General features: G+C 43.8%; 1 protein-coding gene across 5 annotated transcripts; it reads right to left on the bottom strand.

The window, feature by feature from the left end:
• Positions 1-89,649: 89,649 nt before the first annotated feature.
• LOC144683831 (putative G-protein coupled receptor 174) lies at positions 89,650-122,031 on the bottom strand. 5 transcript variants are annotated; one of them, XM_078547309.1, is made up of 4 exons: positions 106,198-107,207; positions 105,609-106,030; positions 92,210-92,296; positions 89,650-91,842 (listed from the first exon to the last, which is right to left on the bottom strand). In XM_078547309.1, exon 4 carries the CDS (start codon positions 91,199-91,201, stop codon positions 90,242-90,244), a length of 960 nt encoding a protein of 319 aa, XP_078403435.1. In that variant the 5' UTR covers positions 91,202-91,842; positions 92,210-92,296; positions 105,609-106,030; positions 106,198-107,207; the 3' UTR covers positions 89,650-90,241. The 5 variants fall into 5 exon arrangements, with proteins under 5 accessions (XP_078403435.1, XP_078403434.1, XP_078403436.1 ...); XM_078547308.1 differs by lacking the exon at positions 92,210-92,296; XM_078547310.1 differs by lacking the exon at positions 92,210-92,296 and having other exon boundaries at positions 105,838-106,030.
• Positions 122,032-144,179: the final 22,148 nt, after the last annotated feature.

The following is a 144,179-nucleotide window of genomic DNA, read 5'->3' as shown; positions in this document are numbered from 1 at the left end:
AGGAAGAAAGATGATAAGAGGGGGAAAAAGCATCCATGGCTAAGCAAGGAAGTTAAAGATAACTTAAAGGCAAAAACTAAGGCATCCCAAATTGCAAAGGTCAGTGGCAGGCTGGAAGATTGGGAAACTTTTAAAGATCAGCAAAGGGTTACTAAAAAAATAATAAAAATAGCAAAGGTAAATTATGAAAGAAAACTAGCGCAAAATGTAAAAATTATACCAAAAGTTTCTACAAGTATATAAAAGGAAAGAGAGGAGCTAAAGTGAATGTTGGTCCCTTGGAGGATGAGACTGGGGAGTTAATAGTGGGGAACACAGAAATGACAGTGACGTTTAATCAATATTTTGCTTCAGTTTTCACAGTGGAGGACACTAGTACCACCCCAATAGTAACAGGTAGTGCAGAGGATATAGAGAAGGAGGAACTTAGAACAATCACCATCACTTGAGAAAAAGTACTGAGCAAACTATAGGGATTAAAGGGTGACAAGTCCCCTGGACCTGATGACCTACATCCCAGAGGCTTAAAGGAAGTGGCAACAGAGATAGTGGATGCATTGGCTATAATATTCCAAAATTCCCTGGATTCTGGAAAGGTTCCAGTGGATTGGAAAAATGCTAATATAACGCCCTTATTCAAAAAGTGGGGGAAGCAGAAAGTAGGAAACTATAGACCAGTTAGTTTAACGTCTGTCGTTGGGAAATTGTTGGAATCCATTATTAAGGAAGTAGTGATGGGGCATTTGGAAAGTCAAAATGCAATCTATCAGAGGCAGCATGGTTTTATGAAGAGTAAATCGTGTTTGACTAATTTGCTAGAGTTCTTTGAAGATGTGACAAGCAAAATGGATAATGGGGATTCTGTAGATGTAGTATATCTGGACTTCCAGAAGGCCTTTGATAAGGTGCCGCACAAAAGATTAATACACAAGATAAGATCACATGGAGTTAGGGGTAATATATTAGCTTGGATAGAGGATTGGCTAACCAACAGAAAGCAGAGAATCGGGGTAAATGGGTCTTTTTCTGGATGGCAAGCTGTAACTAGTGGGGTGCCACAGGGTTTGGTCCTTAGGCCCCAACTATTTACAATCTATATTAATGACTTGGATTCAGGGATAGAAGGTACTATAGCTAAATTTGCAGATGACACCAAAATAGGTGGGAAGGTAAGTTGCAATGAAGAAATAAGAAATTTACAAATGGATATGGACAGGTTAGGTGAATGGGCCAAAATTAGGCAGATGGAGTTTAACGTGGATAAGTGTGAGGTTATCCATTTTGGTCTGAAGTATAAAAGGGCGACTTATTATTTAAATGGAGAGAAACTTCAGAATGCTTCAGTGCAGAGGGATCTGGGTGTCCTCGTGCATGAATCGCTGAAAACTAGTATGCAAGTACAGCAGGTAGTAAGGAAGGCAAATGGAATTTTGGCATTTATTGCTAAAGGAATAGAGTATAAAAATAGGGAAGTGTTGCAACTGTACAAGGCATTGGTGAAACTGCACCTGGAGTACTGTGCACAGTTTTGGTCACCTTACTTGAGGAAGGATGTCGTTGCACTGGAGGCGGTTCAGAGGAGGTTCACTAGATTGATTCCAGAGATGCGGGGCTTGTCTTATGAGGAGAGATTGAACAGTTTAGGCCTATACTCGCTAGAGTTTAGAAGGATGAGAGGAGATCTAATTGAGGCATATAAGATGCTAAAGGGGATAGACAAAGTAGACGTGGAGTGGATGTTTCCCCTTGTGGGGCATTCTAGAATAAGAGGCCATAGTTTTAGGCTAAGGGATGGTAGATTTAAATCAGAGATGAGGAGAAATTACTTTTCACAAAGGGTCGTGAATCTGTGGAATTCACTACCTCAGAGTGCAGAGAATGCCGGGACGCTGAATAAATTTAAGGAGGAGACAGACAGATTTTTAATTAGTAATGGGTTGAAAGGTTATGGGGAGAGGACGGGAAATTGGAGTTGAGGCCGAAATGAGATCAGCCATGATCTAATGAATGGTGGGGCAGGCTCGAGGGGCTGAATTGCCTACTCCTGCTCCTAGTTCATATGTTCTTATGTTGATTGGCACCGGTTCAGATTTTGAAGGCATCTGTTTCAGACCTCCCACTCAAGATAGTTGCAGTCATATCAGCATGAAGCAATTGCAAGATTATGTTGAAGTTCCTTGGACATCCAAATCTTTGGAACAAAATCCAAGGGGCCTCACAAATTACTGAGTCAAATGTTTTTGTCAGGTTGATGAATGCAGTGACGAGTCCCTGGTGTTGTTCTTGACATTTTCCTTGGATTTGTCTGGCAACAAAGACCACTAGAAGGCCTAAAGGTATACTGTGTCTCTCGGAGGATTTCCTCAACCACAGGAAGTAGGCAATTCAGGAGAATGCATGCCAAGTTTTTCCCTGTGATAGACAAGAGGGAAATGCGTCAATAGTTTCCACAGCACAATTTATCTCCCTACTTGTAGATAGTTACAATTGTCACATTTCTGAAGTCAGTGAGTTTTTTATCCTCCCAAATCCCTAGGATGAGCGCACGGATTCTTGATGTGAGCAAAAGGCCACCAGCTTTGAAGACTTCAGCTGTAATGCCATTGGGCACACAGGCTTTTTTGTTTTTCATCCATTTGATTGCTTTTTGCAGCTCTCCCATTGGTGGTAGTTCACCCTTGCATTCTACCATTGGGTAGAATGCAGGAGGACCTGGTCAACATTTGGGCTTGGGCTGATAAAGCAAGCTACATTTGCACCTCGCAAGTGTCAGACAATGACCACCTCTAACAAGAGAGAATTTAACCATCTCCCCTTAATGATCCACAGCATTACCATGGCTGAATCCTTCAACATCAATATCCTGATTGACTCCCCACCCACCATCTTCAACATTCACTCTCTCCACCTCCGGCACACAGTGGCAGCAGAATGTCCCATATACAAAACGCACTGCAGCAACTCACCGAGGCTCCTTCAACAGCACCTTCCAAACCTGTGACTTCTGCCACCTAGAAGGACAAGGGCAGCTTATGCATGGGAACACCACCACCTACAAGATCTCTTCCAAGCCACTCACCATCCTGACTTGGAAATATATCGCCGTTCCTTCACTGTTGCTGGGTCAAAATCCTGGAACTCCCTTCCTAACGGCACTGTGGGTGTACCTACGCCACATGGACTGCAGCAGTTCAAGATGGCAGCTCACGACCACCTTTTCACAGGCAATTGGGAATGGCCAATAAATGCTGGCATAGCCAGTGATTCTCACATCACATGAATGAATTAAAAAAGCATTCTTATCAGTACATCAGTAGTGCCTCTGTTGAACAGTGTAATGCCATACTAATGATTTTAGTGTTATTTTGATAATGTCAACAACAGTAATCTCAAAACTAGACTGCTTCTAGTGGTCAAAGAAAAGACTGGTGTCAGTTACATAAAGGGTAAAACTACAAACAACTAGATAGTTAAGCACACAGGAGAATGAGAAGGAAACTATGAGAAAGCACAAAGAATTTGCAATGAGGCAACCCTTGTCTTTCAATGTTTATGTTGCAGTAATCCTTGTAGTGTACAGCAAAGAGCCATCAAATTTGTCATGAGATTATCCAACAAACATCCTGCAGATCCAACTAATTAACATTGATGCTAATGATATGACTGTACTATGATGCAATATAAAACTACTATTCATATTACACTATAAATACCTTAATTCAAGTTAATTTTACAACACATTTTGTTTCTTGCTATCTTTATATCTTTTGTTTTTGATGTTCTGCCCTTACATTCTGTATCTTTATGTCTGCATCAGTGAGTACTATTTCATGTTTTGCCTTCTTATTTTATTATGTACAGTCGGAATATTTAGGCACATGATATTCACCTAAATTACAAACTGCTTACAAGTGTTCAGCTTTCACTGTGAATTGTAAAAAATTCACTCTCACGTGACACCTGTCAGTTCATCTGCAATGTTTCGGTACTTTGCTGCCCATGTTTCAGATCAGGCACATGTTTGCATTACAACTTCCCTTGATCTGTAATAATGACAGGGCACCAATGCCTTCACTGTTTCAATTAGTGCAGTGTGAGGGAGATGGTGGTGTAGTGGTAATGTCACTGAGCTGGTAATCCAGGGGTTAAGGCTTGGGAGATATGGGCTCCAATCCTACCATGGCAGCTGGTGGAATTTAAATTCAATTAATAAGTCTGAAATATAAAGCTAGTCTCAGCAATGGTGACTGTGAAACTATCATTGATTGCTGTAACAACCCATCATAAAAAAAAATCATTATCAGTGTGCCTGTAATTGGGTTACCTGAGGCCCCTAAGCAAGATGCTGGTCATTCAGACCTGATCCAGCATTCAATTTGATTATACAGGGGAGGTGTATTGTCACTGGACTGGTAACCCAGAGACCCAGGGTAATGCTCTGGGGGCCCAGGTTTGAATCCCACCATGGCAGAAGGTGGAATTTGAATTCAATAAATATCTGGAGTTGAGCTGATTGCAGTAAAAACCCATCTGGTTCACTAATGTACATTAGGGAAGCAAATCTGCTGTCCTTACCTGGTCTGGCCTACATGTGATTCCAGACCAATATTCCCTCTGAACAAGGGCAATTAGGGATGGGCAATAAATGCTGGCCCTAGCCAGTGGCTCCCACATCCTGCAAATAAAAAAACATGTCCTTTAGGGAAGGAAATCTGCTGTCCTTATGTATTCTGGCCTACATGTGACTCTAGACCCAAATAATATGGTTGGCTCTGAAATGGCCTGGCAATCCACTCATTTCAAGGGCAATTAGGGATGGGCAACAAATGCTCGCCTTGTCAGTGGCGCCCACATCCCATGAAAGAATAAAGAAAGTTCACGTTTAAATCTTAGGACCTATATTCAACCCGGGTAGACATTTCATACCGTCTTACAATCCTGGCTCTCTCCGCACTCATTTAACTTGTGATCACTGCAGTAAGGCAGTTTTCACAAGCAGACCATTGACTTTTTTAAAAATCCTTTCATGGGATGTGGGCATCTCTGGCAAGGCCAGCATTTGTTGTTCCTCCCTGATTGCCCTTGAGAGGGGCGTGGTGAGCCACCTTCTAAACTTGTTCCCTTTGAAATGCTATAAGCAGAATCATGCAGAATGCCTCTCAGTCCTCTAATCTATCTGGAGGGCTATCAGTTTGAGACTATCACACTGTCAGACCAATATGCTCTGTAAAACTAATGGCCTGATTTTACAATTAGAATAATAAATATAGTAAGGCAAGTGAGATAACCAAAAAGATAATGCTAGACTTAGACAATATATAAACCGATAGTTCATATCTGACTGATGATGGGGTAGAGCTTCTGTTAGCAACTTCATGCGGTTAAGGGTTGCCAAGTGAGACACTAGGAACCACAAAGCATTTCTCATTTATATGCTGTTTGGTTCTGATATTAAAGCAAAACCATTTGTTGAGCAGGCAGGGCTACTGGTCAAGCAACTATTTTTACCATTTTGGGCTGAAAAGGTCTGCTTGCTACACATGCCAGCAACTGAAACAATCGTTGACTGATTGAAGTGAACTGAATTTAAAATGGATAAAAAAGCTAATGAATTATTTTTTAAAAGACCGATAATCAGTTGTATCTGGGTTTAATATAAAGATCCTGGCTCTCTGGCTTTGCAATCATTTTCTTCACAAATAACTTTACAATTGAGTTATGTTACAGGGCTATGTTTCAAAACAAAGTGAATTCACAGGTTTAAAGTGGCCGTAGGCAATGAAGAATGTAAGCTAAATCAACATGAGCCAGTCAAACTGATAGTGTCCGTTAGCTCTCCCCATGTCCATTGGCCAGAATGACCAAGAATATTAAGTGATTTATCATCTAATCATATGTTCTCAATGCATTCGTTGGGCAGAGTTTTAGGCAGGCGCGCACCCGACCCAATTGGGTGTAAAATAGCACGCGATGATGTTGGGTGAGCATCCCAACATCATTGCGCATTCGCTTGATATTTTGCTTGGCAGGCACATGAGGGTGCGGGTGTGGGAGCCATGCCCGCCATTAATTAACAGGCCAGTTAAGGCCATTTTTCGTTGCCCATGCGATTTCCCGCTCGTCGCACGGGCAAAACGGGCAGGCAGCCAGCCAACATTTTCAAAAACCTCATCCAACAGTTGGATAAAAATTGTCAGCAGCATTGTCAATATGAGTAGTGAGGAGTTTGGTAGAGAGTTTGCTGCTGGTTGCCTATTGGTACTTGGCAGCTTCATCTCTGTTCAGGGTTTCATTGTTAGCATTTCCAGGCTTCAGGTCTCCTTGGTATCTGAAAGGCCCCCAGAGGATTGAGACTGTGTGGACCATTCCAGGTATCAGTTAGCCTTCCGTTACCCTGGTAATGTGCACATTTTGGTCACCTTACTTGAGGAAGGATGTCGTTGCACTGGAGGCGGTTCAGAGGAGGTTCACTAGATTGATTCCAGAGATGCGGGGCTTGTCTTATGAGGAGAGATTGAGCAGTTTAGGCCTATACTCGCTAGAGTTTAGAAGGATGAGAGGAGATCTAATTGAAGTATATATGATGCTAAAGGGGATAGACAAAGTAGACGTGGAGCAGATGTTTCCCCTTGTGAGGCATTCTAGAATGAGAGGCCATAGTTTTAGGCTAAGGGGTGGTAGATTTAAATCAGAGATGAGGAGGAATTACTTTTCTCAAAGGGTCGTGAATCTGTGGAATTCACTACCTCAGAGTGCAGTGGATGCCAGGACGCTGAATAAATTTAAGGAGGAGACAGACAGATTTTTAATTAGTAATGGGTTGAAAGGTTATGGGGAGAGGACGGGAAATTGGAGTTGAGGCCGAAATGAGATCAGCCATGATCATAATGAATGGCGGAGCAGGCTCGAGGGGCTGAATTGCCTACTCCTGCTCCAAGTTCTTATGTTCTTATGTAATGGGGGTTGTTGTCTCTGCTGGAGGCACCACCTCTGAGGAGGGAGAGAGGGGCAGAAGGGAGAAGAGGCCAGTTGTCCCAATGCAACTTCCAGGGGAGGGACCTGTGGGAGGAGAGGCGCAGGCACAAGGCACGCAGGGCCAGCAGGAAGCCCAAGGCCGAAGACGCTGCTATCCTGCTGCCAGGGTTTACAGGCAGCAATGCAGCTACCTCAATATGTCTGAGGCGCAATGGTGAAGGTGGCTCCGCATCTCAAAGGAGACCGTGACCAATTTGTCAGATGATCGGGCCTGAGATCAGCTCTGACTGTGTGGGTGGATACCCCGTGCCAGTGGCTCTGAAAGTCACAGTGGCCCTCAACTTCTATGCCTCCAGCTCTTTCCAGGGGTCAGTGGGGGATCTGTGTGGAGTCTCCCAGTCAGCTGTCCACAATTGCGTGAAGCTGGTGACGGAAGCTCTGTTCAGGCAGGTACTGACATTTAGTAATTTCCATACGGACGAGGCCAGCCAGGCTGAGCGAGCCAGAGGGTTTTCAGTGATGGCTGGGTTCCCCCATGTTTAGGGTGCCATCGCCTGCACAGATGTGGCCATCAAGGTGCCAGTGGGTCAACCGGGTGCCTTCATCAACAGGAAGAGATTCCACTCCATGAATGTGCAGATAATGTCTTCATTGGAATCAGATTCTACAAGCCTGTGCACGGTATCCTGGCAGCTTCCATAACACTTACATTCTCAGACACTCCCAAGTGCTGAAGCTCTTCAGTGCTCCAGTCCAGCTGGGTGGATGGCTGCTGGGTGACAAGGTCTATCCGTTGAAGAGATGGCTCATGACGCCTCTCCACCATCCAAGAACAGAGGCAGAGAAACTTTACAATATGAGCCATGCCTCCACAAGGGCAGTGGCAGAGAGGACCACAGGTCTTCTCAAGATGCGCTTTCCAATGCCTGGACCATTCAGGGTAAGCACTACAATACCCCCCAGAGTGGGTGTCACTGATAGTGGTCGCATGCTGCACTCTCCACAATCTGGTACTGACAAGGAGGGACCCACTGGAGGAAGAGGATCTTGACCCAGCTCCACAGGCCACAGATGATGAGTCCAGTAGTGAGTCAGAAAAGGAGCATGGTGAGGAGAATGCTGAGGGCATGGAGGCAGACATCTGTAACCTCCAGGGAGGCAGGGACACCAGGGATGCCTTGATCCAACTCTTCTTCTGCTAGGCTACCAAAGATCAGCTTCAAGCACGTGCCAGGGCTGCCCCCTCCATCCCTGAAGTCTGAAAGGACCCTTTCATTTGGACACAAAGAACATAGAGAACCTGTGCAATAAAGTTCAGAGCCACTCATGTCCAGCATTACATACTGGCTTACCCTGCATCAATAAAATAAAAAGGTGAAGCATATTCAGGCCATGACAACAAAAACAAAATTGATCTCATTTTGACAATTCCAAACTATTTACATAAACTTCTCTGGTCTCATTCTCACAGCAGTAAAGATAAAGTAAACATAAATGAACATAAAATCACCCGTGAGCTGGCCCTCTTGTGCTCATGGTGCCTTTAACTTATGCTTGTGAGTGCTACGTCCTGGTGCTCCCCACCCTGTACCACTTGCTGGCACTGGCATTGGGGACAGCCTGCTGACTCTGCTGTCTTGTTGGCCTTGATGACCTTGGCGGTCATCCTCTGGCCAGTGGAGCCTGTGCTGGCCCTGCCTGGGAGCGAGTGGCCAGTGCCACGGCTGGCATCTCCCCGGTCATCACAGCCTCATCAGATGCCACAGTCACTGGCAGAGGGGTGGGGAAGCTGTTGCCATCATCAGAGCACCCTGAGGAGCCCACAGAGATGACAAGCAGCTCATGCGCCAACGTGAGGTTGCTCTGGACCTCCCTGCTCACCATTGATGGCCGGGCACCTAGTTGGGATACTGGGTGCCTCATCCATCTCCCACACTGGCACTGACCACCAGGGCGCAGTGCCTGTGTGAGGGCTTGCAGGTCCGAATGCAACCCCAGGAACCTCTGATTCAGGAACCTCACGAATGTATACGGAGATACTAGCTGCCGAACTAATGCCCACCGAAGTGCTGGTATCTGCGCTGCTGCTTGCTTCAGAGACCTGCCTCTCCATGAGAGTCGCCACTCTCAGTGGAGGAGGCAGTGTGCTCAGCCATGAGGGTCAACATGCTGATGCTCCATATGGACTCCTCCATAACGGAGACAATGGCACACATACCCTCATGGATTTCCGCCAGATCCTCCCACACATCTCACTTGACATCCAGCATCTGCCACCTAATGGACAACTCCAGAAGCTCATCATCTGCCTCCGACTGAGCATTGTCCTGGTTCCCAGCAGTCTTCCTAATTCTGGCGCCCTGGGCACTCTCTGCCTCCGCCTGCACCTCAAGTGAGTGCGAAGTGCCCTCACGAATGTGTACAGAGATACTAGTTGCCAAACTAGTGCCCCCCAAAGTGCTGGTATCTGCGCTGGTGCTTGCTCCAGAGAGCGGGTGTGACGCAGCTGCAACAAAAGCTCGATGGTCCTCCGGCATCAAGGGTGGCCCTTCGGGGCCCGAAGTGCGAGTGCCTGCTGGCGAAGCTAAAAGGGAGGACAAGGACATGTCATTAGTTAAAGTCATCACGCTGTCATTGTGCCTGCCAGGCACCCTGGTGAGACAATGGAGATCTGCATCATGGTGCCACTGTCTTTCAATGATCAGTGGGGACTCCAGGTTTGAGGCCCCCATCAATGAAGGGACTACACTAGAATGGTTGCATAATCTGAAACTCTCACCTCTATGCACTGCACTCGTGCCTTCGTCTGGCACCCCTGCCTCTCCACGCCCAGTTGCACAGAGACCGTGTCGGCTCTCGAGCTCCAGGGCGTCTTGCTCGAACCTGCTGAGCAGCAGGAGGCAGTCCAAGCAGCTAGGGCCCATCACCTTGGCCAGCTCCGGCGTGAATGACAGTTGGCACTCAGACTTTAGCATCCCTGAGGTCGAAGGGCTGACGGCCACACCTTAACGCTTCTGCACACTGAGCCATGCCAACACGACACTCACCCTTCCTGAGCGCAGCAGGTCATTCAAGTGCTTCCAGCACTGCACCCATGTTGGCCGCACCACGTCGTGGCTGCTCACCATTGCTGCCACATCCTCCCATGCCCTCTTGGTGAGGTGCGGTGGCCTCATCCTCCCATCCTTGAGGACAAGGTTGCCCCTCTTGGCAGCCACGTCCTCCAGGAGGGCGTCAAGGCACTTGCCCATCCTACTTGCCCTCCCGCCTGCCATGGCCAGCTGCACTCATCTTCATAAGTTTGGTTTGGGAATGTGGAGGGAGACGTCCTTCCATGGCAGCCTTCCAGGGGCTTCCTGGGCCGCTCTTAAACCGGCCACCAGTTGCCATTGGACCCAGCGGCCGACAGGCCCTTCCCAACCAGTGTGGAGCTGCTTTTCACATTGGATGGGCCTTAATTGACCCACCAGCGTGAAATCGCGTTTGGGAGCTGATTGCAGACAGCAGTCCATTTCCCAGTCGCTCTTGGGCCTGCCTACCGTGCCCACCTGATGACCTCAAAATCCTGGCCATTGTGGTGAGGATTATCCTATGCATATGAGCATGGCATGAGGTATCTGTGAAGGACCTGCTCCTGGGAGGGCAGGAAATGGTAGGTTTGGTTGGGAGGTCTGCTGGCAATCCCATGAAGGGAAATTTCTCAGAGCCAGAAACCAGAATTAAGAGAAAAAGGGACAGTATGGCAAACAAGCTTTGTGTTATTATGTTTTGGGGATATATGCTATCCTATAGTTATTATGTAGATAAATATTGGATGGTGCAGTTACACCCCTTAAACAAATGATGCTTAGACCACTTATAACAGGGACCAGCACCCCTTTACTTCTGAGATTGTCTAAGGCAGATCTAAATTTGTTTACACCGGCATTTATCAGACAGCTCTTCTCCAGCCTTTGTACAGCTATGAGCTTCCTTTAGAGGTACTGCTGGCTGAAGTATATTTTTGTAACTTATTGTTGAATCCTCTTCGTACGCTTGATGTCAGTGGTGGTCAAGTTAGTACTATAGATAGAGTTAATCAGCAGACACTTCTTCAGTGGAAACTCTTAGTTTATTTAAAAAGACACTGAGCAGTAACGAAACATAATGCTTTCACTTCAAACTCTATCTCTACACTACTAACTACTAACTACTGAGGTAGCCCACGCTACTCTACTACTGGAAACATCAGACAAAACCATAATTACGACATCCCTCCCCTTTACTCAGCAATACATTTTATATTTACAATTACAATTTTCTCAAAGTAGCAAAATATTTGCACTGATAAATAATTTACAAATTCAGACTTTTTGGAGGTTTCTTATGCGTGTAAAGCGTTTCAGCTCTACAACTTCAGATGCCTTTTCAGGAAACTCTTTTTCTGAAGTTGTCTGAACATCAGGTGCTTTGGTGGGCTCCTGCAGATCTGCATCCTCCACTCTTGAAAGAACATCAGATGTGTCTGTACTGGGTTGAGTTCTTGCAACAGGAAATGTTGAGCCAGTCGTGAACACTGGGGGAATCATTTCTTGGTGATTTGTTTCTCTCTCCCTTAGATGATCCACATATCTCCATATGACTCGGCCTTCCACCTTCATGTGGTAAGATAGAGGTCCAGTCACTGCGCTTATTTCACCCGGTAACCACTTTGGTCCTTCTCCAAATTTCTTCACGTATACCGTTTCTCCCATGGTAAATTTCCTCTCACGACAATGCCAGTCATGTCTAGTTTTCTGGCTTTCCTGACTCCTTTCCACCTTCCCCCTAAATTCGGCATAATTAATCTCAATCTTGCCCTGAGATGGCGTTTCATCAATAATTCCGCAGGTGTGACACCTGTTGTGTATGAGGGGTGGTCCTATAATGGAATAGAAAGCATGCTAGCTTGGTTGCTAAGGCATCTCCAGTTAGCTTCTTCATGCCAGCCTTGAATGTTTGAACCACCCTTTTGACCAGTCCATTTGAGGAAGGGTGGTGCGGTGAAGTTTTTACATGAGTGATACCGTTGAGGCTGATAAACCGTTGAAATTCAGCACTCGTAAGTGCCATGCCATTGCCAAAAACGACCACTTCTGGTAGTCCGTTAATGACAAAACTTTAACGCAACTTCTCAATTGCAGCAGAAGACGTTGATGACTTCACCTCATATGTGTCCATCCATTTTGAGTGGGCATCAACAATGAGCAGAAACATTGTTCCCATAAAAGGCCCAACATAGTCAATGTGTAATCACATCCATGGCCTCCCTGGCCACTCCCAAGGGTGTAACGGAGCTGTTGAAGGTAACTTCTGCAGTTGCTGACATTACGCACAATTCTTCAAAAAACTCTCTATTTCAACATCCATCCTAGGCCACCATAGATAGCTGCGAGCTATGGCCTTCATTCAGGATATTCCTGGATGTGCACTGTGTAGTTTAATTAGCAATGGCTCTCTTCCCTTTGGTACTATCACTCACACTCCCCACAATAAGATACCATCTTGGCTAGTTATTTCATATCTTCTGTTGAACGGTTTCATTTTGTCAGATACAGGCTCTTGTGGCCAACCATAAAGCACTTGTTCTCTTACTTGACATAGGACTGGGTCCCAACTTGTCCAGCCTCTGATTTGTCGAGCACATACCAACAAGGAATCCAAGAAATTTAGCAATAAAACAAGTTCCTGTGGACTTGGGACTTCCTCATCATTTTCTTGTCAAGGCAAATGCCTAAGTGCATCAGCATTCACGATTTGACTGCCAGGCCTATGTACTAAACTGTGCTCATATGCTGCCAGGATTAAAGCCTTATTTGTGTCTTTGTGCCTTCTTTCTACGTGCCTTCTTCTTTCCAGCACTGACTTTAATCTTGCCCTTCTCTTCAGCTTTAATATTAGCCTGACTACTCTCAGATGCAAGTCTGACTTGAGTGACTCAGTGGTTGAATCTCCCAAAATTCCATCACCTGTCTACTTCTGAGAAAATTCTGCGACTTTTGCCTCCAAATCCTCGTTGGCTTCATGTAGCTGGTTCTTCAGCTCTTCCACCTCTTTTTTGTATTTGTTTGCTGCCTCCTGGAAAATTAAGCATTGTTGTGTCTTCTCTGCCAACTGTTCCTTCAGTTTGTTCAGAGAAGTCCTGAGGGAATCCTGTATTGTGTGAAAGTCTTTAAGCAGGTTTTCTTTTTCTTTTCAGAGGTTGCTCACCTTGTCTCAAACTTTGTCCATGGTTACATGGTTTCTTCGAGTTCCTTCTGTTGTTTTTCCATGTTTTGGCTTAAGGCGGCCTGCAATTTTTCAGGTTGTTGAGTCTTTACACACTTTTTCCAAAGCAGAAACGCTTCCTGCTTGCTTTTGGAATCTCAGTGGCCACTCAAAGTCGATTTCCTTTAGCCAGTTTTGCCCTAGGAGGCTTGGTTCTCTGCCTCTCAATACCAACACTGGTAGCCTTACCAATTGGCTTCCATAATGGACAGTTACTCTACTTATACCTTTGACTTGAATGTCTTCACCCATGTATGTTTTTAATTGGGCAATTGTTTCTTCTAAATTTAAATGATGTTCACCATTATTCTGATATCTGAAGGTATGCTCCCCAATTACTGTCGTGGAAGCTCCTGTGTCCACTTCCATTCTAACTGGTGTACCATTCACTTTCACTATTTACATATATTGGTTCTGCCTTTCCAACCTTCAAATTAAACAATGAGTAATTATCTGAATTTGTTGCTTCAGGCTCTTCTACATTGTAGATCTTGCTGGTTTTTCTCTTTTGTTTAAACGTCTGCTTGACTCTTTCCTTGCACTGTCTCATTGTGGGCAGAATTTTCTGCCTACCAGGCGGGCAGGCCCGACCCAATCTTCGGTGGGCGGTGAGCTGATCCCTGCTGGAGAAGCGGGCCCCCTTGCCATTTTAAGTGGGCAGGCCAATTAAGGCCCGCCCAGCGTGACATCTGGCGGGAAGCACTATGCGCTTCCTGTGCGGGCGGGGGGGTGGGATTCCCCAAATGCGAGAGTGCGCTCTTTCACACATGCGCACAAAAGAACAGACATCTCCCTGAGGCTAAGTGCTGCCTCAGGGAGATCGCTGACAGTTGTATAAACATGAAAAATAGGGGGAAACAAATCCTTAACATGTCCCCCTCACGTGACAATGTTAATAAATTTCATTAAAACTTTATTCAACTTTTTAAATCCCTACATGAAACCTCATCCCGCTGGTGGATGAGGTTTCATGTTTTTTCTATTCCCTGCCGGGGCTCCTGGCCTGCCCGCCAACCTTAAGGTTGGACGGGCAGGTCCTTTAATTGTTTTAATGATCCTGTCAATGGCCTCAATTGGCCATTGACAAGTCGGTGGGCCCGCAGCTGATTTTGTTGTGGGCCCGCCTTCCTGAAGATTTAAATGGGGCGGGATGACGTCAAGGGTTCCTCCCAACGTCATCCCGCGTCATTTTGTGTGTCGGCGAGCGGGCCCTGCCCCCTGCTCACCGACGGCAAAATTCAGCCCAATGTGTCCGTTTCTATGGCAATAAAAAAATTCTATTTTTTTAAACTGCCAATTGTTAAAAGACTGCTTGTTTTCACCTCTATTGAAATTATCCCTTCTGTTTTCACTGCTAAATCATTTTTCTCATTTTCCTGTGAGCAGGGGCTGTTTCCCAATTCTCGGCAGAGTCTTGCATTTTCGTGCCCTTTTTGGCAAGGGTTTCCTGCTCGATGTGGAAGGCAGCACCATTTTGCACACCCTGTATGGATTTTGAATCTCTTACTGCGCTTTCCGTTGCCAGTGCGATCTCTAGCACCTTCTCAAAATCCAAATTCGCTTTGGATAACAATCGCTTCTGAATCGTGTCCTCATCTACACTGCACACTAAATGATCTCTTAGCATGTCGTTTACGGATGTACAAAACTTACAATGTTCCATTAATTGCTTCAAACTTGCCACATAGCATGCAACTGTCTCCCTCAGGGCTTATTTCTTGAGTTAAATTTGAACCTTTGCCTCATTACTTGAGGGCTTTGGTTGATAATGGCCCTTCACAAGATCCACCAATTCATCAAAATTTTTGAATCTGGGGCACTGTGGCCATCAAACTTCAAATCAAGCCATAGGTTTTATTACTACATGTACTTAAGAGGATTGCTCAACTCTTCTCTTACCCGGTAATCCCATTCACTTGGAAAAAGAACATGAGACGTTCAAAATAGTGAGACCAATCGTCCATTGCTGGATCAAAAGGATCAATTCTTCTGAATTGCGGTATTCTGCGAGGGAATTACTCTGACACTTTGAACGGAACTTCTACTTACAATTACTGTGCGAGGTACAGTGATGATTTCATTTCTCTTGATTTCTTCTTTTAAACTTGTTTTATCCTCGTTGCCAGTTTGCTGAATCCTGTGGATCCCCTTCGCATGCTTGTTCACAGTGGCCGAGCTGGTACTATAGATAGAGTTGCTCAGCAGACACTTCTTAGGTGGAAACTCTTAGTTTATTTACAAAGGTGCGCAGCAGCAACTAAATATGTACTTTAACTTCAAACTCTATCTCTACACTACTAACTGCTGAGGTAGCCCACACCACTCTACTATTGGATAGTAAGGTCATATGATCTTCCTTAATAACATTGATCATTAAAGGTGTATTACACATCAGATAAAACCATAATTACCACACTTATTTACCTTTTTATCAAAAATAATGTAACAATATTGCATAAAGATCTCTTTACAACCTTGGTGTCCTATTTGACACTGAGCTGACCTTACGACCGCTTATCCGCACCATCAAGACCGTCTACTTCCACCCCCAGATCATTATCTGATTCCACCATTCCTTCAGCTTACTGAAACCCTCATCCAGTTCTTTGTTACCTCAAATTTGATTATTCCAAAGGCTGGCCTCAATCTTCCACCCTCCTTAACCTTGAGCTCATGTGAAATTCTGCTGCCCATATTTTAACTCACAACAATTCCTATTCATTTATAACATCTGCGGTCGTTGATCTACATTGGTTCCTGGTCCAGCAACACCTCAATTTAAAATTTTTCACCCTTGTTTTTAAATCCACCTATGGCCTGTCCTCTCCCTATCTCTGTCGATTCTCTAGACTTGCAACCCTCCCAAATATCTGCACTCCTTTTATTCTGGTTTCTTTGCACATCCTCAATTTTAATCACTCCACTATGGGCAGTCATGCCTTGAGCTGTCTGGGCCCTGGACTTTATTTTCTGTTCAAACCACTTCCCCTCCCTACACCTCTCTCCTTTGAGACGCATCTGCAAACTCACCTTTTTGCAATATCACATGTTCTAATATCTCCTTATGTCAAAATGTTGTTTGCTAATGCTACTGTGAAGCACCTTGGGATGTTTTACTTTGTTGAAACCACTGTGTAAATGTGTAATAAAAACAGAAAATTCTGGAAATATTCAACAGTTCAGGCAGCAAGGATGGAGAGAGAAACAGAGTTAACATTTAAGTTGTTGTTGACAAAAGTTTTGCATAAACACTTACTCCAGTCACCCCATTAAAGGGGGAAATTCTGCCCAGTGCTGGAGTAAATATCATGATATCGCTATGTGAAATTCTGAATAAAATCCCAGGCTGCTTTTGACCAAATTATGGAGAATGAGAGAGTATTAAGAGGTAATAAGTGTGTATGTAGCTATGTATATAGCCAAATATCACTTAGAACTACATTGCAATTCAGAGGAATGTGGTTTCCCTTTAGTAAGTGATAAGAGCAGATTATTGGGTGTAAATTTTGTCACCCAAGAATTATTCTTTATCTCATAATTTAAAGGAGGCTACTTTTTTCTGTGTCAGACATAAGCAATTGAATTTCCGAAGTGGTTTGTTGCAAAGATGGACTTTAATTCCCGAAAACCCAAGGCTTGAAGCCTCCAGAATCCCTTGAAATCGATATTTTATTTTTTGGAAAAGTCCCTAAAATTGCATTGATTCACCTCTCACTGTATGTTCCACGCATCAGGAACCAATGAGCTGGTATGTATTAACCCTTAACCACTAGAGATGCACTCTAATCATTTAATCTTTTTCAGATACCATCAGTATGGAAAGAAAGGCAAGTGGAATGAAATGTTCTGTAATTATTAAGGTAGGAGAGAGGATTTAGATGGCAATTTATAGAAAGAATAAATTAGATACTTCAGAAGATAAAGGAGGCAGAGACTGTGATAATGGGTTTGTGTAAAACACTTGTTTAACTCTAATGCTGTGAACACAGTACGGGAGTAACATAAGTAGTAACATGCAGCTGCATGCAAGAATTTCCTTACACATCTTAACGAACTCCATCCCACACTCAAATTCGAAATGGAGCAATCTAATGAGTTCCCTTTCCTCAATGTGCTAGTTGGGAAATCCGCTAATCAGTTCTCTACTACTGTCCACCACAAGACTACTTTCACTGGTCAATGTTTGCATTGGGATTCCTACAGTTCCAAGCGCTACAAGATTGTCCTGATCAGCAATCTTGTAAATGGGGCCTGGGTTATTTGGTCACCTTACAAGTTTGATGCTGAAATATGGCGCATTAAAGCTATCCTGTGGGATAATGGCTACTCTGATCAGATCATTGCTCATTGTATATCCCACATACTCATGAATGGGCTTAAGGCCACCACTTTCAGACCTGAAAATTACCCTGGGAGACTAAAGTATCTCAAAAATTTGAGCAACAGGTGAAGCTAGCTGTTTCACGCTGCTAATATGCAGCGACAACACGAGTGGTGTTTTCCTCTAACAGGATGTTGCCATCAAGCCAAAAAGATGTTCTGCCTACCACACAAATGAGTAATGTGGTAAATGAATTTCAGTGTTGGAATGATGCCAGGTATGTAGACCGTACGTCCCAGTGACTGGAGGATTGTATCAAGCAGCACACCCTTCAGCTGTTCATAATAGGCAGAGTACTGACTGTACTCAACCACCCTGTGCTTGCAAAACTTAGAACATAACGCCTAACGTTAGATATGATTCTGCAATTGGGCAGCATTTGCTGGACAATCCCGAATATGCTAAGAATTACACTAACAGCCAATTTAAAATGATCAGTCGGGCTCACACGTTAGCTCACATTTGCTAGAAGCTATATATATTCACATGCAGGGACCTATCCTCTGCAGGCAAGAAGAATATGTCGAGACATTGCACTTTTTAATAAACAAAAACATGGGAATAATACCTCCCTGGTGCAATCACATCTTGACCAACCAGAACTGACTTGCCAATCAGTCAGTACCCCTTCCTCATGTGGTATAAATTGTTGCTCCTTTTGAAATTTGGCATTCTTGCATCTGTCCTGATGAGTGCAATATAAAAAGCTTTGACAGCATGTCTCTTTTTTCAGCAATAATCATTTTCTGTACTACCAAAAGGCAAATAGAAAGTAATCAAAAGCAATTATATTATTTGGTAAATGGATTTAATATAAACTGTTTAAAACTTTTGCTTTTCTTTGTGTGTAACATTAAAGGATTATTTCACAAAACATACCTAATCATTGTTGAGGAACAGACTAAACCCTCTACCTCTCTTTCTGTTATTGTGCTTCAAGTTAGAAAAATCTTGACATGAGTTTAGGAAGTTTGGAGTCCGTACCAAATTCAGCAGTGTCTCACTTAGGTAACTGATTGTTGCATTTCCACCTGGATGCCACAGGACAGAGCATTGTACAAAATTATAAGATGAAAAAAACCTCCTCTTATGATCAAGAATGTACTTTCTCCAAGACTACCTAAAAACCAATAATCATTCAGCATATTCAAGCATTGGTCAATCAATTTTGTTTTCTAAGGAAATTAAGGGATAGGGGATAATATAGGAAGATGGGGTTGAGGTAGAAGATTGAAGGTCAGCCACGACCATATAGAATAGCAGGGCAGGCTCACAGGGCCCAATGGCCTACCCCTGCTTCTATTTCTTATGTTCTTCTTAGATAGTGTTATGCTCCTGTTAGGGATTGTTAATATTTGAAAAAGAAATCCAAACATCCAGAAATCATCTGACAGAACTATGCCACAAGATTTCACATTTTTAAACAAAAACAAACTTTATTGTATATCAAAAAGAATCCAACAAAGCAAGTACTATTAACTTAACACTATAGCTTATAAAGTCTTATACTATAAACTCAGTTCTACTCTTCCCCCAGGGGTTCCCTTATCTTATGAAGTTTTGAAAGTTCATTCATCTTTCTTGCGACCAACCAAAGGTATGCCACAGCCCTCCAGAATTCACTGTAATTATACTCAGTGTTCCAGCTATTCTTTGAGGTAAGATTCTATGATGGTCCTTCCTTTAGCTTTTTTGCTATGCAACCCTTCATTTTGTTCTTTACAGATCTCACAACTGTGGATGCCCCAGCTCCTTGTTTGTGTTACTGGCAGATACTCAACTGCCTTACCGCAGCTTTGCACCCAATTCTGTTTACTGCTGCTGGAATTACATCCATCTGAGGCCCAGGATCGCAGGAGATGTTTTGTGGGCTTGCAGAATAGGGGGCTGTAGGGGGGTCAGTAGCAAGAGCACGGGTGTGGCTCTCAAAGGATCCTGCTCTTCCCAATGATGAGTCCCTTGATCAAGCTTTGAGTACCTTTGAAGGTGGGATTCCCCTCCACCTGGAGATGACATATAGCCCATCGTTTACTTGTCATGTATGCCACATGGCGACAGGCCTGCCCTCAGCTGGGTACCAGTGTCAGTGGGATGAGGCCCTTAAGTGGTCACTAATAATTCTCTTAAGGTCCTCAATTGGCGATGGAGTGGGAAGGCCAACCACGAGCCTTCTCACCCGGGACTTAAATGGGTTGGAGGTGGGAAGGTGGCAGGTTGCTCACCCACCACCCTCCCACCCAATTATATGTCCTCCCTGCTTCCAAACATGCCACTAGAGAAGGCAGAAGATTCCAGCCATAGTGCCTACAGCATTGTGCACTAGACACTGATGTTTATTTACTCCTCAGTTTAAAAGCAGACCCTTTGTATTCTACCACCCAGTTTTCTTAGGTCCAAAGTCCAGCACTCCTGCAACTGAATCTCTACATCTCCCTCAGCTTGTGTAGTGCCTGTCAAATAGCATCCATTTTGAGTTCTGTTGGTCATTCCAAATTTTCCAAGATGAAAGATACCATAACAACTTTAGGTGGTATCAAAAGTCCTTCACCTCACCCCTTATAGCTTTGCTTAGGTTATTCTTGTTCTTCCTGACCTCTTTTCACTTTCTACAGATAATGAATATGATGTTAACCTAACTGAAGTCCTCCTCCCAGGCTTACTCAATTGGACATGGTATAACAAAGTGAAAAAAGGCATTAAATTGTACATTTATTTTTCAGAAATTGCTATCTTAATGCACCGGCTGAATTAGGAAACTATTCCTTAATTCCAGTAAAATGATGGAAGAGGTAATCAACAGTGCTAGCAAGCGGCACTTGCTTAGCAATAACTCGCTCAGTTTGGGTTCCACCAGGGCCACTCAGCTCCTGACCTCACCACTACTTGGTTTAAACATGGACAAAACAGCTGAACTCCAGAGGTGAGGTGAAAGTGACTGCCCTTGACATCAAGGCAGAATTTGACCGTGTATGGCATCAACGAGCTAGCAAAACTGGAGTCAATGGGAATCGGGGGAAAACACTCCGCTGATTGGAGTCATACCTAGCACAAAGGAAGATGGTTGTGGTTGTTGGAGGGCAGACGTCTTAACTCCAGGACATCACTACAGGACTTCCTCAGGGTGGTGTCCTTTGCCCAACCATCTTCAGCTGCTTCATCAATGGCCTTCCTTCCCTCATAAGGTCAGAATTGGGGATGTTCATTGATGATTGCACAATGTTCAGTACTATTCACGACTCCCCGGGTACTGAAGGGGTCCATGCCCAAATGCAGAGAGACTGGGACATTATCCAGGCTTGAGCTGACATGCGGCAAGTAACATTCGTGCAAATGCTAGGCAATGACCATCTTCAACAAGAGAAAATCTAACCATCACACCTTGACATTTAATGGCATTACCATTGCCGAATCCCCCCACTATCAACATCCTGGGGTTACCATTGACCAGAAACTGAACTGGACTAGCCATATAATTACTGTGGCTGCATGAGCAGGTCAGGGGCTAGGAATCCTGTGGCGAGTAACTCACCCCCTGACTCCCCAAAGCCTGTCCACCATCTACAAGGCACAAGTCAGGAGTGTGATGGAATACTTCCCACTTGCCTGGATGAGTGCAGCTCCAACAACACTCAAGAAGCTTGAGACCATCCAGGACAGAGCAGCCTGCGTGATCAGTACTCCATCCGCAAACATTCACTCCCTCCACCACCGACGCACAATGGCAACAGTGTGTACCGTCTACAAGATGCACTGCAGGACCTCACCAAGGCTCCTTCAACAGCGCCTTCCAAACCCACGATCTCTACCATCTAGAAGGACAACGCAGCAGACGCATGGGAACACCACCACCTGCAAGTTCCCTTCGAAGACACTCACCATCCTGACTTGGAAAAACATTGCCGTTCCTTCACTTTCACTGGGTCAAAATCCTGGAACTCCCTCTCTACAGCACTGAGTGTACCTACACTGCAGGGACAGCAGCGGTTCAAGAAAGCGGTTCACCACCACCTTCTCAAGGGCAATTAGGGATGGGCAATAAATGTTGGACTAGTCAGTGACACCCACATCCCATGAATGAATAAAAACTGGATTTAGGGATTAATTTTGGTGTCTGCTAGGCTCAACTGATACCTCCTTGAACTCCAAGTCAGAAAGTTGTGGAATGAAGCCTCACTACAGAGAATCACACAGTCTCGGTTGACCAGTGCAGTTCTGCATTTTTGGAAATTTCCCTATTTTGATTGAAGTGTTAAACTGGGGCCCTGTCTGCCTGTTTTAGAGGATTTAAAAAATCCTATTTAAAGTCAAAAAGAAAATCCTGCTGTTGTACTGGCCAACATTTTTCATGCAACCAACACTTTCCCTTCAAGCAGCATCACGAGAAACAGATGAATCGCTCTTTCATTGATTGGCACTCTAAGGTGCATTGCTATACAGAAATTAGTTGCTATGTTTACAATATGGCTGAGCTGTGCCTGCTTCGGAATATCTTCAGGACCTGATAAGGCACCATATAAATGTAGGTACTTTCAACTCTCTTCCTTTAGATTATTTGGCACTACTGACAACAATCAAGCTAATTCAAGCTCTAGCTAAAGAGAACTTTGAGTAAACAAACCTTCATTCCTCCCTTGCCAACATAGGCTGCCACTGTCCTTTCTAACTGCCCTGATATCTATTATCATTTCCAGGGAGCCACGGGTTATGGGCAGCAGACTGCAAAGTGGAGCTGAGACCACAACCAGATCAGCCATGATCTTATCGAATGGTAGGGCATGCTCAAAGAGCCAAATGGATTACTTCCTGTGTAATTCGCTGTTGAACAAAGATGTAGCTTAAAATTAATGATGTTATGTGTATGTATATGTGATATGAGTTGTGCATGATGCAATTTTGAGGAATCACATGCACAGGGAAATGAGAATCATGAACTAGAGTCATGGAATTGAAGAGTCAAAATGTGATGTCACCCCTAGAAACAAGTCCCACGCTGTGTACTGGTGCTTCTATAAACTTTAACAATGTCTAAAAAAAAAATCAAGGAAGTAGTAGTTTATTCCACTGGCCTGTGATACAGCAAAAAAACATTCTGCCATCTTATAATCTGTCTGTTCATATTCAGGATGTAAGCAAATTTTGCCAGTATCAGTTGTTGGCCCTGGACATACACTATGTACATTAATGGAGCAGCATGTTTTGCTTGCTTGGTGCAAATAGATACATGATACGTCCACCAGCACCTTTAACAGCCTGAAGCCTGTGACTTTAACACATGAAGATATGTGCTACTGGAGTTGTATTGATAGAGTTTTAGATTCTAAAATAAGACCTTTTCAATGATGCAAGAAAATATTTCTTCATGAAACTTCCGCAGTGACAAAAGTGCAAATTTGTGGTCATTTCATGCTTGCCTGGCTTATTCGCTGTGGTTTAAATGTGTATTATGTTCCATCACCCTACCTTCTAAATTCTTAACACTGGAAACTATTGACTGACCACTGCCCTCTGCAACCTAGAAAATCTAAAAATAAATACAAACAGGTTTTATAAACCTCATATAAATTAGGTACAACTAGAATAAATGGTCAAGAAAATATCAACACTTGTTTGTCACTTTACAATAACAATAGGGTAATTATATTAGGTGATTTCAGCTTTCCCAACATTAATTGGGATAGACATTGTGTTAAGGGCTTAGATGGAGTGGATTTCTTGAAATGTGTACAGGAGAACTTTTTAGGACAATATGTAGAGGGTCCAACAAGGGACGGCGCAGTGCTGGACCTAATTCTGGGGAATGAAGCCGCTCAGGTGGCTGAGGTGGTGGTGGGGGAGCATTTTAGTGATAGCGACCAAACATAGTACAGTTTAATTTTGTTATGGACAAAGGAATAGACAAGTTGCAAAAAGATGTTTTGGATTGGGGGAGAGCGGATTTTAGTAAAATAAGGCAGGATCTGGCCAAGGTAGACTGGGAACAGCTACTTGTGGGGAAATCTACAGATGAGCAGTGTGGGGGGGGTGTTCAAAAAGGAAATGAGGAGGGTACAGGCTCAACATGTTCCCTCTAGGGTGATAGGAAGGAGTAACAAGCCCAGAGAATCAGAGATATTCAGGTTGCGATGAGAAGGAAAAGAGAAGCATTTAACAGGTACAAGGGAAGCAAATCAGTGGAGGCATTAGTGGAGTACAGAAAGTGCAGGGTGGAGCTCAAGAAAGCAATTAGGAGAGCAAAGAGGGGATATGAGAAAGCTCTGGCTGGTAAAAGTAGGGAAAATCCCAAGATATTCTATATCAATGGGAAGAGGATAACCAGGGAAAGAGTAGGGCCCATAAGGGACCAAGGGGGCAATCTATGAGTGGAGCCAGAGAATATCGCTAGAGTGTTGAATGAATACTTCACATCCGTCTCCACCCAAGAGAATGAGGATGAAGGTATTGAATTCGGGGAGAGAGACTGTGAGGTTCTTAAGCAAATTGATATAGGGAGTGACAAGGTATTGGAGGTGTTGGCAGGCTTAAAAGTGGACAAATCTCCAGGTCCAGATGATTTGTGTCCCAGACAGCTAAGGGAGGCAAGGGAGGAAATCGCAGTGGCTCTGACCCAATTTTTAATTCCTCTTTGGACACGGGGGAGGTGCCAGAGGACTGGAGAACAGCTAATGTGGTTCCGTTATTTAAGAAGGGTTGTAGAGATAAGCCAGGGAACTACAGGCCAGTGAGGCTCACGTCAGTGGTAGGGAAACTATTGGAGAAAATTCTGAAGGAGAAAATCTATCTCCACTTGGAGAGGTAAGGTTTGATCAAGGATAGTCAGCATGGCTTTGTCAGAGGGAGGTCATGCCTAACAAATTTGATTGAATTTTTTGAGGAGGTGACCATGTGTGTAAATGAAGGTAGTGCAGTTCATGTAGTTTATATGCATTTCAGCAAAGCCTTTGACAAGGTCCCACATGGGAGACTTATAAAGAAGGCAAATGCACAGGGGATACAGGGTAATTTGATAAGGTGGATTCAAAATTGGTTTAGCTGTAGGAGACAGAGGGTGATGACAGAAGGATGCTTTAGTGACTGCAAGCCAGTGTCCAGTGGCGTACCTCAGGGAACTGTGCTTGGTCCTCTATTATTTGTCATTTATATAAATGACATAGATGCCTATGTGGGGGATAGGATTAGTAACTTTGCTGATGACACAAAGATTGTCTAGGTGGTTAATAGTGAGGTTGAGCATCTTGGGCTACAGGAAGATATAGACGGGATAGTCAAATGGGCAGATAAGTGGCAGATGGAATTTAACCCTGAAAAGTGTGAGGTGATACACTTTTGAAGGAGTAATTTGACAAGGAAGTATTCAATGAATGGCATGACACTAGGAAGTTCTGAGGAACAAAGGTACCTTGGCGTGTGTGCCCATAGATCCCTGAAGGCGGAGGGGCATGTTAGTGGGGTGGTGAAAAAGGCATATGGGACACTTGCTTTTATCAATCGAGGCATAGATTACAAAACTGGGAAGGTCATGTTGGAGTTGTATAGAACCTTGGTGAGGCCACAGCTGGAGCACTGTGTGCAGTTCTGGTTGCCACATTATAGGGAGGATGTGATTGCACTGGAGGGGGTGCAGAGGAGATTCACCAGGATGTTGCCTGGGATGAAACATTTAAGTTATGAAGAGAATTTGGATAGACTTGTGTTGTTTTCGTTGGAGCAGAGAAGACTGAGTGGTGACCTGATCGAGGCGTACAAGATTATGATGGGCATGGACAAGGCGGATAGGGAGCAACTGTTCCCCTTAGTTGAAGGGTCAGTCACGAGGGGGCATAAGTTCAAGGTGAGGGGCAGGAGGTTTAAGGGGGCTGTGAGGAAAAACATATTTACCCAGAGGGTGGTGACGGACTGGAATATGCTGCCTGGGAGGGTGGTGGAGGCGGGTTGCCTCACATCCTTTAAAAAGTACCTGGATGAGCACTTGGCACGTCATAACATTCAAGGCTATGGGCCAAGTGCTGGTAAATGGGATTAGGTCGGTAGGTCAGGTGTGTCTCACGTGTCGGTGCAGACTCGATGGGCTGAAGGGCCTCTTCTGCACTGTGTGATTCTGTGATTCTGTGACTTTGCAGAAGTACTTCCTACTCTATTATAATTGAGAAGCCATTTGTTTAGGTCCATTTCCCCTCTTCTGTCCTGAAGATACTGTGGTACATGGCAACAAGGGACCCTTGGCCACTCACAACACACAGTTCAGATAGCGAGGCCTGGATTTTCTACTCGAGATACACCAGCTCCCTGACATAATAACTCCAGTGGCCTCAAGTGAAAAATAATTTTAGGAGCCATTGCAACAGCTCCCCTCTCTTCCCCATTATATCTAGGATTTTCTATCGAAAGTAAAGGGGATATGAAAATTATTAAGGCATTTTGTAATTTGAGGCAAATTATATATTCCTGAGATTTTCCTTCATTTTGTGCCCCATCAATACTGATATTTAAGTCTTCTAGTTCACTGTCTAAGCTTCAGATTCAGCCATGACTCGGTGAGTAGCACTCTTGCTTCTAACTCAGAAGGTTGTATGTTGCTCACCCCAGAGACTTCAACACGAAATTTCGGCTTCTACCCCTGTGCAGTACTGAGAGAGTTCTGCACTGTCTAAGGCACTGCCTTTTGGTTGAAGTGTTAAACCGAGGCCCCTGTCTGCTCTCTCAGGTGGAAGTAAAACAAATTTTCATGGCACTATTTTGAAGGACTAGGAGAATTCTCCCTAGTGCCCTGTCCAATGTTTATCCCTCGAACAACATCATTGAAAAAAAAGATTATTCGGCAATTATTAAATTGCTGTTTGTGGGACCTTGCTCTGTGCAAATTGGCTACCAGGTTCCCTACATTATGAAAGTAACTACAGTTCAAAAAGTACTTCATTGGCTGTGAACTGTTGTGGGGTCATCCTGAGGACATGGAAGGTCCTATATGCATGGGAGTCTTTCTATCTTTCTGAGGCACAGTGGTAGCCACTTGTCCAAATGTCCCTGGAGCAAGGTGCCTAGATTCAGGATGTGGGGCACAGACAAGGTTTCGCTGTGATGGCCCTTAGACAAATGGCATTGTTCACACTCAGGATACAATTTTCCATGTCTGTAGAATCCTGGAATATCTTGATTGTGGCAGACATGCCGTCCTCTTCAGGTCCCAGCTATGACCCTGGCACAATCAGGACGCCTTTCATATTTGAGATTGAATTTTCCGGGCCCTTTGGAACAGAAGTCTGATGTTTCTATGTCAGATCTAGATTTTCCATGTGGCGGAGAGCATGGCAGGAAGACAGCGCACCTCGACAGCTAATTGAGGCAATTAATTTGCCAATTGAAAGTGATTTTATGGTTTCTTAATTTTCCTAAAAGTGCAAGAGATCCACAGGCCTTCAGAATCCTGGAAGGTATATGTGGAGGTGGCAAGCAAGTAGGATGTGAGTGCTGGCTTCACTCAGCACCCATTGAGTGTGCTAGTATGCCTTGGAAAGTAGGAGCAAGGCAGGCATTGGATATCACTGCCAGGAGTGGGGCCTAATGTGCCAGCACTGGAGGTGTAGGAAAAAGGCCAGAGTGCCATCTGGGAATTAGAACTTGTGTGAATCACATGGGGTGCCTGGGTAATGTGCCGTCTTAACTGGATGCCTATCTGCCATGGGCATTTTGCACATGGGAGGTTCCAGAACCTCTGGTGAGGAAGAGCAACAGAGAGGGAGAGAGCTGCAGCCCCAGGCAGTGGGACAACAGCAACTTCAGCCTGGGAAAGGAGAACGGCACAGGAGGCACTGCGAGCAGGTTCCTGCACAGAAGGTACCCTGTAGGGTGGGTCTGCCATCAGAGAATGAGCTACCTTCAAATGTCTGAGCAGCAGTGCCACTGAAGACTGTGCCTCTCCAGACAGGCCATTACGGCCTTGCCTGCTATGATGGTGGATTGGCTGAGCCCCAATGACACTGGTGGACACCATGGCGCTAAAGTTCTCCACCTCCAGGTCTTTCCAGGGGCCCACTGGAGACATGAGTGAGATCTCCAAGTCTGTGGCACATTATTGGATTAAGGTTGTGACTGATGCCCTCTTCGAGAGGAATAAGTAATTATTACCTCACTGATCCAACCAGTCAAGCTAAGAGAACCATTGGGTTCTAGGCCATCACTGGGCTCTCCCAGGTGCAGGGTGTGAATGACAGCACACATGTGACCATCAAGACTCCCACAGACCAGCCAGTGGCCTTCATCAACGTGCAACTGTCTGTGACCACTGCAAATGGATCCTGCAGCTCTGTGCATGGTTCCTGCGAAGCAACCATGATTATTAAGGCAATTTCAGGTGCCGGGCCTTTTCACAGCCCTGCACACTTTCAAGGATAGATTCTGGGAGACAAGATACGTCCACTAAAGAGATAGCTATTCACTCCTGCGAGGATCCCACACTCAGATGCAGAGAAGAAGTACAACAGCTGCCACGGGGCAACCCGAGTGACCATCAAACAGGCTATTGGTCTGCGATTCAGGCTCCTGGATAGGTCTGGTCGAGCTCTTCAGCACGCCCCAGTGAGCGCCTTGCATACTCTGGTCTGCTGTGCTATACACAACTTGGCCCTACAGAAGAGTGAGCATTGGAGTGTGATGCCTACTCAGATGAAGAGGATGTGGAGGAAGCTGCTGACCAGACAACACATCACAAAGGACCCCAGGGACCACAGGAAAAGACCAATGAGATAGGTGGAAGGGAGGCTCAGAACCCGCTAATACGGAGATGTTTCAGAAGAGTTTTGCTGCCTGGTCCTTCAATTCCAATGAAGTGTTGTTACCTGTCTGCTGAACTTTTGTAATCTCCTTCATTTAACATCCCAATCCCCTGCGCCCAGTAACAACCCAATCTCCAACATGGTGAAATCGAAGGTCACATGAAGTGTGGCCCCCTCCCAACCAACCCTTGGAGTGAGCCAGGTTACTCCTGAAGTCCCAGAAGTATTCAAGTAAGGAAAGAAGATTTTGGCAGGCACAGTATGCCTTTATTGCACATAAAAGAGACTGAAACAGTAAATCTTTAACAATTACACAAGTGTAATTAGTGGCTCTTCTTAATTTTCCTGCAAAAGCTCCAATGTTGTGTGGACCTTGCTGCCCCATGGCCTGGGATGACCTTGGCAGCCATTCTCTGGCTGCCTGAGGCTTTGATGACCTGGCATGCTGAGGGGCTCCAGTACAAGTACAGGATCCCGTTCTGTCGTCACAGCTACATGAGGTGCTGGTGTCACTGTCAGAGCAGCTGAGGAGCTGTTGTTCACACTCAGAATGCCCTGGGAGGAGCCCCTAGATGCGGATGGCAGTTGTTTCTTCTTCCTCACAAAGCACACTTGTAGCTCCCTTCTAACCTGAGTAGTCTGAGGAACTGGAGGCGAAGCCAGGCACCTCGTTTCTCTCTCGCCTAGCCATTACTACACATGGCTCATAAACTCAGAAATGGTATGTAAAGCCGCCTGCATCTCTGGAATTCACTGGTCAGCTGGATCTGGCTCTCTCTCTGCTATAAAGGTTGCAAATTTCTCAATGGAGGAAGCAAAGAACACCCTGATCAGAGACATGGCAGCATTCATGGCCTGGATGGACTCCTCCACTGTCCAAGCCAGGGTGCCCATACTTTCTGGAATCTGCACCAGATTTTCATGCACCTCATGCTAAACTTCCAACATCTGCTGTCTTACTGATGACTCCAGAGGCACATCATCAGCCTAGAGCTCAGCATGAGCCTGGCCTCTTACGCCCCTCTAACAGGCCTTTGACAGAATGTGCTGCTGCCTAACCTAATTTTCGCCAGCTGAGTGGGCATTTCCTCTCCACCAACCTCACTCTCACGCATTGTCATTTCCCTAAGGGAAGCAAGGTGTGGGGTACTCACTTGGTTGAATGAACAAGGCCATTCACCCACTTTGGGCACTGCAACCAGGTTCGATGGATCACTGCATGGCTGTTGACCTCCTCTGCAATCTCTGTCCAGGCTTGTTTGGTCAGGTAGGCTGATCTCCTCCTCCTGTCCATGGGGAAGGGGACCTTTCCCAAGCACCCTGGAGGAGAGTATGCAGAGAGACATCACTGAACCAGGATCTTCCTTCAGCTATGCCTTCGGGCGCCTTCCTTCCTCAGGCCTTCAGTGCGGTTGCTGTTGATGGGAGCAGGGCCATCCTGGGAAGCAGGCTCATTTTAAGTCAGCAGGCTTGCAGTGATTATGAGGTCAGCAGCCAGTTTAAAAGAATGCTGGCCACCCTTTAAATATGGCACCAGCACCTTGAGCGGTGTTACCTGGCACCACATCCACTGTATCAATTCCCGCCTCCATTCCCTGACAGCTTGCCTATCTGTCAGTAGTTAATTAACTGGCCAGATCAATATTTCTTCCTCCTGGCTGCTGACCTTGTAAGCGGCAGTGAGACCTCGAATCTACTCGGAAAATTGAGCCATCCCTGAAAATCCTCCTGGAGGCTTGCAGTGCCTCAAATGCCTGGCACAGCCTACAATTGTGAGCAGTCTCTAAGCTAATGGTAAAAATTGTGCAGGCTTTGGTGGCCCTTTAATTTTTAAAGCTCCATCTCTGTAGCCATACTGCACATCAGGAATGGGACAGGCAGCTCGCCATTGCAGGGGAGCTTATCTGATCATCAGGAGTAGATCCTGGGGAAAAACATCCCCGTAGCCTGGGGCACCAAAACTAATCGTAACTCCCTTATATTTGCCTGAGCTTGGATCAGACAACTCAGTGTGTAAGCCCACACGGTGCAGCTATCCACAGAGCTGTGTGCATCACTCTTTTTCTTTATTATTTTAAATTTGTTGGTGAATCTTTTATGTTCAGCATAGTGATGAGCATCAATGCTAGAGAATGGACCAGCACAATGTGGTTTTGGCCAGTCATTACCAGTGTTATGATCCCAGTTGATGTTAATACTGGACAAGTCAGATCCCGGAGTGAAACCTGACTTGATAGATCCTAACTTCTTTTAAAGAAACTGTGGAGGTAAGTCACTGAACAAATTCACAGAAGTCTGCTGGTGAACTTTTAATGCAAAGAATAAAATATTTATTAAAACAAGAAATGTGAACAATATTACATCAGATAAAAAGGTTAGAAAGGTCTCCATACAAACACAAGAAGACAATTCAATTCCCACTATTCCTTTTTCCCAACAATATCTTTACAGACACAAAGAGTTACCACTAGCTTGACACAAAGACTTGTCACTTTGTACTGGCACAGTTGCAAATGGTTTTCTTCTGGTCAATTCCTGAGCATTCACTTGAGGTTTCTCACCCAACTCGTATCTCTCCCCTAGGCACCCAAAAGCTGCATTCTAAACTCACTGTTTCTTCAACTGCGGAGCAAACAAATGAGGTCCCTAAACTCAGTCTTCCAGTAGCACCTCTGCTAAACTGATCAGTTTACTGAGTCCTATAATTGATTATTCAGTTAACTACTGTCCCAACAGCATTGTAGTTTTTCTTATCAGAGAGCTTGAAATCTCTCTCTTCTCTCTCTGATGCACACTGAACACTCCCTCTCAACTCCCGTCTTTTTTGTGTCTGTGTAATTGGATCACTGTTGCTAGGGAACGTTAAAGCTTTTCTACTTTGTGTTTTTTTTGTGGAATCACTGAATTTTCAACCCCTTTTACCCCATCTCCTTAATTTCAGGGGATGTAAAACCTCATTAAAAAAATACAAAGAAACCCAAAAGACCTTTTGGTCACAAGTCCAGCCAGCCTCCCAGGCACCAAGGTTCATAAACAAAACCTAAATGAAACTGAAACCATTTTTAACTTTCCCAACACACAATTATATGTAAATTCAACTTAAAATTATACATTGTTCATAGCACCAGCATGTGAATTTCCTTAAGTAGGCACAGCATTGTTTACTTTTCCCCAAGTGTTTCATAAGTGAGAATTTTTTCTTACTCCCTTTTTGAGTAAGCTTTGAATGGGATTGCCAAATTGTGTTGAATTAAAGGCTATATTATGCTTTAGCCTACACTTACAAAAAATGGATTGAGATTATCCAGTTTTTAAAAATGTATTCTTTCATGGAGTGTGGCCATCACTGGCCAGCATTTGTTGTCCATCCCTAATTGCCCTTGAACTTAGTGATTTGCAAGGCCATTTCAGAGAGCAATTAAGAGTCAACCACATTGGTGTAGGTCTGGAGTCACATGTAGGCCAGGTAAGGACAGCAAATTTACTTCCCTAATGGACATTCGTGAACCAAATTGGTTTTTATGACAATCAATGGGAGTTTCATGGTCACCATTACTGAGACTAGATTTTATTAATTGAATTTAAATCCCAGCTGCCATGGTGCAATTTGAACTCATGCCCTTAGAGCACTTGCTTGGGTCTCTATGCCACTGTCTGCCCCCATTTAAGCACCACACTTACATCAATCAAAGATAAAATAATTTTTAGCCCATCAAGCTACATTCAAGTCCAGTTCTTAAAGGTTAAAGCTCTGTATGCAAATCCATCATGTTACCCAATTCTCCTGTTCGTCCTTTGTTTATATTTCACCCTCAGCTGAAGGAAACTATATGTTACTATATTTGTACTCTGTGTCCTGAATAAATTTGTGCCTAATTGAGCATTTTATGAACAGGTTATTGATAGCTCAAAATGAAAGGTTGCCCTGTTCTGACCCCACAGCTTTATGGTAATGATAGTTTAACTGATATCGGTTGGAAGTGGTTTAAACTGGTTAAAAATAGGAAATGACAAGTCCCTGACTCATAGATGCCTTATCTAATAGTTTCTTAAAATGTGCAGCTGAGTGCCCACTGAGTATGAAGTGTTAGTAAAATTGTTTTCAGTTCTGCTGCACTATAAAAATTGACATGGTAAATCCTCTCTATTATTACCTCACACAACATGACCTTCATATTGGTTATGATTTCCCTTTCACAAAACCATGTTGACTCTGTTTGATTGCTTTAAGCTTTTCCAAATGTCCTACTATTTCTTCTTTAATAATGGACTCTAACATTTTCCCAATGAGAGATGTTAAGCTGACTGGCCTATAGTTTCCTGCTTTCTGTCTCCCTCCCTTCTTGAACAGGGTTGTCACATTAGTGGTTTTCCAATCTGCTGGGACCCTCCTGGATTCCAGTGAGCTCTGGAATATTTTGACTAATGCCTCCACTATCTCTGTAGCCACTTCCATTAAACCTCTTGAATGCAGGCCATCAGGTCCTGGCGATTTGTCTGCCTTTAGTCCCATTAGTTTGCCAAATACTTTGCCCCTCGTGAGATAGACTGTTACAAGATCTTTCCTCCCATTAGCTCCTTGCTTATCTGATATCTTTGGGATGCTTATAGTGTCCTCCACCGTGAAGATCGATGCAAAATATTGGTTTAAGTTATCTGCTATTTCCCTGTCCCCCGTTATCAATTCTCCAGTTTCATCCTCCAAGGGTTCCATGCTCACTTTAGCCACTCTCTCTCTTTTTATATACCCGTAGAATCTCTTGCTGTTTGTTTTTATATTTCTTGCCAATTCACTTTCATAACCAATTTTCTCCCTCTTTATTAGCTTTTTAGTCATCCACTGCTGGTTCCTAAAAATTCCCAATCCTCTGACGTGCCACTAGTTTTCGCTGCTTTGTATGCCTTAGTTTTTGATTGGATACTCTCCTTGACCACCTTTATTAACTGTGGGAGGTTCATCCTTCTCAATAAGTCCTACTTTTCGACTGGGACAAATTTTTGCTGAGTGTTATGAGATATCTGCTTAAATGTCTGTCACTGCTCATCCACTGACCTTCCCCTTCATCTATTTTCCCAGCCCACTTTAGACAACTCTTTTGTCATACCTCTGTAATTGTCCTTATTTACGTTGAGGACACTGGTTTGAGACCTGAGTTGTTCGCCCTTAAACTGAATCTGAAATTCTACCATGTTGTGATTGCTACCCCCAGAGGATCTCTTATTAATCTCACCCCATTACACATTACTAGATCTAAAATAGCCTGTTCCCCAGTAGGTTCTGCAACGTATTGCTTTAAGGAACTATCCCTGATGCAATCTACAAATTCGTCTTCCGTGTTACCTCTGCCAACCTGACTTGTCCAGTCAATATGCCGATTAAAATCACCCATGACAATTGTAGCACCCTTCTCACACGCCTCCATTATTTCTCGATTTATACTTTGCCCTACAGTGAGGCAACTCTTCAGGAGCCTATAAACCGACTCCCAACCATGACTTCTTCCCCTTGATATTATTTCCACGCAAACTGATTCCACATCACGATCTATTGTACCTATATCACTACTCACCACTGCACTGATACCTTCCTTTATTAACAAGGTTCCCCACCTCCTTTTTATTTTTGCATATTTTTCTGGAACATCGAATACCCTTGAATATTGAGTTCCCTGTCTTAGTCACCCTGCAACCACGTCCCTGTAATAGCTATCAAGTCATATTCATTTATTTTTATTTGTGCCATCAGCTCATCTGTCTTGTTACAAATGCTGCATGCATTCAGATAAAGAGCCTTAAGCTTTGACTTTTTAACCATTATTGCTCATTCTGGTTCTGATTTCTGCAGCACTCTTCTGCTTATATTTTCTGCCCCTTCCTGTCATACTTTGATTATCATTCACCACTTCACTACCCTGCACCTCTGCTCTCTCATTTCTTTTTGATTTCTGAAACATCCCTTCAATTATGAGGGGCATGGGCAGGGTGGATAGGGAGCAGCTGTTCCCCTTAGTTGAAGGGTCAGTCATGAGAGGACAGAAGTTCAAGGTGAGGGGCAGGAGGTTTAGGGGGGATGTGAGGAAAAACTTTTTTACCCAGAGGGTGGTGACGGTCTGGAATGCACTGCCTGGGAGGATGGTGGAGGCGGGTTGCCTCACATCCTTTAAAAAGTACCTGGATGAGCACTTGGCACATCATAACATTCAAGACTATGGGCCAAGTGCTGGTAAATGGGATTAGGTAGGTAGGTCAGGTGTTTCTCATGTGTCGGTGCAGACTCGATGGGCCGAAGGGCCTATTCTGCACTGTGTAATTCTTTGATTCTGTGAATTGAACCCTCCTTCCCACTAATTAGTTTAAATTCCTATCTATAACCCTAGTTATATGATTCACCAGGACACTGGCCCCAGCATGTTCAAATGAAGCCCGTCCCAACTGAACAGCTCTCTCCTTCCCCAATACCAATGCCAGTGCCCCATGAATCGGAACCCATTTCTCCCACAACAATCTTTGAGCCACACAATTACTTCTCTAACCCTACTTACCCTATGCCAATTTGCACGTGGCTCAGGTAGTAATCTGGAGATTATAACCTTTGTGGTTCTGCTTTTTAATTTAGCACTGAGCTGCTCGTAGTTCCTCAGCAGAACCTCTTTCCTAGTCCTACCTATATCGTTGGTACCTACGTGGACCACGACAGCTGGATCCTTCCTCCCCCCAAGTTCATTTCCAGCCCAGAAGAGATGTCCCTAACCTTGGCACCAGGTAGGCAACACAGCCTTCGGGACTCTGTGTCATTGCTGCAACGCTAACAACGCTATCCCCTATTACTGCTACATTTCTCTTTTCTCCCCCCACTTGAATGGCACTCTGTACCGTGGTGCTTTGGTCAGTTCGCTCATCCTCCCTACAGTCTGTGCCCTCGTCCACACCGGGAGCAAGAACCTCGTACCTACTAGATAAGGGCACTGGCTGAGGCTCCTCCAAAGCTAAATTCTGGACCCCCATACTTGCCTCATTCACAGTCACACCCTCCTGTCCCTGACCATGGTCCAAATTTGTACTCTTCAGCTGTAATAATGTCTCCTGAGTTAAACCAGTTGGCCAATCAAAAAAGACACGGAAGAGATACCCACCAATCATCTACCTGTTTTCCTTTGACATCACACTTTGGCTCTGACACGTAGAAACATGTTGAAGGGGCTCTCTGCTGCCGGTTTTTATCTCCCGCCCCCGCTGCCCTCCTCAACCAGGTCTGCTTTCTCGGTGCTGCTGACTGCCTGGCTCGGGGTCCTCCTCTTGTACTCTGCTCTAGGTGCTGCTGACTGCTTGTCCCGGGATCCTCCTCTCACACTCTCTACTGACTGCAGATATATCTGTTTTAAAGGAAAAGCGTTTTAACCCCTATAGTGTTGTAATTCTCAGGAATAGACAACCGACAGGCTTTCTCATTAAGTATTAAAAAAGGAGGATAAATGTTAATCCTCAACAACTAAATGCATTCACAACAGCACTCATTCACACACACACGCACACACGCACACGCACACACGCACACGCACATGTTATGATCGATGCAGTTGGTAAAGCGGAGTTATTTAAAATTTCCAGAGGGAAACTTCAAACAACTGTCATAACCTATAATTTTAAGTGTTATGTTTGAGATGCGACTCTAAATTCGGGAATCAGACTACCAGCTCTCGAGGCTTTATATTAAACTAATTGAAACATTTTATTAATTTACACAGGTTAAAATATATACACATGGCTACAAATTACTACTATCATAACTTTTAATAAATTCCCAAACTAATCCCCATTAAGGCAACAGCAACCCATAGACTTAATTAAACACCAGGCAAAGCATTTTCACCTTACAAATTCAAAATGAGGTTCTTTTCACTGTGGAGCCAGTTGGAGGCTTACAGCTGCGTTTTGATCTCACATTGCTTCTGCTCTGCACACCCAAAAACTGCTGAAGTTATACTTAACACCACTGATTGAATTCAAATTTTCATTGATCTCACCAGCCTCATTGAACTTCACCTTTTAACAGTGAAACCCCTTTCATTTTACCAATTTTATTAGTAATATAAATATATGACTTGGTATCTGCTAGAAAGACATCAAGTTTTCACCCCACTTCTTGACTGCTCTATTCAAAAAATGCATATCTCTTTTCCATATCAAAACTAGTGCCCATCAAAGCATTCAGACCAGCTGGCTTTAATCCAATTAAGACACACCCACAGACTAAACCTCTATTTTAAAAGAAAAATATTTTCCAAAGTATTATATACACTAATAGCTTCATGATGCTCACACATATAGAGATAAGAAAAGATGATTACAAAAGAGGTGGCATGCACTTAGCAAAAAATAAAAAAATGTCCTGCTATCCATTCTTAATTAGCACATTCTTTTAGATAATATCACCACCTTCAACACCTCTTTGTTCTTTTGTCTGTGACATCTTTTGGTTATCTCCTCCTATCACTGCTTGCTTGTCCCAACAACCACCGTACCCCCATCTCTCTCCCCCGACCCCTTAAACCAGCTTATATTTCACCCCTCTCCTATTTTTACTTAGTTCTGTTGAAGGGTCATGAGGACTCAAAACATCAACTGTACTCTTCTCCGCCGATGCTGCCAGACCTGCTGAGTTTTTCCAGGTATTTTTTATTTTTTGCGTGCACTTAGATCTTGAAAGGTCAAAAATACAATGTTATGCTCGACTCTTTTGAGATTAAAGCTTGAAACATTGCAAACCTGATGGTTCCCTTCTGGTTCACTGATAAAATGGGGGTTGGAAGTTTATGTTGGTGAATATCCAGTGGCTTACTGCTTGCAGCAGTAAGTTTTCAGCTTCACTTCAGTCAAGGTGCAGTCAAACTCCTATAGCAAAGATGTGGTTCGGTTCTTCAAATCAGTTGGTAAAGGTAGCCCCAATTCTTTGCCTGCTGGTGGATTTTAGGCATTGTCCTTCTATTGCTGGTCTCTCTTTGCCTGCCCAGAGTCACTGACTGAAGCTGCTCTCCAAACGTGTGTAAATAAATGTTCTTTAACATAACCTGGTTTCTGTCAGGTGACCATAGTATTTGTTTCCCATTGTCCACACAAATGGTCCCTGATGACTAGAGCATTGAAACACAATAGTGTTTGAGTTTCATCCATTTGCATCTCCTTGTGATAGAATGGGTTTATCCTCACACTCATTCTTTGGAATTCCATTCCACAACCAAGAAGTCTGTAAGGCCATTGCAGATATTTGGACAGGAGCAGCCATTCAATCTAGAGGAAATATCTGTTGCATTTTAATGTCTTCTCCATGCAATGTTCAGAAAGGTCATTTGCATTTTAATGTCCAGTTCAGACAAGCAGACTAGCTTCCAGCCTTGTGTAGTTCCATGTATATTAGCAGAAATGAAAAGAGATCACCTAGCCTCTCTACTCCACTTTGTTTCAAAGCAGGTTGTCAATTCTCCATTTTGTTTTAAAAAATAATTTGCAAATTTTCCATAAAGCCATGAATATAACTGTATGGCTGTGACATGTGCATGAGCTTTATTATATTGTTAGAATACTTTTTCATCTCTACATTGCTACTGAAGTCTGTTCATAGTAGATACTGAGTGAGCGACTATTAAGGTGGTATGGGGTCACAAGGTGGCATGGAGGCGGCATGGGTTATGAGGTGACATGGAGGTGGCATGAGGCTATGAGGTGGTATGAGGGTGGGTGGGGGCATGATCTGGTATGGTGGGGGCATGGAGGGCAGGGAGGGACATGGGCAATGGTGCGGGTGTGAGGGGTGAGGGGTGAGGGATAGAGGGCCTAATAGCTTTTAGAGCAACTGGGAAAAAGTCCTACAGAACCAAGGCAAGCCTTCTAAACAGCCCACTTTGGCACGCGCCCTCACCCATGACCTCCTACGATCTGCTTCCGGAGTCAGTTGGCCTGACTTGGTTCCACACCTGCCACCCTGAAGCAAAGATTTCATGTGACAGAGTCCTTTATATCAGGATGGGTCTGCAAAGCCAGGAAATTTCCCAACTTGAGATACCTGCCTTGGTAGCAAGAATCGAGCCCCTTGTATTCTGAAGTGCAGATCCACCATGAGTATATTTCTATAATTTTTAAAAGTTTGAGTTATTCATTCACAGGATGTAGGTGTCAATGGCAAGCCAGCATTTATTGCCCACCCCTAATTGTCCTCACGAAGGTGGTTGTGACAACTGAGTGGCTTGCTATGCCATTTCATTACGTTACTGTGGGCCTGGAGTCACATGTAGGTCAAATTGGGTAACGATGACAGGTTTCCTTCCCTAAAGGGCATTAGTGAACCAGATGGGTTTTTATGATAATCCGGTAGTTTCATGATCTTCATTGCTGTGGCTAGCTCTTTATTCCAGACTTATTCATTAATTGAATTTAAGTTCCCCCAGACGCTGTGGTGGGATTTGAACTCCTGTGTCCAGGACATTCATCCAGGCTTCTGGATTACTAGTCCAGTAACATTACTACTATTTACCATTTCTCTGGGATACTGGAGTTGACATTGCATCACACCCATTGACACTAATTGGATAGGAAACCAGGGATAAAATGATAATGAAGTGGCTACATTAAAATTGTTGTTTCTGCCGTTTCATTGCCGAAGTGTTAGTGGACTGCTAAAACACGGGTAAGTTCGAAACATCACATAGTTTGAGCATTAGCACCAAAGGTGCTTGTTACATTGATTCCCAGAAGTATTTGAACCTTAGCACCTGATGAAACATCATTGAATTGGTAGATGGACAAGTTTCATGCCTAGACAATAATCATTGGACAGAATTTAATCCGTGCAACCGGGCTTTTGCCTGCTGAGTGGAGATCCAGCAAGAGCCCCGTGTCACCTCCTTTGAGGAAGGCCTCATGGATTAGTTGCCAGTCAGCACTTAAGTGGCCTTCCCCAGGATTTAGGACCCAGGGGCAGAAATCCCACCACCACCTACCGGGCACCAGCCCCCACACCCATGGGGGCTTTCAAACATCATTGTGACTAGCGGATTAATGCTACTGGGGCAGCAGTAGCAACTGCCGGCACTGCACACACCAGAGGCCCAGAATCAGTGAGGGAGCCAGGCCACAGGTTAGTGAGGGCGGGATGGGGGCTATGGGCAAGGTGTTCGCAGGCTGGATGGGGGGGTACAGGGGAGCTGGGTGGCAGGAAGGTTGAAGGAAAGGGGGTAGGGGTGACTCACAGCAGGTACCCGCTCTTCCTGATGGCAAATCCCTTGATCAGCAACAATCAGAGCCACCAAATAGAAAGGCGAGAAAATTGACAAGAAAATGGTGCAATTATTGTCATAGGTCATGTAAAAACCATTTTATCATTGGACTTTATCCAATGATCAATACATCTTAGTCAATAATGTGTGTACACACACACAAACTGCACTTGCAAAACTGGCATGAATCAATGCTAAATTAAGCAGGTGTTGGTTCTATTGAGGAAAGATTCATTCTCCGGGCATGCACTATTTTCTGAGGCTCTCCCACATGCTGTAGATCTGCACAAAAATAAACTGTCATATGTGAATCAGCGACACTAAGAATTTAGTAATGAGGTCTGCACATTGGGGTGGAGGCAAAGTGAAGGAAGCATGTACATCTAAATAAAATGAGGCTCAAAAATAGTGCATTGAGGTAATATCTTTGCTCATTGTTGTTTTTAGGTTCTGGAACTACCTAGCCTCACTGAAGTTACACTTATGCCTTTAACCCTGTCCCTATCTCCTCAGATGCTGCCAGGCCTGTTGAGAATTTCCAGCATTTTCTGTTTTTATTTCAGATCTCCAGCACATGCAGTTTGCACACTGCCAATTTTGTCAGTTTTAATGCCCTTCCTCCACCTCCACCCCACAAACAGGTGCGCTTTTGCACATTAAAACCCAGCCTTCCAAAAGAACACCTCTGAGGAAGAAGCTTCTGTGCTTTCCTGATGAGGTAAAAGGAATTATTACACTTGTTACGACCAGGCGAGAAGGGGGTGAGTTGTTTCCCCTCTATTCAGCCTCCTCGGTTGGTGACAACAACGGTTTAAGTGTCTTTTTCATGATATATGCCTTTTCCGAATCAAAATGGGCCATAGCTTTGTTGGAGTGGCAATCAGCATTGGATTGCCACTCCGTGCCCAATTACTTACTGGAAATTTCTTCCATGCCTGTCTCGCCCGGCCTTCCACCTCGGGCCGGGTGAGATCCAGGCAGCACAGCTGTCTCCGTAGCCCAGCGTCAAAGTCCAGCACCATCGAATTGAAGGGGGACATGCCCCCTTTTTTACAGCACTAGCTGCCGTAAACCAGGTAAGTTTAAAGGACCCATTGAAATTGACAGGCCAGGGAGAAGGTAAGTCTCTAAGGTAAGTAGATAGGATTTGGGGGGTGTGGGGGGTCAGATACCGGGTGGGGTTGAGGGTGGGGTTTGGACATTGTGGGGTGGGGGAGACAGGCATAAGGGGGGATGGGGTGTTGGACATCGGGGTTGAGGGGGGTGGGAGACATCAGGGGGGTTGAGCATCGGGTGGGTTGGGTGGAGTCAGACATCGGGTTAGTGGGTGGGGTCACATATCGGGTGGGGGGGGTGGTTGGACATCAGGGGGTATGCCAGAGGTCGGGGATGTGAGGTCCGGTTGGGTTCAGAAGTGGGGGTATGGTCTGCGGGGGGGTGGGCTGGGAGAGGTGGGTGTCCGGCTGGGTGGGGTGGGTGGGTCAGGATGGCGGGAGGGGGGGTGTGGGCTGGCACTGCAGGGGTGGGGTTCATATTGGGGCAGGGGAGCCAATAGTTACCCAGAAGTTTTAATTCTTCTAACATTTTCTGAGTAACTACTTGTGTAACGCAGCCGGAACCATCTGAGGTTTGTGATTTAAATCGCATTTTCGGATGGTTCCCAGAGCAGGGCAATTGCCCGGAGGAAGTTTGCACTTCTGGGCAATTGCCTTGCAAACCCTTACCTTTGAAGATCCAAGAGGGGTTCCCTGGGGCATCTTTAGAGTACCCCCAAATCCGACACTGGGGAGCTCGGAAGTCACAGCCCAAAGTATTTAACTATTTAAGCTGTGAGCAATAAGGAGCCAATCAAAGAAGGGTTTCCAACCAAAGAAAGATCAAATTTACTAACTGCTAAACCCGAGGAAAATAATAAAAATGTGATGTCAAGCATTCGGCCCTCATGTAATCATTAGAACACACACACACAGACACATACACACAGACACACACACGCACACAGACACAGACACACGCACACAGACACACAGAAACAGGCACACACACACACACAGACACACACACAGACACACACACACACAGACACATACACACAGACACACACACACGCACACAGACACACACACACAGGCACACACCACACACACTCTCACACACACACAGGCACGCAAGTGCCAGAAATGAGAGTTACAGCCCAATAAAAAAAGGTAAAAGAATATACAGTTAAGTGTCCTTTAATTGTCCTTGAGATGAAGGTTTTAAAACTCTGTGGCCGATTTGGGTTAAGTGCTTGCTTGGATGCGTTCAGATATAGGGGATGTTGCCATTATTATGAGGTCTCAGTTCACTGGTAGGTTTCCGGAAGAGTTGGCTTCTCGAGCTAGGCAACACTTTTATTCTAAAAGAGAAAGAGGGAGAGAGAGCAGTCTTCAGTTTGTTTCCTCTGCTGAAGACTTTCTTGACACTACTTGTGTCACTTGCAATCTCTCTCTAGTGGTTAGGTTTTGGGTGTGTCTGTCTGTGGCAGCCATTGTTTCAATATCCAGTACTTTGCATTTTTAATGTCTTTTCCTTAGGCAGTTATGATTTTCAATGGGTGTCTGGATTATAGAAAATGTGCCTCTCTTCACAATCCCCTGAGGGTGATTTGTTTGTTTCTCACCTTCACCTTGGAATGTGGCTTTGCATTTTTAAGCAGTTTACTCTCTCTCAATTCAAATTGTAAACTGTCCAGTGAGTTGAAAGTTGAAAAATCATATTTTCAAAAATAAAGGGCATAGCCTCGTAACATACTGAATGGGATTGGGTTGAAATTTTTCCAGATTCCAAGGGTGAAATTGATAAACAATTTGGCAAAAGAACTTGTACTAAAGTTTGCTGCTCCACACTGTGATATGTAAATTCTAATGAAGCAAATGAACTAATTTCGCATTCAGTTATCCTTAAAAACAGTTTGACCTTTTTTACAGCTCTGGAATTGCAGTCCAACTTGCTTCTTGTCAAACTTAAAGCACAATTAAAATGGATGAAATAATAGAACAGCCAAATGACTTGGCAAATTCACTCTTCATTTAATAGTTCTCCTCATGTGAAATATTTAGAGAGGTCACGTTGAGACACCCAATGTAATTAATAAACACTGATCAGCTGTCAGTAGAGGGCTGCAGTTTACAAAATATCATGTTAACATTGCTCAATTAGTATTTTCTAGATGGAATACTCGCCACTTGCCTGGATGAGTGCAGCTTCAACAACACTCAAGAAGCTTGACACCATCCAGGACAAAGCAGCCTGCTTGATTGACACCCCATCCACCATCTTAAACATTCACTCCCTCCACCACTAACGTACAGTGGCAGCAGCGTGTACCATCCAAAAGATGCACTGCAGAAACTCACTAAGGCTCCTTCAACCGCACCTTCCAAACCTGTGACTTCTACCACCTGGAAGGATAAGAACTGCAGATACATGGGAACACCACCACCTGGAAGTTCCCCTCCAAATCCTGGCTTGGAAATATATCACCGTTTCTTCCCTGTTGCTGGGTCAAGATCCTGGAACTCACTTCCTAACTGCACTCTGGGTATCTACACCACATGGACTGCAGCGGTTCAAGAAGGCAGCTCATCACCACTCTCTCAAGGTCAATTAGGGCTGGGCAATAAATCCTGGCCTAGCCAGCAATGCCCACATCCTGTAAACGGATAAATACATGTTATTGCTCCTTCAGTATTGATAATGTCGCTGTCATCACATTCAAAGAATCTGTAAATAAAATATTAGTCAACCAGCAGATGCACAAAACATTTGCGGTGAAATTAATATCTTTATTGCAACAACCCTTCTTTAAATCCCCATTCCATGTCATTCCATCTTTCCCATAGCATCCCTTTCATCCCATTCCTTTCATCCCTATCTCAACCCACATCCTACCCCTTCTTCCTATGCCATCGCCATCTGCCATTCTACCACCCCTATCCCCATACTCCTTGCCTTTTCCACCCATCCCTCTCACCCATGCCACCCCAGTTCCTTCACCCCTTTCATGCCATCGTCCCCCCTCCTAAATCACCCATCCCCAGGCAGTTCCTGCTTCCTTACCCCAGCTATGTCATCTCCCCTTCCCCCTCTCCCCTTAGTCATCTCCCCTCACCCTCAGTACCCCCCAGGCCCTTTGACCCCTCTTTCCCTCCCATGCCATGTCCCCCATTCCATCACCCCGCCTCCCCTACCCCTCTCCTGTGCTGCCTTCCCCTCCACTGTGGCTCCCGACTCCATTGAAATCTCCCTTCATTCGTGCCATCTCCTGCTTCCTCTCCCTTCCCCTGCTACCTCCTCTTCTCCCCCTTTTCATTCTGTCCCCCTCTCTCATGTCATCTCCCTTACCCCACATAACCCTCACTCCCATTTCAACCTTCCCGTGTACAAGTAGGGAGCCTCACTTTATCCGTAATAGGGGGAGCCCCACTTTATCTGTAATAACGGGGGGCCCCACTTTATCTGTAATAGTGGGGAGCTCTACTTTATCTGTAATAGGGGGAGCCCCACTTTATCTGTAATAGGGGGAGCCCCTCTTTATCTGTAATAGGGGGAGCCTCACTTTATCTGTAATTGTGGGGAGCTCCAGTTTATCTGTAATTGTGGGGAGCTCCACTTTATCTGTAATTGTGGGGAGCTCCATTTTATCTGTAATTGTGGGGAGCTCCACTTTATCTGTAATTGTGGGGAGCCCCACTTTATCTGTAGTAGGGAGAGCTCCAGTTTATCTGTAAAAGGGCCACACACGGTTCATGAGCCATAGTTTGGCAATTCCTGCCACAGATTTAATCAAATAAGGACAACTATACAACTTAAATGGGTCTGCTCATGCAAACCTTTTGTTTCCTCATTTATTTTGTTTATTGAGATGAGGGATGTCAGCACTGGGAAAGCTAAACACGTTTCCACTTTACACACCAAGGCCCAGATTTCTGTCCCGGTTCAGGCTCACTGAGTTGGGAGATATCCCAGCTCGGTGAACCTGACCTTTAAAAATGTCCATTCGTAAGTCAGATGTTTAGTTGGTGGGGACGGACTGAAACAGGGTTTGGGGCGGGTGACCCTGGAATGAATGTAGAGGCTGCCGGGTGCAGAGGTGGGTTGGATGCGGGCTCTGTGAACTGGCACTATGTTTAAATTTTTAAAAATAATAAAACAAAAAACATTTCTCCAGCCATCACCCATCATCCCCTCAACCCCCAAACAATTCCTATGCCCCATCCATGCCAACTATGCCAACTCTTGTCCCCCACCCAACACCCATGGGCCTAAACCCCTATGCCATCCCATTCCCCCATGCCCACCCCTCATGGCCTTCATACCCCTAAGCTAACTTGGTGCCCCTCTACCCACCCACCATGGCCCCATATCTCCTGTGCTAACTTAGTGCTGCTCTACCCATACCTCCAATGGACCCCAAAACCCAAATGCCAACTTAGTGAGAACTCATGCCAACCCATGCCCACCACCCACCATCCTTTGCCGTTACCCCCTCCATGCCAACTCATCTAGTATCATTGAACAGTTCGTTGACAGCTTTGACACTTCCTGGATAGCTTGACAGGTTTGACAGCTGGACAGATCTTTAACAGTTCCTTGACAGCTGGAGAGTTCTTTAATGGTTCCTTGACAGCTGGGAAGTTCTTTGACTGCTGGACAATTCTTCAACAGCTCCTTGACAGATGGGCAGCTTTTTGGCAACTCAACAGTTCCAATGATTTTGTGCATAAAAAGTACATCATTTAACAAACCGTTAACAATCCCAAAGGGTGCTTAATCTCTCCCAAAGGGGGCCTTACCTCTCCCAAAGGTGTCCAGGGGCCCTATCCAAAGGGGTATCTTGCCTTTCCAAAGGGGTAATCCAAACTCATTCGCCAAGTTCAGATCTCCTCCTACCTGTTCTACTCTGCACAATCCAGATTCCATCCTCCTGTTCTTCCAAAATCCCATTTCAGTGAAGGCAGCTGGTGATTTAAATGGCCAGCTGCCTCTGTGAATCGTGCATGCATGAGCCCTGGCCTGACTCCAGTCCAGGCTCCACAAAGATGACAAATTCCTGGTTTGGGGGTGGGACTTCCAATTTTTGGCTGTTTCTGGGATTTTTGCCATGACGGAAAGCCTCTCTAACATGACAAACATCTGGGCCCAAGTCAGATATAAGCCAGGATTTTTAGGATGGCAGGGTCTCCCTTCGCGCCACCCAAACAGCCTGTGGCCAAAGCATCGATGACTAAAGCTGACTGCCCCACAGCTATTTCACGCTCCAATCTGATTGGCTGGCAGCTCTCTAGTCCTAGCAGTGCCAAAAGCTGCAGTGGACAGGACTGGGACTACAAGCAGTCTCCAGAGTCTAAGTCCTGGGGGTCCAGGATCAAGTAAATATGGCGATTCAGGGTGGGGAGGGATGGTGAGGTCTGGTGGAGGGTGTGGGCAGAGGGGGTGTTGGTGGAGAGGCTGGTGGCTGCAGGGAGCACCCACAGGGGCCAGACCTTGTGAGGGGGGCAGCCGAAGTTGAAAGGAGACTGTTGATGGGGGCACCCCACCCCCAATCTTCCCGCCCAACGCCTGAGTCACTTTCCAGGCTTTCCCTCTGACCCTGAACTCCTCCTGCCAGCCTGAAAATTGAGGCTGAGTGGGAAACAGCCCTTAAGTGGTCTTTAATTGGCCACTTAAGGGCCTCAATTGGGGTAAGAGCGGGCAGGCTGGCCTGGGCCTGGCTCATCCCACCGTAAAATTGCTGAGAGGTTGGAGCAGGCAGGAGCCCAGTGGGGAGGCCACCTGAGGAATTTTATACATCCCTCCCAACACCCCAGCACCTACAAACCCATCAGCAGGCCTTAGTTAGATGCAAGGTAAAATATTGTATCTTGTTCAACTACATCAACCGTAAAAAATAATCTCCTACAGCAGACATTATTATGGCCTTTGAGCGAGGCAAAGGAAGTTTTGTCCTGTGAGACCGCATCCACTCGCTGTGTGAAGTGCTTTGAATAGCAGCCTCTCAATGGGCAGGGCTAGAGCTGATCAGCATGACTGATCAAAAACTTCCCACTGAGCAAGTCTCTCTCATGATGCGCTTGCCTTGTCCAATCTGCTGGATGGCAGATACTGCGTGGAATTCCTGCGATGTTGGAAAAGAGGGAGCCGGTGCCTACATTCATTCTTAATTGCTTTATTAAGTACTTCTATTGGCTTTCTGCCTTAGCCAAAGGGGTACATATGTACATAGGAAATAGGAGCAGGAGTAGGCCATTTGGCACCTCGAGCCGGCTCCTCCATTCAATAAAATCACGGTTGATTTAATTGTGGCCTCAAACTCCACATTCTGCCCACCCCGACTCCCTTGTTAGTCAAGAATCTATCTATCTCTGCCTTAAAAATATTCAATGACCCTGCCTCCACCACCGTCCGGGGAGAGAGTTCCCAAGACTCATGACTGTCTGAGAGAAAAAAATTACTTCTCATCTCCATCTTTAATGGGAGGCCCCTTATTTTTAAACTGTGTCCCCTAGTTCTACTCTCTCCCACAAGGCGAAACATCCTTTCAGCATCCACCCTGTCAAGTCCCCTCAGGATCTTAAATGTTTCAATAAGATCACCTCTCATTCTTCAAAATTCCAATGAATACAAACCCAGCCTGTCCAACCCTTCCTCATAAGATAATTCCCATCCCAGGTATCAGTCGAGTGAACCTTCTCTGAACTGCTTCGAACACATTTATATCCTTTTTTAAATGAGGAGACCAAAGTTGCACAGAATATTCTAGATGTGGTCTCACCACCACTACAGCTGCAGTAACAGCTGCAGATATTCCATCCCCCTTGCAATAAATGACAACATCCTATTTGCCTTCCTAATCACTTGCCTTACCTGCATAGTAACATTTTGTTATTCATGTACCAGGTCAGCAGGATCCCTCTGTAACTCAGAATTCTGCAATCTCTCACCATTTAAATAATATGCTTTTTTTTATTCTTCCTGCCAAAATGGAAAACTTCACACTTTCTCATATTATATTCCACCTGCCAAATGTTTGCCCGCTCACTTAACCTATCCATATCCCTTTGCAGACTTTTTACTTTCCTACCTGCCTTAGTGTCATCAGTGAATTGAACAATCATAAATTTGGTTTCCTTCATCCAAGTCATTGATACAAATTGCAAATAGTTGAGGCTCCAGCACTGATCCCTGTGGCACTCAACTCATCACTTCTTGCCAACCCAAAAATGACCAGTTTATACCTATTCTTCTGTTTCCTGTTAGCTAACCAATCCTCTGTCCATGCTAATATGTTACTCCCTACACCATGAGCTTTTATTTTGCATAGTAACCTTTGATGTGGCACCTTGTCAAATGAAAATCTAAATACAGCACATCCACATATTCCACTTTATCCACCTTGCTTGTAACTTCCTCAAAGAACTCCAATAAATTAGTCAAACATCCTTTCGCAAAACCATGTTGACTCTGCCTGATTGCAGTGAGATTTTCCAAGTGCCGCACTATAACCTCCTTAATAATAGATTACAGATGTACAGGTCCCTACGACAGATGTTAAGCTCACTAGCCTATAGTTCCTTACTTTCTGTCTCCCTTGAGTAGAGGAGTCGCATTCGCCTATTTTCCAATCTGCTGGGACCTTTTCAGAATCTGGGGAATTTTGGAAAATTAAAACCAATGCATCTACTATCTCAGCAGACACCTCTTTTAAGACCCTAGGATGAAAACCATCAGGACCTGGGGACTTGTCAGCTTTTAGTTTTAATAATTTTCTTAGTATCCTTTCCCTGGTGATCATAATTCTTTTAAGTTCCTCCCTTCCTTTCACCTCCCGATTCATAATTATTTCTGGGATGTTATTTGTATACTCCATAATGAACACAGATGCTCCCACTCCCGCAAGTGACTTCTTGCCTTTACTATTTCTCATCTCTACCCAAACTGATTCTACATCTTGATCTCCAGAACCAAAGTCATCTCTCTCTATTGTAATAATATCATCCTTAATCAAGAGAGCTACCACTTTACATTTACTTAGCTCCTGTCCTTCCTAAATGTCATGTACTCTTGAATATTCAGGCCCCAGTTTTTGTCATCCTGCAGCCATGTCTCTGTAATGTCTATCAGATCATGCATATTGAGTTCTATTTGTGCTATCAATTAATCTGTTTTGTTATGAATGCTACATGTGTTCAGATGCAGAGCCTTTAGTTCTGTATTTTCACTAGTTTTGTTATCTCTAGCATTACCTGAACTCCAGAGGTGAGGTGAGAGTGACTGCCTTTGACATCAAGATTGTATTTGACTGAGTGTGGCTTCAAGGAGCCCTAGCAAAACTGGAGTCAATGGGAATCAGTGGAAAACTCTCCGCTGGTTGGAGTCATACCTTGCAGAAAGGAAGATGGTTGTGGCTGTTGGAGGTCAGTCATCTCAGCTCCAGGACATCACTGCAGGAGTTCCTCAGGGTAGTGTCCTCGGCCCAATCATCATCAGCTGCTTCATCAATGACCTTCCTTCCATCATAAGGTCAGAAGTGGAGACGTTCGCTGATGCTTGCACAATGTTCAGCACCATTTGCAATGAAGTAGTCCATGTCCAAATGCAGCAAGACCTGGACAATATCCAGGCTTGGGCTGACAAGTGATATTTGCATCACACAAGTGCCAGGCAATGACCATCTCCAACAAGAGAGAATCTAACCATCACCCCTTGATGTTCAATGGCATTACCGTCACTGAATCCCCCACTATCAACATTGTCGGGTTTACCATTGACCAGAAACTGAACTGGACTATCCATGTAAATACTGTGGCTACAAGAGCAGGTCAGAGGCTAGGAATCCTGTGACGAGTAACTCACCTCCTGACTCTCCAAAGCCTGTCCACAATCTATAAGGCACAAGTCAGGAATGTGATGGAATGCTCTCCCCTTGCCTGGATGAATGCAGCACCAACAACACAAAAGAATCTTGACACCGCCCAGAACAAAGCTTGATTGGCACCCCATCCACAAACATTCACTGCCTCCACCACCAACGCACAGTGGCAGCAGTGTGTACCATCTATAAGATGCACTGCAGAAACACACCAAGGCTCCTTAGACAGTACCTTCCAAACCAACCGTGACTATCATCTAGAAGGACAAGGGCAGCAGATACGTGGGAACACCAACCCTTGGAATATTCCCTCTAAGTCACTCACCATCCTGACTTGGAAATATATCTCCGTTCCTTCACTGTCACTGGGTCAAAATCCTGGAACTCCCTTCCTAACAACACTGTGGGTGTACCTACACCACATGGACAGTGGCAGTTCAAGAAGACAACTCATCACCACCTTCTCAAGGGCAACTAGGGATGGGCAATAAATGCTGGCCAGCCAGTGAAGCCCACATCCCTTAAATGAATTAAAAAAAAATCTGCTGGCTCACTCTTAGGTTTGCACATTCTGTTCCTTCCTGTCACACTCTGCTCATCACTTCCCGTATTTATCTCTTGCTCTCTTGCCATGTCTTCTCCATTTTATTTATCACATCTTTCCAAACTTGATCTCTCGACCTCCAGTATTTAGCTTAAAGCTCTCTTTACTGTCCTAGTTATATGATTTGCCAGAATACACATCCCAGCACATTTCAGGTGAAGACTGTCCAAATGGTACAGCTTTCACTTTCCCCAGTACTGGTGCCAATGCCCCATGAACTGAAGCCTATTTCTCCCATGCCAATCTTTGAGCTATGCATTTAACTCTCTGATCTGTTTTGCCCTATGCTAATTTGCTCATGGTTCAGGTAGTAATCTTAGAATTATAACCTTGAGGTTCTGCTTTGTAATTTAGACCCTAGCTGCTCATACTCCCTCAGAGAACCTCCTTCCTAGTTCTACCTATGTTGTTGGTACTACATAGACCATGACCACTGGATCCTCCCCCTCCCACTGCAAGTTCCCCTCCAGCCCAGAGCAGATCACAGAATCACAGAATCACACAGTGTAGAAGAGGCCTTTTAGCCCATCGAGTCTGCACTGACACGTGAGAAACACCTGACCTACATACCTAATCCCATTTACCAGCACTTGGCCCATAGCCTTGAATGTTGTGACATGCCAAGTGCTCATCCAGTTGCTGCCCTCCCAGGCAATGCATTCCAGACCGTCACCACCCTCTGGGTAAAATTGTTTTTCCTCACATCCCCCCCTAAACCTCCTGCCCCTCACCTTGAACTTGTGTCCCCTCGTGACTGACCCTTCAACTAAGGGGAACAGCTGCTCCCTATCCACCCTGTCCATGCCCCTCATAATCTTGTACACCTCGATCAGGTTGCCCCTCAGTCTTCTCTGCTCCAACGAAAACAACACAAGTCTATCCAACCTCTCTTCATAACTTAAATGTTTCATCCCAGGCAACATCCTGGTGAATCTCCTCTGCACCCCCTCCAGTGCAATCACATCCTTCCTATAATGTGGCGACCAGAACTTCACATATTACTCCAGCTGTGACCTCACCAAGGTTTTATACAACTCCAACATGACCTCCCTACTTTTGTAACCTATGCCTTGATTGATAAAGGCCCATATGCCTTTTTCACCACCCCACTAACATGCCCCTCCACCTTCAGAGATCTATGGTCACACACACCAAGGTCCCTTTGTTCCTCAGAACTTCCTAGTGTCATGCCGTTCATTGAACACTTCCTTGTCAAATTACTCCTTCAAAAGTGTATCACCTCACACTTTTCAGGGTTAAATTCCATCTGCCACTTATCTGCCCATTTGACCATCCCGTCTATATCTTCCTGTAGCCCAAGGCACTCAACCTCATTGTTAACCACCTGGCCAATCTTTGTGTCATCCGCAAACTTACTAATCCTAACCCCCACATAGTCATCTATGTCGTTTATATAATGACGAATAATGGGGGACCCAGCACAGATCCCTGTGGTATGCCACAGGACACTGGCTTCCAGTCACTAAAGCATCCTTCTGTCTTCACCCTCTGTCTCTTACAACCAAGCTAATTTTGAATCCACTATAGATTTTTATGGTAATCGACTCATGGTCATCATTAGACTTTTAATTCCAGATTTTTATTGGATTTAAATTTCACCATCTGCCGTGATGAGATTTGAAGCCAGGTCACTGGAGCATTACTCTGGGCCTCTAGAACACTAGCCCAGTGAGAATATCACCATGCCCCCACCTCCCCTTAGTCTAGATGTCCCGAACCATGGCACCAGGCAGGCAGTCAGGACTCCCACTTTTAGCTGCAGAGATCTGTGTCTATTCCCCTGAATATATTGTCCCCAACTACCACTACATTTCTATTAACTTCCCCCCTCCCCCACACCCCCCTACCCATCCATTTGAATGGCTTCCTGTAACATGACGCTATGGTCGGTTTGCTTATCCACCCTGTGGCTACCGCTTTCATCTATACAAGCTGCAAGAACCTCAATTCTATTGGACAGTTGCAAAGGCTGAGGCTCCTCCACTTCTACCTTTTACGTCTCCACACCTGCTTCAGTCGCAGTCACACGCTCCTGTCCCTGAACATTAACCAAATCAGAAGACCCCATCCGAAGGGGCGTGACTGCCTCCAGGTACGCAATGTCCAGGTATCTTTCCCCTCCCTGACACTTTTCAATGTCTGTTGCTCGGTCTCCAGCTCGATGACTCTGAGCCGAAGCTTTTCAAGCCGCAGGCACTTATTGCAGACACGTTTGCCTTGAGGTGGGGTCACATCAGAATCCTAATCTAACATCATTTTCTGAATTTTCCCACTTACTCCATCCCAAACTCACCCCCATCACCCTGAGAAAATTCCATCCTTTGTCACTTCACATCTTTAAAACATCCTTTTACACTGGTTTATTTAGATACCAATTGAGTAGATAAATACTTTTCCTTGGAATGTGGGAAATGCTGGTAAAGCCACATCTATTCATCCATTGCTCATCCCTACTTACCCTGATAAGGCAGTGGTAGAGATTCCAGGGGAGGGACGTGTTGTACAAGTAACCTTGGTGAGATACAGCAGTGCATCCTGGAGAAGTGTGAGGTGATGCATTTTGGAAGGACTAGCACAGCAAGGGAATACACGATGAATGATGGGACCCTAGGAAGCACGAGGATCAGAGGGATCTTGGTGTACATGTCCATAGGTCCCTGAAGGCAGTAGCACAGGTAGATAAGGTGGTTAAGAAGGCATGTGGGATGCTTGTCTTTATTAGCCGAGGCATAGAATATAAGAGCAGGGAGGTTATGTTGGAACTATATAAAATGCTAGTTAGGCCACAGCTGGAGTACTGTGTGCAGTTCTGGTCACCACAGTATAGAAAGGATGTGATTGCACTGGAGAGGGTGCAGAGGAGATTCACCAGGATATTGCCTGGGCTGGAGCATTTCAGCTATGAAGAGGGACTAGATAGGCTGGTGTTGTTTTCCTTAGAGCAGAGAAGGCTGAGGGGGGACCTGATAGAGGTATACAAAATTATGAGGGGCATAGATAGGGTAGATAGGAAGAAACTTTTCCCCTTAGTGGAGGTGTCAGTAACCAGTGGGCATTGATTTAAGGTAAGGGGCAGGAGGTTTAGAGGGAATTTGAGGAAAAGGTTTTCACCCAGAGGGTGGTTGGAATCTGGAACACATTGCCTGAGGGGGTGGTAGAGGCAGGAACCCTCACAACATTTAAGAAGTATTTAGGTGAGCACCTGAAACGCTATAGCATACAGGGCTACGGGCCAAGTGCTGGAAAATGGGATTAGAATAGACAAGGGCTTGATGACCGACATGGACAAAGTGGGCCGAATGGCCTGTTCCTGTATAACTCTCTTGTACAAACAGCATCCACAGTCCACTGATGATGGAGGCAATAGATATTGGGTCCAATGCCAGGAGCTGTTGTTTTTTTTTATTTGTTCATTAGATGTAGGCAAGGCCAGCATTAATTGCCCTAACTGTCCTTGCAAAGGTAATGGTAAGCTGCCTTCTTGAACCCCTAAATTCCATGTAGTCTATGTATACTCACGGTTCCAGGGTTTTGACCGAGGAATGACGAAGAAACAGTGATATATTTCCAAGTCAGGGTGGTGTGTGACTTGGAGGGAAACTTGCAGGTGGCAGTGTTCCCATGTGCCTGCAGTCCTTGCCTTCTAGGTGGAAAAGCTTGCAGGCTTGAGATGCAGTCTTGAAGAAGTCTTGGTGCATAGCATCTTGTAGATGGCACACATTGTAGACCAATGATGGAGGGAATGAATGTTTAAGGTAGTGAATGGGGTGCTGATCAAGCAGGCCACTTTGTCCTGGATGGTGTTGAGCTTCTTGAGTCTTGTTGCAGTTACACTCATCCAGGCAAATGGAGAGTATTTCATCACAATCCTGATTTGTGCCTTGTAGATGGTGGAAATGCTTTCAGCAGTCAGGAGGTGGATCACTCAGCACAGAATACCCAACCTCTGGCATGTTTTTGTAGGCACTGTATTTATGTGACTGTTAAGTTAAGTTTCTGGTCAATGTAACCTCCAGAATGTTGATGCTGCGTTATTCAGGAATGATAATGTTGAACGTCAAGGGGAGGTGGTCAGATTCCCTCCTGTTGGAGGTGGACATTGTCTGGCACTTGTGTGGTGAAAATGCTATTTGCTACTTATCAGCCCAAGTCCGAATGTTGTCCAAATCTTGCTGTATGCAGGCACAGACTGCTTCAGTATCTGAAGAGTTGCAAATGGAACTGAAGAGGGAATGATCATTTGCAATCATCCCTATTTCTGACCTTGTGATAAAGGGCAGGGGGTGGGGTGGGGGGGGGGGGGGGTGGGTGGGGTGGGGTGGGGGGCATTGATGAAGCAGCTGAAGATGGTTGGCATAGGACACTACCCTGAGGAACTTCTGCAGTGATGTCCTGGAGCTGAAAAGATTGACCTCCAACAACCACAACCATTTTCCTTTGCTCCAAGTATGATAATGAAGTGTTTAACCGCTGATTCCCATTGATTTCAATTTTACTAGGGATCCTTGATGCCACACTCGGTGAAATGCTGCTTTGCTGTCAAGGCCAATCGCTCTCACCTCACCTCTTCAGTTCAGATTTTTGTCCATGTTTGGCCCAAGGTTGTAATGAGGTCTGAAGCTGATTGGTCCTGGCAGAACACAAAGCATCGGTGAACATATTACCGCTGCACTCATCGAAACAAGTGTTCAGTGCTCCATTATACTCCTGATTTCAACCTTGTCAATAGGTATATAGATTTGAATGGCCAGGAAATGGGCCACTGAACACACATTACCCAGACTCTTTCCTATATCTTGCTATGATTAGTATAGCTAAACCTCTGGTCAACGACAATCCCCAAGATGTTAATGATGGACAATGCAGTGATTGTGGTGCTATTGAAGGAAGTTGGGTTTGGGTTCAGGATGTCCATTGCCTGACACTTATGCACTGCAAATGTTACTTACCACTTGTCAATTCAAGCCTGAATATTGGCTGGCCTGCTGCAGGCTGGTATTGACAGCTTCGTTAGTGGAGGAACTGGGAATGAAATTGAACCCTGTGGAATGGCCAGCAGATAGCTCCACTCTTTGAGCTTATGAAAGGGGCAACATCACTGATGAAGCAGCTGAAGGTGGTTGAGCCATGTACACTTCTGTGAGGAACTCCTGCAATGATGGCTGGCGTGCAACAACCGCAACCATCATCCTTTGTGCCAAGTATGTCACCAGGCCAAGGGGAGTTTTCCATAGACTCCCATTGGCTTCAGTTTTGATAGAGCTTCTTGAGCCAGATTTGGTTGTCTTTATGTTGAGGCCATTGTCACCTCAGCTCGGGCCTTTGATCTTTGCATTCTTGATCTGGTTGATTCCAAAGCTGTGATGTGGCCTGGCGTCATGGGTTCAGCCTGAACCAAGCTATATGTCAGTGGGCAGTTTGTTGGTGAGTAGGTGTCACTTGATGATACTATTGATGACTCATTTCATCACTTTACTGATGATTGGGAGGAAGTTGATAGAGTGGGAGTTGGCTAGGTTAATTGTTCTGAAGTAAAAACTTCTCTCACAAATTCACCTTCTGATTGATAAATCAAAGTAAAAATAGACTTTGATCAAACCGCAGAACGTTGATGTTACAAAACAATCACCTCCTGGTTTGAAGGCTGAGGACACAAATGGAAATGTTCATCTCTATAAATAATAGAGGTGTTATAGTGAGTAATACTGTTAAAAGGCTGTTCAGTTTACCAATAATAATGTAGAACAGTTTCAGTTTTCTCATTAGGCGTTTTCTCCAGTAGTACTGTTTTATTACATTCATACATAATAAAAAAGATGAGTTTCAAGAACCCCTTGTGTTGTAAAGTACAAGTAAAGATTGTTGCAGAGTTTAACTGTTGCCCTTTAGCCTTACCCCAACCCACCCCCGCCAAAATTACCCTGCATCATAGTGCTTCTTTCTTTACCCAAATTAAGGAAGATGTGGCTTGCTGGTTAAAGTGGTTGATCATTTGACTCTCAAACAGAATGTGAATCCCTGGAACCTTTGGTTGAAACTTGTCAGTTCTCAGCCAGACTGCTCAATTCAGGATCATATGACAATGATGTATTCCACCTTGGCAAATGGGGTACTGATGCCTTTGTCTGATTCTTGAATCATTCTTCCTGCAGTCTAGATGTGGAAGCATTTACATCAAGTTGTCATCCCAGGGCATTGCTATCTAGCGACGAGAAAGAGAGGATAAGTGTCCTTTCATCTCAAAGATGGGATAATAGTTTTCTGCTTTGATGTTACTGTTAAGTGAAATATGTTTGGACATTCCAGCGGACTTCAGTACATAAAAGAATGCAAGTTTTGTGTAATTCATGCAGTTAACTGCTGCCAATAGCAGAGCCAGGGTAAAGAGTAGAGGTGAGCAGCATAAATACACAAACCACATGCCTGATGTTGACTCCTGTCCCTGCCTAGACCTCTATTATAACAGACAAGTAAAATGATGTCTTCATAAATTAGAATATTTCTTAAGCTCTGACTTTACGTATTGGGAAAAAATATTTTCTGACAACAGTGTAGTACTAAGCTTACAATGACAGGCACATTTGAAAGCCTAGCTTCTGCCAGTGATTAGGTAAGGAATGACATATGTACAGAAATGTGCAAACAGCAAAAGATGACAGAAGTCCAGGGCTTATTTCAAATGGTTTCGTTTCTAAAATTAAACCATGCCTGTTTATAACCTTGTAATTTTGCAAATGGAAAAATATATCTAAAATGTGGGTTGCAGAGAGATTTAAAATTGCAAGCACAAACAGTCAGGGCTCCGACTGACTCCAGAACAATTAGAACTATCCAATGCTTTTATTTTTTTACTTATTTGATTCATTTTTTAACTTTATTCGTTCATGGGATGTTGGCATCACTGACAAAGTCAGCATTTATTGCCCATTCCTAATGGCCCTTGAGGACATGCTGATATGTCTTCTTGAACCATTGCAGCCTCTATAGGGTAGGTGTATCCACAGTGCTGTTAAGTTGGGAGTTCCAGGATTTTGATCAAGCCGCAGAGAAGGAATGACAATATATTTTGGAATCAGGATGTTGTGTGACTTGGAGGGGAACTTGCAGGTTTGGTGATGTTCCCATACGGCTAGCACCCTTGTCCTTCTAGGTGGTAGAGGGCGCAAGTTTGAGAGGTGCTGTCAAAGAACCTTGGCTAGTTGTTGTAGTGAATCTTGTAGATGCTCCTCACTGTAGCCATGGTGTACCATTGTTGGACAGAGTGAATGTTTAAGTTGGTGGATGGGGTATCACTTAAGAGAGCTCTTTTGTCCTGGATGGTATCAAATGTTATGAGTGTTTTTGGAGCAACACTCATCCAGCTAATTTAAGGAATATTCCAACACACTCCTGACTTGTGCCCTGTAAATGGTGGGCAGGCTTTGGGGAGTCAAGAGGAGAGTTATTCACTGCAGAATATCCAGCAACTGACCTGCTCTTGTAGCCATAGTATTTATGTTAAGTTTCTGGTCAATGGTCAAATGTTATACTTTAAGGTGATTTAAAAAATCCTTTTAAGGGATTCTAGTAATCCAAATTGAGGGCATGAAGTCAATCTTCTCCAATGTTTCCTGCCATCTAATGAGGTGTCCTTCAATGGACTCGAGAAGTACTGTTGCCACATCGAGGCTTCAGTTTCCCTGGTTTCTTCCGGGGCTGTTCACTTTCTGGGGTCCAGCAGTGGATCAAATGGGTTGAAAAAGCTTTTTTAGCTTCAGAGAAATAAATGTGTTTCATTGTGTTGGTACATATATACATAATGCATAAATGTTATATATTACTAAATACTATAGAACTGATGTAGTCATGAAAAATATGTACTAAAATATCACTTAGAAAAATAAGTGAGTCATAATTCCTAAACGTAGACAGGGACATTTCCTGATCAATTTTGGTGCATTCCTGTTTCCTATAAAATTGCGATGGTTTGCTTTGCTGGCTATGGCTTGCTGAAGTTATCTCAAATAGCCTTTAAACATTAGCTTGCACTCATATAGTTTATCTTCCCTGCTGGTCAGTATCTTTGAGTTTATTCGGAGCTGTGAAGCGACAGCATTGGCGTTAATTCAAAGTCACTGGTGTGGTTGTTGCTTGGCTGCTTGCGTGCGTGAAGTTAATCTTCTCCAATGTTTCCTGCCATCTTATGAGGTGTCCTTCTTGAAGGGACTTGAGAAGAAGTACTGTTGCCACATCGGGGTTTCATTTTCCCCGGTTTCTTCCAGGGCTGTTCACATTCTGGGGTCCAGAAGTGGATCAAAGTTTTTCTGAAGCCTTCAGGGGAACAAATTTGGTGGCTACCAGTTTGAGAAGTCAAAGTACCTCCTGATGCCCATAGGGAAAACATTTTCCTCAAAGAACGCCACCTACTGACAGCTAACAAAGCACATCCATTGACAAGTACCTCAACAAAACCCCTACAGCCATCTGAAAGCTCATAGCCCTGACTAGAACACAATCCACACCCTACAAACTGATGACAGCCTTACCACTCAATGGCTTACCTCCTGACCAACATCAAACATCGCCAACTGCAACCTGGTAACTGAACCAAGTGGCACAGTCCCAGGTTTCAACCTTTCATGGAAAACCTGGACAACCCCCAACTAGTTTAGGAAGGGTCGGTGAAGATGTGGCCATTTGTTCTACACAAGGAACAGCTCAAAATTGTGACTGTGGCCTTCCAAGTCAGACAATCGTCCACCCATATACTGAACTCCTGCCCTGACAGATCCATTCCTGGTGGCATCAAAACCATTCACACTGCATCAGCTGAAGCTGTTGAATGGATTGTTAAGCCGAAATATCAAACAACAACTGCTTCCCCAGACATATGAATAAAATAAAACTCATATAGCATCTTTAACATAGAAAAATATCCTAATAGCTTTCACATGGGAGACCAGACCTACAGCAGGGGTAGGAAGGGACTTGTGGGAAGTGGCCAAAGGCGCTGTGAAAGGAGTAGATTTTAGGAACAGGAGTAGGCCATTTAACCTCTTGAGTCTGTTCCACCGTTCAATTAGATTATGGCCAATTTCTATCTTAACTCCATTTACTCACCCTCGTTCCATAACCCTTAACATGCTTGCATAACAAAAATCTATGAATCTCAGTTTTTAAATTTTCAATTGGCCTAGGTTCAAGAGCTTTTTCGGCAGAGTCCAGGTTTCCACTACCCTACTGCGAAGAAGAGCTTCCTGGCATCACCCCTGAATGGTTTAGCTCTAATTTTAATGTACTGCCCTTTCTTCTGCACTCTCTTGCCAGAGGCAATTGTTTCTCTCTATCATACCTATCAAAATCATCAAATACCTTGAATGGATCACCTCTTATTCTTCTATACTCAAGAGAATAGACGACTAGCGTAGGAAAACTATCCTCCTAATATAACATTTGAAGGCCCAGTATTCCTTTGATTATCTGCACTGCACTTCTTTCAAGATCAATCTATCCTCCTTGAGATGTGCCTGGAACTTAACATAGTACTTTGGATTACTAGAATTTTAAGGAGGCTTTTGAGCTGGGGTGAAATGTAGTTAGGTTAGAGGCATTGAAGCAGAAAGGCTGGTGGCCACTAATGGTTGAAGGGAGTGGATACACATTAAAAGCTTTGATCCACTGTTGGACCCCAGAAATTGAACAGCCCCGGAAGAAACCAGGGAAACTGAAGCATCGATGTGGCAACAGTACTTCTCGAGTCCCTTGAAGGACACCTCATTAGATGGCAGGAAACATTGGAGAAGATTGACTTCATGCACTCAAACAGCCAAGCAATAACCACACAAGCATGGTACCATACTGACATGATAATTAAAAAATAGTGCTCAATCTTTTCAACAATACATCAGAACTCACCAATTAAAATTTCTTCCTGCATGGCAACAATTCCTTTCTCCCCCTGAGATGGTTATGTCTACATTGAAGTGAAATAAAATCAATTGGCACCAATCCACATACGTAGACTCACTCCTTCATCATACAAGACAAAATCTCTCTTCATTATGCATTTGAGTCCCTTCTCATGATCAGTTCATAAACATTCAAAACATCTCTAACATCTCTAACATACTGGAATGTTTCTTCACAGTAATGTCTAAATAAAGTAAGTAAAAGCCACTAATCCACTTTGCATGGATTTGCCTACTGAACCATCATTTTACTTTGCTAAACAAAACCATATCTCTGTCCTTCACATTTTATAGATTTCCCGATTCAAGCATAAAGACTTCTTGTTTACCTATGTTATATACAATGCTCATTGAGGAACATCAGAGTACTTAAGGGGTCTAATGATTTCTGTGCACTTATGTTTTTTATAGTATTTTTAGTCTTTTTTTGTTTAATGTTATTCAGTTGATGATGAAATGGTCTGAAATACAAAACATTGCAGACTAACTAACTTTGTCTGAAGTTTATAGAATCCATCTGCACAGTCATATATAAAATATGTCTACTAGGTCCAAGAATCTTACTACATTCCTCAAAGCATTAAGCAGCTGTTGAAACAATGTATCTACTTAGACATTTCAAGGTTGGAACTTCAATCCTATGAAATAAGTTGAAGAATAATTCTTGAGAACAAAGTTGGTGTCACTTGACATATTTCATTTATTGACAGGCCACAGTCCACTGATTGATATCTCCAAGTGTTCTCAGACACTTCGCTGATAAATTATAATCATACATATAAGACAGCATGTACATCAATATTAACTTCAAAACAATGGAAGGTTGCCAACCATATGCTTTTTTGATGAGTGGTTTATTATTTTGGGCTTTACAATCATTCTTCAATAAATATGTGCAGATGTTCAGTAAATGGTAATTCTGCCAATTCTAGCCAACTAACAATCTTGTGACATTGACCAAACATCCCACAGATTTAAGGGAAATGGTAGCAAGGATTTGGGAACAGATGGTTATTTTAGTATTTCACCCTCCTGAGCCATGTCACATCACTTTCACTAATTAAAACACCATAATTGGACTGACATTTGGGCTTAATCGAACATCGAGCATGAAAGGAGATCCTTTCAGGTTAACTGTTTAACCAATTTGAGTTACTTTGAGTTGAACAAAGTAGTAGCGCGCTTGTATACTCATATTATTCTCAGAGCCCAATCATCAACCAGCAATGTTGTTACAAAAGTAAGTGTATTTAATTGTTTTCAATTACTACACTGTAGTGGAGATTCAAAGACTTTGTGGCTGGGCTGGGCAGATGGGAGGTCAATTGCTGCTGGTTAAATCTGTATTTAATTGGCCAAATTGTAAAGTTTGTGTAGTTCTTGGTTGCTGTCGTAGGATGATCTGTTTGAATGACAGGTTTTTGTACTCAAAACCCAGTGCTATACAGGAAAAAAGTAAGACAAGGGAGCTTGCATTTATTTAGCACCTTTCACATCCTTAGGATAGCCAGATGCACCAATCTCCTCACAACAGCATTCCAAAACAATAAAGAAGCTACATGAACAGATAACCTACTTATGGTGGTGTCAGTTGGTTCACAAATGATAGCCAGGGCAGCAGAGAGACTTCCATTGTTTTGGATGGAGAGAAATGCATGTTCAGCAGAACGTTACCAGGATTCCAAGGATTATATTATGAAGTGAGATTACACAAATGAGGCTTGTACTCCCTGAAACATAGTAAGTTTAAGGGGTGATTTGATTGAGGCTTTTAGGATTTGGAAAGTAATTGATTATTAGGGTAGATCAAGAGAATTTTTTCTCACTGGTGCATGAGTCTCAGACAATAAGCTTAAAATCAGTTAGGCAATTCAGGAGAGAATTAGGAAACACTTTTCAATGCAAAGGGTAGTAGAAAAGTGGAACTCTCCCTCATAAAAGGAAGAAGATGCTAGTTCAATTAATCATTTTAAATCTGAGATTGATAGGTCTTTGTTAACCAGGGTTATTAAGTGATATGGAGGTGAGGAGAGTAAATGGAGATAGGTTATAGATCAGCCATGATTTTATTGAATGGTGAAACAGGGTCAAAGGTCTGAATGGCCTACTGCTATTCCTATGCTCCCTTGCTTTCCTTTGAACAGCACCAAGGAATCTTTCATGTCTACCTGCCCAGGCTGATGGGGCCTTGGTTTAAAACAAAATTCGAAAGACAGCACCTCTGACAATGCAGCCTCCCTCAGTGCTGGAGATAAGGCCTAGATTATGTGTTCAGGTCCAAAGTGGGACTTGAATCCGCTACCTTCTGAATACTGAGTAAAGTGGCATTTGTTTCCTTTGGTGGTACAGGGGGTCTTACATTCTAATCATTAGGATTGGACTTTCAGAGTTTGCTGTATAAATGCCTGCCTAGAAAGCATTGGCGAGGAAGCCTACCTACATAAGGTACCCAAATTCAATGAGGGGCCAAGTAAAATATATTTCTCAGAAAAGTATAACCAGACAGGAAAACCACAGCATGTGGTCCTTGTAAAAAGTACAGTGAGGAAGGGAAAGCAAAATTTATTTTCGATTGGGTACAGATCAAGAACATTAAATGTGTTAAACAGTGATTAGGGTATTTTGACCACCAGTAAGACAAAGGTCCATGCTGTTTCTGAAAAATAATTGATGGAGTGATGTGAATTTCCCAAACAATAAATACCTGAGATACTCATGAAGTATATAAGTTACACCGCAAGTACCAGAGGCTCATAAACCACTATTATGTCAAGTGTCTTTTTTCTGTATGACACATCCTGTTGACTATGTTCAATACTGAAAATATCTCTAGTTACTTCCTACCTAATTTTAAATTAATGCGGGGAGTTGAGACGTATTGCCGCAAATATCACTGAGTCAGAATGTAAGCCTGCTATAAATTTGGATCTTCGGTAGTTAACTCCTTAGCATAGTGGAGTCCATCACTCCCTCATTTGCTCCAGGTTTCTTACTTTATATGGGAGTAGTTTCCCTTGAGAAGGCAGTGATTGTATAACCCAGGAGATGAACAATAGTGTGCCCTTGTGATTTGGACTAGATGAAGGGCTAAAAATTTGTTTCACTCATTTTCAGGCACAGAATTGTCAGATGCTGGAGTTCTGAGACTTGTCTGAAATTGGGCCATAGGCCTAATTGCAATATTACTTTTGAACTGCATGAGCCTGTTGCACCTTCTGAGGCAGCTCACCAGTTTGGAGATCCCAATTTGGACCGGTCGGCTTTCTAGAAGCAGCCCTCAGCTAAGCTCTTGAGTACCATTCCTGTTTGTGCCTATGTAAATAAGTGAGAAAGGAATAAAATCCCAGATTGGTCCTAAATAATAAACTACAAAAGTCAGCAAGCCAAATGCAATAATGGTTCTCACTCTCTGTCTGACCACCTTGACTGCCAATGCTCTGCACATCAAGCAGGAAAATGTGTTAATTGCACGTGAGTAACAAAACAGGGCCACACTGTTACATAAGCAATTAGAAGTATCCACGCAATTTGAATTCCCAATGATATTTCTAGTCACAAACATAGACATTGATGCAAATATTTTGCAAAATATGCAAAACATAGATGCAAAGGGGATGGTAAGTTTAATAAAGACAAGAATTGTTAAGCCTTGAAATATTCTGGTCACTGGTGACCTAATAACAAAGAAATATCAAGATATTTGTCCTTTGTTGTTCTATTATCAGATCAATTCCTGGTTGTAAAGGGATACCATAGCAGAAACCATTTGAAAATATTTCTCACAGGGCAGTTAGTAAGTTGGAGTATTGAACTCTGCAAAGATTAATTAGTGAACTTCCCTTCATCATAAGGTCAGAAGTGGGGATGATTGCACAGTGTTCAGTTTCATTTGCACCCTTTCACATAATGAAGCAGCCTGTGCCAGCATGTAGCAAAACCTGGACAACATTAAAGCTTAAGCCAGTAAGTGGCAAGTAATATTTGCACCGTACATTTCCAGGCAATAATCCTCTTCATCAAGAGAGAAACTATCCATCTCCTGTTGACATTCAATGGGTATTACCATCGCTGAATTCCTCATCATCAACATCCTCAGTGTTACCATTGACCAGAAACTGAACTGGACCAGGCATATAAATACTGTGGCTATAAGAGCAGGTCAGAGGTTAGGGATTCTGCTGCAAGTAACCACTTCCTGGCTCCCCAAAGCCTGACCACCATCTACAAGGCACAAGTCAGGAGTGCGATGGAATACTCCCCACTTGCTTGGATGAGTGCAACTCCATTCAAGGTGTTCAAAATCATCCAGGAAAACACAGCCCACTTGATTGTTTAAGCTGCTGGAAGGTGTAACATTCACTCCCTCCACCACTAGCTGCAGTGTGTCTCACCAACAAGATGCACTGCAGCAAATCCTGAAGGGTCCTTTGACAGCACATTCTAAACCTGTGACCACAGCCACTTAGAAGGACAAGGGCAGTGGGTGCATAGGAGCACCACCACTTGCAAATTCCCCTCCAGGCACACTCCATTCTGACTTGGAAACATATTGTCGTTCCTTCATTCATCCTGGGCCAAAATTTGGAACTCCCTCCCTAACAGCACTGTTAGTGCACTTACACCACACAGATGGCAGAGGTTCAAAAAGGTGGTGCACCACCACCTTCTCAAGGGCAATTAGGGTTGGACACTAAATGCTGACCTTGCCAAAGCTGACTGCATCCCATGAAAGAATTAAAAAAGATTCCCACTGATGAGGTGGGAAACATGAAGCAACCAATAATGCAAAACAAGGGAACTGGCTCGCATTTCAGGCTTAATTTCTGAAGATCTAAAAGAAATTAAATAAAAATGTTTTTATTTCATTTTGTCTCTTTTTATCCCCCTCTTAATCCTACCTCTTTTTATTTTACTTTCTATACGTGGTTTGGCAATCAATTCGCTGTGAAGGTTCATTGGATTGATACCTGGGATGAGAGGGGTGTCCAATGAGGAAAGATTGGGCAGAATGTGCCTCTATTCTTTGGAGTTCAGATGAATGAGAGGTGATCTCATTGGAATATATAAAATGAATAGAGGTTTTGACAGGATAGATGCTGATAGGCTGTTTCCTCTCTTTTGGAACACAGGAAAGCAGGACCTAGTCTCATTGGAAGTTGGGTTTAATTGGCTCAAGTTCGAAAATCGAGGGAGACAGAAACAATAACCAGCGTGTGGAAATATGTCCTGTACCTTGAAAACTACCAGGCACCATAAAACATTTAGAACTCTCTCTGAAACAGCTGTCACCTAATTTACTGATTATGATCCAGAGCATTTAAATCCTTGAGTGGGGAAATTTGGAAGAATTTGCCTTCTACCGAACTGCATGAAAGTCGCACTCACTGAACTGTTTGGGAGAAGAATCAGCTCTGAAAAGAAAATTAATCTGAATATAATGCAACATGTTTTTGAAATAATTGGGGATAATGGTGCTGGTTGTAATTTATAGAAGGCATTGGGATCAATGTATAGGTGTTATTGGGGCTATTTTATAGGAGGTCATGGGGTAAGTTAACACCATGACCTTCTATAAATTAACACTGCGACCTCCTACAAATTACTCTTATGAGTAATCTGAGAGCCAGGAAGGAATCAGCCACTGGGTGACGACAGAAGATTGACAGTGGAGTCCGCCAACCACAAGCTTCACGTGAAGAGGTAGTTGGACATCCATCCATCGGTAAATAACCAATCAGCATTGAGGAAGGTGGCAGGCAAATTCGGTTGAGGCATGGCACATTCAACAAACTCCTCATTGCGCACTTTGCTTGTGGCTCTGGGTACAAACAAAATCTCCCATATTTGAGGTGTGTTCAGTAGTTTAAACTCCACCTTTTGGCTGAAAACATCTATTGTTAGAACCCAGTGTGCAAATTAAAATAAGTGAGGCTTCTAAATGGGAATTGGTCTTACCATAATGCATTGCAGTGCAAAGTTAGAGAGGAATAGTGGATTCTGGGATCTTGTGAAACTTTGGTTTGGTTCTTTTAAAAAAAAAATACAGCAAAAATGGCATTGAAGCAAAAGTCTGTGTTTTATAGAGCAGAATTTTCCATCCCCATTGGCATTGGGCGTCATGGCAGGCATGAGTGGACAATATGACAGGAAGGCCAAAAATTTGCGATTGTCTGTTCCGCCCACCAATGGCAAGCCGTGTTTCCCACCGCTGCAAATTGGGAACCTCATTTTAATACACCTGCACCTCATTGTAAGCCCTGCTCGCTGGAATCATCCCCATGCCCTGGATCATCTGGGCACATTGGCGTGATTGCATGCCAACGTGTTTTACAACTGTACATAAGCCACATGCACCTGGCAACCTGCACTTTGCTCAGACTTCAGGGTTTGTTTGCCTACCTTAATTCGGGTAACACTCGCAGTCATCAGTGCCAGGCTTTGCAGGCAGAACCATATCACTTTTAGGGGTGCTTATGGGCAGGTCTCTACCTACCAGACCAACCGTAAGGAGGGGTGGCTTTTCAATGGCTGCAGTGTTAGGGCTTGCTTGGGGAAGGGGGGGGAAGTGGCCTCAGGCAAGGGAAGAGGTTGCAGGGTGAAGGCTGTACTGGGGAAGGAGGGGATTCCAGAGTGTGTGTGGGGGCACATGTTGATCTGTGCAAGTGGCCTCAAGATGGTGAGGGCTGAGAAGGCAGTCTCCAGAGGAGATGAGACCAGAAGGAGATGCGGGTGTGCGTGAGAGAGAGTGGCAATGTCCCTTGAGCAAGCAGTGAATGAGATGCCAGTGAATGTATGATGGCCTTGTGAGTGTGTACGTTTAGAGTGATAAGACAGCTGTCTTACCCTGGTGGCACAGATGAGATAATTCATCTGTTTTCTGCACTGGATGGCCAACCTCTTGTGTGAGCATTGGCACTGACCACCACTGCCACTGCCTCCCAAGCTGGAGTGGTGAAACTATTGGGCCTCCTGCAGCCAGAGTGGGGGTAGAGGACGTTACGGCGGGCCTCCACAGTGTCCAGAAGGCATCCCAGCTGTGCATCCCTGAATCAGGCTGCTGCACTTTCTTGGCTTTTGGGGCCATGTCTTCCTCCTGGGTTGCAAGCATTGAGAAGTGTGCGTGTGACTGCAGTTTAAATATGGTGCCCTGTGTGAGGAAGTGGTGAGGTAACAGTGTGGCAGACAAATTGGATGCTGCCCACCAGCGAGACAGCATGATTCCTGTGGCTGCATAATTAATGAGGCGGGAAAGGGATAATACGGCACGAAAATTTTCCATTGCTTCCGGTAGGTAAAATGACTTTTTTTACCGCCTGCTACCGCACTTTGTGGAAACCTGGGATGATTCTGCCCTTAACTTTTACCTTCAATAAGTGGGGGACTTAATAGGGTTGCCGACTCTGGTTGGACGTATAAGAGATGTCATCACATGACCTCCGACCTTCAACTGCCCCTCCCCAGACTCCTCCCTTTGGTTACCCAACATGTGCATCATCTCAGAGCCCCACCTTCCCAAGGATTTTCAGTGTGTCCCGGTTTTGACTTTTGAAAATCTAGACTCTCACCAACTCTCAGCGAATGGAGCATTTGGCAAAACAGCGCAGTGTTTGTCCCTGTCTCACCAAAGGGCACCAGTCAACTGATCTATTTTATGCGTAAAACCTGATAGTCTTTAACATAAAAAACATCCACTTTATATATGATTAAGACTGTAAGACTCACACCAGTTAGACCCTTCAATCAGACTTGCAACTGAAAAGATTTCTTAGAATGGGTGAAGATGAATTTTAAATGATTGTAGTATTATAAAGACATCTTAAATATCTCAACATTATGATGTAATCTGACCTTAGTTGAGGTACAATCTTGTAATTCAATCTTGAGTCTTATGCATTACACTCTTGAGTAATTCCTGAATGTAAAAAAGATAGGCAAGGTAGGAGGAGAAGAAGCAAAATTATCCTTCAGCCTTACTTTTATTATTTGTTTGAATAAGAAATACCAGGAATCAAAGGTGGAGCATTCAAAGAAGTAAAGTGGAAAATTATACAGTGTGCACACTTCTCATCCAACCCACATTGTATGAGTTACTTAACTCAGAGAGATTGATTTGCATCTGCTGGTGTAAATCATTAAAAACTGATGCAAAACCTGCCTCAATGGATATCTACAAAGAAGGTTCAAATCTTTTGGGTCATCTTACTTGCATTAATTATTCACAGTTGTAAAGATCAAACTAATGTTGGGGGAATAATGAATATAAGTGAAATTTAAAAGGGCTGGAAAAATTACAGTAACAGGAAGTGTCACAAGACGGACATAAAAATTCTGACAGCTATTATAAAGGCTAAAAAAGGCATCTTAAATAATCAGTAACTTTTGTAAAACTGAATGGTCTATAAAGTAAGAATTGTCTGATTAAAAGAATGAAGGGAAAAGAAGCCTCACTTGTAGGCTGGAAGCTGCAGCTCCCGAGTTAGGTCACTGTTGGATGTTAGCCGGTTGTTCTTGTTGCAGACAGCACAACTCTGCCCCTCCTTCTGTTGACTTAAACTCTGAAAAGACATTTCCCCATAGACATTGCCAGGGAGGTGCAAAACTTCAAGGTGATTTAGACAGGTTGAGTGAATGAGCAAATATGTGGCAGATGCAGTATAATGTGGATAAGTGTGAAGTGATCCACTTCGGTAGGAATAACAGAATGGCAGAGTATTATCTAAAGGGTGATAGATTGGGAAATGTTGATCACAGGATCACAGAATTGTTATGGTGTAGAAGGAGGCCATTCAGCCCATCGTGTCTGCATTGGCTCTCTGAGCATTTTAGCTTAGTGCCAATCTCCTGCCTTTTCCCCATAACCCTGCACATTTTTCTATTTAAATAATCATCCAATGCCCTCTTGAATGCCTCACTTGAACCTTCCAGGCAGTGCATTCCAAACCCTAACTACCTGCTGTGTGAAAAAAATTTTTCTCACCTCGCATGTGCTTCTTTGGAAAACACTTTAAAACTGTGCCCTCTGGTTCTCGGTCCGTTTACAAGTGGGAACAGTTTCTCCCTATCTACTCTGTCCAGACCCCTCATGATTTTGAAAACTTCTATCAAGTCTCCTCTTAACCTTCTCCTCTCCAAGGAAAACAGTCCCAACTTCTCCAATCTTTCCTCATAACTGAAGTGTTTCACCCCTGGAACCATTCTCATAAACCTCTTCTGCACTCTCGCCAATGCGTTCACAATCTTCCTATAGTGAGGCACCCAGAAATGTACACAATACTCCAACTGAGGTCTAACCAGTGTCTTATATAAGTTCATCATAACCTCCCTGCTCTTGTGCTCTTTGCCTCTATTAATGAAGCCTAGAATACTATACGCTTTAGAAACAGCTATCTCTACCTGTCCTGCCGCCTTTAATGACCGATGTACACATACACCCAGGTTTCTCTGCTCCTGCAAACCCTTTAGAATAGTATCCTTTATCTTATACTGTCTCTCCATGTTCTTTGTACCAAAGTGTAGCACCTCACACTTCTCCACATTGAACTTCATCTGCCACCCATCTTCCCACTCCACTAATGTGTCAATGTCCTTTTGAAGTTCTACACTGTCCTGCTCACAGTTTACAATTCACCCAAGTTTTGTGTTGTCCGCAAATGTTGAAATTGTCCCCTGCACACCAAGATCTTGATCATTTATATATATCAGGAAGAGCAAGGGCCCCAATACCGGTCCCTGGGGAACTCCACTACAAACCTTCTTCCAGCCCAAAAAATACCCATTAACCATTACTCTCTGTTTCCTATTCCTCAGCCAATTTTGTATCCATGTTGCTACTGTCCCTTTTATCTCATGACCTCTAACTTTCTTCACAAGTCTGTTATTTGACTCTGTATCGAACACCTCTTGGAAGTCCATATACACCACATCAATGGCCTTGCCCTCATCAACCATCTCTGTTACCACTTCAAAGAAACTCCAGCAAGTTAGTTAGACATGATTTTCCTTTAACAAATCCATGCTGACTCTTCCGAATCAATCCACATTTTTCCACGTGACTATTAATTCTATCCCAAATGATTGTTTCTAGAAGTTTCCCCATTGCCGAAGTTAAATTGACTGGTCTGTAATTGCAGGGCAGATCTTTACAACCCTTTTTGAACAAGGGTGAAATGTTTGCAATTCTCCAGTCCTCTGGCACCTCCTCCAAATCCAGGGAACATTGAAAGATTATTGCCAGTGCCTCTGCAATTTCCACTCTCACTTCCTTCATTATTTTCGGATGCATCTCATCCGGTGCCTTATCAACTTTAAGTACCGACAGCTTATCCAAAACCTCCTTCTTATCAGTTTTAAACCCTTCTAGTGACTGAGTTTCCTCCTCTTTCACCATAGCCTGGGCAGCATCTGTCTTGTAGGTAAAGACAGATGCAAAGTATTCATTTAACACCTCGGTCATGCCTCTTGCCTCTATGTGTAAATCCCCTTTTTGGTCCCTAATTGGCCCTACTCCTCCTTTTTCCATCCTTTTACCATTGATGTGCTTATATTTCCTTTTATGTTAGCTGCCAGTCTTTTTTTATAATCCCTCTTTGCTTCTTGTATTTGTTTTTTCACATCCCTCCTGAACTTTCTGTATTCAGCTTGGTTCTCAATTATATTGGCTACCTGTCGTAAGCACATGTTTTCTTCTTTAACTTAATTTCTATCTCCTTTGCCATCCAGGGAGCTCTGGATTTGTTTGACCTACCCTTCCCTTTTGAGGGAACATACCTTGACTGTGCCCAAACCATCTCCTCTTTGAAGGTAGCCCATTGTTCAGCTCCTATTTTTCCCACCAACCTTTGGTTCCAGTCTATCCAGCCCAACTCTGTTCTTGCCCCATTGAAGTCCTCTCTCTGCCAGTTGATTATTCTTACCTTGGATTGACCAATGTCATTTTCCACCATCATCCTAAACCTTATAATACAATGATTACTGTCTCCTAAATGTTCTCCCACTGTCACTTGATCTACTTGGCCCACCTCATTCCCAAGAACCAGGTCTAGCAGTGCTTCCTTTCTTGTTGGACTGGACACATACTGCTGTAGGAAATCCTCCTGAACACAATCTAGGAATGCATGTCCCTCACTGCTCCTTACACTACCACTATCCCAATCTATATACGAGTAATTATAACGACCGTATGATGTTTACACCTCTCTGTAATTTCCTTGCAGATTTGTTCCTCTATATCCTTCCCACTAGCTGGTGATCTATATATTACACCGAGCAATGTAATTGCACCCTTCCTATTCCTTAGCTGTAGCCAAATCGATTCTGTCCTTGAACCCTCTAACACATCCTCCTTCTCCAGAACTATAATACTCTCCTTAACCAAAAATGCCACCCCTCCTCCTTTTTTTCCTTTCCTATCTTTTCTGAACACTTTGTAACCAGGAATATTTAAAGCCCAGATCTGCCCTTCCTTAAGCCAGGCCTCTGTTATCGCCACAACATCATAATCCCACAAGGCAATCTGTGCCTGTAACTCCCCAATTTTCCTAATTGTACTCCGTGCATCCACATACATGCAGTGTAACCCTGATTTAGACTTCATTACTTGCTCCCTTACTCCGGCTGCATCTATTAACTTACTGTTCTCTATGTTACTACTATCTGCCCCTCCCAGCATTCCATGCACTCTGGTATTACTTTCTAACATTCTCTCCTGGTTCCCACATGCCTGCTGAGTTAGTTTAAACCCTCCCCATCAGCACTAGCAAAATGACCTGCAAGGAACTCAGTCTCGGCTCCTGGTGACCTTGTACACCAATCACTGAAACCAAGCATGCAGGCACAGCAAGCAGTTAAGAAGGCAAATGGCATGTTGGCCTTCATTGCAAGATACTTGAGTACAGAAGCAAGGATGTCTTACTGCAGCTGTACAGGGCCTTGGTGAGACCACACCTGGAGTACTGTGTGCAGTTTTGGTCTCCTTACTTTAGAACGGATATGCATGCCATAGAGGGAGAGCAGTGAAGGTTCACCAGACTGATTCCTGGGATGGCAGGATTGTCTTATGAGGAGAGATTGGACTGACTAGGCCTGTATTCACTGGAGTTTAGAAGAATGAGAGGGGGTTTCATTGAAACGTATAAAATTCTGACAGGGATGGACAGATTGGATGCAGTGATGATGTTTCCTCTGGCTGGCGGGGGGGTGGGGAGGGTGGGGTCTAAAACAAGAGGTCACAGTCTCAGGATACGGGGTAGACCATTTAGGATTGAATTGAGGAGAAACCTCTTCACTCAGAGGGCAGTAATCCTATGGAATTCTCTACCACGGAGAGCTATGAAGGCCAAGCCACTGAATATATTTAAGAAGGAAATAGATAGATTTCTGGACTCTAGGTCAAGGGGTATGGGGAAAGCGTGGAAGTATATAGCATTGAGATAGAGGATCAGCCATGATTATACTGAATGGCAGAGCAGGATTGAAGGGCCGAATGACCTACTCCTGTTTTCCATGTTTCTCTATGGGCGGAATTTTACAGCCCCGTTGCAGTGGGGGCCATGCTGTAAAACATGGCGAGCCCTTCAAAAGTCCATTTAATTCAACCGGACCATAAAATCCCGCCAGTGTAAAATTGCACCCTATGTTTCTAACAATGCCTGGACATATTGCTGGTGGCATCAGGACAATAATCAACCTGACATGCATGCAATACCATGTAAAGAAGGATGTGAATGCTACTTTGTGATTGGAGTGCTTTTGAAGAACCATCCATTATAACAGTCAGTCTTATATCTGTGCTATTGGGTCAGAGTTGGAGCCTTGGCATGCACTAATCACCTGCAAAAAGTGAGGTAAACTTTTATGTGCAGATGGAGATGTGCAGATACTGGCAGATAGGTACAGAGGAACTCTCATGCAGGTGGCCTCCCTACATCCTTTCAGATCGCCAATTCTTCTTCTAAGGATCTCAGGGCCTTCCCCTTTGGGAAACCCATCAATGCTAGTCATGGTGCTGTGATAATAAAAATGTAAAACATTAGGTGCAAAGACACCTGAGAACTAAATATCAGGAGAATGAAATGTTCGGAAAATGGGCTTGAATTGGCTTCCAAACTACTCAATTGTTGTTATTCAATGCTCTTTAAACTTGTCTTCTGCAAATTTCTCAGCATCCCTGGATGCTCACATATATGGACATCCTATTGAAGCATCATAAACCCAAAACATGGTATGCAAACAAGCAGAGGCCCTGCCAGAATGATGCTTTTGTGTCATTAGCTAATATGGTGAAGCCTCTTCCCATTTCAAGCAGGAACCTTCTCCATCTGCCTGTTTCACTGATGGAGAAAGAGGGTGAAAGCCATTCAATAAGGGATTCCGGCCTTTTATCCTGTCATAACATTCTGTAAACAGACACAGATGGGATGAGGGTGTCAGCTTTGGCTCATTGGGGGCACTCTTGTCTCCGAATCAGAACATTAGGGCTTCAAAATCCACTCCAAAAATTTGAGCACAAATTTCAGCCAACATTCCAGCATAGTACTGATGGAGTGCTGCATGGTCAGCCTTTCTGATGAGACGTTAAAACTGTTGGCCATCTCAGCTGGGAGCAGGGATGTTCTCTCCGATATCCTGGCCAATGCTTACCCCTCAGCCAGAATCACTAAAACACAATGGCCGGAATTACGCCCAGGGTCCCCTCATTCACCCAGCAGTTGGCTGGCAGGCAGTGGAGGCATAAGATTGGGTAACATAGCGGGAGGTGGGGGTGGGAATTACTTAGCATTGGGGAGGCATCAGGCAGTCCGCTCATCCTTGGGCCGATTGAGGTAAACTCTAGTAGCCTGACTGCAGTCCAGGGAAGGTGGTGATGGTTCTCTCCTGTTTGGGCACCTTGCACACTCCTCCACCCATGGTACTCGCCACCCCTGTTTGTTCCCCCCTTGCCTTCCTGATTGTGTCGCCCCAACCCCCATCCCATTCCCATTCCCCTCCCCCAACCTCACCAACACTTTCCTGACTGGTCCTGGCGAAACTATCCCACTTGCCTTGGTGTTCAGTTCCAGCGATGTTCCTCATTGGGGACTGCCTGCAGCCCGATCAGTGGCCATCACTCCTGGTGGTGCTGCTGGGACTAGAGAACTGCTAGCCATCTGATTGGTTAGCAGGTCTCGGAGGTGGGGCTTTCTCCAAGTTGGGCCTGGAAGTCTCAGCCTGAGCCAGTTAATAGGCAGCTGGCTGCTAAATCAAGTCGGGCTTCCTGACCGTGTGGAGGCAGTCTCACCCCAACTTTTCAGCTGGGGCTCAGGGCCACCATCCCTGCCAAAATTCAGGCCATTTTCTGATCATTATCCCATTGTTGGTTGTGGAACTTTGCTGTGTCAGGCTTCACTGCTGCATTTCCTATATTACAATAATGACTACATTTCAAAACCACTTAATTAGCTGTAAAATGCTTTGGGACACCTTGAAATTTTGAAAGGTCTTATATAAATAGTTTAAGTATACCAGGCTGAATCTTAATCTGAATTGCTGGGAAGAGGGATTGGGGGGCAGAGGGGAAGGGGTTTTGGGGTCATGCCAGAGATTAAAATTCAAAGGAATCAGGGAAAGGAACTGGGCCCAACTTGAACATGCCCACTTCTGGTTTTAACGGAAGCTGGACAAGAGGCGACCGGTCAATCCACTCACAGGTAGTGGATTGATAATTGAAATATTATAATGAGGCTGTGTCTCTTCATTTTAACAGTCACTCTATTTTTAAGTTTAGACGGCCGATTTCCATAGCTTTGGCAGCTTAAAGGAGGCAAGAAGGGCTGAATGAGGTGAATGCACAGAATTGTTTGCGGGTCAGGTAATGGCGGAGTGCCCAACAAGCTATCTACTGAACCCCACCATGCAATCCGCCTGTACCACCCCATCAGAAGATCATGATAACCATTGGAGATTTGCTGCCATGACTATCGGACCAGACCCCACGATCAGGACCTCCCTGTGATCCAAACTTGCCCCCTACCCACCCATACCCAAGTCCAGGGCCGACCCCACACTGCCACCCCCCAACCCCACCCCCATTGCCTCTGTCACTGCCTTCATATACCTGCTTTCATAGGCTTCGGCTTTGTGAAAAAGGCTTTTTGCCTTAGAGGCCTCCGGCCTGTCAATCAGGCTGCCTGTGGGTGGGAACCTCACGGAAATAAATTTAAAGAAACACCACTGCTAATTCTGCGAAATATCTGGGTAACCCTTTCTTGTAGGTTTCCTGATCTGACACAATCACCTGCTTCACCACATCCCCTTCCCCACCCCCCTGTCGGCCTGAATAGAACTTACCTCCAGGCTAAAATCCAGTCCATGTCTTTCTTGCTTTTTTTATGTTACAGTTGTCTCAGCTACTAACGAGTCAGTCGTTCATGTTAATAGGAAGTTGACCTGTTTACCGTGGGATGATTCAGTGATTCTTCAAAGTTCTAGAAACCAAGCCAGCTTTAAAAAAACACTTGCGCTGTGTATCACACTAACAGCAGGTGCTCCCCACCCACACCTCCCGCCCCTCATTCCATCCCGTTCCCTTTGCCATCCATCCACTCCTTTAATGGTAATAACTTCAACATTATGTTTTATCTGACTGCTGGCCACTCATTGATCAATACTATATCTCCCATTCCAGTAGTTTTCAACTGCAAGGTTAGAAAAAAGTAGTCCCATCGTACTTAACAAGTTTATGGTTTAAATACATTAGTCAGCATCGTACAGTGAAGGAATTCTTATTGCTGGCAACAGGGAGCAATAGAGATACAGACTATTGTTTGACCAACTTAGCTCATTGCTGTTATGCCAATTAAGTTATACTGTATTATGGACAGGAGAGGGACAGGCAAGCTGCACTGATTTCCTCTCGCTACCTGTCCGTAAGCAGAAGGTGTTTTGAATTATTTTTTAAAGTATGCAGTGGCATGGTTTTGCAATCTCTTTGTTTGCATGATCCCACTTACCAATAATCCACAGCAAGCTCGCGTTATGAATTACCCAAAATTCAAAAACCGGGGGGATGAGTGTTTGCAACTTCCCACTCCCCCACCACCTCCCCCCGCCACCCACCATCCCCCCCCCCTCCCCCGCCGCCCCACACACACACATACACATTACAAGAACCAAAGAAATTAATATTAGATCACATGAATCCAGAGTCCAATGAGTAATTCTTCCATGTAAGATTTCAAGATTTCGAGGTCAACTGGCTGAAGACATGATTTATAGGGTTCACTTCACTGTTGGTGCGGATATTGCAGATGAAGTAGGTGCAAGAAACCGGATCAGTTTTGCAGGCGATGGTAGGAAATCTCCCAGCAGAGACAGGCTTGGAGGAGCTGAGAGATGGCAACCGACTGCTTGCTCAGCCAGGTGGCTGGAGTCCTTTCCAGTTGATGCTAAAACAGCAGTCTGAGCATTTCTCAGTTCTCAAAGGCATACAAAGATTTCAAAATGGTCAGTTGAGTATTGTGACCTTCTTTCTCCACAATAACTTCAAGAGGGATGTTTATCCAGTGTTTGGAACTGGCTTTGATTTCAGGACTGTAAATGTCCCAGTCATTAACTGATTTCAGGAAGCCATTGTCTATGCAGACCCCCTGACCCTGCTAAAAAGGTGAGCTTATGCTTATGCAAATGACATCTCTTGGTCTCCTTTTGAAATGGACCTGGACAGTCCCAGGTGTGATATGAGTCTGTTAGCAGTTCTACAGGCATAATGAATCTCGATGGATGAGTCTCCTGGTTTTGTGATTACAAGGGCTCTGTACAATGAGGTGTGAGATTCTACCGGCTGAGAAAATAACTTGTTTGTTCTTGTAACTCCTGGTGGTAACTCCCAAAACAAAGGGCATGTGACTTGTAGCAGCCATCTTTTTTTGGTTCAGTAGAAAGTCAACTTTTTAAAAATGGTAAAAGAATAAAGTTCTGGATTACTTTTCATGTCCCAGGAACCCAACAACTATAAGTTAAACACTCTCAAAATAGCCCAATTCCAACTTAAATGGCTATGGATTAGTGGTAAGAAATAGACTTTTTTTCATTTGTTCATGTGTTGTGGGCATCGCTGGCTAGGCCAGCATTTATTGCCCTTCTCTAAATGCCTTTGAGAAGGTGGTGGTCAGCTGCCTTCTTGAGCTACTGCAGTCCACATGTAGTGGGAACACCCATAGTGACGTTAAGGAATAAGTTCCGGGATTTTGACCCTGGATCGGCAATGTAGTTCCAATTCAGGAGGTGTGTGGCTTGATGGTGGTCGTGTTCCCATGCATTTTCTGCCCTTGTCCTTTTAGGTGGTACAAGTTGCGGGTTTGGAAGGTGCTGTCTAAGGAGCCTTGGTAAGTTGCTGCAGTGCATCCTGTAGTTGGTACGCACTGCTGCCACTGTGCATCTGTGGTGGAGGGAATGAATGTTTGTGGATGTGGTGGTGCCAATCATTTGGCTGTTTTGTCTGGATGGTGTCCAGCTCCTTGAGTGTTGTTGGAGCTGCAGTCATCCAGGCAAGTGGGGAGTATTCCATCACACTCCTGATTTCTGCCTTGTAGATGGTGGACAGGCTTTGGGGAGTCAGGAGGTGAGTTACCCACCACAGGATTCCTAGCCTCTGATCTGTTCTTGTAGCTACAGTATTTATATGGGGAGTCCAGTTCAGTTTCTGGTCAATGGTAACTTCCTGGGATGCTGATACTGGGGATTCAGTGATGGTAATGTCAAGGAGAAATGGTTAATTTCTCACTTGTTGGAGATAGTCATTGTGTGGCACTTGAGTGGCATGAATGTTACTTTCCACTAATCAGCCCAAGCCTGGATATTGTCCAGGTCTTGCTGCATATGGACCTGAACTACTTCAGTATCTGAGGAGTCACTAATGGTGCTGAACACTGTGCAATATTCAGAGATGATAATGGTTAGGCACGGCTTTTTTTGTTTTAGCTGCTGGAATGGTCCAGTGAAGCTCAGCAGATGGTGTCATAGAATTACATAGAATGCACAGCACAGAAACAGGACATTCAGCCCAACCAGTCCTTGCCAGCTCTGTCATTCATTGTTTCAAAAACCACAACACATTTAGAAAGGAAACTGCAAGGCTACAAAAACCCTATGGTTCTGAAAAACAAAACTCAAGTTAATCAGGCTTCTGAACATGTTCTCCTTATAAACCACAATCTCTGTGTTGCACAAAATACCAGCACATATACTCCAGCTGGCTCAGACAGTGTTGCCACAGCTCCCTACCATTCGGTCTGCGAGATAGCTTTGCTGCTAATTTATTTGAAGTTCGATGGCCTTTCAAACATGCCAAAGATGTTTACTTAGGTGTAATCTTTTCTAGATGTAGAACATCTGAAATTTCTACAGGCTTCATCAAAAACAAACACAATTTGATAATAATACACAAAGCAAAATATTGCAAATGTTGGAAATCTGAAATAAAAACAGAAAATGCCAGAATCACTCAGTGGATCAGGTATCAACTGTGGAGAGAGAACCAGAGTTAACGGGCGAAATTTCATTGAAATAGACATGCTCGAAGAGATATGTGGAGGGGGGCGGTGAGAAAGTTGGTGAGTGAGTGGTGGGTGGCAGTGGCTCCAGGAAGCAGTTAGTGAGAGATGCAGGGGTCACCATGGCTCTTTAACTCAGCCAAGGCATTAGCACCCTACTTTGGGTTTTCTGATCAATCACAGAGGGAGGAATCGTTCCGGATTTGCACAAAGTGCCATAGCGGGCGGTAAAAAGTTGCTTTACTTGTCAGCCACAATGCCGGGTTTTCATGCCGTATTGTCCCATCCCCAGTGTATCCCATTAATAATGCATTCCTGGGAAACACACCAGATCACTGGCCTCTGATTTGCCCGCCTGACTGTAGCCTCAAACCTTCAATAATCTGGTCGCCATATTTAAAGGATGCCCCTTCATAGAGCTAGCTCTCTCAAAGGGATTGGAAGCTACTGGAAAGTCATGGCTGCCAAAGGGAGGAAACACACGGCCCCAAAATTTAGTGATGCACCCCTTGGATGCCTACTGGATGCAGTGGAAGACCGCCATGAAGTTCCTCTACCCCCACCCTGGGTGAAGACCAGCAAGCAAGGTCACGAATCCTGCATGGAGGCAGTGGCAGCAGTGGTCAGCACCAATGCCCTGCAAAAGAGGACAGGCACCCAGTGCCGAAAGAGGATGAATGATCTCCTCCTTTCCGGCAGGATAAGTCACTCTTCTCATCACTCTCAACTCACACAGTCACAAACCCTTCACACATCCACAGGGATCTCACTCACTGCCAGTTCAAGGGACGTCGCCATCCACTCTCTCACAAACACCTTTATCTGCCCTGCAGATCATGTCCTCATCCCATCCACGGCACCGCTCACCACACACACATGCCAGGTATCCTTCTCATCTGGCCTGGCAGGCATCCTGCTTACACCCTCTTCATCTGTATTCATGCAGGACAAGCTGGCTCACAACAAAAGGGAGAGGTTGCAGACCGGTGGAGGAATGCCAGAAATCAAGGTCCTCACTGACTTCGAAAACAGAGCCCTCCAGCTGGCCAGTGATGATCTGGACCATTCCTGTGAAGTCGGCAGTGCTCAACCAAGTGAGGATCCAGCAGTGTAACATCCACCAGGCAACCATGCTGTGAGTGAGTTCCCCTGTTCCGCAGTCCCCTGCAATGCACTAATTATCTCTCCTTGCTTTCACAGGCACATCTGGGAAGCAGCCGAGGGGGTCCACAACACAGGTCCTTGACTCAAGCACTGAAGACACCTCAGAAGAAGAATCTGATGACACCCTAATTGAAGACCCATCACAGCGCTCATCCACAACCCCCATCAAGGTAGAGGCACACGCCTCGGTGGGACCTAGATTTAGAATAGCCTCAGGGTCACAATCTGATGAGCACATCGCACTGTCTGATCCATAGCAGGCGGAGGCTAGTTTCTGTGACTTGGGGGACTGCTGGGGGCCAAAAATCTGCTGCCAGTCAGATCAGGAGCCTCTGGACTCAGTCATGTCACAGTTGCTGGAGCAAAAAAGGCAAGCTCAGGAACTTCAGGAAGGGATGTCCGCTGCACTCCTCAGATTGCAAGGCACGATGGAGGAGTCCATCCACCTTCAGTCTGAGGTGATAGCACCGGCATGCCAAAGCGCCGAGGTCAACACTGGTAGGATGGCAGCCGCCATGGAAACCTTGGTCCAGGGCGTAGCAGTCAGCAGGTTGCCTCCACTTCTGCTGTGGATGCCCAGGGTGCACCAAGACGTAGTGGCAGGGTTAGGAAAGTTAAGAAAATGTAGTTGCAAAGCCTGGGCAGGGGTGTTAATCACTTGCACATAATTTTCACTATCGTAAATTAACTCCCAGGAATGTCTCTTTGCTTATGCTCCTTGTTATGATGAACAGCATTTGTGTCACTCAGATGTGAAACCTTGGTTCCTGCTCAACATAAAGGCAGGTGTCTCAGTCCAGGGCCTCTTCCATGTGCAGCCTGTAACCTTCCGACCAAGCGATGGTCCGGCCTCTCACTCACGGGACACATTAGTGAAGCCTGCACCTCGATGGTGCTTGTCATTGCTGCCAGAATGTAGTGGGCAGGCGTCACAGAGTTCTGTCATTCTCTCTGTGTGCTCTTAGCACCTTTAAAGTGGGGCTGGGCCCCATCCCTTCAGCATCTGTGACCAGTGATGCTGTGCTCCTGAAGGGGTCAGGTACTGAAGACTGATGAAGAATCAGGTGCATTTAAAGTTTCACAGTTGCATCTCCATTATATGACCCTGATCAAAGAGCGCACACGAGCTGCCCTCAGCCAGACAGCAGTTAGACATTCACAGAGGCTATGTGAAGATCTATGGAGTGTCCTCACTGCATGTCGTCATCATCCTCTTGGAATCTAGTGACTCTGCATCTCCATGACATGAGCCTGAGCACTGGGAGTATGTGCACTGCCACCAGCCACACAGGAGTCAAATGTTTACAGATGCCCTTGGTGAGGATGTCAGGACTGTCCTCCCTGCATCTCGTCATCATCCTCCACAAATCTTACAGCTATGAGGGTCTCCCGAGTGCGCCTGCCTCGTCTGGCCAGTGCGATGGCCTCATCGCTCACATCCTGGTCTTCTAGGACCTCATCATTGTCATCCCCCTTGATGTCCTCCTCATCAGAGAAGACATGCAGATCTTCCATCTCCTCCTCAACCAGGACCTCACCCCGTTGCAGTGCCCGGTTGTGGAGTGGGCAGAAAAATTACAATGATCTGCGACGCCTTCTGGGGACTGCATTGCAGTGCTCCACCGGACCTGTCGCGGTACTGGAACCTCATTTTCAATAAGCCAATTGTTTGCTCCACCAAAATGTTGGTTGTGGCATGAGCCTCATTATACCGTCACTCTGCTGTGGTCTGAGGTCACTGCATGGGCATCATCTGCCTCGTCCTTTGTGGGTAGCCCTTGTCCTCAAGTTGCCCACCCTGCAGCCTCTGTGGACCCTGGAAGATGTCAGGGATCTGAGACAAGCTAAGGATGTAGGAGTCATGATGCTCTCTGGGAATCGTGCGCAGATCTGTAGGATGCATTTATGGTGGTCACACATCAGCTGAACATTCAGTAACTGGAAGCCCTTGTGGTTAACATAGTTCACTGCTTGTTGTCACGGAGTTCTGAGCACCACGTGAGTGCAGTCGACGGCACCCTGCACCGGTGGAAAACCAGAGATCTGTGCAAATCCCAGCGCTCTTGTTTCCTGGCTTTCCTGATCCCGGGAGAAATGCCAAAGTTCTGTGCCTTTGCAAAGATGGCATCCGCGACCTCCTGGATACAGTTGTGTGTGGAGACTTGCAAGATCCTGCACAGGTCATCTGTGGAGCCCTGGAAGGAGCCACTGGTGTAAAAATTGAGCGCCACGGCCAGTTTCATGGCCATTGGAAGTGGATACCCTCCAAGTCCTCATGGCGCTAACTCCTGCAGACTATTTCCCTATACATGCACAATCTTTGGTGACACCGGTTCTCAGTCATCTGCAGGAATGACAAATGCTGCCTATAGACCCTGGGTCTAGTGAGGCGCCGAAGAACGATGGCTCTCTGTGGATTTTCAGTTTCATGCACAGCGGGCCCTACCGCCCCTTCACCTTGAGGGAGGTGCTCCTCCCTTTGCCCAGCCAGGCACCTCCGCCACACTCTACTTCTTCTTTTCTGCTGTCTGAAAGCCAGGAGGCAGACCACCAAATCACCAGGCTCCATGATCCTGATGTTCTTCTCCTGCAGGATCAAAGAGAGAGTCATGGGATTTAGCATATGTGTCCAAAGAGCCCTCATAGTTACATCTGAAAGCCCCTTCATGATTGCAGGAGAGCACTGGCCACCACTTGGTTAGCCAGTGTGCGGTGCACTCATTGGCTGTCCGAAACCCAACCCATCTCCACCCCACTTCACTTGATCGATTGGCAGCAGCTTCGACCACTGGACTGCATGCTGTGCTCTCAGCTCAGGCACAGGCATTCTCCTAATCTGTACTGCAAGGCTGCGCTGTTAGCTTGAACCATGAGGGATATTGTTCCAAACCTTAATAAAGACATTGCAAGGGGCTGTGAGCGCCTCCTCCAGTGACTGCGCCATGGCCACCTTTCACAAGGGGATTTTACTACTTGCCCAGTCAACCAATTGCTCTCCTGCTCCCAAAACGCACATTAATTTTCAGTCTGTGCCCAAGGGATGAAAAACTCTGGAGCATTTGGTGGCACCTTCATGCTTTTGTGTTGCGTGAGTGGGCAGAAAAGCTTCAGAGGCCCGACTCCAAGCATGTCACTGAAGTGCAGCTGAACAGTCTCAGCTGTGGAAGAATGCTCACTTTTAACAAGTTTTCCAAGTGCGTGACCGCTTCCCTCACCCTCCCCTTTCCTATCACCACCCCAGCATGTGCTTGTTTACTTCCTTCAGCCTGTGCTGCCTTGGCCCCCCTCCCCTTCCCCGTGCACTCCCAGGCCTGACCAGCACTAGAGCCCTTGTCCTGGCACCGCACTAAAAGCTAGCCAGGAAAGAAATGACTTGCTGTGCCCCCGTGAATGTGTGGCACCTCTTCCTTGATGTCCTATGGGTGATGCTTGTGAGTACTCGCCTCCGAGTTCGCCTTGAAATTCAGGTCACCAGCTGCACGCCTTTTAAAGACAGCTGTGAAGCACACTGTCCTGAAGTCACGCCCACATGAGCGTAAATTTTATGTGGAGGAATTATTCCGGTGAGCAGGACTGATAATGAGATGCTCAAGTATTGAAATTAGGTTCCCAACGTGTGCCAGCATTGATGGGTGGACTGGACAATCACAAACTGGTTTCACGAAGGATTGAAACCAATTTTTGGCCTTCTTGTTGTATTGTCCTGCCCGCCGCCTGCTGCCAATGGGGATGGAAAATTCCAGTCAGATGCAGGCATATTGAAGGATTTCTAGTTAAAGGAAGCTTGGTAAAGGTCATGCAGACCAAACTCTACCTTTCTTCCTGCGGTTTCAGCAATCACAGGAATGGAAAGGAGATGCGAGAAGGCTTCCACCTGGCCCCCATGCGTCTCTGAGGGCCTGCTGCAGCCTGTGAGGAACTGCAATGACAAGGCCAATTACTCAAGCCAAATGGCTGTGGATGGAAGTGGCTGAGGGAGTGAGCAGCAGGAGTGCGGTCCCTCAAGCCTGCATTCAGTTCCCCATGAGGCTCAATGACCTGATGAGGGCAGAAAGGTGAGTAGAATCCCACTTTCCGATGCCAACCCCCACACTCTGACTTCCTCAGCATTTTCCTGCATATACTCCTCAGACCAACACATCTTCCATCTCCACCCATTCCTCTCTCTCTACAACCCCATCTGAACAGCCAATACTAATGCTCACTTCACCTCATTGCCATTTCACACTTGTCCCTCACACAGACCCTCTGCAAATGTAATCATTCTATCTACTCTACACTATCTATTTCTCACACTCATAACTCTCTGCTTGCAATAGAAAGCACATAACTCAAGGAAGCGGCAAAGAATTGGGGCAGGTGGGGCACCTTCCAATGAGAACCACCTTGGAGGCCATTGGCGATGCATGGCCTCCTTCCAGGAGGCTGCAGATGTCAGCAACAACCTGCCACAAAAGCTGAGCCCCAGGAGGCAGTGATGTTGAAACACATCCAGAGAGCTGATCCTCTGCCTGTAGACCTTATTGGGGAATATTGCATGGCTGGATCCCTGCACCCAGCCTCTCTGCCCTGTGGAGGGGCATGTGGCTGCAGAGAAGGCAACTGGTTCTGCTGCTTGTGTTGCCTCTGCTGCACTGGGCGTTGTTCTGGCTGCTCCTCTTGTCCTACATCAAAGGTCCACAGTGGAGCTACGTAAGCTGCTCTGGTGCTGCAGTGAAGGCTGACAGCAGGGAAGTGCAGATCATGATCTGTAAAGTCCAAGATATGTGAAACGACTTCCAAAAAGTTGGAAATGAGCTGTGAAATCAAGCTCTCAGGCCAAATACTATGAGCTCAAACCTTTCCCATAGGCGGGCCATAATGGTAAATTCCACACAATTCAGGAAACTCTTGTTCAGACTGTTTAACCAGAATTTACGGTTAAAGGCTGAATTAATTGATTATCTAAATATTTAAATGACTGACGCAGCAGTTCCATGGGGGTTTCCCACTCACCACCAAATGCACCCTGGTGAAACCCTAAAGTGGGCGGGGTAATGTCAGCTTTCCAAACCTGTCAGTTCTCAGGGATTTAAATGTCACCAGCGCCTGCACCTGCCCCCTGACCCGCCGCCCACGCCCCCCCCCCCCCCCCCCCCCACCCCACCTTGGCAGTGAAAATTCTGCCCAATGTTTAGGGTCAATGACTTTCCTCTTTCCACATAGGAAGGTTGAGACAGCAGAATCAGCAGATTTGCACTAAGTGCCATTTTACCCACTGGCCACGATGGTGGGTTTTCACAAACCCGCCACATTGCTTATGCGTTCCCGGGAAATACGCCGTTTCAATGGCGGGCAGGCTTGGATTCACCTGCCATGCTGTCACCTCGCTGCTTCATCATGCCAGGCACCAGATTTAACGCATAGCCGCACTCAGCGCTTCCAGCCCAGAATGGCAGCAAAGAAGTCGTGGCCCCAAAAAGCAAGAAGGCTGCAGCCCTTCAGCACCTTTTGGGCGCCATGGAGGCCATTGTGATGTCCTCTACCCCCACCCTGGCCACAGGAGTGGCAGTTACATTACCAATCCAGCTTGGTAGGCGGTGGCAGTGGTGATCAATGCCAATGCTGCATAGAAGAGGTTGGCCATTCAATGCAGGCAGATCTCATCCATGCAGCCAGGGTAAGGCAACCATCTCATCACTGTAAACCCTCACACTCAAGCCCATCACACATTCACTGGCATCTCACTCATTGCCAGATCAAAGGACATCACCAACTATTCTCACACACATACCCTCACATGTCCATCTGGCCTCATCTCCTGTGAAGATTGCCTCCTCAACCCTCACCATCTTGAGGCCACTTGTACAGGTCAACATGTGCCCCCACACACACCCTGGGATACCCCGCCTCCCCAGTACAACTCTCATCCTGCAGCCTCTTCCCTTGCCTGGGGCTACTTCTCCCCCTTCCCCAAGCAAGCCCTAGCCCTGCAGCCAATGAAAGGCCACCCACATATGGCTGATCTGGTAGGTAGAGACTTGCCCGTGAGCTCCTCTAAAAGTGATGTGGTGCTGTCTGTGAAGCCTGGCGCTGACTGTGAATGCTGACCGAAGCAAGGCAGGCAAACAAACCTTGAAGCCCCAAGCGAAGTGTAGCTTGCCAGGTGCACGTCGCTTATGTGTTGTGAAACATGCCGATGTGTCTTCCAGCCGACGTGGGTGGATGATCCAGCTGGTGGGGGGAGCGATTCTGGTGGGCTGGCCTAATAATGATATGCGGATGTATTACAATGAGGTTCCCGATGTCCAATGGCAGGAAATGCAGCCCGCCATTGGTGGGCTAAGCGGACAATCGCAAACTGGTTTCACATTGTCCTGAAACCGATTGCGCCCTATTGCCCCCTCACACCATCAAACACGCCCAACGCCGGCAGGCACGGAAAATCTAGGCCTAAGCCATCCAACCCCTCGAGCCTACATGTCACCATTCAATTGGATCATGGCTGATCTGTACCTCAAATCTATTCACCCACCTTAGCTCCATATCCCTTGATATCCTTACCCCAAAATCTATTGACCTGAGTCCTGAAAGCTCTAAATGTTCCAACAGCCACAGGCTTTTAAGAGAATTCCAGGTTTTCACTAATCTTTGTGTGAAAAAGTTCTTCCTGAATTGGTTTTGTTAATGGTTAAGCTCTAGTCTTAAAATAATGTCCCCTTGTTCTCAATTTCCCTCTATTAGTGGGAATAGTTTATTCTCTATCCCATTGAATCCTTGGGCATTTGGATCAGATCACCCCTCAATCTTAAACACCAAGGGAATATAGCCATGTTTATGCAACCCATCCCCATAATATTACCCCGGTATGATTCTGATGTTACCCTCACCTGCTGTATTTCTAACAATTTTGACATTTGAAATTTTAGACCCAAAAATGTATGGCTTATCCTGAATCAAACATTTAAAACATGAACCAAAAGTCATGGTAATGAAGCATGGGATGGTGGTGTGGTCAGAAGGTGAGGATGATGCAAGGAAAGTTTTCTTATAAAGGGAGGTACCCTCAGCTGCTCCTTACAATGTTCCAGTAAAAGAGGACAAGTTGCTTGTGGGTTCAGGTGGGAAATGGTGGATAGTATCTGATATAATCAGCAACAATTTCAGTTTTAGATGTAAAGTCAACATTGGAGGCCATTATTGCTGTTTCCGGGTGTTTTGACAGACCCTCCATATGATCGAGATTGCACTTGTGCTGCAGCAATATGAACACTTTTAATCCAGCTTTTAACCTTTCATTTCACCAAAGAAAGAAGTAAGCATATGCTTTAATGCAATGTCTTAATGCAGCCTGAGCATGTCTCAAAGTGATTCACAATCAATGCGGGCAAATGTAGTAGCCAATTTGTGCACAGGAAGATTCAGCCAAACAACAAATGAGATGAATGAACAGTTGATCTGTATTTTGGTTGTGTTGACTGAGGCAGGGTAATCTGTTTGGCAGGGAATGGGGAGAATGCCCTGCTCCTTTTGAAGCAGTGTCAGTGACCTTCTACTTCCACCTGCTCAATTTATTGTATAAGAAAGATAACATTTCCAATAATGAACTATCTCTCAGTGCTGCACTGGAGTGTCACAAATTATATGATTAAGTCCTAGTGTGAGGTTTGAACCCACAATCTCCTGTTCCAGAAAATTAGCTACTGAAGCAAGCTGAGTTGGTAAAAATAATCTGTCACACAAATTGATCTTGTTACTGATTATGATATAGAATCATAACTGATAATCTGATTAAATTTGTTTTCAGAATGTATTGGAATTTGAAGGACATTAATGCAGAATAAATTGGACATTTTTAGAAGAGACGTTGGCCTGGATTTTAACACTCCCCTCCATTGGGGTAAAAAGTGGGAGGACACGTTCAACCCAGCCTACCCTCTGCCCATTCCCATCACTGCAATTTTACCAACAGCAGGGCGATGGAGTCAGCAGCCTGGCAGATAGAGGGCCAACTGAGGACCTTAAATGGTCCATTAATGCAATGGTGGGAGAGGCTCACACCAAGCCTGCCAGTCGGCAGGTCTCCCTGGGCAGGTGGTCTGGGGGAGTCCCTCCTTAACTGGCCTCATGGGTCCACAGAAGGCACTCCCCCCCCAACCCCAACCACAGTGTAACCTACTGCCCCCCACCCCCTGCTCCCCACCCAGGTTTCCTTCCTCTCTTGTCCTTTCAAACCCCAGCTCCCCCACCCCCTCAGCAATCCCCAAGTACAAAGTTTTGATTGCCTCCTCAAGCCTCAAGCGCAGTAACAGCAGAGGCCACCACTCCCAATGTGCTGCCAGTACTGGATAGCGGCCCATCAGATGAGCTCTCTGAGGTGGGACTTACTGGGCAGAATTTTCCCCCCGTCTGGGGAAAGCTTAAGAACGGACGCGCAGATGTGCGCCTCCGATCGGTGCCCCCAATCGGGGGCACGCCACCATTTTACGTGGGCGGGCCAATTAAGGCCCACCCAGCGTGACATCCGCACGGAAACGCTATGCGCTCCCTATGCAGGCGGGTGGGGTGGGATTCCCTGAGCCAAGAGTGCGCTCTTTCACGCATGCGCACAAAAGAGCGCACTCATCTCCCTAAGGCTAAGTGCTGCCTCAGGGAGATTGACTGTACAGTAAAAAATCTGAAAAAAAGAAAAAAAAATTCCCTGACCTGTCCCCTCATGTGACACTGTCACATGAGTTGGGACATGTCCATAACTTTTAAATACACTTTAATTACATTTTAAAAAATCTATATGAAACCTCATCCCGCCCATGGATGAGGTTTTATGCTTTTTCTAATGCCCGCCAGGGCTCCTGGCCTGCCTGCCAACCTTAAGGTTGGACGGGCAGGTTCATTAATTAGTTTAATGACTCTGTCAATGACCTCAATTGGCCATTGACAGGTCGGCGGACACACAGCTGATTCTGCTGAGCCCCCACCTACCTGAAAATTTAAATGGGGCGGGGTGACGTCGGGAGTTCTGCCTGATGTCATCCTGCGTCATTTTACATGCTCGCCGACCGGAAAATCCTGGCCAATGTTCCTGAGGGGTATAAGTCCCACTTCCAGCGTATTAATGACCAATGACCGCAGGGCTGGCAGACTGCCCTCTGACTTTTGAGCAGGATGGGGAACCACAGCACTTCACACAATTCAGCCCATATCTTAGGAAATAAAGGTATTTGGGGTTACGTGGAAGGGCTAGGGAATAGTGAATAACATGGCAAAATTGACTCTGTGGGCCAATTGTCCTACTACTGAGCCAGTAGCATTACTACATTCACTGCAAGTAAGTTTTAAATGCTTTGCACAACAGTTGGCTTTGCCAACACTGGGTGCAAAATTATGATGTAAATGATCAACCCTCTAACCTATTTACTTCGACTATTCATGAAGTATTTAATGAACAAAGCAGTTGTTGAGCAATTTGCTCATTTTCCAGTCCATCTTTTAAAAAACAACCTAAACTGGGTTTGAGTTTTGGTCATAGCGACTCACATGTTGGATACCATAGCTGGGTAAAGTTGAACAGACAAGTTGCAGTTTTTCCCCGAAGACTCAGACTCATCACCAGCTAAGAAACCGTGCTTTTAAAGGTGCCCCAACTCTCAGCTACATGTAGGTTTTGCCACCAGCAGTTGTTCTGGTTTAACTGTTTGCATATTTGCTTTGGAACAGAGTGTTTACATTTGCACATAATTTAGTGGTTTCTAATGCATAACCACTGCTTTGTGAAAGAATGTGTTGGATCTTAATGGAAAATGACAAAAACAGATTTTAAAAAAAAACTCAGTCATTTTATTTGAGTTATCTGGGATCAAAAATTGGCTGAAATATATACTTGTTTTGAATGACTTTTTAGCCAGCCCACTTTGGTCCGCAGTCAAATTAATGCCAAATTTCAAACCAGCCAACATGTGCTTCTCCTATAGTCTGACATTAATAGGGCAGACTCAGTTATAGAGACCATCATGACTAAAGTAGGAAGTGGAAATGTCACTACGGAACCGAAACGTCACTCTGCAAATCTATTTAAGGCACATCACTGGGCAACGGAGGAATCGTTGCATGTGACCTGCTCACCCTTTGAGCCCACTCGGCTTTTCTCTGCAAAAGTTCTCAAAAATAGAACACTCGAGTCAAGCCTTTTAAAACTCTTCACCATTGTAAAGATTCACATTTCTGTAGAAAAAATACAACATATACAAGTACTTTATATAAATAGGCTAAATAACAGTGAAAAATAAGATTTACACCGTGGTTGCAGAGGCAGACACAGATTCTCATTTGATGTCCTTTCCATGTCGCTTATTTTCAATTTTGCAAAGAAGCTGAAGGTTCAAAATTTCTTCCATTGCAAAAACTCTTCAGCTATATTCCTTGGAGTTGAGCTGAATACCGTTTTCATTGATCTCTTGGCGTGACAGTCTTCTCCTGAATTCATCAGTTGTGAAATAGTATATGACCGGGTCCAGGCAGCAGTTCAAGCTGGCAAGACACAGCGCAATTGGATGGAAGGTCAGTATGATCTTCTTGATGGAGCAATCTTCAATGCGTCCGGCTATAGCCAAAAAATGCAAGGGGAAGGTAACATGATACGGCGCAAAGCAAACGAGGAAGACCATGCTGCAGGTTAGCACCATCTTTAAGGCTTTCTTCTTTTCCCCACTGTCTTGCAAGACAGGGTTTTTCTCTCGCAGGGACATGATGGTTTTCCAAGAGCAGATCATCGTAATGATGAGAGGTAGCACAAATCCTGCGAGTTCAGCCAGAGTTACCATGATAACAGAAGTAGGGACACCAATTTCGATTATCGGAAGGTCCGCAAAGCAGTTGTTGAAATGGCTGGAATTGTTTCTTGTATCGAGCCTCATGAGTGGGAATGGCAGGCAAGCGGCGCCCACCAGCAGCCACCCTATGATACTCACATAGACATCGTACCGGCGTTTACTGTTGTTGTACTTGAAGGGGTAGATCAGATAGAGGCACCGTCGGACACTGATGCAGACCAGGAAGAAGATACTCGCGTACATGTTCACATACTTAAGGTAGAAACAAAACATGCACAGAAAGCTGCCAAAAGGCCAGGCATGGTGCAGATAGTAGAAAATTCGGAGCGGTAAAGACAAAACCTGTGCCAGGTCAGCAATGGCCAAGTTAATCATGAATATCACTGCCCTCTTTGTCTCCCTGACATAAGCATGGAACACCCATAGAGCCAGAACATTTGCTATTAAGCCCGGGATAAATATTATAGCATACATGATAGCATACAGGAAATTTGTTGCATTCCGGTCATCATTGCAGTGTGATGAATCGTTTGACATTTTCCAATTACCTTTTAATCACGAGTAAACCTAGGTGAGTATGGATGAACTGGAGGATAAAATCAGAAAAAAATGGTTCCTGGGATTGAAAAAAAAGGTAATCAATGGACGAAATTCTTAAGAAAAGGTTATTTCACAGATTTTTGAGTACAGCAGTGTCAATTCTTCAACTTGCTTGGTCTTTCTTAACCATTAAACTTGATTTGCGGATTAAACATTGATCCAATGCTACCTTCAGGTTGTAGACATGATTCATGTGTCAGGGCTGAAAACCCAGAAGGAAAATGATCATACAAAGCTTAACGAGTCCTTGCCATCGGCTTGCTGTGGGTGTCTAAGAATATCCTTCAGTGTGCCCCCAGTTGCTTAATGGTGCTTTTATCATCCCCATTTTCCTCCTTGGTAACCTCTTTGCGACATTTCAGGTGATTGCTCTGTGTTTTCTCCCTCGTAATGTTCTCACTGGCTGGTGATACTCACTTCTGCTTTATGCAGTGAGTACTGTGCTGTTGGGGTGACATCTACAAGCATTTCCTCTGACCCACTCACACATGCAGTTAGCTGATGGTTGAGATAAGAGAGTTCTTTTATTCAAGTCTCCACTCGGCTTTTCTGCCAGAGGTCTCACTGAAGCTAGAATTCTGAAAAATAACAGACATAAAATAAAGATTTACCTCAAGCCAAGCAATCATTGCTTTCCTAAACATTAATTATACCAAAATTTGCTGTTGCATTGATGGGCTTGTTTGATGCAAATATATACACAGTTTACTGTACAACAGGAAAGGCTTGACAATTATATCCTTTATGTTTGGAGATGAATACATCATTACTTATATTACTTCTGTCCACCTTTGAGATTCTCCCATTCTCTGTGCTCTAATTGTCCAACACTTCAATTAAAAGTGAACAAATATGAAATTAAAATTAAATTTAAATTAAGGAACAAATATTTCTATAATACTTTTCACCACAGCAGGCCAATCCAATTTATACCCAATGAAGTACCTTTGAAGTAGAATGCACACATGTTGGAAAGCATCTCTGGAGAGCGAACAGAGTTAATATTTCAGGTTGGTGAATAAATTCAGGTACCTGAATGGAAAAGATTACAGATGTACCAATTACCAATGTACCAAAATATACTGGCAGGGCAAGGGAAATGGAGGGGTGGGTGGGTGGTGAAGGAGTAGGCCTGTGATAAGATGGAAGGCAGGAGTTACACTGTTACACTGGTTTTCAGCTGGTTCTTGGATTATTCCAATACATAACACGCAGCATCAAATATTGGACCTTCTCGATAATTTTCACTTTCCACCATTGGGTAGGGAGGATTGGGGGAAAACCCCTTCTACTATAATGGGTTATTGAGATTCAGCTGTCATTTGTATTTGACAAGATTAATTTGCAGACAGCTAATTTTGGAAGACTCACCACGTCTTTTTTTTCAAATTTAAAACTGTCATGGAAATTACAACCCCGCTATTTAAAAAAGAACAGGAAGATTCCAATCCATATTTATAACTCTGGTGTGACCGTGATTCACCAATTCTTCTAGAGTTACATGAAATTCTAATTATTAATAAAACATACTTAGTATTGATTTGATTTTGTTGGTCCTGATGTGCATTCTCATTTTAATTCTTACTGTTCAGAATTGCAGCCTTTTTACAATGCTCCTCTGGGCTGACCCCTGGTTATCTCTGAGGCAATGTCAGAGAAAAAAAAAATTTACTCATTAAAAATATATACTTAACATTACCACATAAACAACACTATTGTTTGGCTATGGTCCTATCAGTTGCTTATCACTGGAGTCACATTTTGATTGTATTTGTTTTGGTAGACCTCAGTCTCGGGGTGGATTTGTGAGGCACCTGATCTTAAAACAATTGCCTGCAGTTACAGAAAATGACATGGTTTTTTTAATTCATTCATGGGATGTGGGCGTGACAGGCTAGGCCAGCATTTATTGCCCATCCCTAATCGCCCTTGAGAAGGTGGTGGTGAGCTACCTTCTTGAACCGTTGCAGTCAATGTGGTAAAGGTACATCCACAGTGCTGTTACGGAGGGCGTTCCAGGATTTTGACACAGCGACAGTGAACGAACAGCGATATATCTCCAAGTTAAGATGACGAGTGGCTTGGAGGGGAACTTCCAGGTGGTGGTGTTCCCATCTACCTGCTGCCCTTGTCCTTCTAAATGTAGTGGTCGTGGGTTTGTTGGTGAGTTTCTGAAGTGCGTCTTGCAGACGGTACACATTGCTGCCACTGTGCACCAGTGGTGGAGGGAGTGAATGTTTGTGGATGGGGCCAATCAAGTGGGTTGCTTTGTCCTGGATGGTGTCAAGCTTCTTGAGTGTTGTTGGAGCTTCACTCATCCAGGCAAGTGGGGAGTATTCCATCAGACTCTTGACTTGTGCCTTGTAAATGGTGGACAGGATTTGGGGAGTCAGGAGGCGAGTTACTCGCCACAGGATTCCTAGCTTCTGACCTGCTCTTGTAGACACAATATTTATATGGCTAGTCCAGTTTAGTTTCTGGTCAATGGTAAGCCCAAGGATGTTGATAGTGGGGGTTCAGCGATGGTAACACCATTGAATATCAAGGGGCGATGGTTCTCTCTTGTTGGAGATGCTCATTGCCTGGCACTTATGTGGCGTGAATGTTACTGTGTGTTCTATCAGACTCCTGACTTGCGCCTTGTGGATGGTGGACAGGCTTTGGGGAGTCAGGAGGTGAGTTATTGCCGCAGGATTCCTAGCCTATGACCTGCTCTTGTAGCCACAGTATTTGTATTTATGCAGTTCAGAAATAGGCCATTTGGTTCACCTATGCTCATGTTTATGTTCAACATGAGACTCCTCCTACTCTTCCCACCCTGCTCTGCCTCCCTCTATCCGCTTCACACTTTTTCTGTATCAAGCCTCCCCTTAACTGAACCATTGCTTCAGGCTGTTCTCTTTGGAGGGGGATTTGGTAGAGGTGTATAGGATTACGACAGGCTTGGATAAGGTAAACAAGGAAAAATTGTTCCCAGGTATTGACGGTACAAGGAGAGGGGAAACAGATTTAGGGTTTGTGCAAGAGGTGCTGGGTGAATGTGAGGGAGAGCTTTTTTACGCAGTGAGTGGTAATGACCTACAACTCGCTGCCTATGAGGTGGAATCAGAGACAATCAAAAAGAAATTGGATGAACACGTGAAGGAAATAAACTACAGGGCTACAAGGATAAAGTGAGCGAATGGGACTGACTGAAATGCTCCATGGAGAGCCGGCATAGACTGGATGGGCTGAATGGCCTCCTTCTGTGCCATAAATGACTCTATGCTTCAGCCATGCCATCTGGCAGAAAGTTCTACACTTTCATAGCTCTCTGTGTAAAGAAATTCCTTCTAAATTCTTTATTTGATCTGCTGGTGGCTATCTTCTATTTTGTCTACCAGTTCTGGACCAACCCACAAGTGGAAATGGTTCCTCCAAATCCACCCTGTCAAACCCTTTCATAATTTTAAAGGTCTCCATCAGGTCTCTTCTTAACCATTTTTAGAGAAAGGGGCTCTGGCTTTCTCAATCTTGCTGCCTAATATAAATAAGAGCAGATATATTTAATAAGATGACAGCATAATAATAAAAATTATAATGTCAACTGTCCCCTTGTCTGTAACTATGACCAATTCCGGTGTTAAAAACAATCAGATGGTTTTTTACGTTATTGAACATGAGCTGCATCTTAAATTAGTTAGGAACTGCATTGCAATTTATTCAACAGGAAATCAATGCAGGTACCAAGTAAGCAAACTGTGCTATGTAATTGGAAATGCAGTGTTTACTCGTTTACCCAACTCACACGCATCCTATGGAAACGTGCCAGTGACAAAGGAGGGATGGAAATTGTAAGAACAGATTTATATTGAATAAATTACATTTGTGCTGTCTGTTTCCTCTACACTGAAAGAGAAATAAATTTTATATTAATGTGTACCATGTTACAATGCTGCGCCCCAATCATTTTGCGATTTTAGTCAAAGTGAACTTATTTTTTGCTCGTGTATAGTAACGATTCAGTGGAGGCCCAATTTTTAAGTGAACTGGAGGGTTCTCACCCTTAATGGAACTAAGTCCATTACATAAAAGCCCGTTGTCTTTTAGTGGCTACTGCTGTAGACCCATCACCACATGACTTAAACAGGATCAGTCAGCACCATCAAATAGATAAAATTGCAAATATCACAATATGAGCTAAAAAGTGACTTGGCCCACACTCTAAATGGCTCAGCACATGGATTGCACCCACAAGAATGTCACATTTCTGTTTGCAGTTCACATAAAATACATGTACTGCAGTTTTACAAAAGTCCTTGCACAAAGCAGAACTCTGGCCTTATGTGTTTTACAAAGACATGATGTTCGCATTTTACATTTTACCCATAAAAAAAGAGATCCATTATATTTTTCAGAATATGACAAGATTTTTCACATTTCTGTTAGCGTGTTGAATAAAAAACTTCAAAAACAAGCCGAAACTATACATTATACATGAACAGTTATCAACTCTATGCATTGGTTATGCCATAAAAAGTCTCACTTTCATTTATACCCTACAGATGCAGTTAATGGACTGTATGGGGAAGCAGACTCATCCATCAACATTTTAAAAATGGATTTAATGACATCAAGATATCCTGGTTTTAAGACATATGCCTGCATTCTTAGTTTAAATTTTTATTTGGAAGTAAGAATTCTTATGTAATATAGTTAATTTTTCTTTAATGAAAACATGTTCAAAGTGGAAGTATGAGGTATATACACAAAACTGCTTTTTAAAAAATAGAATACTTTATTGTGAATAACAAGAGCAGTTGGACCTTACAGCACAGAAGAAACCTATGCCAGCTTTTTGAAAGGGTTATCCAATTAGTTCCACTCCCCCACTCTTTCCCGGTAACACTGCAATTTTTTCCTTTTCAAGTATTTATCCAATTTCCCTTTGTTTGAATCTGCCTCCACCATCCTTTCGGGCAGTGCATTCCAGATCAATTCACTGCAAAAGCAAAAATCTCCTCATCTCCCCTCTGCTCAAAGGCAGCACCAGGGGCATAACAAGTTTGAATGTTTGCAAAAAAGTGTAACCTCCATACAATAAAAATAGAATAACGCCCAGTGTTGTTCGCAGAATTGGTTTAAGCGCGATGCCCACTTAATTATTCTCCTTTTCTTCCAGAAGATTCCATTACCCTGTCATAAAAAAATCCGTCATCTTTCATTTACATCTTGCCCACAAGCTCCTTCTGCTAATTCATTCATTAAGCATTAGAGTTTTACATCTATGAATAACTAATATTGTCTGTGCTACCCTGTGCCCTGCAGGCTCTACTCTCCATCTCCAGACTTGTAACATCTGTCTAACTTCAATTGTCTCTTGTATATGATTGTGCTTTGCTGTTGAGATTTCTCCTTCTGATTTTTGTTTTTTTTTCATAGTTATAAAGAGTTGGCTGAAACTTCAGTTTCCTGTTTGTATTATTGCGTTTTTGAAAGGATAAGAAATGTTTTCTCTATGGTTTAATTGACATGCGTGACTTATTTTGTGATGATAATTGAAGGGGTAGGTGGTGGTCACAATCATATTTTTAAAGCCAGCACCAAAATTTAGTTACTTGACTGTAAACAGTCAGGCAACTGAACTGTCACAGAACTATTGAATAGCAGCGCACAGAAGGAAGGCATTCGAGCCGTCGAATCTCTGCTTGCTCTTTTGAAGAGCAATCTTTTCCCCATATTGCCACAATTTGTTTTCCTTAAAGTTTATCTAATTTACTTTTGATTGCTCCTATTGAATCTATATCCGCCAGGCAATGCGTTCCAAATCCTATTTATTCAGTGCATAAAATTGTCTTTTCCTCGGGTCACCTATTGTTCTTTTGTCAATCAGCTTAAATTCAGGCCTTCTGGTTATTAACTCTTCAGCCATTGAAAACAGTTTCTCCATATTTACTGTAACTAAACTCTTCATGATTTTAAACACCTCGATTAAATCTCCTCATAGTCTTCTCTGCCCTAAGGAAAACAACCTGAACTTCTCCCATCTTTTCAAGGAGCTGTGATCCCTCAACCCTGAGCCATCCTAGTAAATCTCACCTATACCTTCTCCAAAGCCTTCATGTCTTTCCTAAAGTGTAGTACCTAGAATTGGACATAATGGCTGGGGATTTTCTAGTAGGCCTGAGATCCTAATGTCAGAAGTGGGTGCCGCTGTCGCTGGCAAGGTCAGCGACCAGGATGAAGCAATAATGAGCCAGCGAGCTAATTAACTGGCAGCAGTCTGGGTTGGGGGGAGGGAGGGTGGTGAGCAGACCAGCAGGGAAGGGACATGGATAGTGAGGCAGAGGATACAGCATCAAGCAACACTGCCAGAGGTGCTGGTGCCATATTTAAAGGGTTTCCAGAATTCTTTCAATGCTGCTGTTGCCCTCATAGTTCCTGGTGTGGAGTAAGCCCATTGCCTTCAAATGAGGTTGCTTCCTTGGAGGGCCCTGCTCCCATCAATAGCAGCCCCACTGAAGGCCTGAGGAAGGAAGTATCTGAAGGCATGGCTAAAAGGAGGATCCTGGGTGGCCCCACAATTCAATGATGCCTCCCTGCAGATTCTCCACCAGGCTGCTCAGGAAAGGCGGGAGATCCTCTTCCCCAGAGTTCTGTGCTTTTCCAATATTTTCTTTTCATTACTGTGGCCCCCTGGGACTTCAGGAGCACCCAGAGGGCTGGTTGGGAGGGGCCTTTGATTTCCCTGTGCTGGAGATTGGGTTGTTACTGGGTACAGGGAGATGGGATGTTAAATGAAGATGGCAATAGTGCAGCACACAGGTAACACTTTATTGAAATGGAAGGATCAGATAGAAAGAGCCTTCTGAAATATTCCTGTATCAGTGCATCCCGAGCCTCCCTTAATTCTGCCTATCTCATTGGGCTTTTCCTGTGGTCCCTAGGGTCCTTTGTGATGTGTCGCCTTGTCAGCAGCTTCCTCCACATCCTCATCATCTGAGTATGCACCACACTCCACTGCTCACCCTTCTGTGGGGCCAAGTTGTGTATAGCACAGCAGCCCAGAGTATGCAAGGCCCTCGCTGGGATGTGCTGAAGGGCTCTACCAGATCAATCCAAGCACACGAATCACATCTTCAAAAAGCTAATGACCTGCTCGATGGCCACTCGGGTTGCCCCGTGGCAGCTGTTTTACTTCTTCTCTGCATCTGTGTGTGGGATCCTCGCAGGAGTGAGTAGCTATCTCTTTAGTGGGTATACCTTGTCTCCCAGAATCTATCCTTGCATGTGTGCATGGGTGTGAAAAGGTCTGGCACCTAGGATTACTTTAATATGTGGGCATCATGGTTGCTTCCCAGGAACCATGAGCTACAGGATGCATTTGTGGTGGTCGCAGACATTTGTACATCAAGAGAGTAGAAGCCCTTCCTGTTGATGAAGGCTGCTGGCTGTCTTTGGGAGCCTTGATGGTCACATGTGCGCAGTTGTTCACACCTTGAACATGGGAGAACCCAGCAATGCCCCCAAACACAATGGACCTCTCTGCCTGATGTTTGAGTCAGTGTAATAATTGTTTTTGTGATAATGATATTTGGCTGGCTCCCTTAAAAGAGGGCATCAGTCACTTCCTTGATAGTGGACCACGCACAATGTGCGCGCACTGGGAGATCCCATATGTCTCCACTAGGTCTCTGGAATGATCTGAAGGTGTAGAGATTTAGTGTCATGGTAGCCTTTAGATCCACTGGCGTGTGTGTTGACCATCACCATTGAAGCTCAGCTTGTTCACGATCATAGCACACCTCCCTGGACAGACACAGTCTTAGGTGACACTGCCGCTCAAACATTGAAGGTAACTCCTTCTCTGACAGTAGACCCTGCCTGTATGGTACCATCATCTGTGTGCAGGAGGCTGCTTGCGGTTCTCTCTGCACCTTTTTCCTTCCTCCAACTGGTTACTGCTTTCCCACTGCCTGGAGCTGCAGAGCTCGAGCTCTCTCTCTCTGCTGCTCCTTCTCACCAGAGACTCCACCTTTTAAGTTCACAAATGCTCATTTGAAAGGGCCTATTAGCCAGATGTCTCCTCCACCCATCACAATCCAGCCCCCACCCCCCAACCCAACCCACCCACCCCCCCCCACCCCAGCCCACCATCCATTCCTCACCATTTGAAGCACACTAGTGCAAGTTCCCAGGTGGCACTCTGGTTGGTGGCTCCTCCCAAACCCGCTATGCTGTCACCTTTGCCCTCAAATAATCACACTGCCCTACCCTCCCTTCCAAGTCAAACTGGTTGACTCTGTGGCCACTGAGTGAAGCCAGCAGTCACCTCTCGCTTGCTCGTCGTCTTCATTTACCACCGGAATTCTGACAACGGACACTGTGCACTTTTGGAAAAATTTAAAATCAGCCCTTAAAATCACTTTCAATTGGCAAATTAATTGCCGCAATTAGCTGATTGTAGCATCGAGGTACACTGTCTTCCCACCATGCTCTCTGCCCTGTGGAAAATCTGAATCTGACATAAAGATATCAGACTTCCGTTCCAGTATCTTCTGTCATAATATTCCGCCTTCCCTCTCCATCCCCCGTACCTTCCAGGCCGTCCCCACAGAGCCTGGAAAATGTCAGCCGATACTGCAGCTCAGGCCAAATTAATGTTTTCTTAGCTTTAGCATAACTTCCTCATTTTTATATTCTATGCCTCTACTTGTAAAGCCCTGTTACCTATATGCTTTATTAACTGCTTTGTTAACCTTTGTTTTAGGAAGGAGATGGTGGCATAGTGGTAATGCCACTGGACCAATAATTCAGAAGCCCAGGCTAATGCACTGGGGGCATGGGTTCAAATCCCCACCACGGAATAAAAATCTGGAATTGAAAGCTAGCCTCTGTAATAGTGACCATGAAACCATTTTCAATTGTCATAAAAATCCATCTGGTTCACTAATGTCCTTCCTTTGGGGAAGGAGTCTATAATCCTTATCTGGTTTGGTCTACATGTGACTCCAGACCCGCAGCAATAGCACTCATAACTGTCCTCTGAAATGGCTTAGCAAGCCACTCAGTTCAAGGGCAATTGTGGATGGGCAACAAATGCTGGCCTTGCAGATGATGCCCACATCCCATGAAAGGATAAATGTTTAAAAAAACTCTGCTGTCACCTTCAAAGCTTTGTACACAAACGCTCTCAGGTCTCTTTCTTGTACCCCCCTTTAAAATCGAACCATTTTAGCCTGTATTGTCAGTCCTGACTCTTCCTATCAAAATATATCACCTCACATTATTCTGCATCGAGTTTCATTTGCCACATGTCTGTGCATTCTACCTTCTTATCTGTGGCCTTTTGAAGTCTATCACTATACTCCTCACTGCTTACTACATTTGCAAGTTTTGTACCTTGTGCAAAAATTGAAATTGTGCTCGGTACCTCTAAATCCAAGTCATGAGTGCCATTCACCTCAATTTAAATCAAGATGGGACCTGAGCAAGTTTTGATTCCTTAATTGTGTCTGCAGTCTCTTACTTGTCTCCTTCACCTTGCCACACCCAAGAGCCGTGAAGAGAGTCAGTTTCAATGAATTCATACCGAGCAACCAAATTGAGGTTGAATGCCTACACAAGTTCACTTTCAGTTTGGAGGGCTGCCTCACACCTTGAACTTTCAAAAATGGAGATGAGTTTGTATGCAATGGAGAAAACATAACATTATGGCACATATAGTTCAGTCAACTTTGGCACCATTACCACGTTGTCAACATTATTGGAAGGAGAGACAACTACTTGGTGAATGAATTGAAACATTTAAAATAATTTTCCACTAGATCTGCTTAACTTGGCCAATTGGTATCAGCACCATATGAAACTGCTCCTGTACTTTGGATCTGATCACCCAGGAGCTGGAAATGTAATGGCTCAGTGATCAGCCCTGTTGACTAGTTCAGGCTCAAGATGTGTAGCCACCTGCTCAGTCCTCTAAAGCAGTGGGTGTTACTAATTTGGCTTTAGATTTCTTAATAATAATATATTTAATTTAATAATGATCTCTGATCACCAACTGGTTCAGCCTTAAACCACATCTGAAAACCTGGGGATGAGGCCATTTTAATATCTAAGGTGGGCACCATACACCTACAGAAGTGCAACAGAGACATCCACCCTGCTGATGGGCTGGAAATTCAAGCAAGTGTCTCACCACTTGGAGGGAAGGAGCTCAAAGCCCAAACATTTTCTCCCCCGTAGGGAGGAGCAGGGCAGCTGTCTGAAGGCAATGAATCCAGCCAGAATTGATTACTATTGTTCACTCTTACATTTTTAGGGCCTTTAGCAGGCACACAATGCAAGCTGTGAGATGCACTTGGCAAGCCTTGCTTTCTCTTGGGTCAACCAGGGGATATTGGGTGGAATTCTGTGGTAGGCTGGGGATGTCCCAGACACATAACCAAATTTTAGCAATTAGTGAAGGAGGGGTGAGTGGGAGGCTCACCTACTTCTACTGGAATTTATGAGGCAGTGGAAATGCAGCCATTCTAAATTCATGCACCCACCACATTACCAAATCAATCCCGCCCCGTGTGGACACTACTTCCAATTTCCGCATCCCCATAACCTAGGGATTTCAGCCTATGCGATCTTTAACATTGCTGTGAAGCAGAATCCATCCAAGTGATCCTGAAGATGGTGTGCAAATTCACCCTTAATTACAGAATGAAGGGCTGAAAGATATGATATTGCCAGTATTTATCAAATGTGTATCCTGAACCATTTCTTCTAGGCTGTGATTACAAAGATAGAATCATTCGCCAAATAGCACTTAAATGTTGGTGCTAATGTTGTCTGACCAACTCCTCACTTTAGCAGCATATTCCCAACACTTGAAATCAAGGTGTTGCTCAGTTACTGCTAAGTTTAGGCTCTGTGACATTTCTGAAAACATATTCTTTTTTGATCAATAATATGACTTACGCTATTGAATGAGGACTAGGACAAAACTGGTACTTTAAAGCTTTGATTTTTGTTGACATGGTTTCAAACTTGATTAACACAGTTTGGAACTGAAGTTTCCCCCCCCTTTAATTTCCTAACTTATTTTCTTACCCCTCTCTTTATTCCTCTAACATTAACCTTTCATGTGGAAAATAAGGCAAAGATCCTCATTAATACCTTTACCAATATCATTCTGTCACTGGCCAATAATAGATAATATTTGTAGAAGAGAACCTCAGGGTTGCTCATCTGTCAGTTATCTTGACTCCAGTAATGTAAGTGCCTAATTTTTGCTCTTTGCCTTCCATTGACAGCATGCCTGTGACCAGAAATTCAATGAATAATGAACCTGGACTGTAATCTAACTTTCCAGCTCATTTTACCCATTCCTTCTCATTCTGAGCCTGGGGATATCAAAGTTTTGGAACTTCATTATGGCTCTATCTAAATTCCCAGCCAACCATTATTGCAGCTGATTGTCTTGTCCCATTACCCTCATTAGTTGAAGTCCAGTTGATTTTTTTGTGTTTGTAATCATTGCTTAGCAATAAGTAAGCATGTCTACTGCCTGCCAGATGTTGGGATCTGTTTTAACTTAGCTCCAAAATGTTTTTACAGTGCCAAATACTTTGTGAGAATTTATTAGTTTTGATGACCACCCTGTTCTCTCTACCATTTTCAAGATTGTTCTACTGAACTCAAACTTAATGTACATTAACTCTGTGCTCATCTGAGCTTAATACTAATGTACTTCATTTTCTTTGATCCAATCAGATGATGACCTGTCAATGTTGTTCCAAAACTTATTTTGTTAAAACAGCAGTAATGAACCGGATGCATTTGAAAGAATATTAGATATCTGCATCAGTAATCCTATATTCATAATCTTTATTTGGGTTGATGTTTGTAACAGATATACTGTCTCCAGCTAATTAAATTTATATAGATCCTTCTCTTCCAAGCTAGTTTGATTTTGGTTTCGATAATTTATGCTAAATCTGCCAAAATGAGTCCAATGCTGTAGTAATAACATGGACTATTGTGAGTGAACAGATCTTAGCACTGTAACACTCTCAATATGAAGCTCAGAATACCCACAACAGAAAGACATTTAAAGGGCAGAGTGTGAAAATAAAGAGAATTCAGCAAGGAAAAATAAAATTAAGAGAACATATTCATTCTACCCTTGATCTTCATGTACTTTGAAAAGATTCACTTTCAAGAAACTGAACATTTTCCCACACAGAATCACTGAAAATTTAACACTGCAGCTTCTAACACGTTATATTTAAATTTAACATCTCAATTGTTTAACCTGGTTTATCACTACCTGTCTTAATTTGGCATAATTACAATTACACCCTGAAAACTAATTGGAAAGATTGGATAAAATCTAACAAGAATCTCTTTCTTAGGCACACATCTCTTTCTTAGGTATACAATCAGTCGCTTGTTAGTACAGAGATTGAGTATTGCTAAAAAAATGGACATGTTGCCAAATCTTCAGTAACATGTCCCTCTTGTCAACAATATTCAGTCTCTTTCTTGTTCTGTTGTGCAATTTGTAATCTCTTTGAAAGAGTATGACTGAGTGCTGCTCAGACACTTACTCCACCTAAGTGAACTGTATATCAGGATTATCATTTCACTGGTGTACATTTTTCTTTTACATGACAAAACTTATCCAAACAAAAAACAAAAAGGGTTGAGGGGGCTAGATGATGGACTGTTGCTTAGTTAGAGCCATTATTCAACCAAACTCATCTGTTTCTTAACTGCTGAACTTAGAAAAAATGAAAAGGTCTGGCCTTCCAAAGCTATCTGTATTCCTTTTTTTCACTGTATATGCCTGAATCCTCCACATAGACACCGTTGTAGGTTTCATGTGGATTTCTTTTATCCCTATAACATGGTAACATTAGGGACAGGAGTATGTCATTCAGCCCCTTGAGCCTGCTCTGACGTTCAATTAGATTATGACTGATCAGTACCTCATCTCCATTTAGCTGCCTTCGTTCCATGTTCCTTGATGCCCTTCCTAACACAAATCTATCAATCTCCAACCTTAAAGCTTCAAATGTTCCAGCATACGCTGCCTTTTGGAAGAGAGAAGTTCTAATTTCTACTGCCCTTGTGTTACAAAAGTGCTTCCTGATTTCACTACTAAATGACATGCATTATTCTTCCATGTTCTATATTAAATTGTTGAATTCTTTTTAACATTTTAAGCACTTGGATTGAATCAGCCGTCAGTCTTTGACAGAATCTTGAAGGGAATACTAGTCTAGACCATCCAACCTGTCCTCACAGTTTAATCCTTGAAATCCCAGTGTCATGGAACACTGCACTGCACTCTGTCTAAGGCCAATACACCCTTCAGGCCTGAATGCAGTATTCCAGATACAACCTGGCCAGGATCTGTACAACAGTGTCTTTCAAGCTTTTAGTTATTTTCTGGGGGTGGGGGGGGGGGGGGGGGGGGGCGGGGGTAGGTGTCCACAATGATTGAAATGGGCTCAGGTACCACCCTCTTCACTTTGAAAAGGCAATGTCACCTCACCAAAGGAATTATCACTGCAAAGGTAGCACTCAGCACACGGCATTAAGATGCTAGATGGACACAATACACAGAAAACCAATACAGAAACATGATGCTTTCGTGCACCTCTGCAATGTGTGATGTTACTGAGTTCTATGGACCCTGGTTTGAAAACATATGCCCCTCCCCGCCCCCCCGAGCCCTGAATACCCCGCACTGGCAAAGGTGGGTTGATCAAACCTGGCTGCATCTCAATTTCGGACGAGTTTTGAGCGATAACTCAATGCTCCCAGCATCACTTCCAACTCAACCTTCTTAAGCAAGGAGGTGACTCCAATTTGCATCAGTTCGATGGAATACAACGGAACCGTAAACTAGATTCTCCCGGGTCTGTGATTAGACATGAAATCATATCACTGCCCCTTCCCTCCTGATCTGTGATCCAAACATTCACGCTCGGGGTGACTGCAAAACTATCCTATTCAGGAGTTTGCCCCGGCTGCCGAGGATTTAACTATTGAAGTGGGGATGTCCCCGAGGCGGGTAGAATTTGACCGATTTCACTGCAAAGCGTGGAGCCAACGTTCAGACGAACAACTAAGTGCGCACAGTTACAAACATCTCCCTGTGTAGAAAAAGTAAAGTTGAAGTACTGGTATTCTGTTAAAACCCAGAATCTGGCAAATTTAGAAAGGAGCAAAGCAACATCGCCTGATTAAACATGTTGCAATGCCAGGGCGACGAGTTATTTTAAATGGCGTTCAGGTTGTTTGGTCATCTGGAAACTGAAGGTTGCGCCTCGTTTCCCACTGTTAACATTGACTGAAGAACACTTACCGATCCTCTCTCCCCGCGACAATGATCAAACACCAGCCCCAAGCTGAAGGTTGCAATTGCTGTGAAATGAAGTCGGACCAATAACGGGGGCTTGTGGTTCTGTTTGGAGTAAAGCCGACTGAGTTGTGTGAAGCCTGTACATTTTACATTTCCTTTTTTTTTTCCGCTCGGCTTATACGTGCAGCGGTTTCATGTAAATGAAGTGTCGAAGCGGCGGGGGTTTCATTACCTGCCCTCAGACTGGGGAGCTGGCAGTTTCGGCACAGTTTTGTTGAAATGTGTTAAGGCTTTCTTTTTTTTCACAGTGCATGGTGTAAAACGACCAGCGAGCGCATCTTTGCACACAGCCACAAACTCCCCGCCCTTTTTTCTTCTAGCTTGAGTGTGCACTGAGAAGGTGCGGCTGGATTAACCAGATCGGGCTGTTTTGTAAAATTGAAAAAAAGAAACAGATTTCCTTAACTCAGGTGAGGGGAGAAGAGGCAAAAACGGGGCATCACAGAGGCGAGCTGAACCAGAGCAGGATGGCAAGTTGCAAAAAAAGGTGGAACTTGATATCAGAGTGTCGACAACCACATACAGTGCTTACCTTGAAGCAGTCTAGTAGTGGCGCTTTCTCAAACTGGGAGCCACTTTGTTCATATAACGGTACCATCTCCTTGGTGACTGCTCCCAGTATACCATCTCCCTATTTACTTTCCCTCAAGCTATCTTATGGCAGTCCTTGGGAGTACCGTGCACTCCTGAACTTTGAGGAGGAATGTGTACGATTGACAGGTTGGAGTTGGGCCGGATAGTTTCACTTTAAACCATTTGGTGTTTTTTTTAAAAAAAAAGGTCTTTGCGCAGGCGGATCGACAAAAAGAACATTTTATGTTCTGACCGTTCTTGTGAACATCCGTGGGATGGTGAATAATGCATGAGTAATTCCGAGAATCTAAGAGGGGGTTTTCCTCACCCCTTAATACAATACTGCTGGTGAAAACACATTTAAGAAGGACGGGGAGGAAGGGAGGTAGAGTACATGTACTAATTGAAGATGACACAATGGCAGAAAAAGGGATGTAATGTGAAATAAGATAGATACAGGACCCATATGGATAGAGTTAAAATATGTGAAAAGATCCGTCTTACAGTACAGACCAACATAATAATGGAGGAAGAAATATGTCGGCAAATCTACCAGGTAAGTAGCAAGCATGGAATAACAATTCTGAGAGATTTCAACTACCTCAAATAAACTGGCAGGATTAAGTAATGGAGGGAGAAGAGGGACTTGAGTTTTTACAGTGGGTGCAGCACTCCTTTCTAATTCAGTAGGTATGAAGCCCACAGTGAAAAGAATTACTGCTGGATCTTGTAACGGATAATGAAACAGATGGGAGAAGTAACATTAAGAGAGCACATTGGTAGTAGTGATCACAACATAGCAAGGCACAAGATTAGAATTGTGAGTGACATAAGTAGGACAAAGACTAAGGTAATGGATCGGAAAAGAGAAAATTATGAGGAATTGAGGGTCAAATTACAGAACGTTAATGGGAGAAAATCTTGAAGGATAAAAGAAATAGGAAAACAGTGGAGAATCTTTAAAATCATAATCCAAATAAAGGGAAAATCAAATCTAAAGAAAAAACATGCAAGACGTACTTGGATGCTAAAGGAATGGAGAACAAAATGGAACATGAAGAAAGTAATAGGAAAATAAAAATGAACTCATTAAATTATGAAAACAAATCACCAAAGAAATAATAAAATGATCTCATCACATAAATAACTGAAGAAAATTAGATAGGAGATAGGACCACTAAGGGAAACAAAATTTAAACTCACAGCTAGTGACAGAGAAATGGCAAAAGTATTGATTAAGTACTTCACCTCAGCTTTTACCAAAGATTATATATAATCTTTGACCCTGGAAATAATAGATCACTAGATGGTGAGCTATTAGCAGAGTTGGGATAGAAAGGGAAAAATAATTGATGAACTAGCAGAAATAAAAGAGGATAAAACCCCAAATCTAAACGGTATGCATTAAGATATGCTGAAGGAAACTAGATAGAAGATAGCAGAGGCACTGGTTTATGTACAAAAGTTCCAAAGAAGAGCGCTAAGTACCCGAGAACTGGCGGACAACCAATGTTTCTATATACACAAAGGCAGATAGAGCAAAACCTGGGAACTAAAGACCAGTCAGCTTAGTGATAGGAAAGATACTGGTAACTATCATAAAAGAGGTGATGGAAGAGAATTATGATTTTAAGAAAGATAGAAATAGTTAGCAAAGCTACAAAAAAAAAGAAGCTAACGAAGCCCTGTAACTTATTCCCAGGGGCATAGAATTCACCAGTAGTGAAGTTATCTTAAACTCGAATATAACTCTGGTCAGGCAACAGTTACATACTGTGCACATTGTATACTATAAAAAGGACATTGGAGCATTGGAGGAAGTGCATAAAAATTTATGAGCTGGTACAAGAACTGAGAAATTGCAGCTATTCAGGAAAATTGAACAGGCTGGGGCTTCCTTCTTTAGAAAGGAAAAGATGTAGAGGTGACCTGATGGAGATCTTTAAAATCCTGAATGCACTGTTTCTACTTAAAGGAGAATCCAAAATTAGGGCCATAAATGAAAGATAGTTACAAGGGTTAATAAGAAGAATTTCTTTACTCAGAGAGTGGATAGAATGTGGAACTTACTACCACAGAAAGTAGTTGAGACAAATAGCTCGGATGCTTTCAAAAGGAAACTAGATGAGTACATGAGCAAAAAGGGAATAGAAAGATATGCTCAAGACTGAGATGATGTAGATGGAATGGGAGGTGACTCATGTACGGCATAAACACCAGCAGAGACTAGTTGTACCAACTAGCTTGTTTTCTGCTGTATAGTCTATGTAATTTTATGTAATCAGAGCAGGATAAGGAAATGTCAGGGAAACAGCAGTATCTTTGCAGAGCCTGTCATTGTAAGTAGCATCTTAAACATGATGAATGTTCCAATCACTTGGCAAAAGAGAGATGTACACCAAGTGGAAGAATGATAGATCGTAGGGCAGGTAACCAAAGATGCACTCAAATAAAAATGGGTTCGTAAGATGTTTTTGAAGTAGTTAGAAAGTTCAGAGGCTCGTATGAAAAGGGTTGGCGCTTTGCTGCTGGTGGTGGGGTGAAGGGGAGAGTGAGATAGGTGGGGGTTGAACACATAGGATCTGGATACAAACTTGGAGTAGGTTGCCATATAGGAAGTGATACCAATAAAAGGATATGGATGAGGTAGTGAGAAGCAATGTGCCCTGTAAAATTTTGGAAATGTGTGTGGCCAATTTTTTCAATGTGTGGCACCTTTAAACTTCTTTGTGCAGTCAAGCAGGAGTGATATTTAAGATGGAGGAAGGCCTGTCTAGTAACTTCCTGCCTATTGCACAGTCATGCACACATGCAGTTTAGCTGCAACATTGGTGAGAAGGATTTAGCATAAAATACAAGCGGCAGTTTTGAGATTAAATGGAGTTTATATCACATAAAAATTGACAAGAAGAGTATTGATGGCAACCAAAGTGTGGATAATATTTCCCTTTTGTGCATCCCCTATTTGCCATATTCATGTCTTCAGCCCCATCTAGGCCCTAAGTTCTGCAATTCCTTCCTCAATCCTCTTCACTGCTCTCTTCTTGCTGTTTAAAAGCATTGACTACCTGTCTTAATGTTTCCTTCTTTGGCTTAATGTCAGATTTTATCTGATAACACTCCTGTGAAGTGCCTTGGAATGTTTTACTATGTTAAAAGTGCTACATAACTGCTATTTGTCGTTTCTTACCATGACAGCAGGGGTGGAATATGGATAGAAATGGCTAATAAGAGAGACTGCACTCACTGTTAAGGGTATAGAGCCTTCGATGTTATATGAACAAAATGACTTTGGCTTTGCCAAACCAAGTTGCAGAGAGATCTGGCTTGACTTTGACTGGATGTTGGACAAAGAATGTGACTGTTTTGGAACAGGAGCAGCAGAGCTGGTTGTCATCAGCATACATTTGGAAGCTAACCCAGTGTGCGCAGATAATATTGATAAGCGACTGGTGGATGGAGCAAGGATGGAATACTCTGGAAGTTACTGTGTGGGTGTGAGGATCATTGCAGGAGGAGTATTGGCTACATTAGCACAGGTTAGGAATGGATCCAGGTGAGAGGGTTGCCAGAGAGGACATTAGAGGAAGATGAAATTATCAACCATATCAAGTGTGGCGGAAATGTTGAGTATAAGATGAAACACTGTGCAGCCACAAAGGATATTATTGGTGACTTTGACCAAGCAGCCTCAGAACCTTGGCCAGAGTGGACATGCAATGAAGGAATTTGAACAAGGAATGTTGGCAGAATTGAGTGAGGAGTGGGTTGGCGAAAATGCATTCAAGGATCTTAAAGAGCATGAAAGATATTAAAAGTTAGTTATCAGGGCTTTTGAGAATGGCACTGGTAATTAAAATACCAACTGAAACCTAAAGAATATCAAAGGGAAATTCTGAAGGGTAAATTCTCTCCAACTACAAAGAAACATTAAACTGATTGAGGTTGGGGATTTTGTTTGTGCATGAGCCATTTTGCTATGGATAGGCGGGAGAGAGGCTATCGTTTTAAGCACAGGGAGCAGGTAACAATTACACATGCTGTATAATAATTTTGTTGAGGTATAGCACTGGGGGAAGGCAAGGATGGGATCATGGAGTTGTCTGGAATTTACCGTGTCATAGGGAGGAGAAACCATTTGCACCATACAAGCGCCAGCCAACAACCAACTTCAACAAGAAAATGTCTAACCATCTCTTCTTGACATTCAATGGTATTGTCATCATCAGCTTTCCTGCCATCAACATCCTGGGGTCACCACTGATCAGAAATTTAACTGGACCAGCCACATAAGTACTATGCCTATAAGAGCAGGTCAGAAGCTGGGTATTCTCTGGTGAGTGACTCACCTGCTGACTCCCCAAAGCCTGTCCACCATCTACAAAGCACAAGGAAGGAGTGTGATGGAATAATGCTCCACTTGCCTCAATAATGTCAAGAAGCTCGTGGACAAAGCTGCCCACTTGATCAACACTCTATCTACTATCTTAAACATTCATTCCTCCCGCTACCAGCACATAATGGCAGCATTGTTTGCCATCTATAAGATGCTTTGCAGTAACTTGTTAAGGCTTTTTTGATAGCTAGTCCAAATCCACAATCTCTACCTAGAAAGAAAAGGACAGCAGACACATAGGAACACCACCACCTGAAAATTCCCCTCCAAGTCACACATCATTCTGACTTAAATAATTCCTTAATTGTAACTTGGTCAAAATCCTGAAGCTCTCTATCAAATAACATTGTGAGTGTATCCATGCCACATGAAGTGCAGCAGTTCAAGAATGTGGCTCACCACCACCTTCTTAAGGTCTTTTGTGATGGGAATAAATGCTGGCCTTGCCTGTGATGCCCACATGTCATGAATGATTAAGAAAAGCTCCAATCAAAATAAAGTAATTGAAACACCATTGACAATTTATAAATGAGAGGAAGTGCCATGTGCACACAAGATAAGACACTAAGTAATGTTCTATGAGCTAACTTTCACTGTGAAGGAAATAACAGCTTGTCTATCAGATGGGAAAGTCTGTATCCTCTCTATCGCTGCTAATTTTAGCCCATATTTGGTCATTAGAACAAATTATGTCACGCAAAATTTGACAGAGCCCAGCTTACAAAAGAGAATGGAACACTACTGTTTGGGGAACAATAAATAATCATAGGCAAAGGGTCAAGAAATACTTCAGATTGATTTTTTGTTTGTTCTTGTAGAACTCAAATTTTCTAATTAAATGTTAAATATTTTGCTTCAAGGTGGTCCAAATCTCAAAAACCACAAATAACGATCCACTTTTGATGTGTCATGTAATGAGGATAGGTTAGAGAATTATTTTCATATCTTTCCAGAACATCGTTCTTAAAGATATAAAGCACTGTAAAATTGCCAACTAAGATGACAAGTTGCTGTTCCGCTTCGGTCACATAGAATGGTTATAGCACAGAATGAGTCCATTCAGCCCATCATGTTTTTGCCAGTTCTGAACAAGAGCAACTTATCTAGTCCCATTCCCCTGCCTTTTCCCTATAGCCCTGCAAAATACTTCTCTTCAGATAAATATCCAATTCTTTTTTGAGAGCCATGATTGAATCTTTCTCCTTTAAACTCTCAGGCAGTGCATTCTGGACACCAACAACTCGCTGCGTAAAAAAAATTTCCTTGTGTCACCTTTAGTTCTTTTGCCGTTCATATCAATTTATGTCCTCTGCTTCTCGACCCTTCCACCAATGGGAACAACTACTTCTATCTACTTTGTCCAATTGCCCCATGATTTTGAACACCTCTATCAAATTTCCTCTCAAACATCTCTCCTTTAAGAAGAACAGCCCCACCTTCTCCAATCTATCCATGTAATTGAAGTTCCTCATCTGTGGAGCCATTCTTGGAAATCTTTTCTGCACCCTCCCTAATGCCTTCCCATCTTTCCTATTAGAATTGGACACAATACTTCAACTGAGGCCAAACCAGTGTTTTATAATGATTCACTATAACTTCCTTGCTTTTGTGCTCTATGTCTCTACTTATAAAGCCCAGGATGTCAAATGCCGTATTAACCATTTTCTCAAATTGCCCTGCCACTTTTGATGATTTGTGCACATATCCTCACAGGTCACTATGCTCCTGCACCCTCCTTTAGAATTGTATTCTTTATATTATATTGCCTCTCCTTGTTCTTCCTACCAAAATGAATCACTTCCTTGCATTAAATGTTATCTGCCATGTAGCCTCCCATTCTACCAGCTTGTCTAGATCCACTTGAAATCTCTCACTATCCTCCTCGCAGTTCACAATAATTTGAAGTTTTGTTTCACCTGCTAATTTTGAAATTGTGCCCTGTACATCCAAGATCTAGGTCATTAATATAGATCAAGAAAAGCAGGAGTCCTAACAACAATCCGCTGGGAACCCCGCAAAAAAACCTTCCTCCAGTCTGAAAAACAATCGTTAAGCAGTACTCTCTGTTTCCTGTCACTTAACCAACTTAGCAATCATGCTACCACTGCCCCTTTTATTCCACGGTCTTTAACTTGGCCTACATACCTGTTTTGTGCCATTTAATCAAACACCTTTTGGAAGTCCATGAACACCACATCAATTGCATTACCTTCTTTATTGCATTACTTGTTACCTCATCAAAAAGCTCAATCAAGTTAGTTAAACATGCTTTTTCCTTAGCTGATCTGTGCTGGCTTTCCCTAATTAATCCACATTTGTCCAAATGACTTAATTTTACCCTGGATTATCATTTCAAAAGCTTTCCCCCAATGGGCTTAAACTGACAGGCCTGTGTTTTCTGGGCTTATCCTTACAGCCTTTTAAAGTACATTTGCAATTCTGCAGTCCTCTGGCATCATCCTTGTATCTAAGGAAGATTAGAAGATTATGACCAGTGCCTTCATAATTTCCACCCTTACTTCCCTCAGTATCCTTTGGAGAGATAGTGGTGTAGCACGAATGACAGTGGTGTAGTGATAATGTCACTGGGCTAGTGGTCCTGAGGCCCAGGCTAATACAATGGGGGAAATGAGTTCAGTGGCCTCAACACTCAAGATGTCCAATGTGAACAGAGTGCTGAACTATATATCTACAGCAGCATAAGTCAGAGGAAGATGTGATAAAACTGTACAGTGCTTTGTTGGACATTCCTTGTCTAGTGTCCAGTTCCTGTCACTGAGATACAAAGGAAACATTCACATGCTGGAGGTCTTCCAGAAAAGAACCATAATGTTTATGTCACTTTTAACGGCCTTAAAATATGAGGAAATAACTGGAGTAACTTGGGATTTGTAACCTTGAAAGAGAGGCATTTGAGAGTTGGTCTCATACAGGCACACAAGCTAATAAACTGTAACCTGAAAAAAAAATGTTTAAAATTAACTTATTGTGAGAGTGAGACAAGGGATCATAGGTTTACTTCAGTTCATGGTAAATTTAGAACTGATATCAGGAAGTTCTTCACACAAAGAGTGTTCAGTCCATGGAATGGAGTAGCAGCGGCAAATCCCCTTGAATCATTGAAGGAACAATTAAGTGCTGAGTGAAGGTATTTTCAGGCCATTCTGAATAAATGAACTAAAATGAGTTTGATGGTCTTCCTCACTCATAATTCTCATGTGATCTAGGAGTCTAGCTAACAGAAACATTTATTTCCAGTTTGAAAAACAATCGGATGCTGCGTTTTTAGGGTCATTCTGACACTTTTACATGGGAGGGCGTAAATTAATTTTGCAGGGGCAGAGACACCAGGATGTAGCAGCAGAGAGGATACTCGAGATGCTTTGAAAGCTAGGAGTGCCAAACAGCAACAGAATAAAGAATAGTGCACAAAGAACAGGAAAAAAAAAAGCAAGTCGAACGAGCATGGCGGTTGAATTCATGTGTTGTAATGTCAGGTGTGTTACGAATAAGGATGAGTCTCAGGCTCATGCTTTCACATGGGGTTATGATATAGGGCTTATAATGGATACCTGGCTTAATCACAGACAGGAATGGGAGCAAAATATTACTGGCTGCTATTCAGGAGGGATGGAGAAGGGAAAAAAGACAGGATCGGCAGGGTGAGGGTATTAATCCAGGATAATATTACAGTCCTACAAAGGGATGATATACTAGAGCATTCAAAGACTAATCTATTTGGTTACAGTTAAGAGACAGAAAAGGAGCTGTTACATTGCTGGATGTTTACTGTATAATGCCAAATAATGAGAAGGAGATAGAGGTGCAAATCTGTTGGCAAATTTCAGAGAAATGTAAAAATAATAGAGCAGTAATTAAAGGACATTTCATTTATCCCACTAAATACTAGGGTGGGGGGTGTGCAGGGTGGGGGGACAGAGTAAAGGGCTAAAGGGTGAAGAATTTGTTAAGTGTGTTAGGGAATTCCTTAATCTATACATTTATAAACTTAAAAAATATGAGCACGAGTAGACTAAACAACCTCTTGGGACTGCTGCACCATTCAGTATGATCATGGTTGATCTTTTTCCTCAGCTTCACTTTTCCTCCCTGTCCCCATATTCCCTAATTCCCAACAACGAATGAAGGATGCTGGATCTAGTTCTAGGGAATGAAATAGGGCAAATGGGCTGTATTGCAGTAGGAGGACACCTGGGTGACAGTAATCATAATATAATCAAGTTTAAAGTAGTAATAAAAAGGACAAAGAAAAATCAAAGGTGAAAATGCCCAACTGGAAGCGAGTCAATTACAATGATTTGAGAAGGGACCCAGTAGAAGTGGCCTGGAAATAAGACTGGCCAGTAAATGAGCAATATCATACCTTCAGCGAAGAGATACTTTGGATAGAATCCAAGTATATTCCTACAAGGTGGAAAGATAGGACCTCCAAAATTAATGTTCCTTGGGTGTCAAATGAAATAGGGGTTAAAATAAAACAGAAAACATGCAGTTTATGACAAATGTCAGGTACAGAAAGCAATAGAGAAACCAGGGAGAATACAGAAAGCAGAACTTTATGGCCCCGTTTCAGTGGGGCGGGGCCGTAAAATGCGGTGAGCTATTCAAAAATTCATTCACTTTGGGTGGACCATAAAATCCCAACGGTGTACAATGCCGCTCAGAGAGTGCATAAGGAAATTGGAAACACATATAGGAACATAGTAGTATCCAGCCCCTCAAGCCTGCTCTGCCATTTAACTAGATCAAAGTTGGTTTACCTCAACACCATCTTCCCACATTATCCCCGTAGTGAATCCATTGGCATCTAGAAATCTGTTAACCTCTGTTTTGAACATACTCAATGACTGAGCCTCGACAGCAGAGAATTCCAAGGATTTGCCATCCTCTGACTGAGGAAATTCCTCCTCAACTCAGTCTTAATGGCCTACCTCTTATTATGAGACTGTATTCCCAGGTCCTAGACCCCCCCAACCAGGGGAACCTCCCTTCTTGCAATAACCCTGTCAAACCCTGTAAGAATTTTGTAAACTTCAATGAGATCACCTCTCATTCTTCTAAACCCTAGAGAATATAAGCTCAGTCTCCTCAATCTCTCCCCATAGGACAATCCCACAATCAGCCTGGTGAACTTTCATTGTATTCTCTCCATGGTCAGTATATCTCCCCTTAGGTAAGGAGACCAAGACTGTACAGCACTCCATGTGTGGTCTCACCAAGGCTCTGTACAACTGCAGCAAGACTTCCTTACTCCTGTACTCAAATCTCCTTGAAATAAAGGCTAACATATCATTTGCCTTCTTAATTGCTTGTTGCACTTGCACATTAGCTTTCAGAAAGGCAAGAGGGAGTATGAGCAAAGAATATTGGGCGACATAAAAGAGCAAAATATTTTATATACACATAAGTTAAATGATGGTTAAAGAATCACAGAATCAAAGAATATTTGTAGTGCAGAAGGAGACATTCGGCCCTTTGAGTCTGCTCTGGGTCTCTGAAAGAGCAATCTAACTAATCCCACACCCCTATCTTATCCCTGTAACCCTGCACTTTCTTTTTTTCAGATATCAAACCAATTCACTTTTGAATACCTCGATTGAACCTGCCTCCACCACCCTCTCAGGTAGTTTGTTCCAGACTCCAACCACCCTCTGGGTGAATGTTTTCCTGACATCACCATTACTCCTTTTGCCAATTATTTTGAATCTGTGCTCTCCAGTTCTTGATGCTGTCTTGAGTGGAAACAGTTTCTCACTATTTACCCTGTCCATACCCCTCAGGATCTTGAATACCTCTATCAAGTCTCCTCTCAGCGCTTCTTTTCTCCAAGGAAAACAGTCCCACCTCTCCAATCTATCCTCATAGCTACAGTTCTTTATCCTGGGAATCATTCTTGTGAATCTCCTCTCTCCAATGCCTTCACATCTTTCCTCAAGTATGGCGCACAGAACTGGACGCAGTACTCCAGCTGAAGCCTAAGTAGTGTCTTATGCAAATTCAACATGACCTTCTTACTCTTGTACTCAATGCCCCCATTAATAAAGCCTAAGATACTACATGCTATATTAACTTCTCTCTCAACATGCCCTGCCAAGTTCAATGACTTATGCACATATACAACAAGGTCTGTCTGTTCCTGCACCTCCTTTAGAGTTTCTCCCTTCATTTTATACTGTCTCTCCATGTTCTTCCTGTCAAAACAAATCACCTCACAATTCTCTGCATTGAACTTCATCTGCCACTTGCCTGCTCAATCCACCAACATGTCTGTGTCCTTTTGAAGTTCACGACTATCCTCATCACAGTCGACAATGTGTCCAACTTTCGTATCATCTCCAAATTTTGAAATCATGCCCTGAACACCACAGTCTAGGTCACTAATTTTTATCAGGAAGAGCAAGGGTCCCAAAACTGACCCCTGGAGAACTCCACTACAAACCTCCCTCCAATCTGAAAAACAACCATTTATCATTACTCTCTGTTTCCTGTCACTCAGCCAATTATCAAGTGCCTACTTTCCCTTTTAGTCCATGAGCTAGAATTTTGCTCACGAGTCTGTTGTGCGGCAATGTATCAAATGCCTCTGAAAATCCATATACACCACATCAACAGCACTGCCCTTAGACAAGTGCAGGATAATTAAGGAAAACCAGCATGGATTCATTAAGGGAAAATCATGTCTAACTAACTTGCTGGAGTATTTGATTTTGTCCCGAAATATAGTTTCCAGAAGTTTCCCTACCACTGAAGTCAAACTGATTGGTCCGTAGTTGCCGGCTTTATCCTTGCACCCCTTTTTAAATAAGGGTATAACATTCACAATTCTCTAGTCGTCTGGCACCACCCCTGGGTCTAAGGTAGACAGGAAGATTATCACTAGTGCCTCTGCAATTTCCACTCTCACTTCCTTCAGTACCCTTGGATACATCTCATCTGGTCGTGGTACCTTATCTATTTTAAGTCTATTTTAAGTAAAGATAACCTTTCTAACAGCTCCTCCTTCCCAATTGTAAATTCTTCTAGTATACCAGTTACCTCCTCTCTCACTTTGGCCTGAATAGCATCTTCTTCCTTTGTGAAGACAGATGCAAAGTATTCATTTAATACCTCCACTATTTGTCCTGTATCCACGTGCAAGTCCTCTTTTTTATCCCTAATCAGCCCTGCTCTTGTTTTTAACCACCCTTGGGATTTCCTTTTAAAGGAATGGTGAAGCCAATTAGAGACCAAGAAAACTTCTTGTGGAAGCATAGTGCAAGATTGAAGTACTTAATGGGCAGAATTTTGCCCTTGGCATGCAGGATCGGCGGGATTGGGCAGGGGCAGTTGGGAAGCCGACCGCCGCCCACGATCGACAGCGCACCACGATTTCACTTTGGCGAGCCAATTAAGGCTCGCCCAGCGTGATATGTGAGCGGCGGCACTGAGCGCTGCCTGCATGGGCGGGGAAGGAGGGCGAGCAGGTTGAGCGCGAATTTTGCGCATCCGTGTGAGAGAGCGCTGAATAATCTCCCTGAGGCATGGAGCTGCTTCAGGGAGATGAAGAAGGTATTGAAAAAATTAATGAAGCACAGAAAAATGTAATGAAACATGTCCCCTCATGGTGACTCTTTCACGTGAGCAGGGACATGTTTTTAAATTAAAGAATAAAGTTTTTATTTCATTTGTATTTGCTTTTGGAAGCCTCATGCCGCCCGTGGATGAGGTTTCTGTAAAAATGCAAAGGCCGCTTGGCCTTTTTGCCTGCCCACCAACCGTTAGGTTGAACGGGCACTGAAAAATTAATGACAATTGATAACTTAATGGCCTTGATAAGCTTTTTAATTGTCAGTGGGCGCGCTGCTGGCTCCAGTGCCTGCCCACCGACAACTATCGCATGCCTGCACGATGACGTTGGCATGCTCGGCCGACGTCATTTCACGCTCGGTCGGGTCTGGAGCGCCCACCCGCCAAGCTAAAAATTCTGGCCAACGAGTACTTTGCATCAAAAAAGCAGATAAAGTTAATGCTGCAGTAGAGGAGGGCAGAAGTAGAGATATTGGATAGAATAAAAATAGATGGAAGGGAGATGCTAAATCGCTCAAAAGGCATTACTCAAATCTAACATATCACCTAGTCCAGATGGAATACATTCTAAGTTGCTGAGGGAAACTAGGGTGGAGACAGCAGAAGCTCAGACCCCAATCCACAGTTTTTGGTTTTGCAGGGAATCAAGGGATATGGGGAGCAGGCGGGAAAGTGACGTTGAAGCCCAAGATCAGCCATGATAATAAAAACAGAAAATGCTGGAAAAACACAGTAGGTCTCATCAGCCATGATAATATGTAATGACGGAGCAGGCTTGATGGGCTATACGGTTTACAGCCTGGACTTGGGCATGGGGAGTGCAATTTTAAAATTTGCAGTTGATCCTAAGCTTGGCAATGTTGTAAATATTGCGCAGGATAGGAGCAGATGTCAGGAGGAGATTGACGGGTTGGTGAAATGAGCAGATTCATGGCAGATGCAGTTTAATGTGGATAAGAGTGAGTGATACATTTTGCAAGGAAGAACATGGAAAAGCAGGATTATCTAAATTGTACTTCTTTGTGGGGGATGGGAGGGTAGTGCAAGAGCAGAGGTACCTGGAGGGTACAAATTCACAAATCCTTAATGGTGACAGGCAAGTTGAAGAGGCAGGTAAGAAAGCATATGCGACTCTTGGCCTCATAAATAGGGACATTGTAAAGAAATTGTCCCTATTTTCAGCATTACTTGAGCAAAAATTATTGGTCAGACCTCGGCTGGAGTATTGTGCATGGCTCTAGGCACCACACGTCAGAAAAAGATGTTGAGGTCCTGAAGAGGGCAGAGAAGGTTTGCCAGAATGACACCAGAGATGAGGGACTTCAGTTATGTGACGAGAATGGAGAATCAGGGTTGTTCTCAGTTTCCTTTGAAGAGCATGTCAGTAACCAGAGGTCATAGATTTAAAATAATTGGCAAAAGAACCAGAGGGGAAATTAGGACAATATTTTTCACACTGAACATTGTTATGATCTGGAACACAATACCTGTAGGATCTTGGAATCAAATTGCATAGTAACTTTCAAAAACCAATTGCACACTTATTTGCAGATTGCGGGGAAACGCTGGGATGCATGACTAAATGGGATAGCTCTTTCAAAGAGCTGGCACAGGCATAATGGACTGAATGGCCTCCTTCTTTGCTGTAAGTTTCTAAGATTCTATGATTTTTCATTTTTATGTTACTTCGTAGCCCACTGATCAGCTGTAATTGTGTAATAGATTTTCTAAAATGCATTGCTCTAAGAAAATAAGCTATAATAAGTTGTGGCACAGACTCTGGATGGTCTGTTATAACCACAAAGCAAATTTGTAAAGTTTTTTGTTGTTCCCAGGATGTGGGCAATGCTGGCAAGGCCTCATGCTTAGGGAAGGTGGAGGTGCACCTCCTTGAATCTCCACAACCTTTGTGGTGATGATATTCTCACAATCACTTTCAGTGAGGTACTGCAGCAGCCTAGTGGTTATGGTACAGTCCTCGAAATGGGGATTTTGTAAATTCAAATCCTATTATAGCAACGTTTGGTTTTCAATTCACAACATTTTCCAATTTTTGAGCTAACACCAGAAATGACCATGGAGGCTAAGGAATTACAAAAACTTGTACAGTCTGAGATTCTTATTGTGGTTTGATCATTAGTCTTCTGTACACTGTGTTTCAAAACATCCTGTGTAGCTACTGCAGAAATATAGGCGCACTGGGAGAGGGTCTGAAGTCTCTTCTTGTGACCTCCACATGGAACTTCAGTAGGAAAAGAGAATCAAATAAATTCTGTGACTAGCAATTATGAAGCCTGATCACTGAAGACTGGCTATCATCTTCTAAAATTCATGTGTACCAGTTACTACATCACACTTGAAGGTGTTGCCTGATTTGTCTCAGGACCTGTAGAACATACAGAGCTGCTTATTAATGATTATCAAACCACTGGGTATATATAGAGGAATGGAAATCATAAAAGCTTTTGTTATTAATTGCTCCAAAGATTCAAAATAGCCTTTGCCATAAAATCTCAGAATTGAGACCACCTCCAGCAGGTGGAGACAAATTCCAAGAAATTGAATAAAGGGTATGAATCGATTTAGAGAAATAAATAACCTGTTAGTTAGATTGTCTCCTGCTCCTGACAGTGCAGAAGGAGAAGTAAAATTAGGAGTAAAGTCATGTGGTGGTCATGTTACTGACTTAACAATGACAAAGTTTGAGCTAATAATCAAGGGAATGCATATTCGAATCCTATCGTGTCCGAAGTGAGAATTTGAATTCAAAACAGAAATCAGGTCCGTTAGGACCCCAGAGGTGATCAATGAATAAAACCATTTTTCTCCCTCCAGTCCCTTTCTGGCCTGTTGCTGGGGTATAGTTCGATTGGTAAAACCAGCCATCTTCTATCTTGCCCAACTGGCCTTTCTTCATGTTGGTGAATATGTCAGTAAATAAATTATTTGACTGTGGAGGGCATCACCTGACATCTCCCATCAGTTCTGTTATGCACATTTTTTAAAAAATTCATTCATGGGATGTGGGCATCACTGGCAAGGCCAGCATTTGTTGCCCATCCCTCATTGCCCTTGAACTGAGTGGCTTGCTAGGCCATCTCAGAGGGCAGTTGAGAGTCAACCACATTGCCATGGGTCTGGAGTCACATGTAGGCCAGACCAGGTAGGGATGGCAGATTTCATTCCCTAAAGAACATTAGTGAACCAGATGTATTTTTACAACAATGGATGATAGTTTCAGGGTCACCATTACTGAGACAAGCTTTCAATTCCAGATTTTATTAATTCATTTTAAATTCCATCAGCCCTAATGGGGTTTGAACCCATTTCCCCAGAACATTAGCCTGACCTCCAGATTGCTAGTTCAGTGATGTTGCCACCATCTCCCCAACATGTGCGTTCAGACACATAGGCACACTTACTGTCCAGCAGTAATCAACCCCCTTCCTTCACCCTATGAATTGAATTGGAACAGCAGACTTGTTGTACTGCCTGAGGTCAGTTTAATCAACTCTTAGCAACATGTCAAGCCTTGAATCCTCTGCTCCCTTTGCCACGAGCTTTCCTCATAAAGTCCTTAAGTTCCTTTAAACTTGATACGATATCCTGATTGACTCACCATTATTCTTGCTTCTGGCTGCTGAGGTAACTGGGTGGCAGGGTTTGTGAGAACACCATCTTTTCACCTTTGAAAACTGGGTTGTGTTCAGCCAATTACTCAGTAAAAATCTTGGGTTTTTTCTCTGTTGAAGTCCCTCAGAAAAATTGGTTTGCAAACCCTTAACCCAGTTTCGAGTAGATCCACAAGTACAGAATTGTCTCCAGGTTGGCCACAAAATAACCCTAAACTGACTGTCTTGCTCAGCTGACAGCAATGGGAAAGCCCACACTGCTTTGGTATGGAGCTGCTTTCCTAAGGGTGATTAACACATTTTTCTTCCAGAATAAAGGGAGCTCTAGTTTGCTTCTGACGTGAGCGCTTGATTAAGACTGGGTGCCTAAAGTAGGAAAATGTTCCCTTCTATAGTATTGACACAACGCAACTGAATTGTGAAAAATGTAAATGGGATGAAAGGGTTCCTGACAAAAACGAATGATATTCCTGGAACAACTGATTAAATTCCTAAATTGGAGAATGCAGGAAGTAGCTAAAATCAGTAAGATCAGATAGAACACATCTGTTTTAGTTATGCTTTGCTGGAGGAGTGAGAGACAGATATTAAACAACCCTAAATTTAACTGAAAAACTGTACAAAAAGTCCTTCCTGGGGCCACAGCCCTAATTGTACTGTTGACCTGCCTTATCCGAAGATCGTGTATGCACGTTGCATAAACCTGGTTTACAAGTTCACTCTAGCTTCTACTTTTGAATAAACAGTTTCTTGGAACGGAACTCAACACTTCATAGGCAATATGGACAGGACTAAATCTTTAAAAACTGCTTCAGCAGTAAAACAGTATCAGTGGGGCGCTTTCTGTGATAAGCAGTGATATAACCTAATGGGATGCAGTAAAATACTGGTGGACATAAGATAAGCTGGTTAAGTTTGATTTAGTGGTATAGTCAGGGGTGATTCACCCAATACCAAAGATGAACAGGATGATCAGTTCCGAAGGAATGTGGTCAAAGGGCTGTGTGTGCCCACTCTGGGGAGAATCTCACCTTCACTGCTCTTAGTCCTACATTTCAATCCTAACCTCAAACAGCTTCCTGTTCTAGGATTGCCAACCCTCCAGGATTGGCCTGGAGTCTCCAGGAATTGAAGATCAATCTCAAGGACACTGCAGTGTGCAACCGTGGGGAAAAATCATTGAAGCATTACAAAAGATTGCATTTTTTTTTCGCTTTCTTTGAACATTTCCCTCTATCAGATATAAAAACGTGGAAAATGAGGGAAAAAAGGGTTTCTGACTGTCAAGCATCATCCAACTGGGTATTGAGTCTTTTTGGTTTCCAATTGGTGTAGGAAGGCAATGTGTCATAAAGATGGATGTGTTGGCTGACTAATGGCTGGGGTGTGAGGGCAAGCCATGTGATGATACCTACAGGAATATCTTTAATCACAGTTGGCGACCCTATCCTGTTCTTATTCTCTCTTTGTACCTCTAAAAGACAATACACCAAGAGAACAGTATATAGTAGGTGAATAGTGTTAACACCATCATGTCTGCTGTAAATGGTGGAAACCATATTAATATTTTCTAAACCCTGTCCTGAGAATTTTATTTCTTTTAAAAAGTTACTTTAACTACTGTTGCCATTTTATTCTGTTTGTTGTGCTGATGTGGTGACAGATTTAACAGTTCAACTTGTTTCACTTCATCATCGTGAAGCAGCATTGTTGTTCCAATTGCTTTTTGACCCATCGATTTCATGGTCTCCATCTAATTTTGTCAGAAGCTAACTATGGATAAAGACAGCCATTTGGCCCATCTTTCATCCATTCGGAAAGAACGTAAAGCGCCCATTGTTGAATCCAATTAGGATTCTTGGGCTTTCATCCCATAACTTTATCCAGCATCCATTCCAAGTGATTATATTTGCCTGAAGAACATCCTGATATCAGTCCTGAATTTTTCTTTTGCCAGTTTGAGTCAGGGTCAACATGTGCTACTCCTGTAATTTGCTTAAAGGCAGGTTCCAGATTTACCCTTCTTCAAACCATACAATCCTGTGGTATGCCTAGTAAGGATAACACATTCCTAACTTTCAAGATACGGACTTCAGTCAATGTGGACCTTTTGAAGTTAACTTTAAAAAGTGGTCAAAATGCTGACCAAGATGGCTACTGAGGCCCAGGTGACCTTTTGTGGTTTCCAGACAGATAAAAGACAGATAAATGTCTACATGCTTCTGGAAAGTTTTTTAAATGTAAAAGACCGTGGGTGGAATGCTCTCTCTTGAATAGACATTCACAGTGTGAAACCACTTGTGAATTTACACCTCCTATTGACTGGGTAGTTTCCCAAAATTCAACCCTAGATTTTCACCAAGTCAAGATGATTTGGGGGCCCTTTAAAAACGTTGGCCAGCTCGCAGTTCCAGGATTCCCAACCCCATTTCCAGGCTGTCTGATTTTTTGGAGGGCCTTTAAAGGACGGTTTGGGTCAAAGGCCCTCACTTGGCATCCCCTATTCGGCTGGCTCCATTGCTCGGATAGGCATCTCCTACTACTCCACAATTTTTATTTTATTTCTAAAGAGTCATGGTTCACGCCCCTCAGAGGAGTCGCAAACACTAGTCTGCATTAGGGGACCTTTTAAAAAGTGAGTTCAAAAGGTCCTCCTCATGTTCCCCACGCCAAGGTAAGGCCCACAACACAGCCCCCATGACCTCTCATGCACCCTATGCCAAGCTATGACACTCTGCCTACTCACTCCCATGGCCCTCATGGCCCCTATGCCAAGCTATGGCACTCCACCCATACCCCCATGCTCCGTATCTTGGCTGAGAGCCCAGAAATCCATTACTCTTGTTGAAACACTTGAACCCTAGAGAAAACATTTCCTAATTGGCAGCTCTGGCTCTCTGATCCCTGCTGTAAATTTTACAATGTTTATTTATACAATCTTGAGTGGTTTCAAGGGCCTGCAGTTTCTGTTATGATACTCTAAAAGGTCTGGATGTTTAACACTTTTATTGCCCTGTTGTGAAATGACCTTTTTTTAGCATATGGAAAGTAACAAATGAATAACTTTATTTCAAGCTATCTGGTTACACATCTACTGTTACTAGAGGGTCCATTGGTTCTTTACAGTGTGCAGTGGGTATGGAAGTGCCATATCTTGGCACAGAGGGCATGATGGGTCATGGGGGGGGGGTGGGTGGTTGGGTGATGTGCCACAGCTTGGCATGGGGACTATTTGGGGGGAGTGAGGTGGTGTGAGGGATGAGGGCAGGAGGGCATTTCTGTTTTAATTTTAACTGGGACAAAGCCCCACGGCACCGAGGCAGACCTTTTAAACAGTCTGTCTTGAGACTCAGCAGCTGCTATGGCTACCTCCAACCTCTTCCCCAGTTGTCTGGCCCAAATCCAGCCCGTACCTGCCCCCTGGCAATGATGATAGCCACCTTTGTGGGCACTTTGAATCCCACTACCTGCCTCAAGGATGAAAATCCAGGCCAATGTCACCAAGCTTGAAGCTCAACAAAGAGAGGTGTGCAGAAACCAGTTCATCATAAGCAGGTATGAACAGCCACCATTAAAACCCCATTGTGAGCCATGGCTGCTAACTTTTAATCAGTTATATGGACAATGGAGGCATTGATCATCGGGGTTACATGACTGAAACTGTCTTCAGATAATCAATCTTACTCTAAGCACCAGGGAGAAAATTATTTACTCTAGCGAGAAACAAGATCAGTTTGGAAACTATTAGGACAAGGGGGACCATTCTTCATCCAGCAAAACAGAACACTGTCTAACAATCAGTCAACTCATGGAGGACTAATTCATTTTCACTTACAAAGATTCACCTCTATAGAAACACAGCCATAGCCTCATCTGGGAATCCAGAACCTTCGAACTTCCATTCATCTCCAAAGAACCATGAGAAAGAACTCATCCATGCCTGCACCGTGTACACCTTTAAGAACTCATCCATGCCTGCACCGTGTACACCTTTAAGAACTCAATCTGAATGTGATTTGCTTCTTGTATTCTGTTAATAATCTACCTGCATGCTTCATTCTCTAGAATCCATTTTTACTTGTCTGTGTTGTCTGTATGCTTGAAGGAATGAATGTGTTTAGTTGTGTTCACATTTGGAGTATTGTGTGAATAAACTCTCCTGATTTAAATTTACCTGAAAGCCTGCTTCGTGTCTATTACTAAAAGTCACAACACTGAAAAGATGAAACACTCCCTCTGAACACGTATCTTGTTCAGACAACCAAGAAGTGAGGAGAAAGGGGAAAAGTTATCACACCATCTCTCTCCCTGTCCATAACACTTGTCTTTCTCTATGAAGTCACCTCTCATGTGCCTCCTGTTGAGACTCAAATGGCCAAGTTTTTCCAGTTCTTTATCAAAACATTGAGGCTTGTGACCTCTGTCTGGTGCAAAAACTTCTGGAGTGTCAATAAAACAGTGAAGATTCCAGATCAAAATGTTAAAAATAAAAATAAAATGGAGGGAAAGGCAGCCATTTCATGTTGTTTTCTGCCCTGAACCAGATGTGTACAAATATCTGACAATCTGCAATCTGCAAATTTCTTTCACTAAACAACAATCAGTCATGGAGTATGATAACATAATGATTCTGTTACTGGACTAATAATGCAGACAATGTGAGCTCAAAGGCAGCTCATCACCACTTTCTCAAGGGCAATGAGGGATGGGCAATAAATGCTGAATTTTTAAAAAATACTACCAGGGCTGTTTGAGAATTTAAGCTCCTTTTCAAAAATTCTGCATATGAAAATCTTGTACCAGTAAAAGTGGCCATGAAGCTATCAGTTTCTTGTAAAATGCAACCAGTTCATAACGTCCTTTTAAGGTTAGGAAACCTGACATCTTTACGTGGTCTGAGCTGTTTGTGACTATCATCCCACAGCAGGTGGTTGCGGCTGAAATTGGGCTCATTAGTACCCATTTTTTTAGGCACTGCAAAGCCACTTAGGTTTCAAAATGGCATCCATGGCAAGTGCACATGCACTTCTGACATGAAATGCACCAAACACCATATCGGTAAAAGGGTTACTGTGCACATCCCTAACATCCACCAACAGTATGCAGAGCAGGTTGGTCATGATGTCAATCAGTGTGATGCTGACTTGCCACCAGTGCTGCAGGCTTCAGCTAATATCCTCTGTTAACCTCACATGGTTACACGTTAAGCAGCATAAAGAATCTCAACCCACACTATTTAAAGGGAGCGTCAACTAATTACAGGTTAATTGCTGGTTTGTTTCTTCTGACTGTTGCTACAATTTTACACATTTTTTTCAACTTTTCATAGTTGTTTCAAGTTTTAAAAGTCTTCAGGGCATATGCTGAAGGACATCTAGCTTCTGTACCAATTCCCACTAGAAATAGATGCACTTGTGAGCATTCTCCTTGGAATCAAGGTTGACTGAGAGTACGAATAGAGGACGCACAGTGCAGGACAAGCTGCTGGAAGAGGGAGGAGAAGGAGGGTGGGAAGAAAGGCTCTCAATAGAAGCCTTGCAGTGCTCAGCTGAGTGGGCCTCAAGATTCATAGTGGGATGCTTTATAACAAACAACCTTGCCATCATGAGGGAACAGCCCTTGTGTTCAGTTATCAGATGAGAATCTGAAGCGCAGGAGAAAGAGGAGGAGGAGGAGGAGCAGGAGAAAGGGGACGAGGCGGAAGTAAAGGAATAGGAAACGAGGTTGCAACCTAGAAAGCTCCTTTCTGCCCAGGCTGTACATGAAGAACTAATTCCAGTGTGATAACTGTAACTGTAAGCACAAACCCTCAATCACCAAGAGTTCCACAGTGGCTATCTCCCCTCTGTCAATGGCCATCACTGTGTCAGATCAGCCGCAATGCAAAAATAAAAACCAACACAAAAGAAACATTTTTAACCAAATTTATAATTTAAATTACGTCATATTGCATACAAAATTAAAGTTATCAACCTTGTGCACTCCTTCAGTGCTTTCTTCCATGCGTCTTTGCCTGTCTGAGCGCTCTTATGCAATTGGATGAAGGACAGATTTATGGACTGCTGTGACACATCAAGGAGTGATGATTGGATTCTCTCCTGTTGGTGATGGTCATTGCCTGGCACTTGTGTGCATGAATGTTACTTGCCACTTGTCAGCCCAAGCATGGATATTGTGCAGGTCTTGCTGCATTTGGACAGGGACTGCTTCAGTATCTGAGGAGTCGCGAATGGTGCTGAACATTGTGCAATCATCAGCGAACATCCCCACTTCTGACCTTATGAAGGAAGGAAAGTCATTGATGAAGCAGCTGAAGATGGTTGGGCTGAAGACACTACCCTGAGGAACTCCTGCAGTGATGTCCTGGAACAGAGATAATTGACTTCAAACAACCACAACCATCTTCCTTTCTGCTAGGTATGACTCCAACCAGTGGAGAGTTATCCCCCTGATTCCCATTGACTCCAGTTTTGCTAGGGCTCCTTGATGCTACACTAGATCAAATGCGGCCTCGATGTCAAGGGCAGTCACTTTCACCTCACCTCGGGAGTTCAGCTCTTTTGTCCATGTTTGAACCAGGACTGTAATGAGGTCAGGAGCTGAGTGGCCCTGGTGCATTATGGTTGATCTGACAAATGTGCAAATGAAGTTGTCCACCAGTTTCATGCTGGAGGGAATGGACTCCAAACTCTGTGTAAAGCTCTGTGTCAAATTAGTGCCAGCCTCCTCCATGCTCCCTGACATTGAATTCAGGCTTTCTGATAGGATTCGCATTGCAGCAAACATTTTGATGTGTATATCCAGCAATATTTTCCTGTAACCTGGTCCATCGAAGTCCTCATCATAGTCCTCTGCAGCAGAAGTAGTGTGCAACCTCACCCTCCAGGGAGCCGGGACTTGCGTTATTTTTGTCCCCTACCCTGGCTTCAGCACACTTCTACCTGGCGACTCACACCACGTGCAGATGCCACCTCCACGCTATCCACTAAAATGTGTGCAGCGTCAGTATCTGAATGGCTGTAAGTGTGAAATCAAGAAACAGTGTATCTTCATCGTCAAGCTCTTCTTGGTCTTCCTCCACTACCTGGGCGGGTTTGCAGTTCCTGGGTATCTGAAAGGAAATAAGTGCAAGGCTACACTGGTGTTGAAAGGAGGAGATATGAGGTGCACTCTCAGACTGTTGCTTTCCAGTCAGAAGAGAATGTGGGATGAGGGAGAAAAGAATATGAGGAGGAAGATTAGTTATGAGAATACCATCATCTCCAATGGTTTCAGCCATCATGATCCTCACACCCATTTTCAGGAGTTATCCAATTTAAACCCTAATGAATCTTAATCCTCTCCCTCTCTCAGTGTATTTGTGGAAAAGAAGCAGTTACAGGAAGAGGCACATTTCTTTTTGTCCATGAACAATGCCTTTATTAAAGATTTTACTTCTCTCAAAAGCTTTGGCTTCAATGTTTTTTGCACTGAGCTTCAGAGCTTTGCTGAACTGAATTTGGATTATTGAGTTTGAAGCAGTGAAATCCATCTTGGGCAGGAATGGAAAACAGACAATAATGAAATACCAGCTTGTTTTACACTCTGTCTGATTTCCATGGCAAATGACAACTATTCAAGGGAAACAGGGAACAAGGAATGGGGGAAGAGGCCTCCAATTTCAGCAAAATTAGAAGCACAATTAGGAGATAGAGTGGATGCCAAGTTTAGGATTAGATAAGTGAGTGGAGCTAGGTGGGGAAGGATACAAGGATTGAATGGGGTGTGGAGATGGGGGTAGAGATGAGAGTAGTTGGATGGCAGGAAGGAAAGGAAGATGACTGGGTAAGAATACAGTGGAAGGAGCCCAAGTGATTATGATGAGGATGAGAAAGGGAATGCTGAGGGTCAGGACCTGGGAGAAGGCAGTGCACAAGCTTCTAGTCACTAGGGCTCATGCTCTAGGGGGACCCAGGCTCATTGGCCAAGTAGCCTGTCAATCGAGATGGTCAGTGTCCAAGCAGCCAATCTGGTGTGTAGATCATCCCGATTGACAGGCTATTGTTGAGAATGGCAGCTATCATTGGCTAAGCAGGACATGCCAGATTCCCCAGTCCCTTCTATCTTGCTTGCCTCATAGACTGCTCTATTTCTGTTGGGCATTGTTGGTTGCTTTCTTCACTCTTCACAACTGGCTAGCGGCTGCTGGAGCACAAGGTAAGCACAAGGTGTACCTAACGTCTCACCTCTATGTTTAGTTTACACCCAGAAGGCCCTTCTCGACCTCCTCCCTCTTGATTGTGTGTGGCCCTAAGCTAGGCCCTTCCGGACCCGACCCCCTCCCTGGGTAAATATTGACCTACAAGGCATGAAGCACAGAATGTAAAATTAGAAAGCTGATGAGTGTGGCTCTTGAATGTTGTAGAGTGCTCCGATTATCAGCTCTTTGTTGCCATCAGAACTACCACTTAACGATAGAAACATAACCTTCCATTATTAACTGTGCTGGGGAAACAATGGACTTGGAGAGCAGATGGATGACCTAGGCACACAAAGCAAATGCATTAGTGGTTATTAGCAGTAAAACTGCAGTCATTTGATGATCTTTGCCTTAAAGATTAAGCTGTTCTTCCTTAGACAAGGTCAAATTATGATTGTGGAAAATGGCTTGAATGGCAGATTGAGGAATTTCCATCAATCACACAATAAATATCTGTTTACAAATGACACATGGGGAATCTCAGTGCAAGATCTAACTGCCATTTGCTCTTTCTTTATGAGGCCCAAGGACACAATTGTCCATAAATTCATTTCATGAGATATCGTCCTTTCAGACATTTCCATGTTCTGCTTAGCATGGGGACAGTGTTTCTTTAACACACCAATAATTACTTATTTAAATCCAGTTTATTTCTATCTATATATATTTAAAATTTTACACATCTTATTTCAATTAAATCTATTTCCCCAGGGACATCTTTCAGCCCCTGTATGAAGAACAGGACAGTAAAGAGAACTATTGATCTCATCTCTGATCAGCCACAAAGATTTTCGAACAAACTGTCTGATTGCCTCCCTCTCTATGCTGTGGTACCTTTCCCAGCTTCCCGAACCAACCTCCTCCCTCTCGTTTTTGTAGCCCTGGTTCCACTTTGCCTGCCAATAGTGTGTCTTTCACAGCTGGAGTGCAACTTGTGCAAGGTAAGGTAAAGTGCCTAGTGCCTCTACGACCTGTTATGTTTACCACCCACCGACTCGAACCAATGGCTTTACCTCACACATTTTTCCACAAATCTATCACTCTTTGGGCGAGGTAATCCATATAACTTTCCCCCCTTACCCACAACATCCAAATTTTTAAATTGTGTTCATCAGTATTGACACTGGTTTCATCATAGCGAACGCTCTGGCTGGGGTAGTTTTGTCGGTCCATTTTCTAATCTTCAAGATTTCATTTAGCTTCAATTAATGAATTTCAGTTGAAGATTCCTCTTTCCTGAGGAAAACAAGCTTTACACCATGCTGTTGGTGTTTCCTTCAGTTCTGGTTTTGGGTCTCTAGGGCTCTAGGGTTAACTGAGGTGAAATGGGGGAGGTGGTGGGGGCAGAAACAGGAGAAGCACCAGGGCCCATGATTTCTCCTTGACCCTGGTGAGAACTATATCTATCCTGTGACATCTCCCCCACCACTCCCCTGCAACACCCCACTCAAATGCCATCTGTAGCCATTGACAGCCTCATTTTCCTGCCCCATTTTACTGTGTCAGCTGCCCTAAAGGAAAGAAGAAGCAGCCAACAGGAGGAGGAATGATGGGGATGGGAGAAATTGAGAAGAGGAACTGAAAAAAACATGACACTGTTAGTGATGGCTGCATCAGTGTCCATATCTTCCAACTTATCACTTGCAGTCCTACAGAAGATCAATTAATAAGTAAGAACACATTGTAATATGAGATAAAATGCTGCTGTATATATCATAAGACATTGTGTTTTACCTGGCATAATTCTCCTGTCTTAAACAAGACATTCTCTTACAGCCTTTTAAGCATAGGAGGGTTTGGGAAATATCAAAGTGTTTTACGTCAATGTACGTAGTAAATATTACCAGAATTGAAAACAGCAGTAATCTTACTTTTTAAAAAAAGGCTGTGAATAATCTGGCTGCCTAATAAAGATTTGGTTTATTTTATTTTTATGAAGTTCACTATTTTTAGGGGGAGGGTTGAGTGTGGTTAAGGGGATGTGTTTAAATGTATATGACTTCAAATAAAAAGTGATTTTACGAACCTGTTTTTGATTTATAATTGTTCAAAAGTGTAAATAGAGAGAGGGATGCCCTTTGATTAGTGAGTGTGCCAGCTATCAGTCAGGGGCTCTGAGAAGGCCTTAAAGAGCCCATACTATAACTATCCAATTATGATTAAATTGCTTGTGCAACCTTTGGTTCTATTGTTCTCAAATTTAAGAATATAGGGACAAGAGTAGGTCATTCAGCCCCTCGGGCCTACAGTGCCATTCAATTAAACCATGACTGATCTGTATCTTAGCTCTACTTACTTGCTTCGATTCTGTAACTCTTAATATCCTACCTAACAAAAATCAATCGCAATTTTGAAATTTTCCATTGACCTCACCTCAGCAGTTCACTAGTGACAGAGAATTCTACATTTCCACTGCCCTGTGTGTGAAGAACAGCTGCCTGACATCACCCTTGAATGACCTAGCTCTAATTTTAAGTTAATGCCCTGTTGCTCTGGCCTCCTGCACAAGGGAAAATAGTTTCTGTGCCATTTATCCTATCATCTCCTTTGACCATCTTAACCACCTCAATCAGTTCCCCCCATCTCCTGCTCAGACAAATGTTGCAGCAGCAAAATAATAAGACTTGGTGGAAAGTTACTCCGAGAAAGAATTGATTAAATTGAGAAAGCAGAAGTGGGCACTGAAGCAATTACACGTCATGAAGCTCTGTCAGTAGAGACACAGGGTGGGTTTAGAGTTTGGCATTGTTTAGATATTGAATGGGGAAGGAATTGGTACATTTTTGAAGCATGAGGGTAGGCTTTAGGCATGTTTTTGTGCCCGATTAATTTTGTACATGATTTCCTCATTCCATTATCTCTCCTTTCCTGTCCTTTAGTCCTCTAGTGAGATCACAGTGACAAGCCGATATTGATCCAGGCTAGCCCCTGTTTTGAGTTGAGGCTAGCCCCTGTTTTGAGTTGAGACTAGCCTGGAAGCTTGGAGTGACAGAGAGGGTGGTGGTCAGCTCTCTGCCAATGGGATGGGAGTTAATCCTGCTCTGCCTATGCCTGGATATCCCAACCTCCTGAAATTTGCCAATGAGGGAAAGATGAGAACATGTTGTCACTTGAAGGGGCTAAATCAATCTTGTGGAAATGCTGCAATAAATGCTCAGTACTCAGCTACTTTCTTACTTACCAGAGGGAAAGGGTTTCTTTGCAATACATTTGCTGGAGGTTTCCTGAATCGTGGCAGGATGGGTTGTGCTTTGGCTACCTATAGATTGGACTTTGTTAATCAAATCCATGCCAGTTGGTGAAGTTAAAACTAAGACACAGTTGCTTTATTATGCTGGAGTTTATTGACCTAGTTCATAGCCAACATTACACCAACCCTCCCAGTGTCCCAGCCATTCCCATTTATAGATATACAAATACCCATCACTTACTTAATAATGTTTTTGTAAATATATGATATATATATATATATATGTATCTGTATGTATGTATATATGTGTGTATATACATATATATATATAATGTGTGTATGTATATGTAAAGATATATTCGCTCAAAAGGAAAAGGTAGGGCAAACAGATCCAGAGCTCCCTGGATGAAAAAGAAGATAGAAGTGAAGATAAAGAAGAAAAAGTGTGCTTATGACAGGTGTTGGGTAGAAAATACACTTGAGAACCAAGCGGAATACAGAAGATTCAGAGGGGAGGTGAAAAAGCAAATAAGAGAAGTAAAGAGGGACTATGAGAAAAGGCTGGCAGCCAACATAAAGGGAAATCCCAACGTCTTCTGTTGGCACATAAATAGTAAAAGGAGGATTAGGGCCGATTAAGGGCCAAAAAGGGGATTTGCACATGGAGGCAGGGGGCATGGCTGAGGTGCTAAATGAATATTTTGCATTTGTCTTTACCAAAGAAGCAGGTGCTACCGAGGCCAAGGTAACAGAGGAAGAAACTCTGTCGCTAGAAGGGTTCAAAATTGATAAGGAGGAAGTGTTGGATAACTGTCAGCAGTTAAAGTTGACAAGGCACTGGATTTGGATGAGATACATCCAAGGATACTGAAGGAAGTGAGTGTGGAAATTGCAGGGACACTGGAACAGGGACACATAATCTCTCAGTCTTCACTAGACTCATGGGAGGTGCCAGAGAACTGAAGAATTGCAAACATTATGCCTTTGTTTAAAAAAGGTTGTAAGGATAAGCCCAGGAATTACTGACCAGTCAGTTTAACTTTGGTGGTGGGAAAGCTTCTTGAAACAATTATTTGGGATAGAATTAATAGTCACATGGAAAAACGTGGGTTGATTAGGAAGAGCCAGCATGCATTTCTTTGTGTTTAACTAACTTGCTGGAATTTTTTGAAGCGGTAACAGAGAGGGTTGATGTGGGTAATGCTGCTGATGTGGTGTACATGGACTTCCAAAAGACATTCGATACAGCATCACAGAACAGACTTGTGAGAAAAATTATAGTTCATGGAATAAAAAGGACAGCAGCAATGCGGATACAAAATTGGCTGAGTAATAGGAAACAGATGGTAATGGTCAATGGACATTTTTGGTCTGGAGGAAGGTTTGTAGTGGAGTTCTCCAGGGATCAGTATTGGGACCCTTGCTTTTCCTGATATATATTAATGATCTAGATCTAAACTGTGAGGAGGACAGTGTAGAACTTCAAAAGGACACAGACAAGTTGGTGGAGTGGGCAGATAGGTGGCAGATGAAGTTCAATGCGGAGACGTGTGAGGTGATGTATTTTGGTAGGAAGAACGTGGGGAGACAATATAAAATAAGGGATACAATTCTTAAGGGGGTGCAGGAGCAGAGGGACTTGGATGTGTATGTGCATAAATCATTGAAGGTGGCAGGACAGGGGGAGGGCAGTTAATAAAACATACAGTACCTTGGGCTTTATTAATTGGGGCACAAAGTACAAGAGCAAGGAGTTTATGCTGAGCTTATATAAGACACTAATTATATGTCAGCTGGAGTTTTGTGTACAGTTTTGGGCACCACACTATAGGAAGGATGTGAACGCATTGGAGAGAGTGCAGGAGAGGTTTACACGATTGGTTCTATGGATGAGAAACTTCAATTATGAAGATAGATTGGAGAGGGTGAGATTGTTTTCCTTGGAGAGGAGATGGCTAAGAGGAGATTTGATAGAAATTTTCAAAATCACAAGGGGGCTGGACAGAGTAGATAGGGAGAAACTGTTCCGACTCCTAAAAGGATCAAGATCGACAGCGCACAGATTTAAAGTGATTTTCAAAAGAAGCAAATGTGATGTGAAAAAAACTTCTTCAGACAGCAAGTGGTTCCAGTCTGGAATGCACTACCTGGAAGTGTGGTGGAGGCAGGTTCAATCGAGGCATTCAAGAGGGCATCAGATGATTATTTGAATGGAAACAATGTGCAAGAGTCTTGGGAAAAGGCAGGAGAATGACACTAAGTCAGAATGCTCATTTAGAGAGCCGGTACAAATATGATAGGCCGAATGGCCTCCTTCTGCACCATTACAATTCTGTGATTCTGTAACTGCCATTAAACCTTAACAAGGAAATTAATCAGGCATTGGCAGATCTCACATAAGGACATTATGACCACCACCTGCAGTAGAAGCAGCCTGTTCCTGAGAAACCTGCAGCTGGACAGAGAAAGGGTACAACTGATGGGACAGCAGCAGTGCATGGGGAGCAGCAGAGGGGCGCAACTCGCAGGAAGCACTACCCATGTCACAGGGTCTACAGGCAGAGGCTGGCTTCCCTTGACACGCCAGAACAACAGTGTTTCAGGAGGCTCAGGTTGTCACATCAAGTGGTGGCAGATATCTGCAGCCTCCTAGGCGAAGACCTGCTCCCTGCTGGGTCTGAAGGACATGTGCTTCTAGTGACTGTCAAAGTCACTATCACCCTCAATGTTTTAGCCTCTGGATTCGTCCAGTGCTCTGCCAGAGATGTATCAAGGATCTCCCAGTCAGCAAATGCCACTGATCGTTTGTTTGCTAAGGCCAGCAATAATTTCACTGCCACCTGACATGGTGGCAGTCAGAATGAGTGGCCACTCAGAGGTTTGGGTCTTTGGCTAGCTGGCGGGTGGAGGATGTCACCAACTGGACACATGTGACAACTAAGACATCTCCAGATCACCCAGGAGTGTTCATCAACCACAAGGGCTTCCACTCCATCACTGTACAGCTAGTCTGCAACCATGAAAAAGATCTTTCTTCACATTGTGCGAGATTCCCACGGAGCTGCCATGACGTTATTGTCCTGTGATAGTCCGAGCTCCCTCATGTCCTCAGGTCTACAAGCAAGCTGAAGGGGTGGCTGCTCGGAGACAAGGGATACCCACTTCAAATGTGGCTGATGACGCCATCACAAACCTGACCAATGAGCCCCAACAGCGCTACAATGAATGCCAAATGACCACCAGATGTGTGATTGAACAAGCTATTGGCATGCTGAAACAATGCCTTAGGTGCCTGGACAATTCTGAAGCATCCTTCAGTATACACACAGCCAGCACGTCCAGAATGGTCATGCTGTGCTGCGCTCTGCACAACATTGAGCAGCAGCAACATGTGGGCTTGCAAGGGGAACAAAGTGTAGAACCCCTTCAGAGGAATCCAAGGAAAAGGAGGAGGAGGAGGAAAATGAGGAGGAGGTGCTCAGATTGATGCCCTTTTTAGTGCACTTAAGTTTGGATATCAGAAGCACATTAAAAGGTTGCTGTTCCACCTAACACAGTCAGCATGGGAGATGGTGGCATAGTGATAATGTTACTGGGCTAATAATCCAGAGGCCCAGGCTGATGTTCTAGGGATGTGGGTTCAAATCCCACCATGGGCAGCTGGTGGAATTTGAATTCAATTAACAAAACCTGGAATTGAAAGCTAATGGTGACCATGGCAGCCAGTGTAGGCTATTGTTTAAAGACCCAACAGGTTCAATAATCTGCCATCCTTACCTGGTCTGGCCTACATGTGACCCACAGCAATGTGGTTGACTTTAGCTGCCCTCTGCAATGGCCTGGCAAGCCACTCAGTTCAAGGTCAATAAGGAATGGGCAACAAAAGTACTGACCTTGCCAGTGACGCCCACATCCCATGAAAGAATAAATAAAAAACAACCACTTCTTGTATATCCCACCACTGGTCCCTGTCAATTGTGTTTTTCCATTCATAATCAATCAAGTGAAAGGTGATATGTCACCCAGCAACCAAAAAGCCAAAGAATAAAATTTGTGAACTTTAAATAAACAACAGCAATTTAACAACATTGCATTTTCTTATTTACCCATGCTCTTGCCTTCCTTTTCTTACCACTCCTATGTGGTGCAACTCTGTGGCTTGTGCAGAGATGCAGATAGAGATACAGGCTGCTCAGATAACTGCTTTGACTGCTGACATGCTATTTACCAACATCCTCTGGGTTTTGGAGTCCGTGAGGTCCCTGCAATGACTGCCCAACCTGCCCAGTTTAGGTGTAGACTCAGACATTGAGAGACAAGACAGCATGCCAGGTACTGACTGAGAGGAGGGCTGTGGGTGAAAAATGGAAACACTTTGAATCGAGTTCCCATTTCCAGTTCCCTTTCACCCTCTTCTCATGGTTCATTTGCACCTTCCAGCTACCACTGTACTGGAGAATACTTGCTGCAGGTCAGTGGATTGCTACAAAACCAATGTTACCATATTGTTCATCTTATTTAAGGTGGCAGACAATTTGTCATCCAGAATCTGGATGATCACAGTCAAGATGTGCATGGATTCATTGCCCTTCTCAAGAGTAATTAGGGATGGGCACTAAATGTTGGACTTGTAAGTGATGCCCACATCCAATGAATGAATATAGTATTCGATATGCCATTGAGCTAGCTATTTCATCCATGCATGAAGATGCCATCTGTTATGCCCGGCAATACCAACTCATTCATGCTTGAGGCAGACTGCTTCTTTCCCTCTGCATTCATGGTAGTGTGTTTGGAAGGTCAACGCATTGCACATTATCTGTTGATGATTATTCTCTTTATTGACAGCCCCCAGTCTCTGTCTGGTGGAGCGGAGCTTGGCGAATGCTGTGGCCTCCAATGTGGGCCCTCCACATGTCCCCACCACTAGCATCTTCTCATGATCACTTGTGAAGTGTGAATCACCTGTAAAGTATTGTCTAACTGCTTTCACTGCAGTGTGAGTATCTGAGCTGGTACATGGGATGGACAGTGCACCCTAAGAAGGAATCAGCTTCTCGAGGAATCATCAACCGCCAGGTGCATCAATTTCTGTTCCAGTTGTAAAGGGCCTGTTGTAAGTTGTAAAGTCAGAGGAAAAACACACAAATTAGCCCTGGCAAACTAAGAATGTTGCAACTTATCATTATTGAAGTTGATTATAAACTGTCACCGGTCCAGTCCGGAAGGCTTGGGACCAAGTCATTTCTGGATTTTGGAATTTTTTGGATTATAGAATGTGGAACCACAAATGTGTGAACCTGGAATCTGCAGCAGAATAAATATTTACCTGAAGTATGTTAGGAAATAGAGATAGTTTAAGTCAATTATATTGGTATTTATAGGTGTTAGGAATGAGTTTTAGCTTTAAAGTTTAAGTTTGATTTGTATTTCTGTTTCTGTGTGTTAAGAAAGGTCAAATGGAGTTTAGTTTCACTTTAGAAAGGTGCTTGCATTTCTAATGAGGAGTTTTAAGACCCCTAAAGAGCTAAGTTAAACAAACAAGGGTAGAAGAATTGAACAGTTGTCCAGCAACAGGGGGCCAAAGAGGCAGGTCCCTCCCATAGACACACACATACAGAAGAAGAGAAACAGCAGTGTTATTTTGGAAGCTGTTTGAGTGCAGTTGGTTCTGAAAGTTACTGCCAGGAGAGACTGGAGCAAAGGGGACAGAAAACCAGTCCCAAGCTAAAGAAAAACCCCAAAGATCCAGTGGAGTGGAAGAGGAGAAAGTCCAAAGAAGACCTTCTAGTCAAAGGAAGGACAGGAACATGGGAAAATGTCCTGTTAAGAGTGAGGGGCAGAGAAAAAGTCTCCAAGCTTCAGATTTAAAGAAACAAAAGCTGCAGAAAGCAGATTTGAAGTGAGAACAGCTTGCAAGAGGCAAGAAAAAGAGACGACTGAAGGTCTGTAACTCTTTGCTGTCAGCATGTGAAGCAGTGGTGTACTGTTGACGGCTGAGTTGGTGAGAGAGAATGCTTGGAAGACAGCTTGAATGCATGTGGTGACCTAGGGAAGAGGAACATGGGAAGGAGAGTTCGAAACCCTGGAGGTGAACCCTTGCAGAAGGTGTCTGAGAGAAAGCGTCGGTTTGGGAGAAGATTCCAAGATTGGGAACCATCGTGTGAATGACAGAGACTGGTTGGTTCACAATGTGACAAGCATCTGGGGGGAGTTCAGGAGAGATTCATAGCATTTGATTGAGGTGGCATCTGTCACTTCAGGGCAGAGTGTGGTGTGTCTGACCACAGGATGCCGTAGGTTTACATGGACTGTGTATTTACTGTGAACACTAGAGTATAATATAGCTTTTGTAACTTGTGTTATCTTTACAAATCTGTGTGTATCTGTAAAGGTATAGTTGTGGGCGAAAGAATATTGTAATATAGATAATCTTTTCTTGTTTAATAAATGTTTTATTCTTTTGTTAAAAGTTCATCAGCTGACTCCTGTGACTCTGTTCAGTAGCTACTCTTCATGTATCTAAACAAACAAATAAAAGTTAGGACTATCAAGCTGGGTTCCACTCTGGAATCAGGCTTGTCCAGGGGTAACCTCAGCTGGGGATCGTAACAAGTTTGAAAGTGATAAAATGTTATAAAACATTATTTAAAATTGTTTTATTTATCCAACTACTGTACCTTCCATGTTTCTGCTCCATAAGTCCTGTAATAAAATGATGCCATGAGTTGCTTGGGTCTGCTCAAGGAATCTCTGGACAAATGGTGTTTCTGAACAATAAATTTCTGGACTGGAAAAGTTATAGTGTATTTTGCTTGCTGTTGAAATCAAGTGACATATGGCACATGGCTCACTGATATTTAATTGTGTCACCAGATGGCTGGGAACTTGCCATCTCCCGATCAATGACAGTCAGGCACGCCAAAACTCTACTGATCTCAGACACCTCCTGTTCTGCATTTGTAAGTTGTGAGATCTATAGAGGGTCACCTCCAGTTCTCTCCCTCTCCCTCGTGAACTGAACTCTCTTCTCCTGCAAGGAGGGAAAAGAGCACACCTCTGAGTGACTGCAAAGCTTGTATTCACCTGATGGTTGGGGTGCACCTAATTGCTTGAAGTACCTAAATGTTCATTTTCTGTGATTCATGTACGAAGACATTCAGATAATTCCGAGTACTAACATTTCCCAGTGTATTACCATTTCAAAAAAAATGTTCTATTTTTTCTGGATAACTTCACATTTCTCCATTTTATATTCCATCTGCTATGTTCTTGCTCGTTTATCACTCAACTGATCTAAATGCTTTGCAGCCTTTTTACGCTCTCACTTTCCAACCTAATTTTGTATCGGCAGCAAACCTGCATATATTACATTTGGACCCCTCATCTAAGCCACTGACCTAGATTGTAAACAGCTGAGGCCCAAGCACTAATCCTTGCTGTACTAGTTACAGCCTGCCCACTAGTTACAGCCTGCCCAAGCCAAAAATGACCTGATTATTTCTACTCTGTTTTCTGTCCATTAAGCAATCCTCAAATCATGCTAATATATTACGCCTAATTGCATGAACCCTAATTTTGTGTCATAACTTCTTGAATGGTACCTTATCGAATGACTTCTGAATATCCACTGGTTGCCCTCTCTAGCCTTCTTACTAGTTACATCTTTAAAAATACTCCAACAGATTTTTCAAACATGATTTCCCCTTCTCTATTGATTCTGTCCAATCATAAAATGATGTTCTAAGTGCCCTGTTATAATTTCCCTAATAATAGATTCTAGCATTTTCGCTATGACTGATCTCAGGCTAACTGGCCTACAGTTCCTTGTTTTCTCTTTCTGTCTTTTCTTGATAGCAGTGTTACATTTTCTATCTTCCAATTCATAGAGACAATTCTAGAATTTAGAGAATTCTGGAAGATCAAAACCAATGCATCCACAATCTCTGCAGCTGCCTCTTTTAAAACTCTAGGCGTCAGCCATCAGGCCTAGGGACTTGTTGGCTTTTAGTCCAACTATTTCCAGAATGATGTTTGTGCCATCTACCATGAAGAGAGATGCTTAGGCCAGAATTTTGCAGCCCCTCATGCTGATGGGATCATCCAGTCCCGCTGATGTGAAAACAGGGGAGGGGGGCTGCGGAGAGGGGTGGTTGGAAAATTCCAGCCAGTTTTTGTTTAATGTCTCTGCCATTTCCTTATTTAATTTATATATATTTATATATAAATATTTATTATAATTTCCCCAGTCTCTGCCTCTAAGGGACCCATGTTCACTCTTCTTAATCCCTTCCTATTTACATACCTGTAGAAGTTTTGGAATCTATTCTTATGGGCTGGATATTTCCTGCGCTTGTTCTACACCAGGACTACACTGAAAATGGTAAAGAAATTCAGCTGCCATCATTCTTTTTGCATTGTATCCCAACAAAATTGGAGCACAAACAGTCCATTCAAGTTGAAGCCAAACATAAGAGATTAGCACAGGATTATAAATCACAACATCTAAAGATAAGAATGAATTAGTAAGGACCTTTAGTACATCTTACGCTGCCCTTTTAGAAAGATCCTAAAGTTGCCATCATTTCAGCAATCCATTGGGAGTAATTTTATCTCCATGATAGTGCAACATGAGTGATATTGGCTTGTCCACCATTCACTTTAACGGAAGGAAAAGCTTAATGGGAGGCAGATCCAATATCACCTCTTTTACGCTATTGTCAATCTTTAGTATTACTCCTATTAAGATTCCATGGTTTATTCTAATATTCTTCATATATGCCTATTAAAAATTTCCAACTAACAAAAGGATATAAAGGCACTGGAGAAGATACAAAAAAGATTTATAAGGATGGTACCATAACTGAAAACTTATAACTTTCAGGAAAGATTGAACAGGCTGGGGATATTTTCTCTAGAATAAAGAATGCTGAGGGGTGACCTAATAGAGGTCTTTAAAATTATGAAGTGGCTCAATAGGGTAGATAGAAAAAATTTTTTTCCACCTTCGGGGCAATCCAAAATTAGGGGCCGTAAATATAAAATAAATCCAATAAGGAATTCAGGAAAATCTTCTTTACACAGAGAGAGGTTAGAATGTGGAATTCGCTACCACAAGGCATAGTTGAAGCAATAGCGTAGATGTATTTCGGGGAAAGCTAGGTAAACATGAGGGAGAAAGTAATAGAAGGACATATTGAGATGAAAAAGGGAGAAAGGAGGCTCATGTAAAGCATAAACAGACTTGTTGGAATGAATGGATTGTTTCAGTGCTGTAAATTCTGTGGGTGGAATTTTACAGCTCTGTCACGGTGGGGGCGGGGCTGTAAGATGTGGCGAGCTGTTCAAAAGTCCATTGACTTTGGCGGGACCAGAAAATCTTGCCGGTAGGAGGGGCCATAAAATTCTGCCTTCTGTTTAAAATGAAGAAACAAGAAAGTATTAGGGCAGATTCCTTCTTCCCTATTGTTTTCAGGAAGGATGGAATGGACTAAGCAGAAAGATGAGTTGCTGCTTTCTACCAACTCCCTGTCCACTTGCAGACTCATGTTGATCTCCCAGCATCACCTCCTTCAAGGACCTGAAGTAACTGCTTGAGAAGAAGCGGGCATAATCAAATTAGGTGGTCATGTATCATTAGCTCTGTAGCAATGCTGGGTGTAAAGGCACCTTCCCTGTGCAAAACAGGTACACGGGGTTACAACAATCAAATACTGCTGATGCTTGGAAATCTGAAATTAAAAACAGAAAATGCTGGAAATATTCAGCAGGTTTGGCAGCATCTGTGGAGAGAGTAACAGAGTTAATGGGCTGAATTTTACCGTCCCCTGGGAGGCAAGCTGGAAATCACAGACAGCTGTGTCAGATGGGATCCCTGGGGCGGTCCTGCCTGCGGAATTTTACAAAAGTGGGACTAACACGCCCCTCTGATAGCACCAGCAGCTCTTGGGGGTCATTAATCAGGTGGCAGCCCCTGCGCCAGCCACTTAATTAGCCGCTGCCCATAAAATTCAGGAGGAGGTCCCGCTGCCCTCCTGTGCGTGCCGGCAACTCACGTTTCCTGGGACCCCCGCACAAATGTGAAATCCTGGCCAATACTTTAGATCAATGACCTTTTAAGGAAACTTGTTAAGGGTTGCTGAGCTAAAATGTTAACTGATTCTCTCTCCATAAATGGTGCCAGACCTGCTGAATGTTTCCAGCATCTTCTGATTTGTATTTCAGGCATTCAGGGTTGTTGGGCCAATTTGACTTTTTAAATAAAGAATGATTGATCGATTGCCTTCCCCCAGCAGCGCTGTTGTTTGTGTGATCCCGCCACTTACTCCTGGCATGGAAGAGCGTGGCTCCTTTCAATAAAAAAAAGGTTTGTATTTATTTAGTGCCTCATGGCCTCAATGCGTTCTGCAGCCAGTGATGTACTGCTGATGCGTAGTCATTGTTGTAATGCAGGAAACGTGGCAGCCAATTTGCACACAGCAAGCTCCCACAAACAGCTATATGATAATGACCGGATACTCTGTTTTAGCAATGCTGCTTGAGGAATAGGATGCCCAGGAGAATTCCTCAACTCTTAACTGCTTTTAATCAGATGAAGGTGCTAAGATTAGGCAACAAAATGGAATTTGAACTCCTTCCCCTCCTCCCATCATCTTTTCCCCTCCTGGCACATTCCAGGGTTCAAAGCCTAAGGGACCCTGCCTGTAAATTTAAATTGAGCGGAACCTGGGAGAACTCACCACAGCCAATGGCCTAAATTTTTTTTTAGGTAGGAACAGAGAGGGGGCAGGCACGGAATTTCATTCCGCCAGCTAGTGTGCGATTCCCTGACTCCATCCCACCCTCGACTATATTCCCAGACGTGGGAATGGTGAGGGGTGTTGGTGGCAGGGTTATC

Source organism: Cetorhinus maximus, chromosome 8 (assembly GCF_964194155.1).
Source record: "Cetorhinus maximus chromosome 8, sCetMax3.hap1.1, whole genome shotgun sequence".
Taxonomy (NCBI): Eukaryota; Metazoa; Chordata; class Chondrichthyes; order Lamniformes; family Cetorhinidae; genus Cetorhinus; species Cetorhinus maximus.
This window is presented reverse-complemented; position numbering and strand designations above follow the sequence as displayed.

Bases quoted from the DNA above. Each gene is read 5' to 3' on its own strand.
- LOC144683831 (XM_078547312.1), bottom strand. From the start codon at position 91,201: ATGTCAAACGATTCATCACACTGCAATGATGACCGGAATGCAACAAAT.